General features: G+C 44.6%; 1 protein-coding gene, 1 long non-coding RNA gene and 1 pseudogene across 2 annotated transcripts; 2 read left to right on the top strand and 1 right to left on the bottom strand.

Annotated features, from left to right (window-relative positions):
* Nucleotides 1-7,166: 7,166 nt before the first annotated feature.
* LOC130118672 (uncharacterized) lies at nt 7,167-8,185 on the top strand. Its single transcript, XR_008810764.1, has 3 exons — nt 7,167-7,314; nt 7,464-7,568; nt 7,938-8,185. It is a non-coding gene; the product is annotated as an uncharacterized LOC130118672 (long non-coding RNA).
* Nucleotides 8,186-37,406: 29,221 nt separating this feature from the next.
* Nucleotides 37,407-86,276, top strand: tgfbr2b (transforming growth factor beta receptor 2b). Its single transcript, XM_056285783.1, has 10 exons — nt 37,407-37,630; nt 47,196-47,346; nt 47,839-48,029; nt 66,708-67,006; nt 67,236-67,484; nt 67,739-67,852; nt 68,476-68,613; nt 70,299-70,440; nt 79,733-79,860; nt 84,828-86,276. Exons 1-10 carry the CDS (start codon nt 37,558-37,560, stop codon nt 85,104-85,106), a joined length of 1,764 nt encoding a protein of 587 aa, XP_056141758.1. The 5' UTR covers nt 37,407-37,557; the 3' UTR covers nt 85,107-86,276.
* Nucleotides 86,277-95,518: 9,242 nt separating this feature from the next.
* Nucleotides 95,519-115,609, bottom strand: LOC130118508 (potassium voltage-gated channel subfamily G member 4-like; annotated as a pseudogene).
* Nucleotides 115,610-144,179: the final 28,570 nt, after the last annotated feature.

Consider the following 144,179-nt stretch of genomic DNA (forward strand, 5'->3'; position numbering starts at 1 on the left):
GAGCCTCAAGTACATGTGTGCATCTGAATTTTGGGTTTGTGTGTGACTATCCCCCCCCTCCTCCTTCTCTTGGCATGTATAATTTCCTGCTCTCTGAAGGTTCTGCCATTGCATGATATGCCCTAATCGGAGGACCATAACGCGTGCAGATCCACACACAGCTCTGCAGACACCCCACCACCTGTAGAAGTCACTACTTGCAATGGCAGGACATATTACCCCAACTTGCTCCCTATCCACGACCACAGTCCATTATGTTCCTTGACCGGCCAAGCTGGAGTTAGAGCTGCAAGCTGACCATGAAACTCAATGTTGGGATGCTGATGTATTTTATCCCACTGTAACGCCCCTTGCGCTCCTCTGATCCGTTTCTATGATCATGTGGGTTGTTGGACACTTTCAAATCTTAACACCCTGATGTTTTGGTGGACATTTACAATCACAATGCTCCATCACCAACAAAGTTCTCAAGCTTGTAGAGGGCTCTTGTACTTTTCTGCTTGTAATGCAAACACCTCCCACCAGATGTACACCACACAAAATCTCACATACCACCCAGTGCAACTAGTCAGAAATACTGTTATCCAGTCATCAATCTTTATACACCTACTGCAATTACAGCCAGCCTTTTCTGGGCCTCTCCCATGCTAGCAGTCAACTCTATTAATCATTTACTCTCTGACCTTTTACTCAAAAACAATATCTGGACATTTTCTGTTCTTTTCACGTAGAATAATTTCCCTTTGACTTGTTAAACTCCAGTGGGTCTGAGCAATCCCCCTGCAGATGTAGGCATTGTAAAAGTTTGCCTTTTTACATGCTTACTCTTAAACTAGAAACCCGAGAGTCTTTCATAAACGTGGTTAAGACATGCAGAAAACGGGGTTTCAGTCATGGTTGTAAACGCATGCAGTTTCGATATTAATGCATTTTTGGAGCGTGTCCACCTCGCCTACGTGCTAACTTAAGCTGCAGATAGGGTTCAAAAATGTGTTGTTGAACTTGTAGTGAGACCCACATAACAGGAATATCTTTGCCTTTCTGAAACCAGATTGCAGATAATGGACTGAACTTCTCCCCTTTCCCCAACTATGAAAATATGATTTAAGAAACGTGTAAAATGATTAATGTTTTTACAGCCCTTTACACACTAAATCAGAATACAGCTGAAGAACCATGGCTATGTGTACTATAGGGTGTACATTCATATGTACAGCATGAATAACGATTCTATGCTATTCTAGTTCTGTGGCACCTGAACATGCTATGCCATGGCCTATCCAAAGCAGAAAAAGAGGAAACCACACATTCTTGCCTGCGCCACTAAAAAAAAAATCAAACACACACGAGCTGTCATTCAAATGAACACTTAACACTGTCAAATAAATCCAACCATTTTGTATATACTGTACTGTACATGTACAACCATTTTGTATATACGGTACTGTATATGTATGTATACCGGTACGCTCTGTAATGTCCATCTACCTCAGGCATGTATGTAAGTAATATGCTAACATCTATTTCAGCATCTCTGATACGTATATTCCCTGCACCATATCACCTTATCACCTCTTATTTCACCTCTATAAGTTAATCCTTGTGTATATATTTGAAGTTTGTTGTGTTGTCGTGTTGTTATTCTATGATACGTACCACAAAACCGCAGTCAAATTCCACATTGAACATGGTTCTGATTCTGACACAAGTGCACAGACTATGGTCAGAAACAACAATTGCATAATCCATCCATCTATCCATTATCTAAACAGATTATTTTGCTCCCTGGGTCGCGGGAGCCTATCCCAGCAGTCATTGGGCAGCAGGCGGGGAGATACCCTGGACAGGCCGCCAGGCCATCACAGGGGCGATACACACATTCACACCTAGGGACAATTTAGTACAGCCGATTCACCTGATCTGCATGTCTTTGGACTGTGGGAGGAAACCGGAGCACCCGGAGGAAACCCACACAGACATGGGGAGAACATACAAACTCCCCACCGAGGACGAACCGGGATGACCCCCAAGGTTGGACTACCCTGGGGCTCGAACCCAGGACCTTCTTGCTGTGAGGCGACTGCGCTAACCACTGCGCCACCATGCCGCCCTAATATTATACAATTGCATAATGAAACATGGAAAAGTGTACAACGAAGGCTGAAGTAAATACACCATCATATGTTAGTCTTATACTGTGTCACTGTTTGAGACCGGGAAAGTAAGAGGATGACAGAACTGTAAACAAATGGTCGATTGACGAGATATTCATTCTTAGACAGGGTTTATTAGCCTTATGTTTGGATACGAGTAGCCGTGTTAACCAAACTTGACCATAAACAACAACAGATAAGTACGCTTCACCACAAATGACAAATACCACAGTACAAAAATAACAGTTCACCAGTCACAGATCACAGCTTAACCTCCAGTACATTCTTCCTCCTCAGTTCATGTCCACTATTTCATTATTGGGAAAGCCCTTTGGCAAGTGGCTTTACCACACTGACATGGTGTACAGTTTTGATGACACCATCTCGTTATGATGTCAGTCATCAGGCACTCTCAATCCAAGAACATGAGGATGGGAAAGTTCGACTAAAATGTTTTCCCAATGAAAACAGTATGACACAGTAAGTCAGTAAATGTGAAAAAAAAATAAAAATAAAACAAAATAACGGTTTTGTCCCTTCCACTCAAGTCAGTCTGACATCGGTTTAGGTTGGGCAAGTGCTTACAGGGGGAAACATTGACACAAATAGCTTATAGCTGCATTTCTGAAAGCTCTTTAACAGGTGTGATTCATCCACATGCAGGCCAAGTTTAACAGAATGGCCCCAGACTGCTGCCAGTTGAAAAGAGGAGTTGAGAAATACATGAATGGCGATCAAATGGAAAATCTGCCTTAAATCAGAAGTCACCAATACTCTCGGTTCCAGGTGAAGTATGTGTTAATCTTTACACCAGAAGAGATTTGAGAGGTTTTTGAACAACATTTCAGTGAGAAAATCTGTGTGAGGATGAGACACATTAAGCCATGTATTATACACTGATTTGTAACAAACAGTGCTAACGTTCGAACCCCAGGCCATCCGAGGTCCTTTCTGGGTGGAGTTTGCATGTTCTCCACGTGTCTGCGTGGGTTTCCTCCGGGTGCTCCGGTTTCCTCCCAACATCAAAAAGACATGCATGTGGGCATCTGGGTAGCATAGCAGTCTATTCTGTTGCCTACCAACACGGGGATCGCCAGTTCAAATCCCCATGTTACCTCCAGCTTGGTCGGGCATTCCTACAGACACAATTGCCTGTTCTGGGGGGAGTGGGAACTGGAGGCAGCGCCGTGTATCGAGTCTGGCTATCCTTTGATCTTTGCAACACGCACTGCGATTGGCTGAGAGCATGTCACGTGCTTCACGGGCGCCATTTTGCCTATCAACGTCTGGCTCTGTCGTCATGACGTTTCAATGATTTTTCCTGCATTTTCTGGCCCATTTCTCGCCGATTTGTATCAGTGGAAGGAGAAATGGTGTGTTGTGTGGCTTGGGGCTATTCCGTTCGGTCGGGACAAGGCCATATGATGTATCGATTTCCACAGGATACAGAAAGGAGGGCAGTTTGGACCGTGAAGATTCGCAGGCCGGGCTGGTCCCCCTCAGCTTATTCCTACTTGTGCTCGGTGAGTTCATTTCAGTATTTATGATTTCTCGATAAACTAACTTCCCTAGAGCAATCCGAGAGTCTGTAAGGTATTGATGTGTGGAAATCAGTTGTATACCACATCCAAGCCATGTATAACCGTTGACAGAAATCAGGCAAATGTAAACATTGTCAGATTGTCATATGGGATGGACTGAGTGACAGGCCTGAGCCTGAGCCTGAGCTGGGGAAGTGTGTGGATAGTGTTGAGATAAAGTAGACAAGAGCCCCGATACAGAGCTGACGCTGCACTGGCTAAACCTTGAAACAGGTAGGCCTAATATTTCTCAAGTGTCCCTGATATTATTGCTCATTATCATTCACCAGTAGCCTACCGAATGTTGAAAAAATATACTGGTACTGATAACCAATTTACCCACCACACCAGTAGGGTAGTGGATAAAAACTAAAGTCTCTGGAGTAAATTCTTTGGGTCGAAATCTACATATATGCAGCAGAGGCCCCTGCTCAGCGCCTGCAACTGTGTTATGACCGCTGGTGGGTTTCTTCCTGATCTCATCACCTTCATCATGGACTGAAAAAGTGAAACATGTTATTACCATAGCCTCTGCTCCTGATCTGGCATTAAACCACCTACTCTGACTACTGGTACGCAATGATATATATATAAAAATCTGGTTCTCTGAAACGGGGATTGAAATGATGGAAAATCCGTAATTACTGGAACCCTAAGTACTGGTACTGAATGATGTAAAATACATAAAGTGCCTCTTGAAATTAAGTACGCAGTGGTGTGGCCTTAAAAGGCCAAACCCCTTTCTCAATAGCTTCAATATGTTGCCTAACTTTTTAATCTAATACATTCCTGTTTCCTCTAAATTGGGGTTAAAGTCTAGTAATAGAAATTAACAGAGTGAGCCATTCATGGTACGTTACACCCACAAAACAGGGTAAGCTGTATGCCTCGTTTTGCCATGCGATCAATTAATAAGGTGACAGACACAATAGTCATGTTAAAGTCTTATTTAACAGTAGTCAAAAGTGAGGCGACTTTCGGTTAGTTATCTCATTGAGCTGGTCACATGACATAACAAGGCTCATAGCTTACCCTATTACAGGGGTCGGGAACCTTTTTGACTGGGAGAGCCATAAAAGCCAAATATTTCTAAATATATTTCATTGAGAGCCATATAGTATTTTTAACGTATAATAAATTAAATATGTCTTACTTTTAATGCGACTTCTGGTGCTGCATGGTTTTGCTGATGGCCTTGTAGTCTGGTTCATACGTGGTGAGGTTGAGCTTCATGCAGGCGTTGAGGCTTCCATCAGTTAAACGTGAGCGTAGGTTGGTCTTAATGTTCCTCATATGCGAGAAAGACTGTTCACATGCATATGTAGAGCCAAACATGGTCAATACGGCAATACTCACACGCTGCATTGTGTGGTATGTCACAGGAAGCTCGTTCCAAGTTTTAAGAATCAGCTGGTCTTCAGGTTGAAGATTTTTAATTTCTGTCCACTTGTGTTCCCTCGCCAGCTCTGCTCGCTGTCGCGCAAGACTTTCCAACTCTCCATTAAGTGACTTGAACTTACTCATCCACATGTCTGATGCCTTCAGGTCAGCAACTTCCAGCTCAAAGTCTCCGATAGAGACCCCGGGGATGCATGTCAGGTCGATTTTGTCCACTGCACACTCATGTGGATGAGTGATGAACTTGAAAAGACCAGTGCGCGCACGAAATTCTCCAAAACGTGCTTTGAATGACTGCAGGAGATTGGACGTAAAGCCAGCTAGCTGCTGGAGATCCAGATGTTGAGTGGAGTCACTTGCTAAGCATGCATCTCTAAATTGTTGCAGTCTTTCAAAGTGCAGAAGACGACCTGTTTCAATGTCCCTGAGAAAGACTTCCAGCTTGCTTTCAAATGCAAACACTGCTTGTTGAAGGGATGAGATTGTATTTCCAATACCTTGAATTTTCACATTGAGCTGGTTCAGATGGCCAGTTATGTCCACGAGATAGTGAAACTGCAGGAGCCAGTCAGTGTTGTCTAGCTCAGGATGCTTGACGCCTTTCATTTCAAGAAAAGTCCGGATTTCACTCAGGCAAGCTGCAAAACGGCTGAGCACCTTCCCCCTTGACAACCAACGCACGTTGCTGTGTAAAAGCATACCGGGATAATGATTCCCAACTTCTTCTAACAGAGCTTTAAACTGGCGATCATTTAAAGCTCGGGCAACAATAAAGTTGACCACTCGAATGACCAGAGACATCACCTCGCCAAGCTCCTGGCCACACGTCTGAGCGCAAAGCGCCTCCTGGTGCAGGATGCAATTAAAACTTAGGATGGCTCTCTTTTCATGTTCACGGAGAAGCGCTACAAATCCTTTGTTCTTCCCCAACATACAGGGTGCACCATCAGTACAGACAGAAATAAGTTTATCCATCAGTAGTTTTTTTTCTTTAGCAAACTCCATGAAAGACATGAATAAATCCTCTCCTCTTGTTGTCCCTTTCATTGGCAAAACAGCCAAGCTTTCCTCACGCAGTGTGTCACCTGCAGCATACCTGGCAATGATACTGCACTGAGATAGATGGCTAACGTCTGTTGACTCATCTAACGCGAGAGAAAAGTATGTCCCGGCGTTTATGTCCTTAATTTGTGTTTCCTCGACTTGATTTGCCATCATGATGCTACGATCGTGCACAGTTCTTGCTGACAGGGGCATGTCTTTTATTCGTTTGATTATCTTGTCTTTATTTGGGAAGTCATCAAACAGTTCATTGGCCACATCAAGCATGAATGTTTTGGCGTACTCGCCATCTGTGAATGACTTTCCATTCCTTACTATTGCCAAAGCCCCCGCAAAGCTAGCGGAATTCCCGTCACCTTGCTTGGTCCACACACGTAGTTGCTGCTGACTCGTCTGCACTCTCCGCTGTAGCTCCTCGCATGCCCTTTTCCTGCTGTCCCCCGCTGGATATTTCGATGCAAATGAAGCATGGTGCGTATCGAAGTGCCGCTTTATATTTGACCGTTTCATCGATGCAATTTTATCATTGCATATTAGACATACCGCAGATCCTGCTCTCTCCACAAATGCAAATTCCTCTGTCCACGCAGCCTGGAATGGACGGTAATCATCGTCTTTTTTTCTTTTCGCCATCTTTTCCGTTACGAGGGTTGAAGCGGATAAACTAGTTGGCTATCTGATAAAATTGATTTCTTCACCTTTACAATGACCCGGACATGCTCGCGAGCCATTGGTTCCCGACCCGACCCACGGGTGACCCGTGACCCGTGAAATTTATCTTCAAAACTAATTTCTGTTTACTTTAAAATGACACAGTATTATTAAGAAATATCACAAGTATTTTAAAATCAGTTCCAAACTGATTTTTTTGAAAAAAAAATAATTTTCAACTCAAAATTATCTGGGAGCCATATGCCGTCACCGGAAGAGCCATATATGGCTCGCGAGCCATAGGTTCCCGACCGCTGGCTTACACCGTATACGCGGCAGACTAGGTTGTATAGCTAACGTTATCCCACAAAAAGAAACACGATGAACATTAACTGTTGGCTAATTCTCAAAATCTCTAAAACCCATTTCAGGACGTGTGGACTGAGGAACTGGTGTGGTCGGAGGCTGAGGTAATGTTAACGCTAGCTAGCTAATTTTAGCTAGCTTTTTGTGTTCTAAGTTAGCTAACTCACATTGTAGAATCTGAGTCAACAAATTAGCTAACGTTACCTTAGCGAACGTTAACAATATCACAATTTCACTGTCCTATTTGTCACAGGACAGGCTTATATCAAAGAACTGGACTGTAACCGTCGATTTATGAGTGGCGCAAGCCTGGGGGCTCTCTAGTGCCTGGCTGTTCCAGGACCATGCTAAAGCGCAGGTGAGCGTAGCGAAATACATCGTGTAAGTTTACATTCACAGAATTATGTTGAGTAATGTTAGTCAGTGGAAAGGACGTAATGTTACTTATTAACCTACTATATTGTAACTGTAAATACTGGATACCTTTTAATCTGAAATCCAACTATGTATGTAGGCCTAACGTTGTGTGTAAAACAATTTTCAATTTTAGTCTGTGGGTTAGGGTAACGTTAGGCCTACAGTCTAAGTTACTTGTCTGAACTTGTGAAACACTCGTTTACACATCAGATATCTGTATAACATGTAACGTCGGATCCAAGTGTGAACAACCACCACTTATCAATTAAGCTAGAAGTCAACCCTACTAACGTTAACATTGTTTTTCCAGAATGAGTGTGTTAGGAGAGAAAGATGCTCTTCTTGTAAAACAAGTGGATGCAGGCATCAAATGCAGCTGGAATTGGTCGTGGCTTAAACTAGAAGGGAAAATAAGAGTGAAAGAACAAGAGCCCTCATTCCATCTGTCAGATGTCTTCCAGAAGATAAATAAACAAGGATTCGCATGGTGCATTCTCTGCCAAAAAGATATAAACTACACCCATACACATGTTGTTAGTATTCCTATCATGTTGTTAGTATTCCTATATTAAAGCTGCGCTCTTGCGCATTTCATGAGAGAAGTTGTCAGTCTCGTTTCTTATATAGCATAATGTGAACATATACATACTGTCTTGTAATTATGCTTGATTTTTCTCTCAAAGTGCACCAGATTGATGCATTTAAATATAAAATGTTAAAAATTGTCTTCCGGGGGAGCATGCCCCCGGACCCCCCTAGACGGTCATATCCTTCTCACCTTTTTCACCCCTGACCCGTTTTCATGCCTGATTACTGCACTTGATCCGTGACCCCCGACTTACAGGAACATGAATTTATTAGATTAAAGAATTTAGACAACATTTTGACAATATTCAGACGGGGTTTTGAGCTTTTCTGAGGCTGTCATTAGCATTTTTTAAGACTTGCATACCACTGCATAAACACTTTTGAGAGGCAATGTAATTTCTGGTGCGTACTGGTAGTGCGCACATGGGGCTGCCTACCAGTTGGTTGGCAATATGGTGCCCATGTAGCCAGTTGGCCAGACTATACACAGTGCTGACTGGGGGGAATAGTGTGTGTTAGGGCTAATACTGTGCCCTGACCATGGCAATGGAAAGAAGAACTGGAGTTGGTCCCCAGGTGCTGCAGCTATGTGCTCCTATACAATAGGATGTGTTAAATGCAGAGAACACATTAATTTTAACTGTACAATGACAAAATAAAGTGACTTTCTTCTTCCTCTTCTGTTCGATTAAAGGGAGGTTGGGGGGGGGGGAATCCATTTTGTGTGTGTGTGTGTGTGTGTTTGAGGTTTCTATATTATTCTGTCGCTTCCCAGTAGTGTTCCCTATGTCTTCAAATTCGAAAATTCAAATTTTGGTCAAGGCTTTCTAAAAATGTTTCCCCATGTGACCTGATGTAGGTTTCTGCACTTTCGTCACTCTCCATGCTTACACTGTCAGTGAACTGTGTGTGTGTGTGTGTTGGGCGGTGGGGGGGGGGAGCATCAGCGCTAACCTGTGTCATTGCTTTTTACTGATGCATGAGTGGGCATTTCCATTTGAACAACCCGGAAAAGAACGCAGATGGCGTCACCCTTGAATTGACTATTGCTGCCTTCACACAGCTGAACTGCTGCCTCAAGGAGATAAGGGCACAGATGAAGCACATCTTCCTTCAGCTAAACAGCCGCAAAACTTAAACCCATCTCGTTGGCACCCCTCACCAGGTTAAACTTTCCCCCACAACGCCCCTCACCATTGCTGTCCTTCTCAATCACCAACCTCGGTATCAAGTTGACCTTTGACGACCACATTAAACATCCATCCATTATCCAAACTGCTTATCCTGCTCTCAGGGACACGGGGATGCTGTTGCATCCTCACATTAAACAATAATAATAACTTTATTTATATAGCACTTTTCTAAAACAATATTAGTGCTTTACAAATAAATAAAACCAAACAAGGCAAAAATAAGAGTAAAAATAGTATAAATAAATAAAAACAAATATCAACCATTTGTAAAAGCTTTCATAAAAAGAAAAGTTTTAAGACAAGATTTAAAAGAAACTAGAGAATTGGTTTGTCTTAGTTCAACAGGAAGAGAGTTCCATAGTGTGGGGGCTCTAACAGCAAAATCCCAATCACCCTTTGTAACAAACCGAGACCTGGGAATAACCAGCAGGGCTCCATCTGCACATATTAATGGTCGAGGGGGCATATACCAGGTCAATAATCACAAATATATGTAGGGGCAAGACCAATTAAAGCCTTAAAAGTGAGCAATACATTTTTAAAATCCGAAATATAACAGGGAGCCACTGTAGGGAGGCAAGCACAGGAGTGATACGCTCATGCCTCTTTCTCCCGGTAATGAGTCAAGCAGCAGCATTTTGTACCAACTGCAGACGGTGGAGGGAGCCCTTGCTGATACCAGAATAAAGTTCATTACAATAGTCAAGCCAAGAATAGGTAAAAGCATGTACAATTTTTTTGCAGATCGGCAATTGATAAAAGTGACTTAATTTTTGAGATTAGCTTGAGCTGGAGAAAGCATGACTCAACAACATGTTTGATTTGATTATCAAAACTGATGTTAGCATCGAATATTACCCCAACATTACTAAGAGCCTGCTTAAGACTACCTGACAGACCACCAAGATTAGAAACAACTGGGCTGGTGGAATTTTTGGGACCGAACAGAATGACCTCAGACTTATTAAATTTGAGAACAATTTCAGACATCCAGATTTAATGTCAGAGGGGCCAAGTGTGAGATTTGCTAGGGCACTAGGATCTGTGGGTTTTAGTGGTATGTATAACTGAGTGTCGTCAGCATAAAAATGGTAGAGCACATTGTGATTTTGAATTGCCTGTATATAAAGAGAAGGGAGCCAAGAACTGAGCCTTGAGGGACACGATAACTGAACTGAGCCACCGGAGAGGTAGAGTTACCCAGAACAACAGAAAAAGTTCTGCTGGTGAGGTAAGAGCATAATAAGCTAAGCATCAAGCCCTTGATGCCAACTCAAGTCTGTAAGTGATGTAAGAGGTTTGTGATCAACTGTGTCAAAGGCAGCACTTAAGTCTAAAAGAACTAAAATTGAGCAGTCACCTCTATCTGCAGTCAGCAGTAGGCCATTAGGGACCTTAACTAGAGCTGTCTCAGTACGATGAAGTGCTCTAAAACCAGACTGGAAACGATTAAAAACGGTATTAGTATTCGTAAAAGAAATCAGTTCAGAAGAAAGTACTCTTTCCAGAACCTTAGATAGAAAGGACACTTTGGAGATTGGTCTGTAGTTACTTAGGGACAGGAGATCTAAATTAAGTTTCTTCAGCAATGGGTGAACAATGTCATGCTTAAAACTGTCTGGAAATTGTCAGAGGCAAGATAATTATTAAGAATTTGTAGAATAACGGGGCTAACAGTTGAAAATACCTCCTTGAGCAGCTTAGTGGGAATAATGTCTAAGATGAAAGAGGAGGAGTTTCATATTTGAGACTACTCTGTAACACTGAAATTGTAATTGGTGGAAACTAGGTGAAAGAAGCAGAATTAACATGGGGAATGGAAAGAATGCAAGAGCCTGGCTGGATTTGGGAACTAATATTCTCCACCTTATTTACAAAATGAGTGAGAAGTTTTTCAGACAACTCAACATCTGGTTCAAAAAGAGAAGTGGAGGGACCATTAATAACAGAATCAATTACTGTGAAGAGAACTTTAGGATTGTGGTTATTTCTTGATATTAGTTCAGAGAGGTATGCTGATCTCGCATCCTTAACTGCCTCCTGGTAAATTAACATTTGGTTTTTAAGGGTGTTATGTGCTAATTCGGATTTGTTTGGCCTTCCATTGTCATTCTGATTTTCTACAGCCTCTTCTAAGGGCACGGGTGTGGTCATTAGGGGAGGTTATTTGATTTTTGTTTCCTAGTTTTAAATGGTGCAGTTTGGTTGAGGATGGATAGGCACTGCTCATTGGATTGAGGAGGGATTAAAGGATGATGAATTAAAAGCATCACAGAAGAGCCAGCGTTGAGAATGCGAGAGCATGTTTTAGGGTATTGACTAGAAATAGTGAGCTGTAGTGGGACTTTAAAATTGACAGCTTTATGGTCAGATACAGGCATATTCACCAGATTAAGACATTTGAGCGAGAAACCAGATGAGAGTACAAAGTCGAAGATGTGGCCTTTGGAATGTATGGCCCCTTTAACCAATTGAATGAGGTTAAAAGAGTCTATAAGATCCAAAAATTGTGAGGTGAGGGAATTGCAAGGACAACACACATGAATATTAAAATTTCCAAGTATAAGCACCCTTTCATATTTTGGCATGACAATAGATAAAGGTCAGAAAACTCAGATAAAACTAACTGAATTAGGGGGCCTATAAATTAAGATGCAGAGTAAAGGGGTAGGGCCAGTGATTAAAAAAACATAAAACCTCAAATGAGATAAAATTACCAAAAGTAACAGGAAAACACTTAATACCTAACTTATAAAAAACAGCTAGGCCACCCCCTCCACCAGAGGGCCTGGGAATATGAAATTATGCAAAATCGGGGGGGGGGGCTAACCTCAGTCAGGGGAACAGTGTCCCCTGGGGACAACCATCTCTCAGTAATCATAAAAAAGTCCAGATAATTAGAAACAATAAAATCATTAATGATAACTTATTACCCAGAGAGCTCATATTCAAGAGGCCAAAAATGTTTGGTGTCAAAGCAGAATTAAAAACCCAACAGGAGTACAACAAATAGAATGCAAATCGCAGATATTTGCTCCAGATATTTGGTTATTGTTTTTTCTACTATTAGATACTTTGTGTGGATGAGAGGCACGGTGCCTAATAATAGTCTGTATGGGGAAAACTCCTGTAGGTATTCAGTTTTGGCCAGCTCAGGCCACCCTGCCACGATATGGTCAATGGTTTCCTGGAATTGACCACATATGCTGCACGCTGGGTCTGTGCCATCTTTGAGGATTTTGCTCCAGTAGGAATTGGTCTTGATGGCCTGGTCTTGGGTAGCGATGATAAAGCCCTCTGTTTTGGATTTCAGCCCAGCTGTTTTGAGCCATTGGTTGGTCATATCTTGATCTACATCTTTCTCACCTACTCTTTTTGGGTATTGCCCGTGCATTTGTTTCCCTTCCCATTTTTGTATCGTTTGTTCTTGGGCGTGACGCTTTGCTTTTTGTTTGACTTTTCGGGCATGGATGGTTGGAGCTTCATTTTCAGGTTGCGGTGTTTCAGGGAGGTTGAGCTCTCTTCGGAACATTGCGGCTTGGCTAGCTACGGAGTACTTTTTGTTTTGTTTTTCATGCTCTAGCAATCACGAGAAGGGGGTCATTTTTTTGTGTTAAGGTAAGTATCTAGGCCTATTGTTATTTTGTAGGCAGTTTCGAGTTGGATTAGACCCCTGCCACCCTAGTTTCTGGGGAGGTACAATCTATTCACATCTGATTTTGGTTGGTGCATCCTCTCTAAGGTGAGTATTTTTCTTGTTTTTCTATCTAGTTTCCTGATCTCTTCTAGTTTCCAGTTGACGGCGTTGACGCTGTAAGTTACTACTGGTGTAGCCAGGGTGTTGATGGCTTCCATTCGGTTGGATGCATTGAGTTCGGATTTTGTTACCATTCGTATTCTTCGGTAGTACTCCTTTCTAAACTTTTCTTTCATTTTGGCATGTTGTATCCTGTCCCCTTCACTCACTCCCAGATATTTGTATGTGCCTTCTTGTTCTAGGTCTTGGATGGTGGTGTCTAGGTCAATTTGGATGTCTTCGGTGGTGGTAAGTTTTCCTTTTTTGAATGTACAAACCCCAATTCCAATGAAGTTGGGATGTTGTGTAAAACGTGAATAAAAACAGAATACAATGATTTGCAAATCCTTTTCAACCTTAATTCAATTGAATACACTACAAAGACAAGATATTGAATGTACAAACTGTTTAACTTTATTGTTTTTTGCAAATATTCACTCATTTTGAATTTGATGCCTGCAACACGTTCCAAAGAAGCTGGGACAGGGGCAACAAAAGACTGGGAAAGTCGAGGAATGCTCAAAAAACACCTGTTTGGAACATTCCACAGGTGAACAGGTTAATTGGAAACAGGTGAGTGTCATGATTGGGTGTAAAAGGAGCATCCCCGAAAGGCTCAGTCATTCACAAGCAAGGATGGGGCGAGGTTCACCACTTTGTGAACAACTGCGTGAACAAATAGTCCAACAGTTTAAGAACAACGTTTCTCAATGTACAATTGCAAGGAATTTAGGGATTTCATCATCTACAGTCCATAATATCGTCAAAAGATTCAGAGAATGTGGAGAAATCTCTCCACGTAAGTGGCAAGGCCGAAAACCAACATTGAATGCCCTGACCTTCGATCCCTCAGGCGGCACTGCATTAAAAACCGACATCTTCCTGTAAAGGATATTACCACTTGGGCTCAGGAACACTTCGGAAAACCATCGTCAGTTAACACAGTTCGTTGCTACATCTACAAATGCAAGTTAAAACTCTACCATGCAAAGCGAAAGCCATATATCAACAACACCCAGAAACGCCACCGGCTTCTCTGGGCCCGAGCTCATCTGAGATGGACTGACGAAAAGTGGAAGAGTGTGCTGTGGTCTGACGAATCCACATTTCAAATTGTTTTTGGAAATCATGGACGTCGTGTCCTCTGGGCTAAAGAGGAAAAGGACCATCCATATTGTTATCAGCGCAAAGTTCAAAAGCCAGCATCTGTGATGGTATGGGGGTGTGTTAGTTCCCATGGCATGGGTAACTTGCACATCTGTGAAGGCACCATTAATACTGAAAGGTACATACAGGTTTTGGAGCAACATATGCCATCCAAGCGACGTCTTTTTCAGGGACGTCCCTGCTTATTTCAGCAAGACAATGCCAAGGCACATTCTGCATGTGTTACAACAGCGTGGCTTCATAGTAAAAGAGTGCAGGTACTTGACTGGCCTGCCTGCAGTCCAGACCTGTCTCCCATTGAAAATGTGTGGCACATTATGAAGCGCAAAATACGACAATGGAGACCCCGGACTGTTGAGCAACTGAAGTCGTACATCAAGCAAGAATGGGAAAGAATTCCACATACAAAGCTTCAACAATTAGTGTCCTCAGTTCCCAAACGCTTATTGAGTGTTGTTAAAAGGAAAGGTGATGTAACACAGTGGTACACATGCCCCTGTCCCAGCTTTTTTGGAATGTGTTGCAGGCATCAAATTCAAAATGAGTGAATATTTGCAAAAAAAAACAAAACAAAAAAAAAACAATAAAGTTTATCAGTTTGAACATTAAATGTCTTGTCTTTGTAGTGTATTCAATTGAATATAGGTCGAAAAGGATTTGCAAGTAATTGTATTCTGTTTTTATTTACGTTTTACACAACATCTCAACTTCATTGGAATTAGGGTTTGTAGCTTTGACTTATATATGTCTAGTCCGAACTCCGTTTTGATGTCGTCACTGAAGTTTTAGTGAATTTTAGGTTGCACAACCACCAGTATTTTTTCGAGATACCAGCTCTAAGAGATTTACCAACCAAGGTTAAAGAGCCTCTCCTGCCCATGAGGCAGGCCAACCCGGTACTTTAGAGCCTCGGGGCTTTTGTTTTTGTCAGAGCCCCTTTGGCCGCTTGTATTGCTGGCTTGCCATGCTTGTGTTGCCCGGTCCGTGCCACGTGAAGGAGGGGTTGAACTTCTACGGACCTTACTATTATAATTATTATTATTATTATTATTATTATTGACTTGATTTTATGTACAAGGCAAGTTACAGTTCAAGTTTATTGTCATATATTTAGAATACAATGACATTCTTGTACTCTGGTGCTCTCTGCCCTATCCCAAGGAAGAAGACAAGGACATGCCATCCCAAAAAACAAATCATAGACTGTAACTGATGCCATCATGTTGTTAACATAATTTGTATTATTTGTCTACCTTTTCCAAGACCAATGTTATAATTGAGAGTTTATTTAAACTGCATTTGTTATGTATGCATTATTAGATTTATTACAAGTAATAGTACTATTATTTTGAAGTCTCAGCTTAAGGTTTTGTACACATACACATACATATATGTACGTATACGTGAGGGAGACTCTAAGCAGTACTGGCAAGCAACCATTGTATTACATGTAATTGTGAGTTCTATTGAGACTTTTATTTTGACAGCCCATTTTGAAGTTGCGGGGCAAATCCTGTTGGGTTTCTTTTCACGTAAATTAGATGAAGGGAAGAGCTGCGCAAGCAAGCAGCTAACAAGACTTTGCCATGTGTAATGAAAGTTTATGTTGTATATATCGAACTTTGAGAAGTTAATATTTACAAGCAAGATTTGAAGACTTCCCTTTCGTAGCATGCAGCCAACGAGGTATTTGTTTTGTTTATCAGTATTTTACTTTGGTAAAATGTTATTCCACATGCTGTGCATGCTATTGTTTTGTGTTAAACTAAGCTATGTTTTTCATCAATACTGTGTGTTTAGTTTTCACAGTGGATTTGGAGGTGAAGACAACTTTCAAATAAACCAGTAGCAAGAAAGCCACTTGTGTCTGCCTGTGCTTCGAGGGAATTACAGTGAAAACTCGGACTGTTCGTCGACGCAATTGGGCGATGAAGCAAGTTCAGAGGACCAGCGAGCTTATCACAAGGTGTCTATGTGCATGGAGTGGTCATCAAAGGACTGTCAGATGAGTCAAAAACACACATATTGTTATACACACACGCACACACATAAGAAGATGCACAAAGTTTTAAAGTGCAATGATTTCTAAAGCCATAAGGAGCTTGGATACTAAGTCAAGAGTGGTCTGAGAGGGCTTTTGTAAAGGTTTGCTAAAGACTTTTGCTGAATGATAGCTAAGTTACTGTGTTGTGTAGTAAATGTTTGACCTTTTGCTCGTGTAATTTATTTGAATCTCGCCATTTGTAGGCATTTAAAGTGCATAGTTAAAGTGTGAATACATTTCTCATAGAATTTATTTCAATTTAAGTGTGTTTTGGAAATAATAACGGAAGGCTATTTGCCATATGGTATTGAAGTTTTCAAAGTCTTCTGATATATTCTATATCAAAATATTTTGAGTTAGCTAAGCCTTTGTTTGCACATTTTCGGTTTTCTAAGTGCATTTTGAACTTCATTGAAATACTGTTATAGAAAATAGTTACATTTGAACTGTTTAAGGTTTAAAGTATTTGCATTTAAGAGACACGTACATGTGGATAAGTGTTATACATTTATGTAGAGATTTATTTACATTTCATTTATAAGTTGGGTCAATTTAAAGCTGTTTGAAATGTCAGAGCAAGGTGAGTCTACAATTCAGGTAAGGGACAGTGTTAGGGATAGTGTTGATTCTGAAGAAAGTCAAGTGGGTGGTGCACAAGTCCTGCAAGAGGAAACACAGCAGCCAAGACGCGGTCAGAGAACCAGAACCCTTACTGAGAAGGGTAAAGAAATGCAAGCTGACAAAATCAATTCGCTTCAAAGAAGATTTAATTATATTTACAACAAATGGAGGTTACAAGTGAAATTTTCCAAGCTGCCATTATCACAATCAATAGAGCCGTTATCAGATGATCTGCTTAATGATATCATTGGTGATGTCCAAGGTCTGTCTGCAGATGTCCAGTGTGTTTATGATGAACTGCGCAAAGTCTCAACTCCAGACCAAGATATGCATTGAAGAGTGGATCGCTGTGTAGAGATTTCTAATTTCATTGTATCCAGAGCCTCAAGTGGACTGAATGGAAGGATTCTAGAAGAAGAGCAAGACTGGCCAGAAGCAGGCTCTCTCTTCAATTCAAGCACCTCTGAAACTGTCACTTCCATCTTGAAAGGTATCTCAGAGCATTCAAGTAGGTCTTCCGTAAAGAAGCAAGAAGCTGCTTCTGCCTCTGCTGCAAGCCAAGCTGTTCTGAAAGTATTAGAAGAACAAGAAAGAAGAACAATTGGAAATATAGCGCCTAGAAGCAGATGCCAAAAGGAAGATAGCTGCTCAAGAGGCAGCAGTTGTAAAGCGTCATTTAGAATGAGAGGCAGAAGAGGTGAAACTAAGAATAGAGAGAGAGGAAGAGGAAGCCAAAATTAAAGCTCAAATGGAAGAAGAGCATACAGCTCTACAAAGGACGCTTGAGGAAAAGAAGAGGAAGATACAGCATTTGGAGGCACTGAAAGATCTCAATGCAGCATAAGCGAGAATGCAGGTGTATGATCAAGGGATGGCCATAGAAGAAGAGCAGAAAGACATACTAAAGTATGAGATGGTTGCAGATAAACAAATGCCGGCTCCCACAAGTCATCCGCCCTTGTATTATATGTCTTCCATACCACAAGCTATGACCACCTCAAATGAAAGCACAGCAGAGCTCATTACGATGCTAGCAGGTGCTTTAAGTGCCAACAGAATCCTAGTTCCTGAACCTTAAGTGTTCAGTGGGGATCCACTAAAGTACAACGACTGGAAACTCTCATTTCAGACACTGATTGGTCAGAAGAATATTCAAGACAAGGAGAAGATATACTACCTCTCTAGATATGTAAGTGGACAAGCTAAGAATACACTCTGGCAATTTCCTTCTCAGAACTGAGTCTGCCTATGCTGCTGCATGGGAACTTTTGGAAGAGAGATACAGAAACCCATTTACAATTGCAAAAGCATACAGCGATAAGCTTCAAGCGTGGCCCAAAATGGGATCAAAGGACAGCTTTGAGCTTAGAGAGTTTGTCGATTTTCTCCGTAGTTGCGAGGCTGCCATGGTCCACATCAAGGCATTGGAGATCTTGAACGACTGTAATGAAAACAGGAAAATTCTTTCAAGGTTACTGGATTGGGTAACTGTGAGATGGAACCGGAAGGTTATCGAGATGGAAGAAGAGAGTAGCCAATTCCCCTCCTTCAGTCAATTTGTCAAATTTCTGATGAGAGAAGCAAAAATTGCCTGCAACCCTGTTACATCGTTGCAGTCACTGAAGCAAGGTGAGGCTGAAAAACCAAAATGCCAGAGACATGAAAGTGTTGGACTGACTACAAGTTCCAACAAAGAGACTATCATAACATGCATATTCTGTAAGAAGACTGGGCATGCTTTGCACAAATGCAGGAAGTTCATGAAGAAAGCAGTCTCAGACAGAATCAAATTTGTTCAAGCTGAAAATCTCAGCTTTGGTTGTCGCCAGGCTGGTCGCTACTCAAAGAGCTGCAATGGTAGGAGTGTTTGGGACATATGCCATAAGTGGTATCCTACCTGCCTGCATAAAAGAGCAATCCAAAAATGAGCAAACACCACTGCAAGACAAGCAAAATCTAAGACAAATACCAATCAAGAAAAGTACAAGGAAAGACCTCAAGCGACACGACACAAAGAAACAGCAGCTGCTACTTCAAATAAAGTAATACTTGATGAAGCTAACAAGCCAAACAGCTGCAATAATTCCTGTCTGGCTTTCATCCACAATTCTGCCAGCACAAGAAGTCCTTGTATATGCTCTGTTGGATTCTCAAAGCGATACAACCCTTATTCTAAGAGAAGTACATTACATTACATTACAGTCATTTAGCTGATGCATTTATCCAAAGCGACTTACAATAAGTGCATTTAACATAGGAAATCAGGAGAACTACTCGTCATCGGAGGTCATAAGTGCATCCTCTCTCTAAACAAACATCTAAGAGCAAAACTAGTGTTAGAGTGAAAGCGCAAGAAAGTTTTTTTTTTTAATGAGTGAATACAGTAAGTGCTAAGAGCAAGTAACAGGGTAGTAGTTCTTGAAAAGGTGAGTTTTTAACCTGCGCCGGAAGATGGGCAGAAGTAGCTGAGGCATTGGAAGCTAATAAAGAAAAGTTCTCTACTATGACATCAAGAGCCACAGTAGTAAGCTCTCAGAGAGTAAGTGGTCTACAGGTCAGAGGCTTTTACTCCAGTAAGAAGATCTCCTTACCACCAGTCTACACACATGAGTTTATTCCAGCCAACAAGACTCACATACTAACTGATGAAACTGCAAAGGCCTGGTCCCATCTAGAGCACCTCCAAGAAGAGGTAGCATCTCTGCAGGACTGTGAAGTAGGTCTGCTCATTGGATACAACTACTCACAAGCCTTTCTACCAAGGGAGGTTGTATCTGGCAAACAAAATCAGCCTTATGCGCAGCGTACAGACCTTGCCTGGAGTATTGTTGGCCACAGCAATCCAGGTGTAGACTATGGCAATGCGATCGGAATTAGCCATTGCATAGTAGTGAGACAAGTGACACCAGGTGTGGAGCCTTCTGTCAGTCTAAAACTGAAGTACACTATGTGAGCCGAATCAAATGAAGGACATTACACCCTCAGACATCATAAGAGTACTCAAATCAGACTTCTCAGAAAGAGCTGGAGAAGGTGATCCTGTGTCAAGAAGATCTCAAGTTCCTGTCGAATTTGAGAGAAAACATCACACGAAGGAACAATGGTCACTACCAAATGCCATTACCGTTCAAAGAGGAAAGACCAAAACTACCTAGCAGAGAACACAAGGTGGGAGAAATCAAGGAAGATGATCCTAAACTTCGCAAGGCTCTTGTGTGTAATACTAAGGCAAAGGAAGACAGATCATTACTAGATCACCTACAGACATTTTCTGATTGGTCAAGGGGAGTAAGAGCAGTTGCCAGATTGAAACAACAAGTCAAGGAATACAAAGGTGTGAAGCAAACAACCACCGAAAGTACAAGCCTAGAAGAAAGGAAAGAAACAGAACTTGCTATCATCAAGCTAATTCAAGAAGAAGCATTCTCAGATGAGATAAAGAGCTTGAAATTAAAGAAAATAGTTGCCAAGACCAAAGACGGTTAGTTAGAACGGGAATCATTGGTGCAGACACTGGCCTGGGGGGTTGTATACAAGAGGTGAATCCATGAGCTAAATTTGTTCCCGAAGCCGAACTTCTCAAGAACAGCGAACAGGTAATCCCACTCAACATCAAACGCCTTCTCCGCGTCGAGTGAAATGATTATTTCAGGGGAGTTAGAGACTTGTTTTGAATATACAATGTTAAATAGCATTCGAATGTTAAAAATTAGTGCCTGTCCTTTATAAAGCCAGTTTGCTGCTCTGAAATAATGCCTGATAAGTCCACCTCCAGATGGTTCACCAACACCTCTGCCAATATCTTAGATCCACATTAAGGAGGCTCAGGGGTCTAATAGAGCTACACAAAGTGGGGTCTTTCCCCTTCTTAAGTAGAAGCGCTATCAACGCCTGTGTAAAGGTGGGCGGCAGTGAGCCACGCTCGAGTGACTCATTATACATTGATAAGCATAGGGGGGCCAGCTTGGCATGACATTTCTTACACAGCTCCATTGGAAACCCAGTCTGTCGGCTTTTAGGCCCTCGCTTGTGAAGATGTGATCTACATAGCCTATTTGGTCCAGGTGAAACATGCACTTGACTGGATTTAGTCTGTGGTTGACCTCTCTCACTCGTTCGTAGAGAGGGAACCAGACAGAAAGGCTAAGAAACCCTTAGAACTAGTCCACACTGACTTAGCCGGTCCCATGCCAACACCGAGCATAGAAGGGTACAGATATGCACAGTCTTTTACAGACAACTACTCAGGTACCGTGTTGGTGTATTTTCTAAGGTCCAAGAGTGATACAGTGCAAGCCACAGAAAGGTTCTTAGCAGACATAGCCGGAGAAGTCAAGTGTATCCATTCAGATAACGGCACTGAGTTTACAAGCCAAGATTTCCAGGCACTGTTAACCAAGAATAGGATTAGACACGAGACGTCTGCACCCTATTCACCCCACCAAAATGGCACAGCAGAGAGAGGTTGGCGAACTCTCTATGATATGAGCAGATGTTTACTGATAGAAAGCAAGTTACCAGATAAGCTATGGAACTACGCTATGCAGACAGCAGTTTATGTGAGGCACAGGCGCTACAGCAGGCGTACAAAGAAAACACCATATGAGCTGTTCACAACCAAGACAGCCAAAGAAAAGGAAACACAAAACACCTGAGTCATACATAGAATATGGTGATAGGGTCAATGACAGTGAAGAAAATGTTGATGAAAATGTGGAAAAAGTGTGCATCTTCTGGAGTGATTCTGAATTGCTGGTTCATCTAGAATAGAGTAAGTATCATCTTTCTTGCTTAACAAGTTGCTATTAGTCTTATTCCAGCTGCTTGAGTATTAGTCCTTTTCTCTATATATCCGCTGCTGGTTCCTAGTGGGATCTTATTCTAGCTGTAGCTGTCTTATTCTGTTTACTTACTTGTCTCATTTACTTATTCTAGCTGTAGCTGTTTTTTACCTAGTGTGTCCTTAAATATTTCTTGTTGCCTAGCTGTTTTGACTTAGTTATCCTTTCAGCTTATAAAGATATTCCTTGGTAATTTGCTGTTTGCAGTTTTAATAGTATTGTGTGAGGTTTGATAGAGTTTTACATAGGTGACCAGTTTTTGGGCAATAGGCCTATTTTCAGTGTACCTCTTTGGCCAATTGGGTGTTAAATGGCCAGGGTGTGGCCAGAACATCACAGGGATTTATAAGTCTGGCCTGATTCAGTTTCAGTCCAGTGTGCATTTTAACTTCTGGAGTGATTCTGAATTGCTGGTTCATCTAGAATAGAGTAAGTATCATCTTTCTTGCTTAACAAGTTGCTATTAGTCTTATTCCAGCTGCTTGAGTATTAGTCATTTTCTCTATACATCTGCTAATGGTTCCTAGTGAGATCTTATTCTAGCTGTAGCTGTCTTATTCTATTTACTTACTTGTCTTATTTACTTATTTAGCTGTAGCTGTTTTTCACCTAGTGTGTCCGTAAATATTTCTTGTCATCTAGCTGTTTTGACTTAGTTATCCTTTTAGCTTATAAATATATTCCTTGGTAACTTGCTGTTTGCAGTTTTGATAGTATTGTGTGAGGTTTGATAGAGTTTTACATAAGTGACCAGTTTCTGGGCAATAAGCCTATTTTCAGTGTACCTCTTTGGCTAATTGGGTGTTAAGTGGCCAGGTTGTGGCCTGCACTCCTGGCAGACAATTAGCAATCAGTGTTCTTTAAATCACTGCTGCTACTTGGAAGTATCAGGCAAAAAAACCAAGGGCAAACAGGTCTAGGTTGAACGAAGGCTAGAGTGAACAAAGGCAAGCGCGACTTTTTCAAGCCAAGTCTTTGTCAAGCACGGACTGCTCTTTTTAGATCTGGTCAGTCATCTGTATTTTGTGTACCTAGTATAGACTGTGTTTCCTTTGCATTCCTGTCCTTTCCTCTTCCCGGGGCTGGCATAGACATTGGGTCACTCCTAGGCGCTGTGACCCTACCAATCTCATCTATCTCACTCTCTCCACTCACGTTGAGCAAGTGGTGACGGGAGAGCTCTGGAATTACCAGTCTGCGGTGCCGAAAGCTGAGTTTATCTCAGGCTACGCATCCTTGCTCTCCCTCAACTTTCTTGCTCTAACTGAGACCTGGATCATGCCAGAAAACGCTACCACACCCGCAGCTCTGTCTGATGTGTACTCTTTTTTCACACTTCCGGGGCTGGGAGGCGGGGTGGTGGTACTGGCCTGCTAACCTCCCTGAAATGGAAATACTCTCTTGTTTCCATTCCACAATTTTCTCCGCCCTCTTTTGAATTTCATGCTGTTACCGTCTCTTATCCAGTCAAACTCACCATTGTGGTTGTGTACCGCCCACCAGCCCCCCTTGATGAGTTTCTGGAGGAGCTTGACACACTTGTCTCTCACTTCCCTGTTGATGACTCTGCACTTATCCTTCTTGGTGACTTCAACATCCACATTAACAAGCTAGATCCTCTTCTCTCTTTCCTCTCCTTCTTTGACCTTCACCTCTCACCCTCTCCTCCTACCCACAAGGCCGGCAACCAGCTGGACCTTATCTTTACTAGACACTGTCCTATTTCCAATCTCTCTGTTACTCACCTCCAGCTCTCTGACCACTATTTCATGTCCTACTCTCTCTCCCTCTCTTCACCCCCCTCAGCCCCTTCCCCTACCCACATGGTTTCCACCCGTAGACATCTCCGCTCTCTCTCTGCCACTGATCTTTCTTCCTGTGTTACCTCTATCCTCCCTACACCTGAATCTTTCTCTCTCCTACCCCCTGACACTGCTACTGATCTTCTTCTCTCTACCCTCTCCTCTTCTCTGGACAATCTCTGTCCCCTCACCTCCAGGCCTGCACGCCCAACTCCACCTGTCCCTTGACTGACCGACTGTACGTACTGACAGACGGAGCCTGAGAGTGGCAGAGCGCAAATGGAGAAAAGGCAAACTCCCAGAGGACCTTCTCAACTTCCAATCTCTTCTTTCTACTTTCTCCTCCTCCCTTTCTGCTGCTAAGGCTGCCTTCTATCGCTCTAAAATCCTATCCTCTGCCTCTAATCCTAAGAATCTCTTTGAAACCTTCTCTACACTTCTTCAACCCCCACCTCCTCCTCCTACTTCCTCCCTTCTCCCTGATGACTTCGCTGACTTCTTTGACAAGAAGGTAAATGACATCAGATCCTCCTTTTCTCACCATCCGGTTAGTGCTGCTTGCAATATCCCACCCTCTGCATCCTCCCTCACCTCTCCATGTCCCACCCTATCCCACCTCGCTCCCTTCTCCCCCGACGAGGTTCTAAACCTCATCACATCCAGTCGCCCCACCACATGCTCCCTTGACCCGGTCCCCTCCCCTCTTCTTCAGCCTTTAGCACCTGAACTCCTTTCCTATCTAGCCCACCTCATCAAAACCTCTCTCCAGGCAGGATGCTTTCCATCTGCCTTCAAGACTGCTAGAGTCACCCCCCTTCTCAAGAAATCATCGTTTAACCCCTCTGACGTCAAAAACTACAGACTGGTTTCTCTTCTACCATTTCTATCCAAAACTTTCGAACGTGCTGTCTTTAACCAACTTTCTTTGTACCTCCACCAGAACAACCTCCTGGACCCCAACCAGTCTGGGTTCAGGGTGGGTCACTCGACAGAGACGGCCCTCCTTGCAGCGACATAATCACTGCACTCTGCAAGAGCAAACTCTCTCTCCTCTGTCCTGATACTCCTGGACCTGTCAGCTGCGTTTGACTCAGTGAACCACCAGATCCTCCTCTCTACCCTCGAGGAGCTGGATGTCACAGGCTCTGCACTCTCAATGTTTGCAACCTACCTGACGAGTCGCTCCTACCCAGTTACATGGAGGGGATCTGTGTCAGAGCCTCGCAGACTAACTACAGGCATTCCACAGGGTTCGGTTCTGGGTCCTCTCCTTTTCTCCCTGTACACGACATCCCTGGGTTCTGTTATTCGCCTGCATGACTTCTCTTACGATCGTTATGCCAATGACACCCAGCTGATCTTGTCCTTTCCTCTCTCTGACACACAAGTGGAGACTCGCATTGCTGCGTGCTTGATTGACATCTCAGAGTGGATGGCGACATATCACCTGAAGCTCAATCTGGACAAGACAGAGCTGATGTTCCTCCCGGGGAAAGGTTGCCCGCACCGAGACCTGGCCATCACTATTGAAATAACCGCGGTGACACCAACTCGGACTGCGAGGAATCTGGGTGTGATCCTGGACGACCAACTGTCGTTTGCTGCAAACGTTGCATTGGTTGCTTGCTCCTGCAGATTTCTCCTCTGTAACATCAGGAGGATTCGCCCATTCCTCATCGACGAGACAGCACAGGTGGTCATCCAGGCTCTGGTCATCTCCCGGCTGGACTACGGCAACTCCTTCCTTGCTGGTGCCCCGGCGTCAGCCATCAGACCTCTGGAGCTTTTTCAGAAAGCTGCAGCTCGTCTGGTGTTCAACTGCCCTAAGTTCTCCCACAAAACTCCCCTTGTCATGTCCCTACACTGGCTCCCAGTAGCTGCTCGCATCCAGTTTTAGATTCTGGTGCTAGCCTACAGGGCAGTGAAAGGAACAGCTCCTTCCTATCTCCTGGCCATGGTCAAGCCCTACACCCTCGCGCGACCTCTTCACTCTGCTGCCTTGGGACGCCTGGTTGCCCCGTCGCTCAGAGGCCCATGCTGCCGATCGACCCGGCCACGGCTCTTTTCTATCCTGGCCTCATGGTGGTGGAATGAACTCCCCTCTGATGTCAGGACAGTGGAGTCGCTGCCCATCTTTCGGCGCAGGTTGAAAACTCACCTCTTCAAGAACTACTACCCTGTTACTTGTTCTTAGCACTTATTTTAAAAAAAACTCTTTCTTGCACTTTTACTTTAGCAATGGATTTGTTCTTAGATGCTTGTTCAGATGCACTTATGACCTCTGATGACTAGTAGTTCTCCTCATTTCCTATGTTAAATGCACTTATTGTATGCCGCTTTGGATAAAGTGTCGACTAAATGACTGTAATGTAATGTAATGTACCAGGTCAGGGTGTTCAGAGTGGAGATTCTGGGACTTTACCTGAATAGACTGAATGCACACAGCCGGGCAAAGTTACCGACACTGTAATCAGAACGAACCCACCGCGAACCAAGAGGAGACCAGCTTACCTACAGGAATTTTAGACTGAGGATACAGAGGAAGAACTGCAAACATGCATGGACTCTTGTTATAGAGCAGTATGCGACATTCCTCAAACCTACCAGGATGCCATAGCATCAACCAAATCAAAGCAGTGGAAAAATGCCATGAACGAGGAGATGCGATCACTGGAGGAGAACGAGACCTTCAGCCTCTCCCAGTTGCCACCAGGTAAACAGGCAGTGGGGGGTAGATGGGTCTACACACTCAAGTGTGACAATGATGGATCTGATAAGTACAAGGTGAGATTCATAGCAAAAGGCTACAGTCAGAAACCAGGAACTGACTATGAGGAGACATTCTCACCCACAGCTGATATGACAAGTGTAAGAGTGGTCATGCAGAAGGCAGCACAGGAGAACCTAGTCTTACACCAGATGGACATTAAGACAGCCTATTTGCATGCACCAATTGACTGTGAAATATACACTCACCGGCCACTTTATTAGGCACACCTGTCCGACTGCTCGTTAACGCAAATTTCTAATCAGCCAATCAAATGGCAGCAACTCAATGCATTTAGGCATGTAGACATGGTCAAGACGATCTGCTGCAGTTCAAACCGAGCATCAGAATGGGGAAGAAAGGTGATTTAAGTGACTTTGAACGTGGCATGGTTGTTGGTGCCAGACGGGCTGGTCTGAGTATTTCAGAAACTGCTGATCTACTGGGATTTTCACGCACAACCATCTCTAGGGTTTACAGAGAATGGTCCGAAAAAGAGAAAATATCCAGTGAGCGGCAGTTCTGTGGGCGAAAATGCCTTGTTGATGCCAGAGGTCAGAGGAGAATGGCCAGACTGGTTCGAGCTGATAGAAAGGCAACAGTAACTCAAATAACCACTCATTACAACCGAGGTATGCAGAAGAGCATCTCTGAACGCACAACACGTCGAACCTTGAGGCAGATGGGCTACAGCAGCAGAAGACCACACCGAGTGCCACTCCTGTCAGCTAAGAACAGGAAACTGAGGCTACAATTCGCACAGGCTCACCAAAATTGGACAATAGAAGATTGGAAAAACGTTGCCTGGTCTGATGAGTCTCGATTTCTGCTGCGACATTCAGATGGTCAGAATTTGGCGTCAACAACATGAAAGCATGGATCCATCCTGCCTTGTATCAACGGTTCAGGCTGGTGGTGGTGGTGTAATGGTGTGGGGGATATTTTCTTGGCACACTTTGGGCCCCTTAATACCAATTGAGCATTGTGTCAACGCCACAGCCTACCTGAGTATTGTTGCTGACCATGTCCATCTCTTTATGACCACAGTGTTCCCATCTTCTGATGGCTACTTCCAGCAGGATAACGCGCCATGTCATAAAGCTCGAATCATCTCAGACTGGTTTCTTGAACATGACAATGAGTTCACTGTACTCAAATGGCCTCCACAGTCACCAGATCTCAATCCAATAGAGCACCTTTGGGATGTGGTGGACCGGGAGATTCGCATCATGGATGTGCAGCCGACAAATCTGCAGCAACTGCGTGATGCTATCATGTCAATATGGCCCAAACTCTCTGAGGAATGTTTCCAGTACCTTGTTGAATCTATGCCACGAAGGATTAAGGCAGTTCTGAAAGCAAAAGGGGGTCCAACCTGGTACTAGCAAGGTGTACCTAATAAAGTGGCCAGTGAGTGTATATACAGCAACCAGAAGGTTATGAGAAAAAGTCAGAAACGTGTGAAAAGCTAGTATGCAAGTTGCATAAGTCTCTCTATGATCTAAAGCAGTCAGGCAGAAACTGGAATGCTATGTTACATACATGTTTGAGTGAAAATGGTTTTGTACAGAATCCCGCTGATCACTGTGTGTATACAAGAGAAAAACATAATGAAAAGGTAACCTTGGTAATATGGGTTGACGATCTGATCATAGCAGCTAGAGACGAGGGTGTACTGAAAAGTGTAAAGGTGATGCTCGCCGAAAGGTTCAAAATGAAAGACCTGGGAAAATTGAAACATTTCTTGGGTATAGATTTTGAGCAAGCAGAAGGTCAAGTTAAAATGTCACAGAAGATATATGTGAGCAAAATACTGGAGAGATTTGAAAGGCAGGATTGCAGGTCCAGAGAGATTACATGTGAGCCAAAACTTGAGTACTCAGAAAATGCTGAAAAAATGTAAGAGCCAAGAAAATACAGAGAGGCAGTGGGAAGTTTAATTTGCTTGTCCACATGCACTCGACCAGATATAAGTTCCGTGGTCAATAAACTATCTCAGCACTTTGCTGAACCAACAGAAGAACACTGGAACACTGTAAAACACATATTCAGATACCTCAAAGGTACAGCAGAACAGGAGTTACGCTTCAAGAGAAATGACACAGAGATTCTAGGTCTAAGAGTGTACAGTGATGCTGACTGGGCATCAGATGTAACAGACAGACGTAGTACATCAAGCTATTGTGTCAGTCTAAGTGAAGGAAGCTCTTTGATCTCATGGAAGACAAGAAAACAACCGACAGTAGCACTATCTACTTGTGAAGCAGAGTACATGTCCTTAGCCTCAGCCATACAGGAATGTATCTACCTAGAACAGCTACTCGGAGGTATAGACAAATACCAATATGCACAAACAAAGGTGTACGAAGACAACCAAGGTACATACTATAGTCCTAGCCAGAAACCCAGTAAACAGACAGAGGTGCGAACACATTGATATTAAGTACCACTTCATAAGGGAAACTGTAAATAATGGAAGGGTAATCTTGGAATACTGTCCTACTGAGCAAATGATCGCTGATGTAATGACATAGCCAGCCACCAAGCTAAAGCTAAAGAGGTTTGCTCAAGATATGTTTGGCACTTAGAAGTGCAGAGTGTGTTCTCATTGTCAAGGTAAAGAAGAAGCCTTATTTTTTGTTGTTGTTTTGTTTTCCAGGTAATCTAATGAGCTAAGAGCGAGTGGGAGTGTTGAGTGTTGTTGTTTGATGGCGCCCTTACTCGTTGTATTATGGTACATTCAGATGTGATGTTGCCACGTTCTCAGTGTGCGACAGTGTGTGTTGTAAGTGTGCGACAGTGTGTGTTTGTAAGAGTCGATAGTAGAGAGCTAAGACCTGCTGTATTTGCCTAAATAAATATGCCTAACGTTAAAGGCTAAAGAGAAAACCGAGCTAAGCTTTGCTTATCCTCCATACGCAAGAAGATGATTGCGCACCCCAGCTCAACAGGATCACTAAAAAATGTCAGGTTACATTATGTCTGAAAATGTTTGGGCTTTTTGCAGGAGACAAACAAAGATTTGAGTTATGGAATAATTCAACAAATGAGAACTTCAGGCAGCATATATGCTGTGGATAAAAACAGACCACTGAAAAGCATATGATTCTCCTTTATGTGAGAAGTAAGAAGAAATAATAGTATAGCGAATTCGGGTGGCAGCCCGGGAACCGCCGCAGCCAGGACGCGAACCCGTATCTCCCGCACCACGGGCGACAATGTTAACCAGTCAACTAAAGGGTTCGACCCGTTAGCCAAGGGCTACCGAGTCTATTTATCTGTGCACGTTACACTACACCCTCCTTCTGGAAGCGCGTCCCTACGCTTCAGCATATCAGCTCCCTATGCCCTCACCCCTCTGGGTGCATATGCTTCTGATGGCCTCACGGTCTCACAATCCCACTTCTGACACCAATGTAGCGAATTCGGGTTGCAGCCCAGGAACCGCCGCAGCCAGGACGCGAACCTGGATCTCCCGCACCACAGGCGACAACATTAACCAGTCAACTAAAGGGTCCGACCCGTTAGCCAAAGGCTACCGAGTCTATTTATCAGTGCATGTTACACTAGCAATCAAGAGATATCAACAAAAGAAAGGACGTTTTAGCTTCTGTTGTCACACGCGCGCACACACACAGATTTACAATTAATAAAGGCAAAACTGTGTACACACAAAAGTACAATGAACACATCGGTCACCTTAGTCAAGTGATAACTTCTTGATATGTTTTAGCAATTCAACTTTCTATGTGAAAGCTAAACCCACTCATGATGCTCGTGACCCTTGTTCACCAGTTATGTCTACAATGACTCAGGGAGACAGAGTTTGCTTACAGGATTCAAGAAAATAATTACTGTGTATCCAATGAGCAAGACAACAGAGTCCTCTGATGATCTCTCAGCGTCTTTGATTGCTTTCTTGTAGGGATGACCCTAAGTCCTTCCAAAGTCAATGATTAATAAGTTCAACAGTGTTAATTAACCACCGTTAATGTTTCACTTCATAAACTCAAGGATATGGATAGTTCTCTTCCAGTGAATAAGGTTTTAATGATTGTTCTCCTTTGTAATATTTTGCTTTGTGTTACACTTAATGTGATCTTTGTGAGCAGACCTTGCATGTATTTGCAAGCCTATTAAAAATTAGTCTGATTTTCTGATTGTGATAGTGGCTGAATGTGGTATTACATATTGTTTCTGTTTCTGTTTGTTTCTGTGTCAACTTTATGCTTCTTCATTTGGAGTAGATTCAAGGTCAGTGGTAAACTTGATTTGCTGCAATTGGGCATTGTTATTGTTTTGCAGCATGGCACAATGACAATGACAATACAATCCACACAAGCCACAAATACAACATACAGTATTAAGAAAACAGTAAAATACTAAATGATTGCGCAGTAACCTCGTGAATACAATCTCTTTTACCATACCATACAATACCACCATACCACAAACAAATAAGTTCGGACAGACTCTGTTTGTATAGATAAAACTTTGATAGATTGTGTATGTGAAAGGTTATGGGTATGGGCCAGCCTTGGATAGAGATGGAAACAGGCTGTGACAGGTCTGTAAACTGATAAGGCCCACATTTAAGTTGTCGTGGTTCAGATGGATTCACTGCATAAAAGAGATACTACTAACTGCTGTCACAGCAGGGTGTAAAATATAGTTATGAAACTGGAGGATAGTGGGGAGGGGTCCTGACAGGGGCTGCGTGTCTGGCTCAGTTGCAGGGTTGGGCAGAGAGGATCAAGTCCAGGCCTGCCTGATACCATCAGACAGACAGACAGGCTCTCCTATAGACTCCTGTTGCCTCACTATCTTTCCCCCAATGCTCTGCTGATCTTATATCGCCCACTGTGCCAGTCATCTGTCAGTCAACCAGAGAGCCAGTCAGTCATTTCGATACGCAAACCCAAACATGCATATACCTCCAACCTGTTTTCAAATACTATGCTTGGTGCAATGACAAGACAGGACAATAACAAAACTTGTTTTGTGCATGTGACATGGAAAAACAAATCTCAAGGCTATGCAAATGCCTTCAGTTTTCTTCAACTTGAAGATTTTTTTTTTAACTTTATGCTCGGAATAAGGTCGTGTAATTTTACTGACTGTAATTTTAAATACAAAGTGATTAACAAAAAGGATTGGCTGTAACACAGTATATAATGAAAAGTACGGGAAGTGTAATAACAGAGAGAGAGCTGAGAGACAATGGACGTGGTGTTTGATATGATTACCAATGACAATATACGTGTGATTATAGAGGATCAAACATATAAACACACAGATGCACAAACGTGCACACGCATAATAATAATAATAATAATGATAATAAAAATAATTAATTATTATTATCATTATTATACCCAGTCCTACCCAGCCCCTTCATCACAACAAGCTCAAAACATTTGTTCCAAAATGTCACATCTATTCTAATATTAATGTTATTCTTATTATCATCATTATCATTATTGTTTCCATTATTGCCTCTGCTGTTGTCGTTTTGCCAGATTGTTGGTTTTCATCACAGTTGATTTACATTGAAAGTGCTATGACCAATGGCGTCTCTACATCATGGGCTGGAGGGGCCTGGCCCCACCAGATGTCGCCATTGCACGACATGATCACTAATTCAGTGTAACAAATAATAGGCTATTTTTTTTTCTTCGTACATATGACAACAGTAGTGTTGTCTGATACATTCCACATATCTTCCTGTCTTCTTCTTCGACAGTCCATTGAAACGATGATGACTGTGATGCAGTTTAAGCTCAGCAAGCATGCCTGTGGGCCATCAGGCCCACATTAGAGTGACAATATCGTCCACATTTGTCACAGACGAATGTTGTTTGAGTTGGTCTGTTATGTCTTGCATGGTGGGCCTTATCATAGGCTTCTTGTCTCTTTTGTTCAACAGCTGTTCTCGTTTGCCTTACTGTGGAGCGCCATCTCTGTCTGTCCAGGACCACTGTCTGCCAGCTGGAGTCATCTATGTCACAGATCTTCATGTGGCACTTGAGCACATCTTTGAAGCGCAGCTTCTGACCTCCCAGCTTCCTTTTTCCCTGGCACAGCTCCCCGTAGAAATCTTCCTGTACCTGTTGTGTAAAGATCAGTACTTCTAGCAGTCTTTGTTTGGTGAGCATGGGGCCGGTGTTCTGACGATGTATGCTGCCTTGTTGAAAAATGCTGCCGTAGCACGAATAGATAGCAGTCTAAACCTAACCCTAACCCACAGGCCTTGCGTCTACATGAGCACCAAGTCGGAGTGCTGCTAGGTAGCACATCTCGACAGGTAGCACATGTAATGTTTAGTACTGCTGGATGAAGGACAACTACTACATTACCCTTAATGCACTAACCGGATGTAGTGGAAGTGGTTAATCTAACGGAACCATGTGGTCTACTACAAGCGTGTGTAACTAGCAGGATGAAATTAAAACGATGAATCAGAAGAATCAAACTCCCAGACGACCGAGTGTACCTGGCATTATTCTTTATTAGACAGACTGTCACAGCTTGGTGTCAGAAGTGGGGTGGCATAATCCGCGAAGTGACTGAGCCTATTCTTCCTCCATATCCCAACCGATTCTGTGTCAAGGAGAAATTTAGCATTAAGCCTCCGCCTGAAGTTTCTCTAGCATGTGACACCCTTTGACGACTGCGCCAAAGGAAGCACCATCTTTGAAAGGTCAGAACAATGACAGAGTAGGACTGTCTATCAAAGACAAACTGTTTTTGGAAATCATGGATAGAGAGATGTTCATGGATGACAGCAACAGTTGGGTGGCGCCGCTACCATTCAGAACACCATGCCAGCGGCTCCCCAACAATAGAGACCAGGCATTAACACACTTTAGTTCTCTTCTATGCACACTGGAAAAGAAGCCTGAGGCAAAGACTCACTTCGTCACCTTCATGCAGAATATCTTTGATCGTGAACATACTGAGGTAGCCGCTCCCCTGCAAGAAGGCCAGGAGTGTTGGTACTTACCTATCTTCGGGGTGTACCACCCACAAAAGCAAAATCAAATCAGAGTTGTCTTCAACTCCAGCGCGCAAAAGCAAGGCATCTTGCTCGATCATGTTCTTCTTTCTGGTCCAGACGTAAACAACAGTCTACTTGGAGTTCTACTGCCTTTCAGACGGGAACTGTGACTGCAGACATCGAGCAGATGTTCCACAGTTTCATTGTAAAAGAGGACAGTAGAGATTTCCTTCGTTTTCTCTGGTTCAAGGACAATGACACCAGCAAAAAGATCATTGGATACCGCATGAGGGTGCACGTTTTTGTGGGAATAGTCCATCTCCTGCTGTTGCGATTTATGGTCTCCGGCACACAGCTACCCGTGGTGAAGAGGGGTACGGTTCAGATGCCAACCACTTTGTTGAGAGAGGGTTTTATGTTGATGATGGACTTATGTCAATGCCCACAGCTGCTGAAGCTATCAACCTGTTAGCACAGACACAGGGGATGCTCGCCACCTCAAATTTGAGACTTCACAAGTTTGCCTGTAACAACAAGGAAATAATGGAAGCATTCTCCACTGAAGTTCGTGCTAAACGACTCAAGAACCTTGACTTGGGTGTTGATCATTGACAGAGAATGAGCCAGTCACACTGGATTTGTCCAAGGTAAAGTGAAGCTAGCTCCACAAGCTGCTCATACCATTCCCAGACTGGAACTGGGAGCTGCTGTTCTAGCTGCAGAGATGGTCACAAGGGAACTGGACTTCACCCCAGATGCCGTGGAGTTCTACACGGATAGCAGAGTCGTCCTGGGATACATCTATAACCAGACAAGACATTTCTATGTATATGTCAGTAACAGAATGCAGCATATCAGGAAGGTCTCAAGCCCAGCACAATGGCATTGCTTCTATGAGGCATAACCCTGCAGATTATGCCACCCACTCCGTGCCAGCAGCTCTGTTGAGCACTACCAGCTGGTTCACAGGACCCGCTTCCCTGTCACAAACTGAAAAAGAACCATCTCTGAAAGAAGAAAGGTTCGACTTCATTGATCCAGACATTGATGTGGAAGTTCGTTTTCTCGCCATCACACAATCTACAGAGAGCTCCTATCTAGGATCCCAACGCTTCGAGCGATTTTCTTCATGGAGGTCATTAGTGAGAGTCACAGCTTCTCTCATACGCTTCATCCAGTCTTATAAGGCGACAGATGGTCAGGAGAGAACCTGCAGATCATGGCACCACTACACAAGACTTCGCACAGTGGAGGAACTGTTGCAAGCAGAAGCAGTTATAATCAAGAGTGTGCAGAGAAAAGCTTACATAGAGGAGCTTGCCTACATTGCCAGTGGAAAAGAAATTCCAAGGAACAGTGCTCTGAAAAAACGGAACCCTTACCTGGACGATGGAGGCCTTCTCAGGAGAGGAGGCTGGCTTAAGCATGCCGCTCTGGACTTCAAAGAGAAATTCCCGGTGATTGTTCCAGGCTGCAGCCATGCCGCAAAACTGCTTGTGGAACACTACCACAATCGAGTCAAGCATCAGGGTCGTGTGTTCACTGAAGCTGCTGTTTGCACTGCAGGGCATTGGATTGTTGGTGTTAGGAAAGTATACACAACATCCTTCACAAGTGTGTGATATGCAACAAGCTTTGTGGGAAATTAACTGAGCAGAAGATGGCGGACTTACCCATCGATCGCCTGAACCACCATTCACGTATATTGGGCTGATATGCTGCATAGGGAGCTGATATGCTGAAGCGTAGGGACGCGCTTCCTGAAGGAGGGGGGGTAGTGTAACGTGCACGGATAAGTAGACACGTTAGCCTTTGGCTAACGGGTCGGACCCCTTAATCGACTGGTTAACGTTGTCGCCCATGGGGCGGGAGATACGGGTTCGCGTCCCGGCCTTGGCGTTTCCCGGCTGCCCCCCTAATTCACTACAATGTTTTAGCAAACTGATGTAAACTTAACTAACTACAAACCAGCGACCATGGTCATTCATTATCAAGTTTTTTAGTTTTAAAGAGATACTGTTGTGCTATTTCTGAGCACATTTTTTTTAACACGGGTGGTTTGAATTACAACCGAATGGTAGGCGTGGTTTTATGATTTCATAGCTATTGGCTACTGAAATTCAGGGTGGTCGTGTGAGTGTGGCTGGGTGGACTAAACCGCTTGCCGTAGAAAAGTCGTCACTTCACAAAAAACGAAAAACAAAACAAAAAAAATGGCGAGCGACGAAGCCACAGACAGCAGCTTTGAGGTTGAGGATGTGGAAGTGGAAGACGATTCCTCTTTCTCAGTGGAAGTTGACTACTCGCCTCACGAATATGTTGCTCAGCCAATACAGCCGTATTCCTTCGAGCCACTCACTGGCAGCAGCCGCAGCTGTAGCCCTGGCTGTATTGGTTGAGCAAAGTGTTCGCGAGGGAAGGACCGGGGATGCAACCGAATGGTAAAGCCTAACGTTACCAAGCTAAGTTAGCTTGTTTGTCTGTCTAAAGTGACGTTACTACTGAATACATTCAAACACACAGCAAAACCCACTTCACCTCGAACTAGCAAGGAAGCGGGTGGAGTGGGGGGGCAGAAAAGGGTGCGTCCCGCTATGGACACGCCCTCTGTGCTAACGAATTCATGACGCGGCAAGTTACCACATTTTTGCCAACTGGAAATCACTTACTCGGCTGCCGATATCTCTCGTCTGGCCATAAATGTGACTTTAGGGCTTCCAATTATCTCATAGATAATAACCACACTCCTTACATCGAGTAAGTATCTCAAGTCTGTCTGCAAGTATCTCATTTCCTCAGACAGCCAAATAGCTTCTTTTAGCTAGCTGGGTATGGCGGTAATGTCAGCAGCCAGCGCCATTTTGTTAGGCTAACTTTGTCACTGTAAATCGATGTGAACCATCCCGTTAATCAAGTTAAGGCTGGAGGCCAGTATTTGTCATAGGTGTATGGCAAGGCAGGGAGAAAAATAGATCAGAAACTGACAGGTTTAATAACAGAATGTAAATTGCTCTGACATTCTGCTTAAACAGTGTTTCGATTTTACAAAATGATGCTAACGCAAGGTTTGCGGCAGGTTGCCTCCAATCTTGGTAGCCAACAATCATGGAAAGGTTTGGAAATATGAAAATAGGTTGGCAGCCTGTGTATATTTGTAAATGTAGATTAATTCCATATTAATGTAACTATTAAGGATACTTGTATTCATATTACTTTGTATCATTCTCAATCTTTAGTGGTAACACCATTACACAGGAGAGTAAACTTAGAGAAAGGTTTTATTGTCATCAGCTGTGGTTTTGTGCACTGCCAACAATATGTAGTATGACTTTGATTAGCGTTTTAGTGTTCAGAGCAGAGGGTTGTCTCACCTTGTTACATTTTATTTAGTTTGTCAAATTAGATCAATCAGATTTTGTAATCTATGCACACGCGTGCACCCACGGCAACCCTGAAACCACAGTCCCCCACGTAACAAACCCCAATTTAACCCCTGCTGCTTGATAACTTTGGGTGTGTAATGTGATACTGTATAACAAGGTAATATACCATCTGCGCGATATCAAATGCCGTTATTGATGATGTCACTCACCCTGTCTCCACTTCCGCTAACTGCTGCACCGCGTTATGTTAGTGTGCGCATTTGGGATTTCATTCATGATGAGGTGCGTTTGTGTTTGGATTCATTGAGCAAGCAGGTTTGTGTGTGGTGTCATCCTGCCCATACAGAGTTTATTGTGCCCCACCAGCAAGAGACGCAAATGGCTATGACATTACAAATGCATTGTTTTTGGTAATGCCAATAAAGCGAAATGAAGAGAGAGAGAGAGAGAGAGAGAGAGAGAGAGAGAGAGAGAGAGAGAGAGAGAGAGAGAGAGAGAGAGAGAGAGAGAGAGTGTGTCAGAGTCAAGAGTCCTGCCTCCGTCGGTATTTTTCCTGCTAGAGAGGAGAGTAGATGGGGTTTGAGTCAGCCGAGAGCAGACAGCCGAGTGCCGGGGAGGGACTGCGTTGTGGAGAGGATAAACTCTCTCAGTGAAAAGCGAACATTTTCGCCGTCTCCTTCATGTCCAACTGAATTAACGTCCGTGGAGTGAAGTTGCAAAAAAAAAAAAAAATGGAGCGGCAACGTTTCTACCTACTTTTTGCAGGAGCGCTCCCTTTTCTTGTAGTCGTGCTGGAGCCGTCGGGTAAGTCAGTTGTTTGTTTGTGTTTGTTAAATGTACGTACAACCATACCGTGGTTTATTGAGGATTGTGACCTGGCATGAACTGTTTGGTGAGTTTTCTTTTTATATAAATGGTCGGGTTTTGGTTTTCTTCTTTTAAATAGTAGTTTGTAGACTTGAGGCGCTACGGACGTTTTGCTCCAACATACTTGACGCATGACTCGAGAGAAGCAGTGTGCAACAGGTGACTCACAGCGAGGGACAGATAGACAGCCTCAACACTTTAGTGTTGGATATCTGTTTTCTCTCCTTCCTCCAACTGCACAACCGGTGACTAGAAGATATCCCTCCAGTGAGTCAATCACATCGTAACAGAGGCGCGTGTACGGATCACCGATGCCGCGTCACGTGACTACAATCGACCCCCGCTGGTATATCTACCCGAATTAAAATCCCGGTTTAAAAGTTTAAACACGTGTTCACGACATCTCGACTCTTGCGCCGTGTATCTTTGATTTGTGTAGTAAAGAGCTGTGGTTGCAGGACAACAGGTAGAGATTGTGCTTTTATTCGGGGGCCCTCGGGTTAAAAAAAGAAAAGCCTTGACGAAGTCATGTTACTCAGTTGTTAAGAAGTGGCACTTTAACAGGTTTGGCCGCTCCCACCTTTCACACACCGCAGACTCTGCACACTTCAGGCCGGGATCATTCACTTTACCACAGTGTCAACACTGGCTTTATCTTGTCACTGTCTGCATCAAGGGCCTTAGATATTATTTATTGACTTCTGCTTTCATGACCCAGTATGAAACTGGTTAATAGCAAATAGCTTGGACCACTGAAGTCATGTGTGCTGCCAACTTTTATGACCAAAACTTAACTTAGTTGTTCTTTTAAGTTCATCTGTCATGCTGTTGTCCTTGCTCGTGTCACAACGCCTTCATTAAAAAGGCTTCCTAACCTATGCTTTTCCCCCTCTTCTCGTCTCGTTTCCCATCTTCCTCTCTTATCTTTGTTCTCTTCCACACCCCCCTCTCTCTCTCTCTCTCTCTCTCTCTCTCTCTCTCTCTCTCTCTCCTCTCTCTCCTCTCTCCTCTCTCTCTCTCTCCTCTCTCTCTCTCTCTCTCTCTCTCTCTCTCTCTCTCGTTTGTTCCTTGCCCCTCCTCCCACAGTGTAGCCTATTTTGAACCTGGAAATCCCACATACCAAAGCACTGTGTGGTACTGCTGCATTGTGTGTTGTGTTGTGTCTCTCTCTCTCTCTCTCACACACACACCACACATAGGCAGATAGACAAACATGTAACCACAAACGCGTGCCCCCATTTTCCCAAACCATTATACAAATGCCCATATGTAGCACACACACACACACAAATGAGAGAGGAAGAGTTAGAGAGCAAGAGAGACAGCGGGATAGATATATAGAGAGAGAGAGAGGAGAGAGAGAGGAGAGAGAGAGAGAGAGATGAGAGAGAGAGGGAGAGAGAGGAGAGAGAGAGAGCGCGCGCGAGCGTGTGTGCGGCGCGCGGCGCGCGCGCGAGAGGAGAGAGAGAGAGAGAGAGAGAGAGAGAGAGAGAGAGAGAGAGAGAGAGACGTTCACTTTTGTGTTATTCCAGTCTTCGCCCTGACTCCTCCAGAGTTCCTCCGTCGGAAGAAGTCCGCTCACTATTCTCACACTAGCAGAGCAGCTTGACATTTGGTTATCTAAACATAACGAATGGAATCTGTTTTTTTATCAGATGGTGGTGGTGGGGGCTCTTTGTTTTCATTCAATTGATGCTGATAATCACCCCCTTAGCCGGCTGTCAGAGGATGTTTCCTGGTTCCTTCCTTTTCTGCAAACCTTTCTTATGTCAGGGAAAAGGTCAACCCTGGCCTGCATGGGCCACTGTTTTTATGTCTGAGCTAATGGATTTCCTAAGGTTTCTGACCCATGTTGAAGGTGCTAAAATGAATTAAATGAAAAAGAAGAGGATGTAGACAAATTGCAAATACTTCAGAAGTATGAATGTCATCTTATTGTGTGGTAGTGCCCGTTAGTGAGGGTAGCCACTGTACCACAAATAATCCTTGACTAAGGGGAGATTCTCTTTGGCTGACCTGTAGATAAAATAAGGAAACCATTTAAATCCATGTCTTACTGTTCACAGTTTGAACGTCTAATGTCTTAGCTATGTAAATTGGTAAAGGGCTGATTTATCACTCTAAAGCCCTCAAGCCTGTGGTGTGGTGTGTGTATGTGTGTGTGTACCAGGTTTATCTATCCTTATGGGTCCCCAAATGTCCCCATAAGATAGATGAACCTGAAAACACCTACCTTATGGGGACATTTTATGGGTCCTCATGAGGAAAATGGTCCATTTTGGGATTAGGACTTGATTTTAGGGTTAAGGTTTAGAATTAGGATTAGGTTAAGGGTAAGGGTTTAAGGTTAGGCTTGTATTTATTGATGGTCAAGGGCTAGGGAATGAATGTAGTCAATGAGGGGTCCTCACCAGTATAGGGGTGACGTGTGTGTGTGTGCAGCAGCGCGCGCACATGCGTGCGTGCGTGTTTGTGTGTGAATGATTGTGTGCGAGTGTGTTGTACCCTGGTCAGCCTCTCCAGAGACCTGAATCCTGTTGTGTTTACACTGACCTCTGTTGGGCTAAGCGTATTGGATCAGGAGGAGAAGAGAGGAGAAGAGAAGAGAAGAGAGGTCATTCGATGTAACCCCCACCTGAAGTGTCTCGGTTTTATTTTACCTTATTAGTCGACTTGTTGCTCGTGGCCAGGCCAAAGCTATCTTCTCTTGGCATGCTTGACCGAGTCCCTCTTGAGTAAGAAAAGGCGTGATGAAGGGATAGAGGGACGGAGAGACAGAGGCAAAGTTTGAGGAGGGGAGAGAGGGGGGGGTGAGAGAGGGAGGGAGAGAAAAAGAAAGGAGGCGGGAAAATTGAGCGGATTACTGGCAAGTGGGAAAGAGTAGGATTAAGAGGCAGTTAGAGGAGGGAGGATAATTTTCAGGAGTGGAGGGAGGGAGCTGAGCTTCCTGCTGGGATAGTTATGTAGCTCTGGACAGCCTTTTGTCGGTTGTCCCTCCTCATTTTTGCTGACAGAAGTAGACTGGACAGTATAATGGCCTATTCTACTTAATGAAGATTATTTGCAGAGTACTTTTGTGGTGAAGGTTGCAATGTTATCTTCCTCTTGAATAAATGAATGAATGAATTTCTATAGTGGTTTGCTTGTGCTAGGGACACAAAAGTGCTTTGCAGGGAAATGACTACATCAGCATACCAGTATAGGAATGAAACCTCAAACCTTGGCAGTGTTAGTGCCATGCTCAAAGGCACTAACACTGCTCATGCACACGGTGTTCCATCAGAGGTGATTGATAGTAATGAGCTGTCAGGCTTTTTTCGGCATTAGATATTGAGTAATAACAGCTTTACCCCGGGGAGCTTGTCTCACTAAAACATACATGCACTAGCAATCTTATGGGAGCCCATAAGAAACAGGTCCACAACCCATTTAGAAACCTGGCCTGTGATCTTGTATTCAGCCTCAATTATATGCTTGTGTGTAAGATCTGTTAAAAGAAAAATTTCCCATGAAAAGCACAGATTTGGACATTTTCTGAGCAGCGTTTCCTGTATATAAGTGATAGATGGCTTTAACGCTTCCTGTGTGTCCCTCTCCTCTGCTGTGAGATCACATCCTCAGTTTGGAAAAAGTTAATAGAAAAGAAAGTGAGTTGGGTTGACCCAATTTGACTTGAGCCAAGAAGAGAGCAAATAAAATGGGGATAAATTTGCTGATCGAGGGGAACGAGGTGTTCAGTGATCACGTGGCGCTCGTTGGAGTAGAACATGGCAGAGAGTTACGGTCCACCTCTGTTAGAACCACTATGCATCAAAAACAGCTGTACTGAGAGTATCATTTATCTGAATGCCGATGAGGTTCATGTCTTATTTCAATTGAAGTTCACAGTGCTGCTAACAGGCGCTTGACAAAATTGAAAACAATCCAACATTGCAATTTTTTTAGTTTTTTTGTAATATGCATTGCATTATTAAAGAATAAAAGGGTGTTACATAATTTCACCAGATATCTGCAGAGTTGAACTTCCAAAGCTCCATTTGCAAAGACGTTATCACCCTATGTATTTGGTTGATTGATTATTAAATCAGACTAAGTTATCTTATTTGTCATTGGTATATTGCATCTTTTGTAATGTGACTATTGCACATGTTTATATTGTGATGTCAATTCTGAGACTAAATATTATTTAGCCCTTCTCCTGATGCTTGTTTAATTTTTCAAGGTTATTCAGAAGTCTGACTGTGCCAGACAGAAGCAAGTAACAGCAGCATGAGCTGTCGACTGAAGAGGCACAGGTCAGGAGCTCTGAGAAATTGGAGCTTTGAGCTACAGTCCCATCAGGAACCACTGAGGGCACATAAACAGCTATATTACTGTAGCACATTAACATAAGCTAATGCAAACACACAGGCGCACACCTACATATGTATACACACACACATGCACACACGCGTGCCCATACTTTAAAATGCTTCCTCCTCCTCCACTTTTCCGTGTTTTCGCCCTGCTAGTCGGACACTCTGAGCTCTTGTATTTGCATGCTGAAATTCAATCAAACTCCTGCAGTGAGTAGATCTGCAGAAGAAGTCTAGATGAACACAAGTCGTAGTAAAAGAAGAGAACGTCCAAACGTTTGAGCAGCTGGAATAATGACCCACATTCCACCGCAGGCCGTTATGCACAATTACCCCTGTACTACCGACACCAGCCAGATCTGTCGCAACTGAAAACATTTTAAAGCTGTAATGTGCAACTGCATTTGGCATAGAATAATGATAAACAAACATTATACTACATAACATTATCACCCCACCTAAACGTGACCCTTTGTGTATTGTGCATGCAATTCCTCTTGTGTCGAAATTTTGCCTTCTGGTGATTTTGCAGACATTTCAGGCAGGTCATCTTTGGCCATGGACGTATGTGGCATGGATGCACCCAGCGTTGAGCTAGTTTTTTGTTATCAAGGTGAGCCTAGTAGAAGCATGAATTTGTTAAAACTGAAGGGTAGGAAGGCCAGATTTGCTATGCTTTCTCACCTCAAAAGGTTAGTAGCATGTTTAAAATTTTAAGGTCAGCGCACCCTTGTCTTATTTCATAAAGTGGACATTTAGCTTAAAATGTTTATTGATGTGCATCCAGGTAGCATAGCGGTCTAGTCCATTGCCTACCAACATGGGGATCGCCGGTTCAAATCCCCGTGTTACCTCTAGCTTGGTTGGGCGTCCCGACAGATGCAGTTGGCCGTGTCTGTGGGTGGGAAGCCAAATGTAGGTATGTGTCCTGGTCGCTGCACTAGCACCTCCTCTGGTCGGTTGGGGCTCCTGTTCAGAGTGGAGGTGGAACTGGGGAGAATAGCGTGATCCTCCCACGCGCTACATCCCCCTGGTGATACTCCTTACTGTCAGGTGAAAAGAAGTGGCTGGTGACTCCACATGTATTGGAGGAGGCATGTGGTCGTCTGCAGCCCTCTCCGGATCGGCAGAGGGGGTGGAGCAGCGACTGGGATGGCTCGGAAGAGTGGGGTAATTGGCCGGTTGCAATTGGGGAGAAAAAAAGGGGGAAAATTCCAAAAAAAACAATCTAAAACAAAATAAAGTTTATTGATACTCATTATTTTAATATTTAATACTAAGACCAGAATGAGAGAAACCCCTCCATAATCAAAACCCGTCAGTTAATCACATCTATGACCAATATATTTTTTTTAATGTGAATTCAGTATTACCCTATCACACATGACATAGTTGATTAGTTAGCACCAAGGAAAACAAACTTTGTCCCACTCTTTAAATAACCCCCCCCCCCAAAAAAAAACACTGCCTAGACTGAACTGCAATTCTACCCGTATTACTCATTCTTTTCATTTACTCTCAATGGCACGCCGAGATACTAAAGCAGCAGGTTTTATTCGTCTCGGAGGCTTGGTGTGGGTGTTAGCAACTCTGCCATTCCATGGTGTCTGCAGTACCCCAGAGGAGAGTCTATGTGAAGGAATGTCTCTTGAAAGTCAATTAACTGTGCTTCCTGTCAAATGAATAACCCAGCTTATGGGGACTGTGATCAGGTATCACGCGCACACACATGCACACACACACACACACACACACACACACACACACACACACACACACACACACACACACACACATAGGCTTTCACACAGGCCATAACACTATGTCAGGGCAGCTGAGGTCTTAAAAAGAGAAACCTGTGGAGTCTGACACCGTGAAGGAGGGTGAGGAGAGTTCATGCATGCCAGAGCTAAAACCCAACCCGGCATGGACTCCACTGTAGAGCTGAGCTCCTCCAAGATCGTGCTTTGAAAACTGGGCCATGTCAATTGATTTCATGATAGCAGCGACTGCTCTCTGTAACGGTTGTTTTGTCTGCCAACTGTTTTTCGAGCCTTTGAGGGGTGTTGTTGCAAGGGGAAAAGGAGTTTCTTTAAACCGTGGCGAAATGGCGCCCTATCATGTCCGATAACCTCTTTACTCCATCTCAACCTCAAGTCTCTAAGCTGAAACATCTGTGTGCTGTGTTTGCGGTGTGTGTGCATGTGTATGTGTGTGTGCGTGCGTGTACCTGCTCTCTCTTGGAGCAGACACACTGGAACCTGTCTGTGTCAAGTTTGTTTTTTGAAGATAGCAAGGTAGCTGTTGTCGGTGGAGTAGGTCACTTATGGTAAAAGTGCCAATAAAAGTGCCAGTTTTAGGCTGGATAAGTATGTAAGTAATTGTGGGTCAAGTCAGGGCTGGTGTGCACAGCTCACCTCTGCAGAGCCAACTAGATTTGATTTTGGTCATCAGCACAACAAAATTCTTTGGGGGTGCAGATATAGTGTGTGTGTGTGTGTGTGTGTGTGTGTGAATATATATATATATATATATGTGTGTGTGTGTGTGTGTGTGTGTATATATATATATATACACACACACGTATGTACATATGTATGTATGCATTATATATATGTGTGTGTATATATATGTGTGTGTATGTGTATATATTATATATATATATATATATATATATATATATATATATATATAGGTAGATATATATATAGGTAGATATGTGTGTGTGTATGTATATATATATATATATATAGGTAGATATAGTGGTGATGTGATACTACATTGATTCCCATAGAAAAACACGTTCTCTCCACTTGTCCCCTTCTACCAGGAGGTCAGAATGCAGACAGGGTGCTTTCCTATGCGGGGACTGGACCTCGAGCCTTCTCGTCAAAGGACAACCAATCATTACTTTATTTGGCTAGGGGTTTATAACTTTTTAGTCTGCGACCTGCATTTCATCTTGCAGACCCAGCCCATTAAAGAAAGAAAAAATAAAAATAAAAAACAGCACCTTCTGACACATGAGGATCCATCAGGAAAAAACCTGCCGTATTTCAGGTCCCAACCCACAGTGTAGCTTAAGAAAGGCTGGTATTTGTTAATGTGTGCATATACCATAGACTAAAAGCAGATGGTATTTATAACCAAGTTCATTTCAATGTGTGTGGCACAGCCTCTTCCAGTCTACCAAAAGTGATGGACGATGTGTCAGGGAGACAGGTCCAAACAAGTCAGGGAGCACAGCAGACTAGAGCCAGCCTGAGGAGAATGACATGGATAAGATTTTACTGATTACGTTGGTATCCATGCAGGAATCACGCAACCTTCAGCATACCCTCAAGCCAACTGGCCTGCAGAACCAGCCACCACAGGAGTCCCACTGTGTACCGGTGTGCTGCGATATCCATCGCTCTGTCCATCCATGAATGAACTTTATATTTATTAAGAGATGCCATGTCACAAATAACAGCTGCTGATATTTATATAGTATAATTTGAATGGTTTTAGGTTTAAAGCTGTAACCTATATTGATCCATAAACATTCTACATGGTTTGTCGAGTTTAAAATGTTAACACAGGGTGTGTAATGAAAATGGTAAGAGATAATTTACAAAGCTCAATTTCACTTAGCCGAGTCAGGCGTGTCTCTTAACTCTGTGAGTCTCAGTTGTTGTTAGATTTTCAGATATATATTGATTTGAAAGCACACTTCTGAGAGTTGTCAATTCATCCTTCCTATGTCAGAGAAACATTAACACTTAGTTATTCATGTTTCGGCTGTGTTTTCATATTCTGTATTTGACTAGCATCAGACTATTTATAACAGGTGGCGGGGCAAAAGGAGATCTTATTTTCTGTTTGACCCAGGCAACAAAATATCTCATTTCAGAGGATGAATGAAAGAACAAATGGAAGACTTATTGCTCCTTTCAGGAAATCCCTCTTACAGTCATTAAGCAGGCATTAAGACACCTCTGCGAACTTTTTCTTGTTATGGTTTTGAGGTAGTTGAATATTTAAACCTGGCACAGGCCCCCTATGGATTCAGCTGGAGCAGTGTGTGAAGCTGATCCTGTGTGGTTTTGACCCGGCTCTGCATGGTTACATGGACTACTCTCATCTGATACATTACAGTTGGTTAATCCAGGCATGTTGTGCAGGCATAGGTTTTCACCTGGCTGTGGGTGCTATCCTTAAATATCACTTGCTCTTCACAGGAAAGCTACATTGTATACTGGAGATGTTAAGGGATCAGTGTTTTGACTATCATGAGAAGAAACGATAGTCAAATGAGAAGGGATTTTTTTTTTGCACATAAAATCATCCAGTTGCAGCTGTTCATGACACTGACCAAATGAATCAAGGTGGCTAATGTTTCAACGTAATTTGCCTTGTTTGTGTGAAACTAGTTATGTAGCTTAGACTATTTAACATGGCAAAATTAGGGGCATCCGGGTAGCGTGGTGGTCTATTCCATTGCCTACCAACATGGGGATCACCGGTTTGAATCCCTGTGTTACCTCCGTCCTGGTTGGGCATCCCTACAGACACAATTGGCCGTGTCTGCGGGTGGGAAGCCAGAGGTGGGTATGTGTCCTGGTTGCTGCATTAGCACCTCCTCTGGTCGGTCGGGGCGCCTGTTCATGGGGGAGGGGGAGCTGGGGGGAATCGCGTGATCCTCCCAGTCATTACGTCCCCCTGGTGAAACTCCTCACTGTCAGGTGAAAAGAAGGTGCTGGTGACTCCACATGTATTGGAGGAGGCATGTGGTCGTCTGCAGCCCTCCCCAGATTGACAGAGGGGGTGGAGCAGCGACTGGTACTTCTCGGAAGAGTGGAGTAATTGGCCAGGTTCAACTGGGGAGAAAAAGGGGGCAAAAAACCCCCCAAAACATGCCAAATGTATGCTTCTGTTTCTTGGTCTCTATCTATAAACATATAAACCATAGAGCTGTCAAATGTAATAAATGTTTTCCTGTCCGCAAGGTTTACTAGATCAACATGCTTGACAGTAATTAACGTTACTGTTTCACTCAAATATTTTAATTTTGTGTGGGATGCACAAATTGGAACTAGGTTAAAACACGTTTTAAAACTTTTTTAAACGTGCAGTATTAAACCTGTTTCTCTGTTTTCTCCTCTCAGCTGGTATGTTCCATTCACCCATCCGCATGCATCAGCTGTGTAAGTTCTGTGACCTGGAGCGATCCGACTGCAATGGTACCGGCACCTGTACCTCCAACTGCACTATCACGTCTACCTGTTTGAAGGACCAGGAGGTCTGTGTGGCTATCTGGTATGTACTTAATAGACCGAATGCTCGGTTTCTCTCTTTCTGTGCTGTGTGTGTGTGTGGGTGTGTGGGTGTGTGTGTGTGGGTGTGGTTTTAAACTTGCATGTGCTGTCAACAACATGGCTGGGGCTACATATGTAGAAGTCACTGTATCTCTCTGCTTAACTGTCTCCATCCATCTGTCTGTGTTGATGTCTCTGTCTGTCCTTGTTTGCAACACTCTCACTTTCTATCTTTGCCTTTTCAGTCTATCTCTGTCTGTGGCTTCCTCTCTGTTTCTCCCTCTCTATGTTTACTTTTACACTTCCATTGATGGGCTTCACTTGTCAAGTCAATTTTATTTGTATAGCCCAATATTACAAATTACAAATTTGCCTCAGGGGCTTTACAACAACACAACATCCTGTTTCTGGAGTGTGTTTGTTAAACTCTTTTCTGCATAGTTCTTTGTCTGTTCATCTCCCTCTCCTTCTCCTTCTCCTTCTCCTTCTCCAGGAGGAGGAATGAGACCCACTTCTCAGTGGAGACCCTGTGCTATGACCCCTCCAAGCCACTCTATGGCATTCTTTTGGATGACTACAACAGCTCCACCTGTGTAATGAGGGAGAAAAACATAACAGGGGGACCAGCTTACCTCTGTTCCTGTATGGATGAGGAGTGTAACGACAACCTGTACTTCTCCCCCTGTGAGTGCATTAAGTCATAACAATGACCTTATATAAATGTGCTTGATGGTAAGGACTGGTTTGGAAGGAAAAGGGACATATATACATGAGATATATATGACTTGTAATTTGTACAAAGCAAGGTAAATCGTGGCCCAGTGGTTAGCGCTGTCGCCTCACAGCAAGAAGGTCCTCTGTTTGAATGCTGGGGTTTTCCAACCTTGGGGGTCGTCCCGGGTTGTTTTCTGTGTGGCGTTTGCATGTTCTCCCCGTGTTTGTGGTGGGTTTCCCCCTGGTGCTCCGGTTTCCTCCCACCATCAAAAGAAACATGCATGTTAGGGTTAATACTCCTGTCTGTGCTCCTGACCAAGGCAATGGAAAGAAGAACTGGAGCTGGTCCCCGGGCACAGCATGATGACGGCGGCCCACTGCTCCTAGCTGCACAGATCACAGCTAGAATGGGTTAATTTACAGTAAATGAATTTCCCCAAGGGGATTAATAAAGGAAATGTAAATTAAGCTCAGTCATATTAAAGTGTACACATAACTGAACCAAGAATAGTTGACAATAGTAATTGCCATTGTCATTGTCAGGTGTCATTCAGTGAGAGCTCTATTTTAGGGTCATGGCACCATATTCATACTGAACCCATTAGTTCTTATTCTGTGTGGTGAGAACACTTTTGCACTTGTCCAGGCTGAAGTTAACCCATATTCGCTACAACGGTGGCCAAGTGGTTAGCACTGTTAACTCTAAGCAAGAAGGTCCTGTGTTCAAACCCCAGGCCGTCCCAGGTCCTTGCCATGTGGAGTTTGCATGTTCTCCCCATGTCTGCGTGGGGTTCCTCCAGGTGCTCCGGTTTCCTCCAACCATAAAAAAAAAAGGCATGCATGTTAGGGTTAATACTCCTATCTGTGCCCCTGAGCAACGCAATGGAAAGAAGAACTGGAGTTAGTCCCCAGGCACTGCAGCTGCCCACTTCTCCTATGCAATAGGATGAGTTAAATGCAGAGAACACATTCATTGTAAGAATACAATTCATTGTCAGAGTAAAATGTCAAATAAAGTGGCTTTCTTTCAACTAGAGACATTTTCAGTTTCAGCACCAGATCATCTAATCATAAAGCAGATTTTCCATTAGTTTAGTTATGCAGGGTAACATAAACAGCCCTTCATTTGCATAACAGGGACATCCAGCTAGCGCACTTCCTCTAACTCTGTATACAGAGGAGGCCCTTTTCAGTAATCATCTCTAATCAGTCCTCTATCTCTGCTACTGTCTCTCATCAAATCTTTCTTCAACTTGGCCTTCCTTTTACACCTCACCCACTTTTGTCCACCCCCTCACCCAGCCACATAAAGGGGAAGTTCATGCGTATCTTGGAATAGGAAAGCTGCTCACTTGGGTTTTCATGCCCGCTGTCATGTGAGTTGATTGGTGTGTGCAGCATTATCGTAAACAAAGTTGTGAGAGTGATGTGCATAGTAGACATTAGTATCACTATGGAAATCTGCAATGCTGTAGTACACATTCAGATGGAATATTGTAGGTCCATGCCAATTAGGTTCTGACCCAAAATTTACTTCAATTTATTTCACAGTCCTAAGAAGAAATGTTAGGTTTTTTTCTCGCTCTCGTGATTGTGTGTGTGTGTGTGTGTGGGGGGGGGGATTACACACAAATTCATCTTTGTGTGTATGCCCACACAAATGCTCGTGTATTACAGTTGCGTACGTGCACATTAAGTGTGTGTATGTCTGTGTTTGTATAGGACAGCGTGCGGCTGCGCTGGAAAGCTCAGACATGTGGTTTCCTGTCTGTGTTTGACTCAAATCAGAAACATCTCCAGCACATGGTGAACAGGCCAAAAGGACACACAGCACCTCTAGATGACAATGTAGTATACTTGTGTGTTGATGTAGAGATTGGTAAAATTCTTCTTCTTCTTCCTGTAATCTACAACTCAAGAAAGAGGAGTTTTGAAACATGGATTCCATTAACCTTCATTAGTCCTTTTTTAATCATAGTCGTTTTTCAATATGCATTATCACAGACCAGGGTCTCAACACACCTCTCATTCAACTAAAAGGACAAAAAAGGTTGACATGGTTGGTCTTTAAGTCTACATGCCTCTATCCTGCATACACTGCTCTAGTATACTGTGTGCTCCTTCACCCTGCTCTATGCTACAGGGCTTCAGTACTGTTCACTATAATGATGTGACTACTGCACACTGCTCTAGTCTGCATGCACAGAATAGCACCCTGATGAATAACTGTACGAAGACAAAAAAAAAATCTCTGAAGACAGAACACTTTTAAAATATGCTTGGGAAAAAAGCAGATCATAATACCTGTTAGAGTTCACAAGCTCAGAAACAGATGTGTAGCTAACCCTCTGTCAGGCATCTATCTATCTGTCTATCATCTATCTGTCTGTCTGTCTGTCTGTCTGTCTGTCTCTCGCTCTCTCTCTCTCCCTCTCTCTATCTATCTATCTATCTCACACATACAAACAAGGGTTTTGGTCCCTTCCTCCCATTGAGGATAGATGTAGCAGGAAGTCCATGTTTGCTCTTTGGACGATGGCCATTCCTTACTTCTCCACAAATGCCTTTCATTGTTGTCCCCTTAGAATTGCATTCCTATGACGTACTTACAGTACCATCCAGACATGGATTTGTTGCATCAGTCACACTTATGCCTAGTTAACACTACACGATTGTAGCCCCAATTTTCCACTCCCCGACAGTTTTTTGAGCTCCCAGACAAAAGCACCAGATCAGAGGCAAATCAGCGTTGGCTTGTCGCTTGCAAATCGGCGCTCGAGTGCTATGTGTGAACTAGTCAAAGACGCGAGCCAAGAGGCTCGCCGAATGTAGATCTGTTGGGGAGCCCAAATCCTGTAGTGTGAAATGTGTTGTGACCCGGTAATGATTGGCAATGAGGGCGGTGATGAGCTGCAGCCAATGATCAGAATGAAAGCCAGCAAAAAGCTGTGCTTAATTAGTTTTGTTTAATTTTTTTATATAGGTGGATTGTTGTAGATTGTTTTTTTTCCATTGTAGTGAATGTTTATTTTAGTAATGTTTACTATTACCTTTTCAGTAAATGTTTGCAACAAATTTTACAAAAAGTAGTCTATCCCTAGCATGCAATTTAAACAATTACAATACAAAGTATATCCAACTTTTTTAAACTGTATCCTGAAATTATACAAGACATCCTGTTCATTGAATATATTGTATTGAATCAATAACAGAACCGCACTAATAGTAATAATCTATATTTGTACAGCACTTTTCAAAACACAAAGTTGAGATGAAATTAAAAATGCATTTTTAACCCTTTTATATCACATCCTCAGTCATATTGTGCACCTGAAATCAGTATCTTTGTATTTTTATGTCAAAATCCAATCATGTTTTCTTCCTGTAAAACAAAACATGACGCATGCATACGTACGCTCGAACCAACCAGTTTCAACCAATAATATCATGACATCCACCCATCAATCAATTGTCATCTTTTAGATTCATTAGTTAGCTAGCTAGCAACACACCTACTTTTCAATGTTCAAATCAAATTCCTCTCAACGTTATGTCCTGCCTGTCTATCACGTTTCAGTCGGAAATATGTCGTGGTACGCAAATCAGATACTCTCGAAATGCCGTTTCAGCTGGACTTTAAAAGGCAATGCAGTACAAAACGTAAAAAAAACAAAAAAAATGCATAGAATGCATCTCTGCAGAACAGACAATCCTGGCTGTCCATACATCCCAATCCATTCTTTCACCCATTTTCTTTTATTTTGCTTGTTTTATTGCTGCAAATCCGCGCACAAATGACTTGGAGTGCCTGTTTTCGGTTTCCAGGCAGAACTCATCGGGGATTCCTGCTGGTGAAAGATCTTGTAGTGCGAGACCCCCTGTTGGCACTCAGTCATGTAGTGTAAAAACCACGACTTCAAGATTCCGTATTACCAGACAGCAAGTTGTGTAATGTGAACAGTACAGCAATCTGACGACTTTAAAAGTCGTGTAGTGTGAACTTGGCATTAAGGTTTTTGTTTTGGTTTGTTTCGTGTCTTCTTGGTTATGGGTGAGCATGTGTACAGGGGTTGGTGTGCCATACTTTAATCAAGGTCAGTCGGTCAGTACATGCGAATGGGCCTTTTGATAGCAGGTCTTCAACCAGGTGGAACAGAGCTTACCATTCCAGTGAAAAGCGGTTCAGCTATCTGTAACAGATGTCAGTAAATCAGATAAGGAACCACTTGCAGGGCTTTTTCAACATTTCACTGTTGCGGGATAACATAAACTAGACCGGAGTGGCTGTTTATCATAGCCTCACACAGTGAGATGCCAATCTTTAACCAGTGTATAGATGTAGCCATCAGAAAGACCCAAGTATTTACACACTTCGCTGTTGCTGAACTGTGAAAATCTTAGGTCCTTACGCCATATGCTTTTAAAGTTAATTTCTGTGCCTTATCCTAGAATCACATCAATGGAAATGAATGGAAGAATTACCTGGAACAGAGGCCAGGAGTGGGTCTCAAACTCACAGCAGTAAATGCAAGTGAAAATGCACAAGGTGACTTAACACATTGAAGTCCAAAGTGTGCACCCTGGCTCACTCCTCTTGTTGTTAATTAAAGCAGCCGCTGGGCTCTGATTTTTTGTGAACAAACTCCGAGTATGCCTTTATTTAGAATGTGGCTCCCTTCCGGTCATTATGATGTTGGCAACGTGAAAACCTACCGTAGATTATCACATACTCTGAGACAGCGAGCCAGACTTCTGCAACTCACCAGTTGTTTTTAATAAAGAACCATGAAAATAATGTAGACACATCCTGGCAGATGGTGTCAATTATGGCACACACATGCACACACACGCGCGCACACACACACACACACACACACACACACTAGTGCTGGGATGACAGGAAAATTTCATGTCATGATTAGCCCGGCTAAAATAATTGTGATTAACGATATTATCCCGATAATCATAAAAATATGCTTAAAACTCTTAAAATGGCACTAAAACATATTGGAATAACCTTCCTTGACATTTTGTTAAAAAGCAAATATTTTTATTGCAGCACAGCTAGGACACTTTTTTTTTTTAATATCCTTTTTAGTGAAAAACAAACAAGGACAGCTTTAGGCCTTGACCACATGTATATAGATATTTTTCTAAATCAATATCCCCCCCCCAATTTAAAAAAAAATCTCTGTTTTAGTAACCTAAACCGGCATTCACATGTGAATGAAAGGCCAAAACATGGAGGAAAATGTACGTTTTATCCATACTAGTGTGGACAAGGCATCAGACTCTCGCCAAAACCCAGCAGGTGATCACCGTGACAACTTGCTCACACTTGTCACACTCGTCGCTCTGGGCTCCGGCACGACAATCCAGATCCCATGACGGATGGACGGAGACAGTGTCCCGGTGGACGCCATTACTCTGCAAAACAATCAGCAAGAAATGCAGGACAGTCACCAATCGGCCAACAAACAGAAGAAACACCTGATCATGCAGAAAAGACAGATGGAAAAACGGAAGGGAAAAATCTCCAAAGTTAGAAACAGAGTACAGTACCTTACCGTTTGCACATCATTTATGCTCGCGTATGCACTACTCACATTTTCCACTGAGATCGGGTAGTGATAACTCCCAGCATGCAGTTCAGACAAAAGAGAGGGCGAGAGAGAGAGAGATTTTTTTCAAGTAACTCGTGGATATTCAAAATTATCCCCATTTACGATTATCCCGATAATGGAAATTCCCCGCGATCAACTTTTCATGTTTTTTATCGTGATTCAAGATAAAATCCTATATCGTCCCATCCCTAACACACACACACACACACACACACACACACAAACACACGCACACACACACGTGGCTCAGAGCTCATTAACTTGACATTCAGTGTGGAGCAGAACAAACAGGAGTAAATACCAGATGCCCATCATAATTGGCACACTTCATCCACGCTCACCCAAGGACAGTCACATGAGGAATAACAGAAGCGTGGTGTTATTTTATTATTGACCAGGACAGTGTGACCTCCCATTCAGTCAATGTTTTCGTGTAGATGCTAGCTCGGGGATATTTCAGCAGCAGACTATTAATAAAACCTTTCCTCATTGTCGTAAGTTGTGGACCAAGGACAGACACAAGAGGAAAAGTAACAGGAGGGATAAAAATATGGAGGGGAAAAATGGCTTTACGGGATTCTTGGTATAGCCTGTAAAGAGGAAGCAGATAGATGGAGACAAAAAGGAAAATGTTGCTCTGTCTGCATATTTTGAGTGTGTGTGTGTGTGTGTGTGTGTGTGTGTGTGTGTGTGTGTGTGTGTGTGTGTGTATATATATATATATATATATATATATATATGGCATGGTGGTGCCAGCGGTTAGCGCTGTTGCCTTACAGCAAGAAGGTCCTGGGTTCGAACCAGTGGTGGCTGGTGCTAACAAATTTGTTGAGGGGTGGGGGCACAATTTACCTTGGCGCAGCACACCTGACAGCTGCTTTAATGTCCACACAGTCACAGAGTTGTTAAGAAAGACAATGTAGCCGAAAGATTTTACCCTGATAAAATCTATAGGCTACATTGTCTTTCTTAACGACTCTGTGACTGTGTGGACATTAAAGCAGCTGTCAGGTGTGCTGTGACAAGGTAAATTGCCCTCCCAAAAATTGTTAGCACTAGCCGCCACTGGTTCAAACCCCAGGGTTGTCCAACCTTGGGGGTCATCCCAGGTCATCCTTTGCGTGGAGGTGGCATGTTCTCCCCATGTCTGCGGTGGGTTTTCTTTGGGTGCTCTGGTTTCCCCACCGTCAAAAAAAAAAAAAGACATGCATGTAAGGGTTAATACTCCTGTCTGTACCCTTGACCGAGGGAATGGAAAGAAGAACTGGAGTTGGTCCCCGGGTGCTGCACAGTGGCTGCCCACTGCTCCTAGCTACACAGCTAGGATGGGTTAAATGCAGAGTGTAATTTCCCTACAGGGATCAATAAAGTATCTATAAAAAAACCCATATATATATATATATATATATATATATATATATATATATATATATATATATATATATATATATATATATATAACTTTGTTAAAAGAAACGTTCAATGGTAGGGAAAGTGCTCAACAAATAAGGAGCAAAATAATCCAATGAGTCAAGTAAATTCTTCATGAGACTGTACAAGCCTGTTCCATACCATAAGCAATCATCAGCCATGATTGCTTATGGCATGAAATATATATATATATATATATATATATATATATATATATACACACACACACACACACACACACACACACACACACACACACACACACACACACGCACATAAATAAAATGTCTTCCTCTCGTTGTGGAATCTTGGCTATTCACTCATTCATTCAGTCAGTCAGTCAGTCACACAGCAGACTAGTTTAACAGGCATATGACTCATATGCAGGCCAACTGTCAGATACAGAGGGCAAAGAGGAGCAGAAAGTGTACACAGTGATATGTGGTCAAGATAGAATAATAAAAGAATGAGAGAGGAGCATGAAAAGAGAGTAAACAGAGTGAGAAATCAAATCTTGTGACGGGGGGGGGGGCGAAAGAGAGCAATAGAGACACAGAGCTCGGAAGTTGTGACACATGTTTATGAACTGGTCCGCCTTGTAAAAACACTGTCATTACCATAACAAGTAAATAGTGAGCCTGATATTCACTTGTAGTGAACTGCATGCAGCCCGAGGCCGGATTCCTCCATGCTCCACCATAACATGATTCCAGCCCGGATAAAGAAAAGTTATTTATGTACAGATTGAAGAGTAAGAAATTCCATGGTGAAAACTGGCAAACCGCTTTACTGGAACTGGCTTAATTACAAGTTTTAATACTATAGTAAAGCTCACACATAAGACAAACCCAAATTAAATGAAAATGGAACTTTAAATGTTCTGCCCGAGAGAGAGAGAGAGAGAGAGAGTATAACTCCATCAGAGAGAGCCCTAATTATAAAATGAATTAAATCAATGGGTGCAGATGACCGTAACAACAGAAGGCAATTGTTTTCATATCAAGATAAATATTAAAAGGGTAATCTTTGGAGTTTGTATCTACATAGGATCATATAAAATAGGGCTACAATCCTAGTTTGTAACATAATACAAAGTAATTATGTATTACACATCTATTTTGTAATACAGTTTGATTTAGTGAAGAGAGACGTTTGCCAGTTTTAGAAATTTAGACAAAGTTAGGTCCTTGAGTTAGAAGAGTAAAATAGTTTGTATACTGAGCAGTGGCTTGAGGTTAGTGTGTCTGTACTGAGTCTTCAGTATGATTGATTGTCTTCAGTTTTATGAATTATATGACACTTGTCGGGAAATCAAAACACTATGAGTGCAATATCTTATCTGCAAATGCTCTCTCTCTCAGATTTAATTCTGTAACTGCCATCTTGCCAGACATAACAGCTTAGCCATTATCATTTCCTTATCTGTGCTACAGTCAAGGGTGAAATCCTCACTCAGACTTTTTTTTGGGGGGAGGGAGGGTGTGTGTGTGTGTGTGTGCGTGCGTGTGCGTGTGTGCATGTGGAGGGCTGGGGGTGAGGATATGCATCTGGTTGTGTATGGAAGCAAATCTGATTATGTGGCTTGTAACGTAGTGGTTAAAAACCCACCTCTTCCGCTCATAGCTGGAAACCCCAGTGTTAACAGACAGGTGATAACCAGCTTCATGATACCTGTTATCCGGGATCATCAATGATAGTTTTAGAGAAGCTTGTAACCCAACGAGATAGAAACCTCAGGACATCAGCTAGCAATATGGAGGTTGGCTCCTAGCCAAGTTCTACAAACTTTAAGCTTCAAGACAACACCCAACATGCTGCCAACAATATTGTTATGCAGGTGTTGTTTGAGTAAAACAATATCTTGGTGCTCACCTCGAACCTATATCTCTTCAGTCTGCTTTCTGTCTGCCTCTTTTACCTCTGTTGTCTCTTTGTACCTGAAGTTGTCCGTGCACACATACACATACATACATATACCATCGGAAGTCACTCGGGGTCGAGTATGGCTATCATTCTTCTAGGTCCTTGTGGGTCTTCAGGAGAGCGTAGAGGCTGATCTTGGAGCCACGTATTTTGGGGCAATGTGGGCAAGGGTGTGAAGAAGTGGTTGAGGATGTAGTTTGGGCCTTTCTGGCAACTCACTGCTTTCTGAGTCTGTGCTTGTTTTCAGCAGCACAGTGGAGGTCATGTTTGTAGCACCCAGCATCCTCATGGACAGCCAGTCTCCAGGCCTCCCTGTTTTTTTGCTGTTTGTTCCCAGGTGTTAAGGTTGATGCCACACCTTTTGATGTGGGCCTTAATGTTATCTTTATATCGCTTCTTTTGTCCTCCTGGGGCACGGTGTCCTGTCACGAGCTGAGAGTAAAGGACTTGTTTCAGGAGGCAAGAGTCAGACATGCGGAGGACATGGCCAGTCCATCTCAGCTGATGTTGTGCGATGGTGGCAGTTATAGTAGGCATATTGGCCTCCTCGAGGATGCTGAAGTTGGTGCATTTATCCTCCCAACTGATCTTAAGGATCTTCCTGGGGCATTGCTGTTGGTATGCCTCGAATGCCTTCAGGTACCTGCTATATGTGGTCCAGGTTTCTGACCCATACAGTAGGGTGGGCAGCACTACTGCTTTTTACACCAGAATTTTTGTTCTGGCTTGAAGATCGCTGTTTTCAAAAACCTTTTACTCAATATTGACAAGGCCCAGCTGACACAACTGAGACGATGGTGTATTTTGATGTCAGTGTTGGCTTTGGAGGAGAGAAGGCTGCCAAGATATGGGAACTGTTCCATGTTTTCGAGTCTGGTGATGTCTACAGAGATGGATGGGAGCAGAGCACACATATTTCTGTTGGGTGGGGATTGGTAGAGGACATGGATCGTTTTTTTTTTATGTGAATGGCCAGGTCAAGCTGCTTGTATGCCTTTGCTAAGGTGTCCAGTATGCTCTATAATGGCTCTTCTACAAGGGACACCAAGGCATGTCATTGGTTTACTGCAGCTCTATGATGGATGTGGGGGTGGTTTTACCTTTAGCCCTGAATCTGTTAATATTCAGAAGATTTCCATCAGTCCTGTACATGATATTGACTCCCTAAAGCAGATTGGGACTCGTGAGACAGATGATGGTGGCAGTGAAGACACAGAACAGGTTTGGGGCAATGACACAGCCTTGTTTAACTCCTGTGTGGACCTTGAATGACTCTGTCTCGTCTCCATAACTGCTGAGTACTCTAGCTGCCATATTATGATGTAGTAGTTGTAGTACTCTGATATATTTGCCAGGACAGCCTATTTTTGACAGAACTAGCCAGAAGGCCTGGTGGTTTACAGAATCAAAAGCTTTGGTTAAGTCTATGAAGGCCATGTACAATGGTTGATTCTGTTCCTGGGCTTTATCTTGGAGTTGGCAAGTAGTAAAAATAATATCCATGGTGCCTGTTAGGACGAAAACCACTCTGGGATTCTGGCAGCATTTCCTCTGATATTGGAGGGAGTCTGTTGGCCACGACCCTAGCCAGGGCTTTCCCTGTGGTGAAAAGCAAGGAAATGTAGTAGTTTCTGCACTCAGCTTTGTCCCCTTTCTTAAAGATAGACAATGAGTGCATCCCTAAGTTGCACAGGGAGTTCCTCTTTTTCCCATATTTTAAGTAGCAAGGCATGGATATGTTTGAGGAGTGTAGGTCTACCTGCCCTCAGTACTTCTGCCAGTATTCCATCAGGACCAGAAGCCTTGTTGGTTTTCATCTTCCTGATGGTATCCTGGACTTCTCTTCGACTAGGTGGTGCTGCCATGTTCTCCTCTTTGGGTTGTTGAGGGGGTTGTTGGAGGGCACCCATCTCAGGGCTAGGGTCCAGGTTTAAAAAGTCCCAGTGGTGCTCTTTCCACCTCTCTTTGATTGAGTTGTTGTCTGTTAGCAGTGTGTGCCCATCTTTGGAGCGAAGAGGGGTTAGACAGCAGTGGCTGGGACTATATCGCTTTAGTAGCATTGAAGAAGGGCCTTCTTCACCCATCACTGGTTCTTCAATTCCCTGACCCAGCTTTGGATGGCTGACTTTGCTCTTGCATGAGCAGCTTGTTTATTTTAGCAGTTGATGTCATTCTGCCAGATGGTAAAGGCCTGCCTATTATGTTGATTAACCACTGGATTTTCAGGTCATTCTCATCAAACCTATCTAGGTGGTTCTTAATCATGTGTCCAAGGGTGGCTTTGCAGGTGCCAGTAATTGCAGTCCTGAGCATATCCCCCATCACCTCTTCCTGATCACCACAGGGCTTTGACCCAGGATGTTTATGGGTTGATCCTTTTGGGGGGACGCCTGCACATGACAGCTTTTTATGTGGTGAGGGTAATGCACCTGCAGCACATGCACTACTCTTGGCAGGGGGTGGCCAGAGTCCATTGGCATGGAGAACCAAGATGATTGGGGACCACCCTCTGTTGCAGACTTAATCTGCCTTCACTGGCATTGTGACCTTAAGACATCTTCTGCCAGTTCCGCCGTTGAGTTCTTTGTTGGATCACACTTTTTCTGGAACCTCCCCCTTGACCTATCTGCCTTGGGTGACCTTACCAGGAGCCAAGATCCGGATGACATAGCTCTTGGGATCATTAGTACACACAAGCTTCTCCACCATGAGAAGGTGGCGATCCAGGAGAAGGCACACTCACACACACACACATACACATGTGCGCGGAGTGTTCTTCTTCCGTGTGTTTGTTGGCGGATCGCAAACCAACTTTAAAGGTGCATACCGCCATCTCCTGTTTCAAAGTGTGTAGATTCATGGCATTGGATGATCTGAATGCTGTTTGGTCTATAAAAAAAATCCCACCCGATTTCCTAATCCTAATTGTTAATTCCTAATTATATACTATCAACCGCCTTCTAATTTCCCTGAAGTCCTGCCCTGTGCTCAACAGTGATTTTAAACTCCATTCCTGCCCTGTCTCATGTCTTATATCTCTTGATGTCTCGCTCTTTGAATTATATTTACTCTCAAGTCCCAGAATACATTGTGCTAAATCCCTTTCACATCATACTTTCAGTAATATAGTAAAACAGTTAAGTGGACAAAATTAACATTCGATGGCACATAATGTTGATAGTATAGCACATTCTGCATTTCATGCCACAAAAGCATAAATGCTGGCCAAGGATATGTTACATGGACAGAATTACTTTTTTTTCTACAAAAGGAGTTTATTTTGTTCACATAGTGCCGAAGTGCATTCAGCCTTTTTCTACAAAATAAAAAGTACAACGGTTAATTCAGTTCATGACAGGAATTATCCGTTTGGTTTTCCGTGCACGAAAGTATGTGCTCTCTTCAATCAAAGAAAGTTGAATCATTTCTTCTGGCTACGTTTATTGACAGAAACGTTTCATCACTCATCAAAGTGAGCTCTTCAGTCTAAACTGACTGCAGGTATCCCCACCCTTATAAACAATAAAGTTGCATAACGACCGAAACCAATGATCAGTTTCATATGCAAATAGGCATGACCATTAACTAGGGTGCGAATGGCCATGTGTACTATTCACAGAGGACTGGGGAATGTTTGCGATCACAGTATTGTAAGATGGCGACAGATGTACTCTTATAACCCCCTGCACCCTCGGTCCAGGGATGGTTGTTCCCTCTTTACATAGATGGCCTCTTTGACTCCCCATTCAAACCAGCATTCCTCCCTATCAGTGATGTACACATCCTCATCCTTGAAAGAGTAGCCACTGTCCTGTAGATGGGTGTAGACTGCAGAGTCCTGGCCTGACGTGTTAGCTCTCCTGTGTTGTGCCATCCTCTTGACCAGCATATGTTTAGTTTCCCCAATGTAGAAATCATGGCAATCCTCCTGGCACTTAACAGCGTACACTATATTGCTCTGTTTGTGCCGGGGGACCTGATCCTTCGGTTGGACCGATTTCTGGTGCAGTGTGGTTTGGGGTTTGAAAGCAAGTGAGACGCAGTGTTTGGAAAATTCGCATCTCAACTTTTCCGACACTCCTGCCACATACGGAATCACCACTGGTTTACGCTTTGACAGCTGTTGTCCTCCTCTCTTTGGTTGGCTGGTGCACTGGTTGGGCATCTTCCTGGCTTTGACAAACACCCAGTTAGGATAACCACACATAACTAGGGCGTGTTTAATGTGGGATTTGTCCCCTTCCCCTGCCGCTGTGTCGGTGGGGACGTTGTCATCTCGGTGGTACAGCGTCCTGACAACTCCTACTTTCTGCTCCAGTGGATGATGAGACTCAAACCTTAAGTAATGATATGTATGCGTTGGTTTACGGTAAACATCAACAATCAAATATCCCAAGAGGGTTATCGGGGGATGGCGTAAGACAGAAGCGCTAACGTGTCAAGCCAGGACTCTGCAGTCTACACCCATCTACAGGCCAGAAGCCAAGTGGCCAGTGGCCAAGGATGAGGACGTGCACATCCTTGATAGGGAGGAACACTGGTTTGAATGGGGATTCAATGAGACCATCTATGTGAAGGGGGAATGACCATCCCTGAACTTGGGGGGGGGGGGTGATAAGAGAACACCTTTCGCCAGCTGTCACTCGATAAACTAATACAATGAGTTACAGCTGATGATTGCCTATAGCATGAAACAGGCTTGTACTGTCTATTATAGAATTACTTGAATCACTGGATTATTTTGCTCCTTGTTTGTTGAGTACTTCCCTAGTGTTGAGCGTTTTGTTTAATTAAGTTATATATATATACGTGTGTGTATATATGTGTGTACACACACACCCATATCTATATCTATAAACATACATATGTCGTGTGTGTGTGTGTATATATATACACTCACCGGCCACTTTATTAGGTACACCTTGCTAGTACCGGGTTGGACCCCCTTTTGCCTTCAGAACTGCCTTAATCCTTCGTGGCATAGATTCAACAAGGTACTGGAAACATTCCTCAGAGAGTTTGATCCATATTGACATGATAGCATCACGCAGTTGCTGCAGATTTGTCGGCTGCACATCCATGATGCGAATCTCCCGGTCCACCACATCCCAAAGGTGCTCTATTGGATTGAGATCTGGTGACTGTGGAGGCCATTTGAGTACAGTGAACTCATTGTCATGTTCAAGAAACCAGTCTGAGATGATTCGAACTTTATGACATGGCGCGTTATCCTGCTGGAAGTAGCCATCAGAAGATGGGAATACTGTGGTCATAAAGGGATGGACATGGTCAGCAACAATACTCAGGTAGGCTGTGGCGTTGACACGATGCTCAATTGGTATTAAGGGGCCCAAAGTGTGCCAAGAAAATATCCCCCACACCATTACACCACCACCACCAGCCTGAACCGTTGATACAAGGCAGGATGGATCCATGCTTTCATGTTGTTGACGCCAAATTCTGACCCTACCATCAGAATGTCGCAGCAGAAATCGAGACTCATCAGACCAGGCAACGTTTTTCCAATCTTCTATTGTCCAATTTTGGTGAGCCTGTGCGAATTGTAGCCTCAGTTTCCTGTTCTTAGCTGACAGGAGTGGCACCCGGTGTGGTCTTCTGCTGCTGTAGCCCATCTGCCTCAAGGTTCGACGTGTTGTGCATTCAGAGATGCTCTTCTGCATACCTCGGTTGTAATGAGTGGTTATTTGAGTTACTGTTGCCTTTCTATCAGCTCGAACCAGTCTGGCCATTCTCCTCTGACCTCTGGCATCAACAAGGCATTTTCGCCCACAGAACTGCCGCTCACTGGATATTTTCTCTTTTTCGGACCATTCTCTGTAAACCCTAGAGATGGTTGTGCGTGAAAATCCCAGTAGATCAGCAGTTTCTGAAATACTCAGACCAGCCCGTCTGGCACCAACAACCATGCCACGTTCAAAGTCACTTAAATCACCTTTCTTCCCCATTCTGATGCTCGGTTTGAACTGCAGCAGATCGTCTTGACCATGTCTACATGCCTAAATGCATTGAGTTGCTGCCATTTGATTGGCTGATTAGAAATTTGCGTTAACGAGCAGTTGGACAGGTGTGCCTAATAAAGTGGCCGGTGAGTGTATATATATACACACATACATATACACACACGCACACACACACACACACATATATACACACATAAATACATACATTTTATCCACAAAAAATACCCTGGCTTTTCCAAATAGAGCAAATCTGAAAATATCTCATCACAAAATAGATGCTATTTGTCAAACGGACATCTTGGATCAATGTAGGAGAAAAAAAAAAGCAGTCATCGTCTCCGGAAAGCGTAATGTAATGGCTGGTTCAGACCGATTGGCAGAGATTAGGTCCAGTGGAAGTGTGTTTGTACCTCCTCAGTGTTTAGAAGCACCACCCATCCCATGTTTTTCACATGAAATCATGTCTGGCTTCTTGATTTCCAAGGAAAGTGGCTCCTCTTTAATAACCACTTCTCGGTTGTGTTATTCACAAAACACTGCAAGAGTCCAACTAATTAGCAACTGGTTAGAGCGTTAAGAGCATGAGTCAGAGATTATCTGAGGGCACAAGTCGAAATCATGGCACACAAAACACACACACGCGCACTTTTTTTTCACTCTCACACACACACACACACACAAACAAACAAGCAAACACAGACACATGTACATATCACCAGATGAGGCATTTAATAACAAACCAGGAGGCCAGAATCTCTCTAATGGTTTGAAGGATGTGTCAAACCTCACTGAACACCTTGCAAGAAACTCTGGCAACCTGACTGGAAAAAGCAGCATGAGTAATTGCAAACATTTCTCCTGGCACTGTCTGATGGGCACTGCTACTGCACTCTTAACAGGTTTCTGCCTTATACGCACAATTATAAACACGTATACAAACACACATGCATGCATGCACGCACGCGCAAACACACACACGCGCACACACTCACACACACTCACATACATTTTCAATATGCCCAACAGAAACACAAAAACAACAGAAACACAAAAAAAATTAAAAACCTTGTTGATTCTTAAAACATTTGACATGCACAGACAGACATCCTATTCACACATAATCTTTAGATGTGAAAACAGACACATTATGTAACAAAGGTATATCCATATGCACTGTTGCACATGCATTTGTACAAAAGTATGACATTTTTCGAAGAGGCCTCTTTTTGTAACCCTCCTCATCACCATTTTTTTTGGGGGGGGGGGTTCCCCGTTTTTCCTCCCAATTGTACCCGGCCAGTTACCCCACTCTTCCGAGCCGTCCCGGTCACTGCTCCCTCTGCCGATCCGGGGAGGGCTGCAAACTACCACATGCCTCCTCCAATACATGTGGAGTCACCAGCCACTTCTTTTCACCTGACAGTGAGGGGTTTCGCCAGGGGGACGTAGCGCATGGTAGGATCACACTATTCCCCCCAGTTCCCCCTCCCCGACCGACCAGAGGAGGTGCTCGTGCAGCGACCAGGACGCACGCCCACATCTGGCTTCCCACCCGCAGACAGCCAATTGTGTCTGTAGGGAAGCCCGATCAAGCTGGAGGTAACAGGGATTTGATCTGGCGATCCCCGTGTTGGTAGACAACGGAATAGACCGTTATGCTGCCCGAACACCCCACACCTTGCTTTTTATGATTCACATGAAAATCTGTGCATCTGTGTTTGCATTCAGTTATGTTTACTGCACTATATCTATGGCTTAGCCCAACCCTAATGCAATAAAAGCTCTACAGCAGACAATCATACACACATACACGCAGCTGCAAATTGAAGATTTCAATCATCACATAATGGGATATTTACTTCACATGAGGATATGTACCTTGCCAAGGCACAAATGCCCCTTGAAGAACAACACATATTTTCAATCATGAGAACTAGTCTTAGTTATGTGTAAATGGTGCAAATCGTATGACAGCTCATACTTCAACCAATGTGATTTGGAATCATCAATCATCCAAAAGCCATTTATCGTATAATGAAGGTTAGGGCATGTATTGGCGTGCACTTTCAAAACTTGTTTTCCTTGCTTCCCTTGCTTTTATATGGTACCAGCAACCAATCAAACCTGCACCCATATTGTTTTATCATCACCAACAAATTGTGTCAAACATTTGGCTTGTGCTTTTAGAAACCACACAGAGCTGCAGGTGCATCTGTTGCGGTGGTCTGACGTTGCCATCCATGCTGCACTTTTATTGCATCGTGTTTCCACCCACCAAGGAGCCCTCGTTCAAGAACCTCATAGTTAGAAATGCAGAACAAGATGCACTGTGTTGAGGCTTCTCATTGTCTGTTATCACTGAGCTTTTTCTAATCGCATTTGCCTTGGCAGTAAATGTGTGGTAATGTGACAGCTTCACCCAGGGGAGTAATGTTTCCCATCAGGGCTGACTTTGTTGTGTGTTGTGAGACAGTCTTCCAGTAACTGCCCATTCAGCCCAGACCAGGTCTGTCCTGTCCAAGACAGACAGGCTGTCTACTGTTCTCTTCCCCTCTCAGGAACTCAGAGGCTGGCTGTTATATTCACCAGGCAGGCAGCGGAGGTAGAGGTGGCAGTTCAGACTGCTGCTCATGTGGTTAAGGAGGCTGCTTTCAACAGAGTTGCACTGTTGCCATGGTCCACTATGCAGAGCTGTTAGCTCAGTACAGACTCAGCTCCCCACTGGAACCAGACGCTTGGAGATGCTGAGCCGGATATTTCATGTTTTCTCACTGTGCATGATGAAAAGGACATGATTTTGAAGAGGTTAAGAAACAGTGGACTATGTGATATCTTTTTTTAGCACATCCCAAAAGGGCAATTCTCTGTGGAGATATTGCAACATGCATCTTCCGACAAAGATGGTCTTGTTTGTGTAGACACACTTATCAGGCTGTGTGTCCTGCGAGGCCCTCTCTTAAACAGAGTTGGTTTCTCCTGGTATTTTCCATGCAAAGGGCAGACCATTGCATTCTCTTAACAGTGCTAAGGGTTAACCAGGGAGGCACTCGAAGTTAAAAATATTTCAAAGCCATAGCTAGCTTCCCACAAGCATGTTTAGTGCTCCAAGCCAAAGAAACAGAGGTGCCTACTGCCCAGTGGAGAGTTGGTAAGAAGGCTCTTCAGAAAAAGCCTCAAGAATCATAATCTTTTACTAATTATGCACTGAATACAATGCAATGCATCTGGTAAACTAAAAGACTAAAAGCCTATTCACAGCTCCTGTTGATATGCACTGTTATTACCCAGGCCTTCATGATTCAAATGAGACAGTCGTAATGTCATAAAGATCCCAAAAGCAGCCAAGTTTTAGTACCAAAATAAACATGTTTTGATTTTCTTTCCTCAGGATTAAATACTTGTAAGAGGTCAGAGTGGGGTAGAGATAGCTTTTATGCCCACATGGCACTATTTTTTAATGTGAAGAAGCACTTTTTTTTCATGAAGCTGTCGCTGCTTTACATCAGCTTCATCTTGAAGAAGTCATTCTGAACAAATATAATCTCGTATCATTCATGTATAGTGAACTTATTTTCAAATGCATGTGTGAATATCTACCCTTTAATCCAGCATCGCGGTACGGTCTTAACCTGCATCTCTAACTTGCAGGTCTCTTCCTCTGTCTTCCTTTTCTCTCCCATGTTTTGTAGCCGTGGATCCAACCCAGGAGGTTCCTGTCTTCTCAGTGATCCTGGTGATCCTGCTACCTGTCCTGGGGCTGCTGCTGCTGGTTGTCGCCATGTTCTGCTGGCACCGCTTCCACCGGCGTCGTGAGCTCAACCAAGACTGGGAGAGCAACAGTAGGAAGCGCAAGGGCAAGACAGGAGGGCTGGATTGTAGCGACGCTTGTGCCATCATGATGGATGACGACGGGTCTGACAGTAGCTCAACACACGCCAACAACCTGAATCATAACACTGAGCCACTCCCCATAGAGCTGGATCTACAGGTAGTGAGTCGATACCCTATCTTCAAAATATAAAATCCTCCAAACAAACAAGGTTTAGATAGCCGTATTGGATGTATTAGAACAAATTGACTCCTTGATATCTATCTGTCTATCTATCCTAATCTAATCTAATCTAATCTAATCTAATCTAATCTAATGTATGTGTGTGTGTCTTAATGCCTGCCTGTACAATGGACCAAAATAAATGCTTACCTCTGTTCTTGAACAGGTGGGTAAGGGTCGCTTCGCCCAGGTGTACAAGGCTAAGCTAAAGCAGAGCACGTCAGATCAGTTTGAAACGGTGGCTGTGAAGATCTTCCCCTATGAGGAATATGCATCCTGGAAGAATGAGAAGGACATCTTCTCCGACACAGACCTCAGACATGAGAATATCCTTCACTTCCTGACAGCGGAGGACCGGAAACTGGAGAAGCAATATTGGCTCATTACTGCCTTCCACCCAAGAGGGAATCTACAGGTGAGAGGCTAATATACATAGTATAGAGCAGAACAATAAATGAGGAACAAAAATGTTACATGTAATGACAGCTAGCGAATATTTACTTTTATTGGTCATACAGTTCTGATAATGAAATGTGATTGCATTACAGCATATTTTCTGTCAGAAAATAGCTTAAATGTCCATCATATGTCATCAACATTAACCTTTTAAAATCCCCCAGCCATACTCATTTAACAATAATAAGAATCCTGTATTCCTCTCACTTCCAGGAATATCTGACACGTCACGTAATCAGCTGGGAGGATCTATGTGTGCTGGGCGGCTCTCTGGCCATGGGAGTGGCCCATCTCCACAGTGACCACCTCCCCTGTGGACGCCCCAAGGTAAGCTGAGACTGTTTTTTATTATTATTATTATTGTTATTTTCAAAAATCAACCATTCATACTTAACTATGTAACCATATACAGCATCTGTATGTATGTATGTAGTATATATGGATGGATGGATGGATGGATGATGGATTGCATTTATATAGCGCTTGTAGGCTATATGTGTCTGTCTTTATGTATTTCTGCATGTGCATATGTTTGATACGAAGTGTGTATCTGTTTATCTAGTTTGCAAGCAAGTTTACTAGCTAAGAGCGTAGCGAATTCTCACTCTATAAATCTCTTTCAGTCTGTCTATTGATTCACACATAACTAGAGAAGACACTATTTATAGTTAGTTGTATATCCTTAATTACGGTTTTGATAATGTCACAAAAACGACAAATGAATTTTTCCACTTTAATTCCTGAATTGTTTTAGTATTGTTTCAAATAGATTTAATATGGTGCAAATATTACATACTTGGTCGTGGATTGCAGATTTATTTCTTTTATTCTGAAATCCAAACTAAAAGGCTCCTATGATAATTGTGTGTAGATTTATTTGGGCATCGCCTGTACAAAAATCATCTGTTTTGACATTCATGGACAATACTTTTGTTATCATTCCCCCTGAGGTACCCATAGTCCACCGTGACCTGAAGAGCTCCAACATCCTGGTGAAGAACGACCTGACCTGCTGCCTGTGTGACTTTGGCCTGGCCCTCCGACTGGACAACTCCCTGTCTGTTGATGATTTAGCCAACAGCGGACAGGTAAGATGAAGAGTTCACTGCTATTCAAATACATCTGAAAAGCATAAACACACTTGAAGACATGCGATACGTCCAAAATAAGAAGACCTCAGTCCTTCAAAAATACTTTGTGTACTTATGTTAGTGTTTATCTCTAACACCTTGTGGTCTGCACTGTGGATAAGACAGCCAACAATGCGTTTCTAATACATTTCTAATAAATATGCTTTTAAATTCTTCAGTGTAAAAATAAGGCCTAATGTGCCAATGCACAATATGGTGTACATTGTGTTTATGCAATATATTTAATGATCTACTACTACTTTCGGCTGCTCCCGTTAGGGGTCGCCACAGCGGATCATCCTTATGCAATATATTTAATGATAATTAATGATATTTAATTGTTAATCGAATAGTAATTGATCATGATTATTATTAAATTATTATTTATTATATTAAACTATTTAAAATATTTGATATTTATATGGTTTTATTTTTATTAAAATATTTAAATTATTAATTATTATATTATTTAATAATAATTAATTTAATTAAAGTATATTATATATTTAAGGAATATCACAGAGTACCAAGTTGGATAGCCAGCAGAAGTCCCAGACAAGATTACTGAGCAGTTCTGCTACAAGCAGTAGATTTTGGAGCTTAAAAAAGCCTTTAATTTGTCATTTGATGTTAGAATTGTCTGTTTGTCACCATAGCTCTGTGTCATGCCAACATAAGGCTTTATTTCGGTTTTTGGAGCGATAGAAACTGTCCATGTTTATGTTACTTAACGTTATTCTGAGTGTATCTGTATTCCAATGACATACACCCAGTTTGCTGATACAAGACAAATATATGATGGTGTGAAACAGCATTAGAGAGATGAAAGAGGAGATGAAGCTCTGTCGGGACATGTAAACCCCTTTAGGCAACCCCCAATCTTTCTCTCTCTCTATTTCACACTCTTGCTCCATCTCTTACTCTGTCTGTCAGTGGGATCTTTGTTCTTTGTTCTTTATGATGTATGATTCATTGGCTGAAAATGCACTAGTGACAGGTGATAGGGTGTTGACTAATTTGCTAACACAGCTCCTCAGACCCCCTCCATCCACACACATCCACCCACACACACACACACACACACACACACACACACACAAACATCCACCAACACCCACACTGCTGTGCACAGTGACTGATTTGCTAACACAGACCATTTCCTCACCTCTACACACACTCATACACACTCACTTGTGTGAAAAAAACACACAAAACCCACCTACACTAATGCACAACAAACATAAGAGCACTGCTGTACACACAGTGACTCACTAGCAAGGGAAATGCATCCCGACACACATCGCAGCCTGCTCTGATTCAGAGCGTCATCAGCCAGCTAGCTAAAAGCCTCTCATGTACAGTGCTGCTACATAGCATCAGATTGATAGTGGGAGCTGTAACGAGGCTGGGTCTGTGTTGATTTCATCACATTAGAAGTCTAAATAATTTACTTAATTCAGCATCATTTAACTAGATCAAACCTTCAACAAGTTGAAGAGGCCTCGCTCAGTATTGCCTCTTTTTCCGTCACTTCCCCCAAGTTAGTGATGCGAATGACAGGATTATTGTCCATGGTCTGAAAGATGCATATGGCACATGGTTGTACATGCATGTGTGCTAATCCTTCCAGTGTGTTTCCATAGGTTGGCACGGCACGCTACATGGCTCCAGAGGTGCTGGAGTCCAGACTGAACCTGGAGAACATTGAGTCCTTCAAACAGACCGATGTTTACTCCATGGCTCTGGTACTGTGGGAACTGACATCTAGGTGTGAAGCCATCGGAGGTCAGTATATACAAGTGTACATCCTGCTGCACATAAACACATGCAGAAAAGTGCGCACACCTGCGAGTATAGACACATGCACATGCACGCGTGCACACACACACACACACACACACACACACACACACACACCCTTTCATAATAACTTGCCTCATGCTTGTACCTCTTGGTGTGGAGTTATGAGGTTACCACACCCACACACAATGCCTACACATGCACACATGCACAAACAGGAACAGAGAGACACACACATATGAAATTTTTTTGGTGTGGGAAGACACCTGCAACAGGCATGAGGCCAATAGTTGCTGGTGATAGTTTCTCACCGCTTCTCTCTTTCTTTCTCTCTGGCAGACACACACCACATGCAGGCAGGCATGCAAGCACACACACACACACACACACACGCACGCACGCACGCACGCACACACACACATACACATGCAGGCAGACAGGCAGGGATGCATGCACACACACACACACACACACACACACACACACACACACACACACACACACACACACATTAAGAGACAAAGCACTAACTAGAGATGACTTAGTCCTTTCAAGCCATATTGTTACCAAAAATGGCCCTTCAAAAGTAAGAAATAAAATAATTAATACAAGGTGTTTTTTGTGAGTAATAAGTGAAAAATCTGCCAGTGGAACTCGTGGAAATACACTTGTCAGCAAGATGCACCATCTAAAAACAAGTCCTTATAGCTCAAGGAAATTTTCGTTGTTGGGGGACTGTCTTATATTAAGTGTAATGAGATATTTTATCTTAATATAAGACACAGTCCCCCAACACTGAAACCTTCCTTGAGCTATAAGGACTTGTTTTTAGATGGTGCATCTTGTTGACAAGTGTATTTCCACGAGTTCCACTGGCAGATTTTTCACTTATGACTAGCAAAAAACACCTTGTATTAATTATTTTATTTCTTGTTTTTGAAGGGCTCGTGCAACAACCTCAGCATGCCCACTAATTGGCTAGCCCTGATTTCACTTTAGTTGTACCACAAGGTGGGGTCATTTATTTGTGACATGGGGAGAACTTTGTCCTCATGTTTTATTTTTCTTCACTGAAATCAGGAAATACGGACGGGTGACAAATGAAAGGAAAAACCAACATAAAGTGTCTTAGTAAGGTGTTGGTCCACCATGAGCCTCCAGAACAGCTTCAGTGCTCCTTGTCATTCATTCTACAAGTCTCTGAACTCTACTGGAGGGATGGACACCACTGTTTTGATTATGGTGGTGGAGAGCGCTTTCTAACACGTCGGTCCAAACCTCCCATAGGTGTTCAGTTGGGTTGAGATCTAGTGACTGTGAAGGCCATAATATAGGATTTACATCATTTTCATCCTCATCAAACCATTCAGTCACCCCTCATGCCCTGTGGATGAGGGCGTTATCATCCTGGAAGAGACCACTCCCATCAGGATAGAAATGTCTCATCATAAGATGAAGGGGATCACTCAGAATAACTTTGTATTGATTTGCAGTGATCCTTCCCTCTAAGGGGACAAGTGGACCCAAACCATGCCAGGAAAATCCCCCCCACAGCATAACAGAGCCTTGGGACCCCCTCAATGTAGGGGTCACACATTCAGGTCTTTTCTTTAATTTTTCACCCGTCTGTAGGTTAGCCTACATAATGTTGAGGATGACCACTTTTAGTTAATTTACTCTTTGATAGGTTAAACGATTGCTTCACAATCTCTTCATTTTCATGCTACAATATGTATTAGCATTTTTGTGTATGTGTGTGTGCATTTGTACTGACATGTATGCACACACTGCCATAAATGATGCATGGTGGGAGGTATTTGGTTGTGTCAGTGTTTGTGCTCCATGTAGTGCAGGGGTTTTTTAGGCCATTGTTTCCTGTTTTGCAGGGGTTGGTACTCTTGTTTTTACTGCTTGTGTGATGGTCTTGTGTGTCCTACTGCACCTCAACCTCAGCTCCTAGGTCTCCAGAAGGAATCTGTGGAATGTCTAATATGTGAGAGAGACAATCTGAACTCCGCTGTTGCCCTTCTTTGGGCAGGAAAGCAGAGAGTGTGAGAGAGAGAGATACTATACCTTCTGTGTTTCTGTGCAAGTTTCTGTGCAAGTACATGTATATGTTTGGGAATATAGTGTACACACACACACACACACACAGACCCTTCCGCTCCAACATAACAACATAAACTGAGACAGGAAGTAGCGTAAACACAAAGAACGCAGGCCTATTAAATTGCAATATTTTGCTTGCTTACAGTATCGCGATATATCGCAATATATTGAATCATAACCTCTGTACCATGATACGTATCATATCACCGGGTTCTTGCCAATGCACAGCCCTAGTATGTTTATGTGCTAGGGTATAAAGTGTGACTTTTTGTGTGTGTCCATGTGCCTGTGTGCTTTAGGTGAACACAATACATGTGTGTCTACATAGACTTACAGCATGTGAGCAGGTCCAGTGGTGTCTTAGTCTCATATTTCCTAGAGTCAGACCCACTCCCAGGCCTGCCTGTCTGTCTCTGTCCAGGAAGGTTCCCCCATATGCCAGACACACACACACACACACACACACACACACACACACACACACACACACACACACACACACACACACACACACACACACACACACACACACACACACCAGATAAGGTAGAAACAGCAGACTGCTACTTATCAGCAGAGTAGAGAAGACTGACTTTGAACATATGGGCATGTGTGTGGTTCTTGTGGGCTCCACCTATGTCTGTTTTGTGTGTGTGTTTGTGTGTGTGTGTGTGTGTGTGTGTGTGTGTGTGTGTGTGTGTGTGTGTGTGTGTGTGTGTGTGTTGGTTGGTTGCCTGCAGGACAGGAGAGTGAGGGCTGTCAAGCCTAGCTTGCTCCCTCCTCACTGCAACTAGGCTCATATAGACAGCCTGAGACATTTAGACCCAGACAGTCACATTCCAACACATGGCTGTGTGAATTTGTTACTGTTTGTGTGTGTGCGTGTGTGTGTGTGTGTGTGTGTGTGTGGTTGCTCCTCTCCACCCTGACAACAGGGGACGAAACAGGGGTTAGAAATTCTACCCTGCATTGGATTTGTTGTTGTTGTGGTCACTTATAGTACATCTATCTATGTTGGTCTTTCCCTCCCTCTCTGCCACATACAAACACGCACACACACACACATACACACACTTTCTCTTCCTCTCTCCTTCTCTTTTTAGCCCACGTTCTCTCTCCTTCCCTCTCTTTCACTGTTTTTTTTTCTGCATTAGCTCAGGCGACATGTTTTTTTTTCTCTTCAGCACAGTGGGTTGAGGAGCGGGTTGAGGAAAAGACTCCTAGATCTTGATAGGAGACCACCATGGGCAACCAAGAGTCAGGTGGTCAGTAGGTGATAAGACAGTTGGTGAGGGAAGAAAGCGAATAGAGGACAGTCGTAACCTATTGTATAACTAATCCATCAGTGGTTAATGTGAACAGCATAGTAGTTCATACAAATATTTAATACTCAATCACCAAGGCAGCATGGTGGCCCAGTGGTTAGCACTGCTGCCTCACAGCAAGAAGGTCCTGGGTTCGAACCCCAGGCCGTCCCTGGTCCTTTCTCTGTGGAGTTTGCATGTTTCCCCCGTTTCTGCGTGGGTTTCCTCCGGGTGCTCCGGTTTCCCCCCACCATCAAAAAGACATGCATGTTAGGGTTAATACTCCTGTCTGTGCCCCTGAGCAAGGCAATGGAAAGACGAACTGGAGTTGGTCCCCGGGTGCTGCAGCGTCCCACTGCTCCTATACAATAGGATGGATTAAATGCAGAGAACAAATGTAACCGAATGACAAAAATAAAGTGTATTTCTTCTATTTGTTTCTGATCAACAATAGCACTGGCTCACCATTAGACACAGGCAGACCTGTTTGCAGTGTACTGTTAGTGCGAGCCACCTGCTTCTAGTAAACACTCCTTTTTCTCTCTCTGTCTGTCTCTCTCCGTCTGTCTCTCTCTCTCTCCCTCATAACCATGTCACAACATCACTTCTGGGACTAAAGTTAAACTTTAATAACACCACAAAGTTCTTGGCCTCAAAACCAGGCCAAGAAGTTTCTCTGGAGTGGGCTGGACGCCTCGACTCAGTGATGGAAGAACAGATATGTTTTGAAGTGACTTTTTTTAATTCAGTTTGTTTTTTTGTGTGGTTTCTCGCATTACTTTTCAACTTTTTAATTAGATTCCAGTTCTCATGATACGTTTATTTCCTCGGGGTTGGTGGTGGTGGTGGTTTGCGCTCATAACTCAAACTTGAGCTTATCCCGTGGACTACCCTGGGTCTCTTAAATGCTCATTTGCAAATCAAAGAAGTACTATTTCGCTCCCTTAAAACAGCAGATATGATATTTTATTCAGCCGCGGTGCTAACCTCAAGGCCACAGAGGTTTCAGACAGATAATCTGAAAAGGAAACTGTCGTAAACCGCTTCCCTCCCTAGAATGGATATGCTCGGGTTTTAACTGGGGGCTCCAGACAGTGAGAATTTTTTTCTTTTTTGAAAATGGAAAGGGGGAGAGCGAGAGAGAGGGAAAGAGGCAGCATATGAGACAGAGGGAAAGTGAGACAGAGAGAAATATATAGAGAGAGACAGAGAGAAAGAGAGACAGAGAGAAACTCCTGGAGTAGCCTCTTGTGACATCTGTTCTGAAACTGCGGATGAAATTCTTCTCATAGCTCCCATCTGGTCCTGGCCCAATGCTGTTGAAGGCAAAAGCAGACCACACCTCTTATATATGCTGCAGTGAGAGGCCTTCCATGTCCTGGTTTCTCTCTGCAAGTTACCTACTCTCTCTCTCTCTCTCTCTCTCTCTTGCTAAGTTACCTACACTCTCTCTCTTGCTAAGTTACCTACTCTCACTTTCACCTTTTCCAGCAGCTCCTGATGGAAACCTGGTGATGCTCTGATGAAACTTGCAAGGCTGACCCATGACGTATTACTGTATCTTTGATATGAGAGTGTTGCGTCTTTTCCTCTCAGTATTGAATTTATATCTAAGAAGTAGTACTACAACTTCTGAGAAGTAGGACTACATTGCTTCTTGATCTGTTACAGCTCAGATTGTATTTCTCCAGCTTGTCATTTTTAGGTCAGTTTTTCCTGTGCCGGTTTGTGTTTTAACTGTACTGAATCCAGGAAAATGTGTGGTATTTATACCAACTCTACAGCCCTCAGCAGGAGATCTAAACAGCAGAGTGCTGAGGACAATACCACCCCTGCCCGGCTGGCATAAATAACCCAACTCCTCCAGGGGAATGGGATGGGCCGGGTGGGTTTTGTTTAAAATACTGAAACGGGGGAAGTTCCACATGTCAAAAACAGGAAGTGTAGGCCTGTGGAGTCAGCTTCTCAGCAGGGTCTCAATCCCAGCCCTCTACTTCCCGTCCGGGCCTTCCACACTGGCCACCCCACTTCCTGTGGTTGAGGACACACAGAGGCAGACCGCAGCGGCCTGATTTGTAATAAAGTTCTGTGGTTTTTTTCCGAGATTTCATCACAACCTCACCTCAATAGTAAGGGAAAGTGAAAACCTACGCCCTCTAGTGGCTGTGCTCCTACCTGAGAGGAATCTCCATTAATTTCTCGCTCGACTTATTTTCCAAAAATGAGTACAAATCTATACTAGCATATATATATACACTACCGTTCAAAAGTTTGGGATCACCCAAACAATTTTGTGTTTTCCATGAAAAGTCACACTTATTCACCACCATATGTTGTGAAATGAATAGAAAATAGAGTCAAGACATTGACAAGGTTAGAAATAATGATTTGTATTTGAAATAAGATTTTTTTTACATCAAACTTTGCTTTCGTCAAAGAATCCTCCATTTGCAGCAATTACAGCATTGCAGACCTTTGGCATTCTAGCTGTTAATTTGTTGAGGTAATCTGGAGAAATTGCACCCCACGCTTCCAGAAGCAGCTCCCACAAGTTGGATTGGTTGGATGGGCACTTCTTTGAGCAGATTGAGTTTCTGGAGCATCACATTTGTGGGGTCAATTAAACGCTCAAAATGGCCAGAAAAAGAGAACTTTCATCTGAAACTCGACAGTCTATTCTTGTTCTTAGAAATGAAGGCTATTCCATGCGAGAAATTGCTAAGAAATTGAAGATTTCCTACACCGGTGTGTACTACTCCCTTCAGAGGACAGCACAAACAGGCTCTAACCAGAGTAGAAAAAGAAGTGGGAGGCCGCGTTGCACAACTGAGCAAGAAGTTAAGTACATTAGAGTCTCTAGTTTGAGAAACAGACGCCTCACAGGTCCCCAACTGGCATCTTAATTAAATAGTACCTGTTAGAGCCTGTTTGTGCTGTCCTCTGAAGGGAGTAGTACACACCGGTGTAGGAAATCTTCAATTTCTTAGCAATTTCTCGCATGGAATAGCCTTCATTTCTAAGAACAAGAATAGACTGTCGAGTTTCAGATGAAAGTTCTCTTTTTCTGGCCATTTTGAGCGTTTAATTGACCCCACAAATGTGATGCTCCAGAAACTCAATCTGCTCAAAGAAGTGCCCATCCAACCAATCCAACTTGTGGGAGCTGCTTCTGGAAGCGTGGGGTGCAATTTCTCCAGATTACCTCAACAAATTAACAGCTAGAATGCCAAAGGTCTGCAATGCTGTAATTGCTGCAAATGGAGGATTCTTTGACGAAAGCAAAGTTTGATGTAAAAAAAATCTTATTTCAAATACAAATCATTATTTCTAACCTTGTCAATGTCTTGACTCTATTTTCTATTCATTTCACAACATATGGTGGTGAATAAGTGTGACTTTTCATGGAAAACACAAAATTGTTTGGGTGATCCCAAACTTTTGAACGGTAGTGTATATATATATATAAAAGTCTTAATGTTCCACTCCTCATTGGTTGAGCACTCTTAATGTGTGTATGTGTGTGTGTATATATATATATATATGTGTGTGTGTGTGTGTGTGTGTATAGATCAATAGATAGATAGATAGATAGATAGATAGATAGATAGATAGATAGATAGATAGATAGATAGATAGATAGATAGATAGATAGATAGATAGGGCGGCACAGTGGTTAGTGCGGTTGCCTCACAGCAAGAAGGTCCTGGGTTCGAGCCCCAGGGTAGTCCAACCTTGGTGGGTCATCCTGGGTCGTCCTCTGTGTGGAGTTTGCATGTTCTCCCCGACTCTGCGTGGGTTTCCTCTGGGGACTCCAGTTATCTCCCACAGTCCAAAGACATGTAAGTCAGGTGAATCAGCCATACTAAAAATTGTCCGTAGGTATGAGTATTTGTGTGTGGGTGGGGGGGGGGGGACTGTTGTGTTGGCCTGGCAGTCTGTCCAGGGTGTCTCCCTGTATATGTGTGTGTGTGTGTGTGTGTGTGTGTGTACACAAAAAAACTTTGTAACTACAGAAAGACAATCAGAAATCTGAATCAACAAAGGATGACTCAAATCGTGTTGAAATGGCATCACTACCTTAAAGGTACAATCCTTAATTGAAATGTAAACAAAAGGGTTGCTCTGCTACCAAATTATAAAACACAGGGTTGGAACTTGCTATCATTCCCAAATGGATTGAAAGGTCATTAAATATGAAGAACTAACACTAACCAACAACTGAACTGGACTTTCTAGTGTTTTCTGATGCTGTAAAAGGTTTGTTTTACATTGGTAATGTTTGTAAATACTGGTGTAAAACAAGCCCATATCTTCAGTTACGATTGGTTGAGAAAGACACAAAAAGCTCATGCAAATATATCTCAATTTTACATGGTCAAATGAATTGCAGATTGGGCCTTTAATATTGCAAAGTAAAGCATCTCCAGATAGAAGCGATACCAGCAATGCTTTTAAAAATACAGCTGCAGTGCACGGGGGAATATTATGAGGCATGACGGTACAACGCTTCTCCAAGATGTTTCTTTGGTGTTTCTCAAAGCAAGCTGAAGTTTCATGGAACGACACACCAAATAGCTCAAGGAATTTCCATGATGTGGTGAAGCAGTTCAGAGATTTGTATACAAGTATGAAGATATAATTTTTGAAATACTAAACATTGTGTCACATTTTATCAGTGTCCATTGACTAACATTGCCAGGGAGGCCATCCAGTGCTGCAGATGTGAATCACGTCGACGCACCAAAAACACAAAATTGTTTTGTTTTGTTTTGTTTTTTTGGTTTTTTGGTTTTTTTGCAATAAATGTTGAAAAAAAGAACCCAATTGTCACCACCACAGGTTAAGTGTATTCCAGCAGTAAGGCATTTTAGCATCGTCTTATCTAATATCCATTCATTTCCTGCAAACAAAAATCAAATGTTTGACCATTGGTGAAGTAGCTGTTGAGGAAAAAGGGAAGAACTCTTAATTAATACAAGTTGAATATTACATAATTCGTTGAATGCCTCTGTATTATCTTCTGGCTCAGTTAGGAGAATCAGATTGCCCCAAAGACTTTTTAATGACTATCATCTTATTTCACATTCACTGTGGAAGTGATCTGAAGAACCTTTTCTTTGGGGTAGAAGACAGACTTTGCAGCTGTTATGAGTTCAGTTTCACGAGTTCTGGACAAAATCCCAGAACTTTTTTTTTCTTCGTGTTTCTTGGTTCCATTGTTGTGATCTTTCTCCCTTCTACAGCTGGTTTTCAAAATGAAATAGAAAAAAAGAAGAAGAAATATAACAGTGTTTTGAGTGGTCTGAGGTTGGAACTAAATGCTTGTTGGTACAGGCTGATTCGTTGTTTTTAGAAACAATCATCAGTCAAGTGCCAGAGCAAGCACGGGCCTTACCATGGAGGCAACACAGAAAGACATTTTATTTTTCAACATCAGCATTATCGGTGCCAGTGTGTAAAGCTTGCAGCTCCAGTAAAAATAACTGGTCAGGGGCTTGGCTCAGATATATGACCTCATACGGGCATGCCATCCAACATTTTCACCAGACTAGCACACCTGTTAAGCTTTATCTCTGTCTGTTTGTCCAGCTGTCTGTCTGGTTTTCTCAATTCTTTCTGTACATTTATTGTAATAAGAATGGGGGGGGGGCTTGCTGATGTTTAAACAGAATGTGTGTGTGTGTGTGTGTGCCTGACTCACAATAACCAGAGATATATTGATTCAGATAAACATTTTTCTATTAGGAGAAAAGTGGTTTCTGGGGCAGCCTCTTTTATTTTTGTTTGACACAGTTGATGTCTCAGCTTGTAGTTCATACCAGAGCAATGATCCATATTGATTGTGTTTGTGTTTGTGTTTGCAGAGGTTAAGGAATACGAGCCTCCATTTGGCTCCAAGGTGCGAGAGCACCCCTGTGTGGAGAGCATGAAGGACAATGTTCTGAGAGACCGAGGGAGACCCGAGATCCCCAACACCTGGCTGGGCCATCAGGTAGCACATACTGTACATTTCAGCAGGACATGGACACATGTACAAACACACATGCATGGCTGCACACATGACGGTGATATCCTGTACTCTCTTTTTTTTCTAGGGTAGATTAAGGCAGTTGGTCTTTGAGCTTAGCATGAAAAATACACATCTTGTTGCTTTCTAAAACGCTTACTCAACACTTAATTACTTTTTTAATATCTCATAACACTGATGATGAGCACATGATTATTTCTGAGAATTTCCAAACCAGCAGAGCAATACTGAAACAGACTCTTTGCAAAAGGTGATAGCCTTGGCAGTGTGCATGTTCTTTATTGGAGTCTGACTTCCCCAAAGACCCATATGAGAGGGACACACCTATTGAGGTTGTGGACTATCCATCTGGTAAAGCAGAAATAGAAATTTCAAATATGTGCTTATACGAACTGACATGACTTATTTTGAGGATAAAAATTGGCTTTAGATGCACTGTGTTGGCAGAAATTTAAAAACGGCTGGTACAATGCAGCATCCCTTTATTAATTTAATTGGATTGAATGATTTAAGATAAATAGATCATTTTAAAACAGCCATCTGGATGTTAATAGTAAATTAACCAAACACAAATATTCCACCATGTCAATGGGTGGGCCCCAGCACATCCTCAAGTACAACAAAAAACACAAATTCTGTACCTGGGTGGCACAGTGGATTAATTCACTGGCATCCCAACTCTGGGGTTCACATTTCAAACCCTGGTGTTGTCTTTGGCTCTGCTGGGCATCACAGGTTGCACAATTGGACCTCCTTTGTGGGGAGCTGACAGGGGTAATGTGTCCTACCTTTTTAAATAGTGACTCCTACAGGTGGTGGGGAGCCTGTTCAGCCCGAGGGGGTTGTGTGGGCCTCCATACACATTATGCTCCCCCAGAGAAACCTACCCTGGCAGATGAAAAGAAGAGGTTGACCTCCTCCACATGTATCGGAGGACACGCATGCTCTGTCTATGTCTTCCCCAACCACCAACAGGGTAATGTGGTGGTGGGATAGGAGAACTGGAACATGTCAAATTGTTGATAGAGATGAAAAGGGGAGAAAAATCTACAAAAAAAGATAGAAAGAAAGAACATGCTCCCTGCCAAGTGGCAATATTATTTCAGGTTTGACTATACTAAAAGAGTAATGTGCTCATCGGGATTGCAAATTTTAGAAAATGATATTTTTCCTAGTGTTGTGTAAGTTGATTAGGAAGCTGTGAGTTGTGTATGTTTATGCTAGCATCAAAGATTTGCTGCCATGGTTTATGTAATCGTAGATAAAAACAGTTTGGATAAGCTGTAATTTGTGTGGCCCATAAGGGGTTTCAACAGACTATAGAGCAAAACATTAAAGAATAGTAGTACCCCCTCATTTCAAAACTTATAGACATTTTGAGAATGTATTGTTATGTGTGCCGGTGGCAGAACAAGACTATTATGAGGTGTCTGTGCTTGGACAGCAAGAGAACAGCAGAGGGCACTCTGAGTTTAGCTGGCAACATGCGTCGCTTTCGCGGCATACAGTAAAGTTAAGAGGTCAGAGATAGAGCTAGTGCCGCACGCAGCTATATGATTTTCCAATTCCCCGCAGAATGTGACTGCCCTTGTCATGAGTCTAGGTTAGGCTAGCCCCCCCCCCCCCCCCCCCCGCCAACCTAACCCCCTTACCCCAACTGCAACCCGTTCTCGCCAAGGGGAGTCAGATTCTGCGGGGGAGTTGGAAAATTCTATAACACCATAAAATCCGGTATCGTCCCATAATTGCAAAGTAAAAGCTGTGTTCCGTATTGAAATGATACGGAAGGTGCGTTGTTCCATATTTTTGAGAATCCATTCAGTGCAAATCTATGGGATGGAAATATTACAGGTTAGAATGTTAAGACGGGACGATTTGTATGGAAACCCACCTGCTCTGTTATCCCTCAGTTTATCTGTCATGTTTTTTTCCACTACCAGAGAAATGCGCTTCAGCCCTACGATGCACCTAACAGCGGTGCAAGATTTAACAAAATGGCAAAAAAAACAAAAAAAAAATCTGAAGGTGATGGGAAAATAAATTACCAATGGCTAGGTCTGCCACCGGTTTTCTCTATTAGTCACAGAGGCGCCATTTCAGTTTCCATGACTTCTCCGTGACTATATAGGACTTCTCACAACCAAGTATGTGGGCATTTTAATGTTATATCTTTAGATAAGTCTACTACTGAAGGGTAATGCAAGTGTACATAAGAGCAAGACCCGTCGTTTTGGAGTAATTGAGCATTATGCAATAAGGTCGTTGTGTGTGTGTGTGTGTGTGTGTGTGTGTGTGTGTGTGTGTCCAGTATTAGCATCTGCTATTCCAGCACATACTATGTACTGGAAGCATAAGTTCGCAATTTGCGCCAGCGATTGTGCTGCAGTCAAATATGGCGCTGGGCGTGGGCGTGTTGACACCCATCCCACCTACTTGTGTCAACACACCCACACTCCAGCGCCATGTTTGACCGCAGCTACCTACAATTGATTCGTGGGCTAATATAAGCATCAGCGATTAGCATAGGCAATTCACAGTGTAATGAGTCCGAACGGTTAACGCTAGTGGTCATTCTGATTCAGTAAAGCCCGGAGTAATGGGTAGCTGCAGACAAACATGGCGCTGGAGCATGGGCGTGTCAACACAAATGGGTGTGTCACCATTTGTGTTGACATGCCCACACAAACACACCAACACACATTTGTGTTGACTCACCCCCAGTCCTTATTTTCAGTTTTATTCTATTTTGCTCAGACTTTTAAAGTAAGAATATTGGTAGAATATAGGCAGTTAGCCAGCCAAGTCAGACCTGTAAGCCTATAGATACATGGGCTGGAAAGCAAGGTTTACTGTGTTTCCCAGGCAGCAGATATAAGGGGTAATGGGGCTATTTACACTGGCAAGGTCCTTCTGTAAATAGTTTTATGTGTAATGTGATAATAATAATAATAATGATAATAATAATACATTTAATTTGTGGGCGCCTTTCAGAACACTCAAGGACACCTTACAGAACACAGTTAAAAAAACAAAACAAGCAGCACTGTATCAGACAGTATAAAATCAAAACAAAGCAGGGTAGACAATAAAAAATTAATACAACAGATAAGTATAAAATCATCATCAGCACAAAACTCAATGAAGCATGGATCAGACAGAATATGCCAGTTTGAAAAGGTATGTTTTGAGATGGGATTTGAAGGTTGAAAGAGAGTCAATGTTGCGAGTGGCTTGTGGGAGAGAGTTCCATAGGCGGGGGGCAGAACGACTGAAGGCTCTAGACCCCATGGTAGTCAAGCGGGCCGATGGTGTAGTGAGTTGGAGAGCAGAAGAGGATCTGAGAGTGCGAGATGGAATGTGGATATGAAGGTGTTCAGAAAGATATGAAGGTGCTAGGTTAAAGGTGAGGAACAGGATCTTGAAGTCAGTACGGTATTTAACAGGAAGCCACTGGAGCTGCTGAAGAACAGGAGTGATGTGATCTATGGAAGGAGTTCTGGTAATGATACGGGCAGCTGAATTCTGGACCAATTGATGTTTATGAAGACACTTGAGGTGAAGACCAAAGAGGATAGAATTACAGTCGTCAATATGGGATTTTTGAATTAGTTAACTGAGCAAGATATATTTATGGAACTTAAATATGTTTATTGCTATATATGTTTAGTGTGGTTTCTGTGTTGTGTAGAAAGTGTTATGGTGCAGCTTAAACATGTAAACATTGGTAGCATTGTGTACTAGATGGTTAAATGAAAGTCCATTGAGTGTATATGTAAAGCAGGACTCTTAAGCTCAAGTGGAAAGTGAAGTTCAGAGGTCAGAGATAGAGGTAGTGCCACGAAGACATGATGAGCATTGCTGACCACTGTGTTAAATGCTTTGCACAGGAAACCCAACCTACAAATAGACGTGTTTCACCAGTTTAGGCCCAGGGTTTCATTCAGGACCTGTAACATTTGCTTTAACAGTCTATTTACTGCAGCTTGTGCTGAATAAAGAAGCTCTCCCAAAGTCTCCCATTCATTAGTTTCAATTACCATGTGACCTTTATGGCTGTGGTAATTGAACCAAATGAATAGTGACATCTGTACTCTGAAAATAGATCACGAGACATTCATGTCCGGCAAATACTTTTTTGTGTCATGTACAGTATACTATGTACCACTGGTTACAGTTTTGTGTAAATCGTAAGTGTGTTAACATTCATTTTTCCAGAGGATCTTTGACATGGATGATAGCCTAGTTGAGTTTTAAATTTAAACAAAACTAAAAGTACTTGAACTCATCACACTAACATTTCAGTGTTCATTTTATAAATGCTCCAGAGGATGGCAGCGAGTGGTGGTTGCCTTTTGCCTTCCTGTGTTAAGCTATGCCAAGGAAATTCTTCATATTATTTTAATTTTACAGAATTGATACTTTTACAAGCCTTGTCCTTTTATTTGCAAAATGAAGGAAAAGTTGTTATTATTATTCAACAGTAGAAAATGCTAAAATGGACTTTACTTAAGGCACCTCAAAACACACTAATAGTGATTTATACAGCTCTGAAAATACAGTTCATAAAAGCTTTATGCAGTCATATAAACACCACAATCATATGGTCATAATGGCCCATAAATATCTGATGTATAAGAAAACAGTTTTTGCAACAGGAGACTTGTAGCACTTTTTAACCTTAGTCAATAAGTTCTTATGATCAGATATTTATAAAGCCTTATAGAGTGGCTTGTAAACATTCAGTCACAACAGGGCCTCGTAGATACTGTCAGAACACACTATAAGCATGCTTATAGTACATCATAGGTACTCATAGTGGTTTATAGACATTCACTACATATATAAAGTTTCCAAATTTGCTTCAGGTTTGTGCAGGTTTAGAGTGCCAAAGCTCTGTGAAATAACCATGTCTTTAACTCCACTCTGTCCAGGGTGTGGCAGCAATTTGTGCTACCATTGAGGACTGCTGGGACCACGACCCTGAGGCCCGTCTCACTGCCCACTGCGTCGCCGAACGCTTTGCCGAAGTGGAAGATGAGATAGAGAAACTGTCCAGCCGCAGCTCTTCGGCCGAGAAGATACCAGATGAGCTGAAAATACCATCCGAAGAGGAAATCATAGCTGAGGAGGTGAAAATAACAGAGATTCAAGAGATCCAAAAGATACAAGAGATTATACCCGTTGACTGCTCTGTGAGTGATGAAAAGTAAAAAGTGGATAAACCTGGCTTTATCTTCATGGACAAAGAGAATGTCAGCAAGGGCACTTATTCTACTGTCTGTGTTATGAGGTTAAAGAGGAACCCAGAGGAGCTGAGCTCCTTCCTCCCAGGACTTTGAGCCAAGTACAGTTGAGACACAGTTTCAAATCATACTGCAGTCCCGCTAAGGAATTTATAAAGTAAAATAGCTGGGCTATGTGTTTAGAAAACATTGCTTCAAGTATACCAATATTACATCCAATTCTAATCAGCTAATCAGTCAAAGAACCAAAGAGCCAGAGATGTGCTGAACATGTGTAGAAGTGTTCATAGTGCTCAAACAATAAAACTGGTTTCTTCCACATGAGAAGGCCATCTCTGTGCCTTGGAGACTGCACACAGGTCAATAACCATTTTAAACCAAAGACATTTGATATGCACTTTACTGTGGGATACTTGTATTGCATACTTTTTCTTCTTTCTTTATTTTCTTGTACTCTTACTTGGGTGGGTTTAGGTTATTGAGAGGTTTTGCCAGAGTGCCTTTGTTTATAATGACTGTGAGCCAAAGTGTAAGCAGAGATGTTGCCATAACACTAATGATGCTGTGGACTCCCTCCTCACTACAGGAATTAAAAAGAATGTGTAAGTGTATATGAGTGTGTGTGTGTGTGTGTGTGTGTGTGTGTGTGTGTGTGTGTGTGTGTGTGTGTGTGTGTGTGTGTGTGTGTGTGTGTGTGTGTGTGTGTGTGTGCGTGCACACTCCTTCATGTGGAGTGTGTACATGTGAGTTCATGTGTGTTTGTAGATGCATGTGTACATGTTTGGGTGAGTATCTTTGGGTCTACATGTGTTGTTTTTACCCAGCTATCGTTACAAAAATGTTTGCTAAATAAACATCGTTACAAAAATGTTTGCTAAATAAACAAGCACAATGTAAATAGAGACAATAAGTGTACATAAAATAGACAAATCAGTCAAAAGGGAAAGTTATCATCATACTTATATTTGATTTTACAGAGAATATTTTTCTTTTTTTACAATATTTCCTGTTTTCTGACTATATGATCAACAGAAAACTGAAAGCAGTGCCAAAGATATTTTACCTTACCCTGTATGTGTGTAACATGTAAAATATTGTAAAATTTTTATGAATAAAAAATTATTTCTGTATTGCCTACTCAAGGTTGAGATTGTATTCTTGGCCATGTCATCTCATTCATCACTATCACCCAAGTGCTTTAACTTGGACCTTTGAGTGTTTGATTTGTATTTCACCTAGTTTGGGAACATGTGAGATAACAAGATAAAGTCCATTATTCTTACTGTAACTATGATACAGTAAGACTTTTTTCATCTTCTCACTTTGTCTGATTTTTTTAGTTTAATTATAAGTTTCTCCTATTACCCCCAACACACACACACACACACACACCCTTTCTGTGCATGATTGATTGTTCACCATCTTCCTCATCTTCCCACTCTCCTCCCTCAGTCTTCTCTATGTTCTGCATCCCATTGTCTGTGAATGTTCTCATTCATCCAGGTCATGGTTATCCAAAGGAATTGAATCAAGTGCAACGGGACTTGGTTATATATCCGTGAAGACGTTTCGCCTCTCATCCAAGAGGCTTCCTCAGTTCATGCCTTTCTGAGTAGCTTGGTCTAGTCAGAAAGGCATGAACTGATGAAGCCTCTTGGATGAGAGGCGAAACGTCTTCACGGATACGTATATACCAAGTCCAGTTGCACTTGATTCAATTCCTTTGGATAAGATGCATCCCATTGCTTTCCTCATTTTCTTCTTTCTCTTCTGCATTCCTGTTTCCACCCTTTTTTTAGCCCCCTCGTCCATCTCTCCCTCTCCTCCGCATCCCACTGCATTCCTTTCAGCTAAAATACAGACATAATAACTTGGTCAGAGAACTTATCGTAGGGCAAGTGAAAACGTCCAACTACTTGTGAGCGGACCATCATTGTTATTTCAGTTCCATCCCTGCATGCAATAGGGTAAAAAGCCCAAACCGTGACAGAAAAAGCCATTTTGCAAGGAACAAAACTTAATACATTGTGACTGGTTATCACAAAACTGTCCTGTAACCTTTTTTTTTTAATAGCCAATGGTGGAACATGCTCTGAAATCATTTTGAATTTCTCTTTCACACCAAATAAGAACTGTAAATAAAATGTTAACTTCTTCATTTCTGAATGGCAAACCAGTGTTTGAACAGTTAAACTGGACTAAAAGTGGCATTTAATATGATATATATATATATATATATATATATATATATATATATATATATATATATATATATATATATATATATATATATATATACACTACCGTTCAAAAGTTTGGGATCACCCAAACAATTTCGTGTTTTCCATGAAAAGTCACACTTATTCACCACCATATGTTGTGAAATGAATAGAAAATAGAGTCAAGACATTGACAAGGTTAGAAATAATGATTTGTATTAGAAATAAGATTTTTTTTACATCAAACTTTGCTTTCGTCAAAGAAGCCTCCATTTGCAGCAATTACAGCATTGCAGACCTTTGGCATTCTAGCTGTTAATTTGTTGAGGTAATCTGGAGAAATTGCACCCCACGCTTCCAGAAGCAGCTCCCACAAGTTGGATTGGTTGGATGGGCACTTCTTTGAGCAGATTGAGTTTCTGGAGCATCACATTTGTGGGGTCAATTAAACGCTCAAAATGGCCAGAAAAAGAGAACTTTCATCTGAAACTCGACAGTCTATTCTTGTTCTTAGAAATGAAGGCTATTCCATGCGAGAAATTGCTAAGAAATTGAAGATTTCCTACACCGGTGTGTACTACTCCCTTCAGAGGACAGCACAAACAGGCTCTAACAGGTACTATTTAATGAAGATGCCAGTTGGGGACCTGTGATGCGTCTGTTTCTCAAACTAGAGACTCTAATGTACTTATCTTCTTGCTCAGTTGTGCAACGCGGCCTCCCACTTCTTTTTCTACTCTGGTTAGAGCCTGTTTGTGCTGTCCTCTGAAGGGAGTAGTACACACCGGTGTAGGAAATCTTCAATTTCTTAGCAATTTCTCGCATGGAATAGCCTTCATTTCTAAGAACAAGAATAGACTGTCAAGTTTCAGATGAAAGTTCTCTTTTTCTGGCCATTTGAGTGTTTAATTGACCCCACAAATGTGATGCTCCAGAAACTCAATCTGCTCAAAGAAGTGCCCATCCAACCAATCCAACTTGTGGGAGCTGCTTCTGGAAGCGTGGGGTGCAATTTCTCCAGATTACCTCAACAAATTAACAGCTAGAATGCCAAAGGTCTGCAATGCTGTAATTGCTGCAAATGGAGGATTCTTTGACGAAAGCAAAGTTTGATGTAAAAAAAATCTTATTTCAAATACAAATCATTATTTCTAACCTTGTCAATGTCTTGACTCTATTTTCTATTCATTTCACAACATATGGTGGTGAATAAGTGTGACTTTTCATGGAAAACACAAAATTGTTTGGGTGATCCCAAACTTTTGAACGGTAGTGTATATATATAGAATAAAATGATCCCACCAATACATGTAAATAGACTACATGTTTCTGCTTAAAATATGAAGATAATGATTCAGTCCAATTGAATACACGTGTTATTTTGATTTATTACTTGATGTGTAAAACACTTTCATGGACATTTCAGTGTTATCATGTCATTGCTGTTTGTCATTTTGCAGGTTTCATTAAATTTCGCTTTATGCTAGCATTTTTATGCTATGAGATGCTATCATGTTATAGGCCTGCTATACTCTTCTTTATGCACTTCCTCCTCCATTTTGGTCTTCTCAGACATGCTGTAGGAGCTGAAATATCATAACACTGACCATAAAATTTCAGAATGCTGTTTATTGATTACAGCTCTGCTTTTAATACAATTCTACCATCCAAACTGGTATTTGCAACAGAAGGGTACCAGCAAGCGTTAAAGGGAAGGCTTACATGATGGTTGTGAGACCAGCTATGTTATATGGTTTGGAGACAGTGGCACTGGCGAAAAGACAGGAGGCAGAGCTGGAGGTGGCAGAGTTGAAGATGTTAAGATTTTCATTGGGAGTGATGAAGAAGGACACTATGAGGAACGAGTAGAGGAACAGCTCAGGTTGGACAGTTTGGAGACAAAGCAAGAGAGCCTAGATTGAAATAGCTTGGACATGTGCGGAAGAGAAATGCTGGATATATTGGGAGAAGGATGCTGAATATGAAGCTGCCAGGGAAGAGGAAAAGAGGAAGGCCAATGAGGAGGTTTTTGTATGTGGTGAGGGATGACATGCAATTGGCTGGTAGGACAGAAGAAGATGCAGAGGACAGGAAGAGATGGAAACGGATGATCCGCTGTGGCAACTCCTAACGGGAGCAACCAAAAATAGTATTAGTAGTAATAGTACTATTCAAACTGGGGTTGAAATTCAGAGGTCTTGGTTTGGGCAACTATCTGTAATTGGCTATTTGATTTCCTGGCAGGCCTCAGACTGTGAGAATAGGTAAAACATACTAAGCCACATTAGTTCTTAGGACCGGCGCACCTCTGGGCTGCTGTCTCAGTCCTCTGTAAAGTCTGTTTACACACTACTGTGTGGCCAAATATGACAATAGCATCATCAAATTCGCAGATGACACCACAGTAATTGGACTAATAAGTGACAGTGACGAGAGGGCTTATAGGAGGTAAGTGGGAGATTTAACCATATGGTGTCATGATAACAACATCTCTCTAAATGTCTGTCAGTAAGACAAAATCAATCATTATTCATTTTAGAAAGATCAGAAAAAATCTCATTCCTATTTCCATCAATGGGTCAATCTGTTGACACCACAGACACCCTCACATGGTCTCTCAACACCAGTTGCGTCCTGATGAAAGCACAGCAGAGACTGTATTTTCTGAGGCATCTCAAGAGTTTTGGTATGAATACCAAAACTTATGCACTTTTATGGCAGTACCATTGAAAGTGTCTTGACAGGCTTTATGCCAGTGTGGTTTGGCAACCTGACTGCTCAGGACTGCAGACTGCTTCAAAGAACTGTAAAGACAGCAGCAAAAACCATTGGCATGGAACTACCACAACTTCATAATATTTACACCACTCTCTGCAAAAGGAAAGCCCAAATCATCATTCAGGACACCAACCTCCCCTCTCATGTTCTGTCCTCACTCCTTCCATCTGAAAAACTTTACTGGAGCATCAAATCACACACCACCCATCTCAGTAATAGTTTCCTTCCACGGGCAGTCTGGTTGCTGAACAGCTGACGCACCCATATCCACCTTGCATTATTGTGTTATCCTGTACTGTATATTGTGTACATAATGTATAAATTCATTGTTCATTGTGCACATTGTTTATGTAGGTCTGTAGTGTTGTTAGTAGGTGTTTTTTTTTGGGGGGGGTGGTGTCCTAGTGTCCCTTGTGTTAAGACAGAGAGCACAAGAATTTCATTATATTCCACTACACAAGGTAATAAAGTTGAACTTGAAAATACAACATGAGGGAGAAGCCAACCTCTAATGTAAAACAGAGTGTAGGGTTAGGATCAGATGAGAACATGAAAAAATAGCCATGGCTGTTAAGTAACATATTCCATGTAATGGTATAATAATAGAGCTTTACACTTGCTTACAAAACTACAAAAAATAACAGTAATATACAGTTCCAGTGAATGGTAATACTACTAACAATAGGATTGAGAAAATAGGATTACTTGTATTACACAAAGACGGACATGGAAGTGAAATAACGGCATGAGACATCGTAAAACACTAGTTTATTGCTGCTTCGGTCATGGTAGCAAGTAAGGCAGTCATATACTCCCAACAGTTCAGCATCTGGTATGACATTAACAAGCTTACAGCCTGCTGACACAGTTATGAACTAAACTCAGGTGTCTGTAGTCAGTTAATTAATGTTAGTACAATCTGAGGCTGGAGATTACTGAGCTTAATGTCATGCGCTAGACATAAGCCCCGGGGTAGAAGTGGGGTAGGGAATGGGGTAGTTTTGCTGTAAGAGCAAATGCAGAGAGGAGGTCCCAGGGAGCTGCGGCATGTGGCTAAGCCTTCTAGCTGTGTTGTGAGCCTACTCTACATCTGTGATGGGAGGTTTCTCCTCGATAACCCCAAAGACACGCTTTCATCACACCCCTTCTTTCCTCTAACTGCCAAGCTAGGATTTCTATATGAGATGTCACGTGTGATAATTACAACAGATTGTTCTTTCACTAGACTGAGAGGGCTGTTAGAAAAAAGGAAACAAAAATTGAAATGGAGTGAATTTATACCTACATCCATCCATCCATTATCCAAGCCGCTTATCCCAATTGAGGAAACAGGATTCTGGAGCCTATCCCAGCAGTCATTGGACAGCAGGCGGGGAGACACCCTGGACAGGCCGCCAGCCCATCACAGCACTGACACACACTCACACACATTCACACCAAGGGACAATTTAGTATGGCCAATTCACCTGACCTACATGTCTTTGGACTGTGGGAGGAAACCGGAGCACCTGGAGGAAACCCACGCAGACACGGGCAGAACATGCAAAGTCCACACAGAGGATGACCCGGGACGACCCCCAAGTTTGGACAACCCGTGATGACTCCCAAGGTCGGACAACCCTGGGGCTCGAATCCAGAACCTTGTTGCTGTGAGGCGACCGCGCTAACCACTGTACCACCGTGCCACTTTATACGTACTTCTTCTTCTTCTTCTTTCGGCTTGTCCCGTTTCCCAGGGGTCGCCACAGCGGATAGTTTCCATCGGTACCCTGTGAGGGCACAGCACCGATGGCAGTTGTTGTTAACCCGGGCCTTGACCAATCCGGTATGGTCTTGTCAATCCGCATAATGATTTGGCAAAATTTTGCATTGGATGCCCTTCCTGACAGGATCACTAACCCTATGAACGGGGGTTTTATACCTACATATCAAAAGAAATAAAAAAGACACAATAAAGTAATTGAAAATCAGTTGCTGCAATGCTGAGTACAACTCTTAACAGGTGCAGTAAAGAGTAGTACAAACAAAGGGAATCCTACAGAATGATTGACTCAGAGGCCACGGTGGTGGTTTAGCGGGCGACACACACACACACACAGTGTTCGGCTGTTCAACATGTGGCCGTAGATCCAGCTTGCACCACCTACATATCTGCTCTTCCTTGGACATTTCTTGTGTCTCCTCTAAAACAAAAAGCGCAAGAGTTAAAAGTGTCCAAAAGAAACGAATGGTCAGTTGAAACAACGTAGTTCTGTCCAGAGCCTTGGGAAGAGGCAGCCTCGAGTGAAAACAAACATTATCCGGCAGCCGACAGCCCACAGGGAGGTGGTCATCGTAATGAGGATTGATTGAGCGAAATAACTCCCTCATTGAGAATCTGACATGTAGCAAGGAATTGTTTACAATGGAATGAGCTCCAAGTCAGACGGCGATCTGCTGAGCACCCTGTGTGTATGTGTGTGTGTGTGTGTGTGTGTGTGTGTGTGTGTGTGTGTGCGCACACGTGCACGTTTGTGTGTAGGCATGTGTGTGTGTGTGTGTGTGTGTGTGTGTGTGTGTGTGTGTGGTGTAGACATTCCAGGGCAGACTAGAGTTTGTACCAGACCATTGCACTGTAATGATAGGCCTGCTGAGTCCGCTAACAGGCTCTAGTGGGGCACCAAAGAACAGCAGATACCATAACACCAGCGTACATGCACGTCCGCACACATACACACATACACACACGTGTGCACGGGCATGCACACATGCACGCACACAGTTATTTTTTCACTCTTTCATATGTCTTTGTCCTTTCTTTCTCTCTGTCTTTTTCCACTGCCCAGTCTTGCCTTCTTTTAATTGTGTTTGTTGGTGTATTCTTGGAATCCCTGAGTCTCCTCAGGGGCAAACTTCCTGTGTCCAGAATTAACTCCTGGCCTGCTTTCAAATCTTATAAAAGCCTTGCTAGTTTTCCAGTGCATTGTATGTGTGCCAGAAGCTTTACTTCTGCTTTCTGCTCTGGCATGACTGCATCCGTGTTCATCGATGTACAGCGTTTTTTGAAGATAATATGGCATTGTTTAATTTTACCCTTTTCACTGTTTACCAAACTGGACCAAAATGGTCAAGATTTATTTCGGGTATACACTTTTGTTTATATGCTTTGTTTATGTATGTGTAAATTGCTTAGCTAAATACTTATGCAGTAGATTGCCTACCAAAATGACTGTAAACTATAAACCACAAGCAAAGAAATACACTGCATCACTGTTTGTAAAACGTTCCCCTGGATTTTCATGACAGCTGTATAGCATGTCTGCCCTCTGATGGACAAAATATTCACAGATAAATACATCTACACTAATGCAAAGATTATATCAGTCAGCTAACTTTAGCTCATAGTTTGACACTATGTCCATGTGACATATTTTGCAGAAGCGGCCTAATTTCAGGCCAGTGTCATTCGAGCTACGTCTATTAGAGCTCTCTTCTCATTTTCTTTTTTTTTCCCTAGCTGCCTTTTCTTGAATGACACTTGGAGGATTGACTCTATAATGAAAAAATTATTACTTTTCAGCAACAATAGGAATTCATAAACTACATATTATCCACAAATCTATCTGTAACAATTTAAAAGATTTGCGACAATAATGGCGGACTCATTATGAAAGCTAAAAACACACACACACAAAAAAATTCTCCTGAAGCTCAGTGTGGCATAACTTATTGTGTGCATGCTGTACTGGAGGTGAGATTTTTCTAAATTAAAGGATGTTTACAAAATGATAATGAATGGAGTTATCAAGATTAAGCAAATGAAAATGTTTACATTTACATAAAATTTGTAACTTAGCAAATTTTAACTTAGCAATTTTCTTAACAGTCCAAGTGGTCTCGTCAACAAATGTCATGTCATGTTATGATAATGCCAGTGCAATATATTTTCTTTCAAGGTGCCCAAATAACCTCAACACTCAAGTGTGTGATTCTTTTTGGTCAGTGAGAAAAATTATTGATGGGAAGAAGTGGTTGATGGTCATCACTTTGGATCAGCTCTTCACCATTTTCCCCCATAGATATAAAGTACAGAGCCCATAAACACTACAAATCATTGCTTTTGGCCATATGTCACTTTCCAAATGGCGTTCTTCACCTCTGGTGGCAAGTTTGGCTCCCCTCTCCTCTTTCCACAGCCTCTAGGGCTCCTCTTAAGCTTTGTATAGGTTTAGGAGCATATGCAGAAGATAGGGTTGGTGGGGAACTTCAAAGTCCGCCACAGAGGTATAAAGTTGATCAGCCATAGCATGAAGATATGGGAAAGAGTAATAGAAGCTAAGTTAAGAGGAGAGGTGAGGAGGAGAGAAGAGAAGAGGTGATGAACAACAGTATGGTTTCATGCAGCGAAAAAGCACCACAGATGAGATGTTTGCTTTGAGAATGTTGATAGAGAAGTATAGAGAAGGCCAGAAGGAGTTACATAGTGTTTTTGTGGATTTAGAGAAAGCATACAACAGGGTGCCGAGAGAGGCAGTGTGGTATTGTATGAGGAAGTCGGGAGTGGCAGAGAAGTATATGTAGGGGTGGTGCAGGATATGTATGAGGGAAGTGTGACAGTGGTGAGGTGTGCGGTAGAAATGATGGATGTGTTCAAGGTGGAGGTGGGATTACATCAAGGATCAGCTCTGAGCCCTTTCTTGTTTGCAATAATGATGGACAGGTTGATGGACAAGGCCAGGCAGGAGTCTCCGTGGACTATGAGAGTATGAGAGTAGGGAGCAGGTTGAGGAGAGTCTGGAGAGGTGGAGGTATGCACTGGAGAGAAGATGAATTAAAGTCAGTAGGAGCAAGATGGAATACATATGCATGAATGAGAGGGAGGACATTGGTGAGGATGCAAGTAGTGGAGATGACGAAGGCGTGTGAGTTTGAATATTTGGGGTCAACTGTTCAAAGTAATGGGGAGTACAGAAGAGTGGTGAAGAAGAGAGTGCAGGCAGGGTGGAGTGGGTGGAGAAGAGTGTCAGGAGTGATTTGCGACAGAAGAGTACCAGCAAGAGTTAAAGGAAAGGTTAACAAGATGGTTGTGAGACCAGCTATGTTATACGGTTTGGAGACAGTGGCACTAATGAAAAGTCAGGAGGCGGAGCTGGAGGTGGCAGAGTTGAAGATGCTAAGATTTTCATTGGGAGTGATGAAGAAGGACAGGATTAGGAACAAGTATATTAGAAGGACAGCTCAGGTTGGACAGTTTGGAGACAAAGCAAGAGAGGCAAGATTGAGATGGCTTGGACATGTGCAAAGGAGAGATGCTGAGTATATTGGGAGAAGGATGCTGAATATGGAGCTGCCAGGGAAGAGGAAAAGAGGAAGGCCAAAGAGGAGGTTTATGGATGTGGTGAGTTAGTACATGCAGGGCGGGGGCTGGTGTGACAGAGGAAGATATAGAGGACAGGAAGAGATGGACCCACTAGGGGTCGCTGTGCGACCCTAAGGGGAGCAGTCAAAAGTAGTAGTAGAGGGTTGGTGGGAAAAGCTACAATAAGAATCCCGACCAAGTTGCTGATAAAAGCTTTTATCTGACCAGGGATGCTGCGAGACACCATGTCTCCATACCCAACTGTTGTCATAGAGGCGAAAGACCATCAATGGGACACTGGGATGCTGTTGAAGCTGAACTGCAGGGATCTTGCCGCTTTTGGAGCCACCTTGCTCTCATTGAGGTGAACCAGCGGTGAGAAGAGAACTATGGCCACGCGGACAAAGAGCAGCAGAAGGCCAAAAACTGCCATACTCTTTTGAATGGTCAGCCCCAGAATCTGCAGCCCCAAAGAATGGCAAGCCAGCCACATCACATAGAGGACACGCAGGGTTCTCATCACATGTAAAATTAGTCCCAGTTTATCCAGGGATCTTCTTCCTGTCCTGACTACATTATCCTGCCAAGACTCGTCTTTGACCTCCACTAGCAGGGAGACATAGGAAGGCAGGATGACAGAGGCATCAATGATAATGGGAGGGCTACAGACAAAGTCTAACTTGCTCTGGGCATGGAGGAACCATACCACAAACACCAAGGTGAACCCGGCCACACAAGTAGACTCCACCATAAAAATGATGCCATACTTTTGGGAATATTCCCTCTGTGGAGACAGGCAAAAATAGACTGAAAGACAGAAAGAGAGTAACTTTTTTTTCTTCTATTTTTAAATTTGAGACCAGTCTTCAAACAAAGTGAAATTCCTGTACAGAGATCACAAACTATGACTACAAATATTTAAAAATTTGTTCACGTAAGTTACAATTTGAACTAATATAAAAAAAGCTAACAATGAAAATCTATGACCCAATTTAAAAAACAAAATGATTTTATAACTTCTTGTTGTATATCATCTGTTGATCTGTGATAGAGGTTAGGTTGCATATCAACATTCTCTTGCATGTAAAAATATTCATCCACCTCACATGTGAATGACAGCATATGAATGCAAGTCTGCATGACCCCATCCATGTGATTGGACTATAACCCTATCCATGTGATCGGACTAGAATTTGCATCGCCTTATTTTCAATTTTTAATCTTTTTTTAGTATATCCAACAAAAGAGAGTATTCTACTTGTGAAATCATGGGAGGGGCCTTTTAAAATTAATTTTCTAAGGCCTTGTTCATCAAGGTCCTCTAGGCTTCGGCATACAGTGGATATAAACAGTCTACACACCCCTGTTAAATGGCAGGTTTTTATAATGTAAACCAATGAAGCCAAGATAAATCATGTCAGAACTTTCTCCACTTTTTTTAAAAATTACATCCCACAAAAATAAACTGAAAAACCTTCAGAAATATTTTGGGGAAACTTACAATAACCTGGATGCATACGGTTGCACACCCTTTTATAATTGAGATAATTGAGGATGTGGCTGTGATCAGAACTGACCAATCACATCCAAACTCATGTTAAATAGTAGTTGGTATACATACGCCTGCTATCAGCTGAAGCCTGGTTGCTGTCTGATTAACCCCAAATAAAGTTCAGGTGTTCCTGTAGGATTTTCCTGACATCTTCGTTGCATCCACCTGGTCTACAAAGAGCTTGCAAAGCATGAACAGAATCTCATTGTTGAAAGGTATCGATCAGGAGAGGGATACAAAAGGATTCCCAAGGTATTAGATAGACAGTGAAAACAATCATCAACAAGTGGAGAAAATATATCACAGCAGTGACATTGCCAAGAACAGGGCATCCCTGCAAAATTGATGAGAAGACGAGGAGAAAACTGGTCAGGGAGGCTGCCAAGAGGCCTACGGCAACACTCATGGAGAATTTCTGCCAAGTACTGGTTGCTCCCTACATGTGACAACAATCTCCCCTATTCTTCATATGTCTTGGCTATGGGGTAGGGTGGCAAAACAGAAGCCTTTTCACACAAACACAAAAAAACAAAAAACAAAAACAAAACATCCAAGCCTGGCTAAATTTAGCAAAAAGATACATCCAGTCTCTCAAAACCCTGTGCAAAAATGTGTTATGGTCTGATGAGATCAAGGTTGAACGTTTGGCAGAAAAACAACATGGCATATCGCCAAAAGAACAGCAGACCAATGGTGAAGCATGGTAGTGGCAGCATCATGCTTTAGGGCTGCTTTTCTTCAGCCGGAAATGGGAATTTAGTCAAGGTGGAGGTAATCACAAATAGCTCCAAATACCAGTCAATTGTGGCGCAAACCCTTCGGGCGTCTGCTAGAAAGCTGTAGATGAAGAGGAATTTCAAGCATACATCCAAATCAACAAAGGAATGGCTTCACCAAAAGAAGATCAGCGTTTTGGAAAGGCCCAGCCAGTGCTCAGACCTGAATCCAACAGAAAATCTGGAGGGTGACCTGAAAGGGACGTGCACAGGAGATTCCCTCACAATCTGATGGCTCTAGAACGTTTTTGCAAGGAAGAGTGAGAAAGTATTGACAAGTCAAGATGTGCCAAACTGATAGACTCTTACCCAAAAAGACTGAATGTTGTAATAAAATCAAAAGGTGCTTCACCAAAGTATTAGTTTAGGGGTGTGCACACTTATGCAACCAGGTTATTGCAAGTTTTGTATTTTGTTTTCCTGACATGTTTATTTGTTTTTCAATTGAATTTTATAGGTTGACATTTTTTTTAAAAAGTGATAAAAGTTCTGACATGATTTATCTTGGCTTCATTTTTTTACATCACAAAACCCTGCCATTTTAACAGGTGTGTAAACTTTTTATACCCACTGGATATAGGCCTTGACATGAATAGCCCTGTCCTCTGCTTCATATGCTCCCTGTCTTCCTCCTCTTGGTCATCTGGCATGGTGCTGATACACAGGCTGTCAACAGTGATTATCAACGTAATGATTGAGAGGTAGGCTATCACTTTGCTTGCTACCCCAGAATGGGGGTCGTCTTCTATTTCACCAATTGCATTCAACAGCTTTCTGCAGCCTGTTGCATCAACCATGGGGGTTTTCACTGCCATCGTCTTCTGCCTCCATTTGTCCTCCTTACATCGACGCTCAGCCATCTCCTCCATGTGGCACATCATTAGGTGATGGCAGCAGCACTCTGTGTCCCGGGTCAATGTCCCAATACTCCAGTTCACTGTACAGTGACATGTCACACAACCCATGCACAACAGGTGCAGTTTCCTCTTCGCGAGGAAGTTGAAAATGACCCAGAAGGCTGTGGAGTTACAGTCTGTAACCCAGTTAAAATATGTGGTTATAAGGGATGGTGCTATAGTATAGATAGTGTTAAAACCATTTAAATAAGGTTTAGTTTAAAAGGGTTTAAGAAGGTGGTTAAAATCATTTTAAAAAGTGTGATGTGTTTTAGTTTATTAAAGAGTATAATGTTTTCCTGGAAACTGTCTAAACCAGCTGTTATGTATGCACACATCGACAGTGCTGCATTTGATTTGGTGCTGTTCTATTGTGCTGGGATCGATTGGTGATGCCTGCGGGCTCTGGGTTGTTTGATCGGGTCTGCCTTTGATGCTGTGTCAGTCTAAATAAAGAATGCCACGGAGAGGTTGTGTCGAGCGACAGCGCTGTGTCCTGACGTGATTTCTAAATACCATATTGGCGACGAGGATGGCTGATATCTCTCTCCCACCACCTGCCCCCTTCCTGGCATTACCTGGCGAGCCTCCGGTACCATGGACTCGCTGGCTACATAGTTTTGAAAATTACATCATCGCCTCAGGGCTCGACGACGTGAGCCAGGCTAGGAAGACGGCTCTGTTGCTTCACTGCTTGGGAGCAGAGGGTCATCGTGTGCTCGGGATTCTGGGGAACGTCACAAGCTTTGCCGAAGCTGTGGGACTTATGAGCACCCATTTCGCTGCTCCACAGAGTGCCCTCCTTCGGCGATTTATATTCCGTCAGCGACACCAACTGCCTGGTGAGTCTGTGCGGCAGTACGTAGCTAATTTGCGAGGGCTAGCTAGCTCATGCAAGTTTGGCGCGCTTCAGGACGAGATGGTTCACGACCAGCTAATCGAACACACCAACAACGCAAAGGTGCGTGAGACTCTCCTGCTGGAAAAAGATGATCTGCTGCTGTCCAGAGCAATTACCATCGCACTACAGGTTGAGGGAGCAGCTGAGTATGCTGCTATGCTAAATACACAGCAAGTGGCCACCTCCAGTCAAGCTGCCAACGACTCCTCCCTCTACTCACGGCTGCCCCTCGGGACGCAACCCAGCCAGAGCGAGGCGGGCGCCGACTCCACTGGGGACGTCTTGCAACTGCAACGACGGCGTTCTCGGCCCCGCCCTCAACAGTCCTGTGGTAACTGTGGGTCTCGGTCTCATGTTTCAAGGGCTCAGAACTGCCCTGCCCGTGGCCAGACATGCCGTAGCTGCGGTAAGCACAATCACTTTGCCAACGTCTGTCGATCTTCCCCGGCTGGGTCAGAGGGCCACACCCCCCAGTCTTCAACCGCCGTCATTCACAAGGTGAGCTCTGGGCCAGTGTCATTCAAATCATGCACAGTCAACATTAATGATGTGTGCATCCCCCTGCTGTTGGACACCGGTGCAAGTGTGTCTCTCCTGAATGTTGATACCTACAGTCAATTTTTCGGTTCACTGCCACTGTCCGCACCCTCAGCTGTCCTCTGTGGGTATGGTGACTCCAAAATCGATCTGGTTGGCTCTCTCCAAGTGACTGTCCGCTATGGAACCAAGCTGGTGCCCAATGCAGTTTTTCATGTGGCACGCCGTGGGGCCAACCTGATGGGCCTGGACCTGTTCTCCGCTCTGGGGTTTTCCCTCTTAGACACAAGGGGGGCAGCAATCCTGACTGTCGCCACACCTTGGCAGCAGAAGTGGCCATCGCTGTTTATGGGGCTGGGCTGCCTCTCCGCCTTCACCCATCAACCTCTCCTCAACCCTGCTGTGAAATCTGTCATCCAACCACTGCGCCGCATCCCGTTGGCTCTCCGTGATGGGGTCTCCGCCGAGCTGCAACAACTGCTGGAAGCTGGCATCATTGAACCGGTGGACGCGTCACCTTGGGTCTCAAACCTCGAGGTGGCTAAGAAGAAGTCGGGGGGCCTGCGTGTCTGCGTCGATCTACGTGCAGTAAATAAGGCAGTGGTCCCTGATAAGTATCCACTGCCCACCTCAGAAGAACTCACTGCTCAGTTCTATGGCTCTGAGGTGTTCTCCAAGCTCGACCTCAGACAGGGGTACTTACAGGTGCCCCTCCACCCCAGCAGCCGAAACCTCACAGCCTTTGTGACACATGCAGGAGTGTTTCGCTACACCAGGATGCCTTTCGGTCTCAGCTCCGCCCCTAGCTGCTTCCAGAAAATCATGGTCTCCGTGCTGGCTGGCATACTGGGCGTGGCCATTTATCTGGACGATATAGTGGTACACGGGCCCACCAGTGAAATCCACGACAAGCGCCTTAACATGGTCTTCGCAGCCCTGTCCAAGCACAAGCTAACTCTCAATGCTGAGAAATGTGTCCTCTCTGTACCAGCCATCGACTTCGTTGGGTTCCGGCTGTCAGCGAGCGGTGTAACTCCACTACAATCCAACGTGGACGCCATTCAGGCCATCCCTGAGCCCAGCTCGGCCGCCCAGGTCGCCTCCTTCCTGGGTATGAAAAGTTACTACCTGAGGTTTCTTCCCCAGTACTCTGTGACCACAGCCCCCCTGCGCCAGCTGCTGCGTAAGGACGAGCCATGGGTGTGGTCAAAGGCATGCAGTGACGCTGTGCGTGATCTCAAGACTCAACTGACTTCACCACCAGTGTTGGCTCACTTCGACATCTCCAGCTCCACCTTTGTGACCTGTGACGCATCAGCCACAGCGATAGGGGCCGTGCTGTCTCAAACCCAGAACGGTGTGGAGAAGCCCATTGCCTTCGCCTCCCGTGCCCTCAACCTGACCGAGCAGCGGTACTCCGTGGGTGAGCGTGAGGCGTTAGCCTGTATCTGGGCTTGTGAAAGGTGGCACCTCTACCTCTATGGCCGCTCCTTCACCCTCAGGACAGATCACCAGGCCCTGACAGCGCTGCTGTCCACATCTGGGACAGGCCACAAACCCCTGAGGCTGCACCGCTGGTCTGACCGCCTCCGCCAGTACAACTTCAGCCTGCAGTTCACCCCAGGCAGAGACAATGTTGTCGCCGACCTGCTCTCTCGCTCTGTCTCCACCCCAGCTCCACAGACGAACACTGACTGTGTGGAAAAGGACATTGTCCAAATGCTACACACACCCCTCCAGGCCACTGTCTCTCTGCAGGAGCTGAGGGCAGCCTCCGAACAGGACCCTGTCCTCTCCCAGCTCCGCACCTACATCCAGAACGGCTGGCCTCACAAGGTCCCAGAGGAGCTGGCTGCGTTCGCCCGAGTCAGACAGGAGCTCTCCTGCTGGAACGACACCTGCGTGGCACGTGGGTTTTGCACAGTGGTCCCAGCTGCTCTCCGTGCACGTGTTTTGAATACGGCGCATGAAGGCCACCTGGGCATTGTGAAACTGAAACAGCGCTGCCGAGACCTGGTGTGGTGGCCGGGGATAGACAGAGATATTGAGGCTCTGGTGAAGGACTGTTCTGCCTGCCTTGTGAGTGGCAAGACTGGCCACCAGGCTCCCCCACCCCTGCAACCTCTCGCCTGGCCCTCTCAGCCCTGGGAACACCTGCAGTTGGACATTTGTGGTGAGATCCATGGAGTTCCCCACCACCAACGCTTCATGGTGGTCGCCTACGATCTACACTCAAAATGGCCTGAACTCACCACTTCCGGCACTGTGACCTCACAGATCATCATCGACTTCCTGGACTCTCTTTTCTCTCGCTGGGGCCTCCCAAAGGCCATCACCACTGACAACGGCCCTCAGCTGGTCTCTGCTGAGTTCACTGCTTATCTCGACAGCAAGGGCATCCGTCATATACGCACTGCGTACTACCACCCCCAGGCCAATGGCGGCGTTGAACGTTTTCACCAGTCACTGAAGAACGGCCTCAGAGCACACATGGCCCAAGGGTGCTCTTTCACGCAGGCCATCCGTCACACTCTGCTGCACTATCGGGCCACACAGCACTCGACCACAGGCGTCTCCCCAGCCTCTCTCATGCTAGGCCGGGAACTGTGCATGCCCCTTGACAGGCTCCGCCCCTCCACACCTCAGGCACCTCCCTCTGGGGTCAGAGCCTCAGTCACTCGTCAGCAGACGCGGATGAAGCAACGGTTTGACCAGTCAAAACGAACCAGGGTGCCAGACATCAATGTGTCAGACTGGGTCAGGGTCCGCAGGCCCCACAGGGACAATAAAATGGCTTCATACTGGTCCTCTCCTCTCCAAGTCACCCGTCAGCTGGGCCCAGCCACTTACCTCCTCAGCGATGGCACTCGGCGGCACTCCAGTCGTCTACGGAAGGTGTCAGCTCCGCCACACACAGCTGGTGACACAACCATAGCCATTCCCTCAGCATGGCGAGACGCCCCGGGGCTTCATGCAGCTCCTACACGGGCCCCAGACATTTCTGGGCCTCAGCTTCCCCTGCCATCTCCCTCCCCACCTCGGCCTGACCAGCCTCAGGCCGCCCCGCGACCTGTTCGCACACGTTTACGCCCTGGCCACCTAGAGGACTTTGTGTCAACCTTTCATGTTTGAAATCCTGCCGGGGGGGGGGGGGTGTTATGTCTGCACACATCGACAGTGCTGCATTTGATTTGATGCTGTTCTATTGTGCTGGGATCGATTGGTGATGCCTGCGGGCTCTGGGTTGTTTGATCGGGTCTGCCTTTGATGCTGTGTCAGTCTAAATAAAGAATGCCACGGAGAGGTTGTGTCGAGCGACAGCGCTGTGTCCTGACGTGATTTCTAAATACCATACCAGCGTTTACGGGGGTTAATGACATGCTGCAGTAGTACAGGTCGGGGAGGTGTTTCGGCACGGACGACAGAGGGGAGGGACGGTGGACGACGGAGCCGGAAGGGAGCGGCGAGTGAGCGCGATACAGATAACTTCTGTGTTGTATGTTAAGTTTAGAGTGCACAAACCATTGTGTAATTTATATCTTAGGATTGTTTACACAACAGTCGGGGTGAGAGTATAAATTATATATTGTCGGAACTTGAGGAATTTCTACCCGAAATTCAAAGACCGTTTAGGTGTGTGCTACTGCTAATGCTAAGCGCTCGACGTGTAGCATAGAGTCAGTTCATTACCCGTGAACGGACATTTGCTAGCTTAAGTTTAACTAGCGCCGTTGAACTGTTGGAGGGGTGAGCTGCTGCTTCCAGCCAGAGGGCAGAGCAGAGACCTGGGACGAAGTTTGGAGCAACCAGGGCTTCACTCAGCGTGTTTCTGGCGATGCGGGAGAGCGGATAGACATCAGACGGTGACTGTGCGAGATGCCAACCTGCTATTAAACCTGCAACCGGGACGGTTGAAGAAAGACAAACCAGGAACATTGTCTCAGGTATCCAAAGGAATTGAATCAAGTGCAACTGGACTTGGTTATATATCCGTGAAGACGTTTCGCCTCTCATCCAAGAGGCTTCATCAGTGCAAGCGTTTACCAAACACATCAACTCAGTGGACAAGAACATTTGGTTCACAAGGGAAGATGTAAAGAACAACAGTTTGCCCTTCTTGGACTGTGACGTCCACACTGGGGAAGACGGGAGCCTCCACATTTGGGGTTTACAGGAAACCTACACACACAGACCAATATCTACTTTTCGACTCACACCACCCTCTGGAACGCAAACTGGGCGTCATCAGAACTTTGCAGCACAGAGCTGATAATGTGCCCAGCAGCACTCAGGCCCAACGGAAAGAACACAAACACCTGAGGGAAGCTCTAAAAACCCGCGGCTACCCCAGTTGGACCTTTGTGAAAACTGCAACACGTTTCAGAAAGACCAACCGGGTGAGCGATGAGGAGAAGAGGAACAGAAGTGTAACGTCCCCAGAAGGCAGATGGTCGTACTCTTTTTTACTGATGTTTCATGTGTTTATTTAACAATCAACAACGTAAGAGCTGAGATGAGAAAACAGAAAATACTCTTAGATCTCTTATAAATAATAATATACAATCCAAACATCAACATAGAATTTTCTTTACATTAATGGCTTTTCGTGAACAGTGCAGTAAAAATAAGGTCAGTTACATAGAAAAATAGCCTACAGTAGAACAAATACACAATCCTATCTCACTGAAAACAAGACAATATGACATACCTTATTCTTTCTCTCCAACTGGGGGCTAACCAAAATAAGATGCAACTTCTCTTTCCACAATCTACAGAAAAATAAACTTTCAATGAACATGCATGCTGCGCAGAGCAGTACCCAATGTACAGAATGACGTTACCTAGCCAGGCATTAGAAATCAGGTTTACTAGCAAAGAAATCACCACTTTCTAAAGAGTAACGTTTGAGTTATATCCAGCAAAATATAGAACAGGTACAAAACGAAATCAATACCATCAGATTACAGAAAAAGGCACATTAGATACCTTGTAATCAATCCAGTAATAACGAGGGAAATTCTTCTTAAAAGATTCAGAGAAATGTTCACATTTTCATTGAATGACAAAGGATTACTGACAGAATCCTGCCTGATGTCTCTACTTCCGTTTGCGGTTTTCAAAATAAAAGTCCCTCAAATCACAATCAACCAATGACACTAGAGGGTCATTTACACTCCCTCCATTCAGGAGTGGTTTTATTACTCTGTAAAACCCGACTGATTCAATATCACCTACGTGTATGATTCAAAAATGCAGCCATACTGAAGTGACCTATGACTAAAAGGTTAAACAGTCGGTAGAAGCAATATCAGCCTCTGTACTGGTCGTTCAACAATGGACGGTTTTCCAGTTCGAGGTCCCACGTGTTGTGGTTACACCGCCCCGAGCTGCCTCCCCGGCACGTTCAAGCCACTCCCCCAGCTCGGACGTGCCGGAAACATCCGAGCGCTCGGCTCGCGCTCTGAGACGAGCGCTGCACTGCACCAGGTGTTTGCCATCATCCATCAGGCACACCTGTGGCAATCAGGCAGCCTTCTACAAGAAGCCTCCCAGAACGTCTCTCAGTGCTTCGACGTACTGAACCCTGCGGTAAAGTTCTGACAAGCCCTCCAGCGTTCCTTGCTTTTCTGTTTATTCCCCAGTGTCTTATCTTCGTGTCTCTGTTTCCTCCCAAGACTCTCCCTCCGCGATTTCCGCGTCTCCCTCGTCCCCAGCGACCTTCACGTTTCTCCCCGGACCTCTCCTGCGATCTCCCCCCTTGTCCCTCTACCTGGACCCCTCCTTTCGGACTCGACTTCCCGGATCTCGGACCTGGACTTTCTCGGACAACCCCTCTTGGATCACGGACTGGACTTTCTCGCCAGGTGCACGCACATTTCTTCAACACCTCCTGGTCATTTACATAGCGCACCACACATTGGCTAAAAACATTCACACATAGTTATACACGCAAACCACGGGACACCACACATAGTTTATTCACACATCCCACTAACAGAACGCCTTTTTTCACCATACATTTCCCTCCCACAATAAAACCCCCCTTTGTAGACTTAGAAGTCATCTCGTGTCTGTCTGTCTTGGGTTTCGCCACACGGGTCAGGTTCTGGTGCGCGAGCATAACAGAACGTCGAAGCCATTATGGACCCAGGCAAACCCAAGGAGCGGACGGTCCCTGTGACGCCCCTGAGCCCCGTCCCCCTAGAGGCAGTAGTAAGAAGTCACAGTTGCCAACTTGCCTCTCTCTGCTCAGAGCTTACTACTGCCTTCACCCGTGTCACCGGAGAGATCAGCGATCTTCAGTCCGGCTCCCAGGCCGCGACGAGCACGTTAGATGCCCTCACCGCGCAGATCGCTGCACTCTCCACAGCGGTCTCCAGGATGAGCGACCACCCTGCCCTGGCCTCGGTCTCTGCCCCCAGCTCGGCCTCCGTTTTCCCCGTTCCTGGTCCCGACGTTCCCCCTCCGAGTCAACCCCCACTGGACCCCCGGTGCGAGCCTAACCTTCCCTGCCCCAAGGCCTTCGGTGGGGAGTTCGAGCTGTGCAGGGGTTTCCTTGGTCAGTGTGAGCTCCTGTTCAAACACCAGCCAGCTAGGTATAGGACAGGAGAGACCAAGGTAGCCCTTGTCATGTCCCTCCTCACCGGCAAAGCCCTCAGCTGGGCCATAGCGGCGGTAGGCCATACCGAGCAGCTCGCCTCGGACTATGGTGCCTTCCGCCGCGAGTTCAATCTGGTGTTCGACCACCCAGCTGACGGGCAGGACGCTGCCGGCCGCCTCCATTCCATCCAACAGGGAGCCAGGTCGGTGGCAGAGTATTCCCTGGAGGTAAGGATACTCGCGGCAGACAGTGGGTGGGATGACACTGCGCTCAAGAGCGCGTACAGGAGGGGGCTGAGCGAGCCCATCAAAGATCTTATCGTTCGGGACCGCCCTGCCTCCTTCAACGAGCTCGTCACCCTCGCCCTCCAGATGGACGAACGGCTGCGGGAGCGGCGCCAGGAACGCGCCCCGCGCGCTGGCCCCTCCCATAGACCAACCCCCGTCCGTCCTACCGGTGCCTTCCCTGGGTCAGCGTCCCGTGGGCTCACTCCACCTCGCAACCCTGGGTGGCTTCTGGATCCAGGCCGGAGGAGGAGCCCATACAGTTGGGTCGGTCACGGCTCCCGCTGGAAGTTAGGGAGCAGAGGATGCATGGCCACCCCTGCCTCTACTGCGGGAGGTCGGGCCACTATATCAAGGCCTGCCCGACTCGCCCAAAAAGACCCGGCTCACTAGTGAGGGGTGTCCTAGTGAGTCTGACGACCCTTCCTCAGCCCCAGCCCAAGAAGGAGCGCAACCACCTCTTTCCGGTCACTCTCACCTGGGGTAACCGCTCACTGTCTGTTGGTGCACTCCTGGATTCGGGGGCGGACGAGTGTTTGATGGACACCTCGCTGGCCCGGCAGGCCGGCATTCCACTCGTCCCCCTAGACACACCCCTCACAGCCCAAGCCCTAGATGGACGTTCACTGGGTAAAATCACACACAGCACTGCTTCCCTCACCCTCACTCTTTCGGGTAATCACGTGGAAGCTATCCGTTTCTTGGTTTTGCGCGCCCCTGGTGTTAGGAATACCGTGGTTGGAACGGCACGATCCCTACATCTCTTGGTCTACTGGGCGGATTTTGGGTTGGAGCGTTGCGTGTCATGCCAACTGCCTTCGCTCCGCCCACTCCCCGTCCAGCGGCCTCAGACCCGTGCCTCCTCCCACGGATCTCACTGGTGTTCCTTCCATTTATCACGATTTAGCCCCTGTATTTAGTAAAGAAAGTGCACTTTCCCTCCCCCCTCACCGTCCCTATGATTGTGCCATAGATCTCTTTCCCGGGGCCGCCCTTCCCACCGGTCGGTTGTATAACCTCTCCGTCCCAGAGAAGGACGCTATGCGCAATTATATCACAGAGTCCCTGGCCTCAGGAATCATAAGGCCCTCGTCTTCCCCGGTGGCGGCGGGCTTCTTTTTTGTGGCAAAGAAGGAGGGCAGCCTGAGGCCTTGCATAGATTATCGAACGTTAAATAATATCACGGTGAAAAATAAATACCCACTCCCCCTTATGAGTTCCACGTTCGAGCCACTCACTCACGCCACGGTGTTCACGAAGCTGGACCTGCGCAGCGCGTACCACCTGGTGCGCATCCGGGAAGGGGATGAATGGAAGACGGCCTTCAACACCCACCTAGGGCATTTCGAGTACCTCGTTATGCCCTTCGGCCTCACCAACGCCCCGGCCGTCTTCCAGGCATTGGTCAACGACGTGCTCCGGGACATGCTGAACACGTTCGCGGTGGTGTACCTGGATGACATACTCGTGTTCTCCAGGACTGAGGAGGAACACCACCAGCATGTCCGCCTGGTCCTCCAACGGCTGCTGGAGAACAGGCTCTTCGTGAAAGCCGAGAAGTGCGTGTTCCACTCCGCCTCCGTGGAGTTCCTTGGCCACATCGTGGAGAAGGGGCTCGTCCGCACTGACCCCAGGAAGACCCGAGCGGTGGAGGAGTGGGCACGGCCCACCAACAGGACGCAACTCCAGCGCTTCCTGGGGTTTGCAAACTTCTACCGGCGCTTCATCAGGGGGTTCAGCCGTGTGGCCGCCCCCCTCACTGCACTCGCCTCCAACCTCCGCCCCTTCTCCTGGAACTCGGAGGCGGAAGCCGCCTTCTTGGCCCTGAAGAGGCTGTTCACAACGGCTCCGGTGCTCGCCCACCCGGACCCGTGCAGACAGTTCATCGTGGAGGTGGACGCATCGGACACGGGCATCGGAGCCGTCCTCTCCCAGCGGTCGGAGGAGGACCAGAAGATCCACCCGTGCGCCTTCTTCTCCCGGCGTTTCAGTCCTGCGGAGAAGAATTATGACATCGGCAACAGGGAGTTGCTGGCCGTCCACGCCGCCCTAGAGGAGTGGAGACACTGGCTGGAGGGAGCAGGGCAGCCGTTCATCGTATGGTCCGATCACAAAAACCTGACCTACGTACGGACGGCTAAGAGGCTCAACCCCAGGCAGGCGCGCTGGGCTCTCTTCTTCAGCCGGTTCGACTTCACCCTCACCTACCGCCCGGGCACCAAGAACGTCAGGGCAGACGCCCTCTCCCGTCTGTTTCCCGAGGGGTCCCCTGACGCCCCAGACACCATCCTTCCCCCGGCCCGGGTGGTGGGCGCCGTCACCTGGGCCATCGAATCGGTGGTGAGAAGGGCCCAGCGCGCCCATCCTGACCCAGGCAATGGACCCCGGAACCGGCTATTTGTGCCTCCCTCTGTCCGGCCCCAGGTGCTGGGGTGGGGCCACTCCAGCCATCTTGCCTGCCACCCCGGTGTCTACCGAACGGCGGCCTTCATCCGCAGGGGTTTCTGGTGGCCCACCATGGAGGCAGACACCAGAGAGTTCGTGGCAGCCTGCACCACCTGCGCCCGCAGCAAGGCTCTCCATCGCCCTCCAGCAGGTCTCCTGCGCCCCCTTCCTGTCCCCGGCCGACCTTGGTCCCACATTGCCTTGGACTTTGTAACTGGCCTCCCCGTGTCCCAAGGCAATGACACCATCCTGACCATTGTCGACCGGTTTTCCAAGGCCGTCCATTTTGTTGCCCTCACCAAACTCCCCTCTGCAGCCGAGACGGCGGACCTTCTCGTCTCCCACGTCGTCCGACCTCATGGGATTCCCCTGGACATTGTCTCTGACCGTGGTCCCCAGTTCACTTCGAAGGTATGGCAGGCCTTCTGTAAGGGGATTGGGGCCACGGTCAGCCTCTCCTCCGGGTATCACCCCCAGACCAATGGGCAGGCAGAGCGGGCCAATCAAGCCCTGGAGGCAGCTTTGCGTTGCGTTACCACCAGCAACCCCGCCTCCTGGAGCAAGTACCTGCCCTGGGTGGAGTACTCGCTCAACTCCATGGAGAGTTCGGCTACCGGTTTGTCCCCCTTCGAGTGTTCCCTGGGCTATCAACTCCCTCTGTTCCCCCATCAGGAGTTGGAGGTAGCGGTCCCGTCCACGAGGGCCCATCTCCGCCGATGCCGGCGCGTTTGGAAGACCGCCCGGGCCGCTATGTTGCAAGCTACAGAGCGGGCCCGGCGCAGCGCCAACCGGCGGAGAGTGCCGGCCCCAGCTTATCGACCTGGCCAGAGGGTATGGCTCCTGGCCCGGGACCTGCCCCTCCCTACCCTCAACCGGAAGCTGGCTCCCCGCTACGTCGGTCCCTACACCATCGACCGCATCGTCAACCCTTCGGCGGTGGGTCTCCATCTCCCTACCTCACTCAAGATCCATCCCGTCTTCCATGTCTCGCGCCTCAAACCGGTAGCCACCAGCCCCCTGTCTCCCCCTGTCCAAGCTCCTCCACCCCCCAGGTCCCTCGACGGTGGTGACATGGTCTGGGATGTCGACCAGCTGCTCGCCGTACGCCGCCGGGGGCGTGGGTACCAATACCTGGTGGACTGGGTTGGCTATGGGCCCGAGGACCGCAGCTGGGTTCCCCGGTCCTACCTGGCCGACCCCGCACTCCTGGAGGAGTTCTATCGGGCCCACCCCAACGCCATCGGACGGTCGCCCGGTGTCTCCCGTAGGAGGGGGGGGTCCTGTTGTGGTTACACCGCCCCGAGCTGCCTCCCCGGCACGTTCAAGCCACTCCCCCAGCTCGGACGTGCCGGAAACATCCGAGCGCTCGGCTCGCGCTCTGAGACGAGCACTGCACCAGGTGTTTGCCATCAGGCACACCTGTGGCAATCAGGCAGCCTTCTACAAGAAGCCTCCCAGAACGTCTCTGTGCTTCGACGTACTGAACCCTGCGGTAAAGTTCTGACAAGCCCTCCAGCGTTCCTTGCTTTTCTGTTTATTCCCCAGTGTCTTATCTTCGTGTCTCTGTTTCCTCCCAAGACTCTCCCTCCGCGATTTCCGCGTCTCCCTCGTCCCCAGCGACCTTCACGTTTCTCCCCGGACCTCTCCTGCGATCTCCCCCCCTTGTCCCTCTACCTGGACCCCTCCTTTCGGACTCGACTTCCCGGATCTCGGACCTGGACTTTCTCGGACAACCCCTCTTGGATCACGGACTGGACTTTCTCGCCAGGTGCACGCACATTTCTTCAACACCTCCTGGTCATTTACATAGCGCACCACACATTGGCTAAAAACATTCACACATAGTTATACACGCAAACCACGGGACACCACACATAGTTTATTCACACATCCCACTAACAGAACGCCTTTTTTCACCATACATTTCCCTCCCACAATAAAACCCCCCTTTGTAGACTTAGAAGTCATCTCGTGTCTGTCTTGGGTTTCGCCACACGGGTCAGGTTCTGGTGCGCGAGCATAACACCCACGTTTCCCATCTTCTGGTCTCCAATACGAATCTTTACTCTTCTAACAAGTCCATCCTTATCCGTCACAGTATCTACAACCTTAGCCAACTTCCACTCTTTCCGAGGTAGATCGCAGGATTTCTCCATGACGATGTCACCAATTTTGAGGTTCCTTCTTGGTGCATGCCAGCGTTGTCTGATAGCAATATTAGAGATGTATTCTTTTCTCCAACGACTCCAAAATTGCTCGGCAAGATATTGAACATGACGCCACCTCTTACGAGCATACATGTCTTCTCTAATGAATTTGCCAGGTGGCGGTAAAGCTAGGTTTGGTTTTGTAGTCAATAAGTGATTAGGCATAAGTGGTTCTGGACTTTCAAGGTCGTTCAGGTTGTCAACTGTCAGGGGGCGGCTGTTCACGATGGCCATGGCCTCCTAGAAGAAAGTTCGTAAGGACGCATCATCCAGCCTACCAGGTGAGAGTGAGAGAGAGGAGCAAAGAACATTCCTCACTGTCCTTATCTGTCTTTCCCAGACCCCTCCAGCATGGCTTGCGTGAGGGGCGTTCATAATGAAGTCACATTGCTTTTCAGATAAGAAGGTGTTCTGATGATCTGCATCTAATTGCTTTAGAGCCTTCGCTTCTGAAGCGCGCTCAGAGGGCGGTACACTCTCCATCACTGAGGTGTTGTTGCACACATTTGTGTAGTCTCAAACCACCCATTGCACACAGCTCTCTGGCCTCCCTTGCAAGCTGAACGGCTTCGTCTGCACTTGCCAAGCTAGTAACTCCGTCATCTACATAAAAACCTTTCATGATGAATCGTGAGGCAAGGGGAAACCTGTTTTCATTCTCTATTGCAAGTTGTTTCAGTCCGTAGTTTGAGCATCCCGGCGATGACGCTGCACCAAAAAGATGGACCTTCATGCGGTATTCCTGTGGCTTACTATGAAGGTCCCCATTCTTCCACCAGAGGAAGCGGAAAAAATCTCTGTCAGCTTCAGACACATGGAACTGGTGAAACATCTTTTCAACGTCGCACATGAGTGCAACTGGATGCTGTCTGAATCTCATGAGTACGCCATTTAGATTATTCAGCAGATCTGGGCCAGAGAGAAGGTGATCATTTAAGCTAGTCCCTTTGTACTTGGCCGAACAATCAAAGACAACACGGAGTTTCTCAGGTTTTTTATGGTGGTAAACCCTGTGGTGGGGAATGTACCATTTTGCTCCATCCTTTCCCTCATTGTGTACTTCTTCTGCCTCTCCCCTTTTGATGACTTCTTCCATAAACTGCACATATTGTTCCTTATACTTATCATTCTTAATCCGCTTCCGTTTAAGGTGAGTAAGCCTGACCATAGCTAGGTGCTTATTATCTGGTAGGGACGGTCTCTTTAAATGGGAGCGGCATCTCGTAGTGGCCACGGGTGTTCTTATGAATTCCATCCTTCAGTTTGTTTAAGAAGAGTATGTCATCCTGGGACACTGTCTTATCTGTACTAGTATCTTTGAAGTCAGACTCGAGGACTCTTATTGCATCAGCTGGGTTTACTGGGGGAAGCTCTCTGACAGCAACTCTGTGACATGTGTTGGAGATGTTTGATGAATCGTGCGATAGAGAGGGGCAACCCACAATACTCCATCCAAGATCAGTGAGAACAGCGTAAGGTTCGTTGTCTTCTCCAACTATCACTTTCCGTGGTGCTAATACCCTTGAGCAATTGTAGCCTATTAAAAGACCGACTTCGCATTCCAGATGAGGTGGGATTTCATTGGCTATTGTGGCGAGATGATTCCAGCGTTTTGCAGTTTCACAGGTAGGAATGTGCATTCGATTCCCTGGAATGCAATCTTTGGTGTACGCAGGAGGGAGATCAATTTGGTTCGCGGAATTGTATCCCCTGACTCTCAGACCTGAGACTCTCTGGCTATCTATCAGGACATCCCTACCAACCATTGTGGTTAGTTCCAATTTCACTGGATGTGACTCAGTTTGTAAGCTATTGTTAACTTCCTGGTCAATAAAAACAGTATCGCTTTGGGTATCTAGTAACGCGTAAACAAGCTTTTCTACTCCAGGATTATTGTTAGATGATATCCACACCGGTACAATCATTGAGGTGCTGGTGGATTGTTCTTTAGCCTCTGTATTGATGGATAGATTGGTTGCTTCACTTGTACTGTTTTGAGATGAGACTGACGATGTTTCGGCTTTTGTGTAGTTGTCGTCATGAAGAATCGTGGGGTGTCTTCCCTTACAGTGGTCACATTTGTGTCTGTGACAACAGTCTTTTGCGTAGTGGCCAGGGTTAAGACAACCATAGCAGAGCTTGTTTTCCTTTGCATGTTTTCGACGTTCTTCCAGAGATTTTGCTTGAAAGCTTGGACAGGAATGCAGACGATGACTGTTGTCTTTACATAGCAAACACGGGGGTCGTGAGTCATTTTTTGTCTGCCCTTGAGTTACTGTCTCTGGAGCTGTTTGAGTATGCAGGACACTGGATTTGGGTTTTCTTTCTTTCAGATTTAGTTTTTCTGCGTGAGACTCTGGGTGGAGAGCGTGATATGAGGTTATAGGGTTGCAAGCGATTTCTGCTTCTTTTAGCATGAAAGAGACAAAGTTCTGGAAGTCAGGAAATTCTTGACTATCATACATGGCTTGAGTGACTTTTCGGTTCCACTTTGCCGCTGCCCAGTCTGGTAGTTTTTGGACTAATTTTTGATTTTCTTCGCAGTCGTTCAAGATGTCAAGGCCTTTAACATGAGGCATGGCTTCCTGACATGAGTGTTAAGAAATCTGCGAATGTTCTGAGCCCTTCACCATCTTTAGCCTGTATCTTAGGTCAGTTGGTCAGTTTTCCTCGGAATGCTCTCTGTATCAAGAAAGGCTGACCATACCGTTTGTCAAGCCGGGTCCATGCATCTTTGTAGGCGTCGTCATCACTTCTGTAAAAGATGCCATCAAGTGTCTGGCGGGCTGGACCTCCAACGTACTTTCTCAGATAGTGCAACTTATCCGCTGAGGAAATGTTCCTTTTGTCAATAAGAGATATGAATGAGGCACGCCACTCGATGAATTGAATAGGATCACCAGTAAATACAGATGGTTCTGGTGCCGGGAGTCTGTTTAGGTTTATGCTATCTTGAACTGCATGTGCCAGATAAGTTACATCTGAGGCCACTGTTATGTTAGAGGGTTGTTGAATGACAGTGGAGGGAACTGATTGATGTGTTTGGATAAGCGTGGCAGACGCTGGATGTTGTGACAGGACATGATGTAGTTGGACAGGAGTGGAGGACACAGGTAGCTGTGATGGCGCATGATATATTTGGACGGGAGTGGAGGACACAGGTGGCTGTGATGGCGCATGATGTATTTGGACAGGAGACGAGGGTGTAAGTAGCTGTGATGGCATCTGCTGTTGTTGAGGAGTAGAGACCACAGGCTGCTGTGTGGTTTGCGGTAGGTCCGTGTTGTGAATGACAGAACAGGCACTAACTTCTCGATTGATTTGGTCATAGGTGTTAAATCTGGCTCTAAGAGCTCTTATATCCTTTTCTGCCTTCAGTCTTTCTAACTCACGTTTCTCTGCTTCAAGTGCTCTTGATTGCTGTTCTATCCTTTCCCGTTGTTTTTCCTCTTCCCATAAAATTTCATACTCTGCTTCCTTTGCTGCTAACTCTGCTGCAGCATCTGCCCTCATAGCTACGACAAAGTGATTGATAGTGATAGTTGAGATCTTAGTTGACCGTGAGACTGTAGAGCCGTAGATAGAGCGCGCATAATCATTTTTGTACAGCTCACGAATACGTTGTTTTACTGTTTCGTTATCAAAATCTCCATCGACTTCTGCTATTCGTTCATAACACAGCTTAGTAATGTCATTTGTTACAGCATCACAGGTGTCAATATGGCGCATTGTGTCAGGAGATGGAGTAAGGTGGTTTCTTATTTCAATAAAGAGGCTAGTAAGATCATCTCTCTTTTGCTTTAGTACATCAACGATATCTCCTATCTCACTCTCTGCAGGGTCCGACTTAAGCTTCTCCTTAACTTCACGTACCTGGGTCTTCCACTGTTCGTACATGTGTGAGAATTTTTTCTCCTTTTTAGAAGCTTCATCCATTTTCAATTCCCTAATGTTTAAGAAGCAGGTATGCTTTTGTATTTCACTGTTTCTATAACACTTCTCTGATTTAACCTCATTACAGACTCAAAATCTTGAAAGCAATAGTTACTTTGAATACCTTAACACATATAATAATGTGTGACAGTGACTTGATAATGCCTTTTAGTCAATTGCATTCAATTAATCCAGTCCATAACATTAGGCAATACAGCTATGTTATAATAGAGTTGTAAGAGTTGTAACACGTTTACCCAAAAGTGAAAATGTCCATTTGATTCTTTGACCATCACACAGAGAGACCATGTACAGCCTATAGACCTTAACTGAGATGTAGGACACAGACTGGCTCGACAGCTTGACAGGCGTAGTCTTACACGGTGGACTTTGGATGATAGGATGCAGCGATGGCCGGGTCGGTGAGGTCAAGCTCTTACTGTAGCGTCCCCAGAAGGCAGATGGTCGTACTCTTTTTTTTACTGATGTTTCATGTGTTTATTTAACATTCAACAACGTAAGAGCTGAGATGAGAAAACAGAAAATACTCTTAGATCTCTTATAAATAATAATATACAATCCAAACATCAACATAGAATTTTCTTTACATTAATGGCTTTTCGTGAACAGTGCAGTAAATTAGGTCAGTTACATAGAAAAATAGCCTACAGTAGAACAAATACACAATCCTATCCCACTGAAAACAAGACAATATGACATACCTTGTTCTCTCTCTCCAACTGGGGGCTAACCAAAATAAGATGCAACTTCTCTTTCCACAATCTACAGAAAAATAAACTTTCAATGAACATGCATGCTGCGCAGAGCAGTACCCAATGTACAGAATGACGTTACCTAGCCAGGCATTAGAAAACAGGTTTACTAGTAAAGAAATCACCACTTTCTAAAGAGTAACGTTTGAGTTATATCCAGCAAAATATAGAACAGGTACAAAACGAAATCAATACCATCAGATTACAGAAAAAAGGCACATTAAATACCTTGTAATCAATCCAGTAATAACGAGGGAAATTCTTCTTACAAGATTCAGAGAAACGTTCACATTTTCATTGAATGACAAAGGATTACTGACAGAATCCCGCCTGATGTCTCTACTTCCGTTTGCGGTTTTCAAAATAAAAGTCCCTCAAATCACAAACAACCAATGACACTAGAGGGTCATTTACAAGAAGGAATAACATAGTCATCCCGTATGTTTCTTGGGTCTCCAAGAAACTCAGGAGAATTTTTAACAAACACCGCATCCCGGTATACTTCAAACCCAGCGACACACTCCGACAAAAACTGGTTCATCCTAAAGACCGTGTACCACACACCCAGAAAAGCAATCTGATGTATGCTGTACAATGCAATGAGGATTGCACTGACCTATACATAGGAGAAACCAAACAACCACTACACAAACGGATGGCCCAACACAGAAGGCCAAACTCCTCAGGACAAGACTCAGCAGTCTATCTACACCTAAAGGAGAAGACACACTCCTTCGAGGACAGCAACGTACACATTTTGGACAGGGAAGATAGATGGTTTGAAAGAGGGGTGAAGGAAGCCATCTATGTGAAACTGGAAAAACCATTCCTCAACAGAGGAGGAGGTCTGCGACACCACCTATCTCCCACTTACAATGCCGTCCTTTCATCTCTACCCAGGAGACTCAAAAGCTTAGCCTCCAAGAACAACAGTCGGTCACTAACGGCTCCAACGACTCATGACCACTGAATGGAGCACTAACGAAGTCGAAACTAACACCTCCAACAACTGTCGTTGCTAAACATCGGAACACAAAAGAGCCATTGACATCAATAGCTCTGATAACGACTGTCGTTGCTAAACATCGTTGCGAAACAGACTAGCTTGGTCTTGTCAGAAAGGCACGAACTGAGGAAGCCTCTTGGATGAGAGGCGAAACGTCTTCACGGATATATACCAAGTCCAGTTGCACTTGATTCAACTCCTTAGGATAACCATGACCTGGATGAATGAGAACATTCACAGACATGAATGAGAACATTCACAGACTTGCTAAACATCGGAACACAAAAGAGCCATTGACATCAATAGCTCTGATAAAAACTCCAAAGAGGCTAAATATCTGAGTTTCATCACCAGCCCGTCAGACTAGCTTGGTCTAGTCAGAAAGGCACGAACTGATGAAGCCTCTTGGATGAGAGGCGAAACGTCTTCACGGATATATAACCAAGTCCAGTTGCACTTGATTCAATTCCTTTGGATAACTATGACCTGGATGAATGAGAACATTCACAGACATTGTCTCAGGTACCACACTTGTTCTTTTGCTCATGGAGGGGCGAAGGGGCCATTAAGTTTTGGGCCACAACGATCACAATCACCGAACCAGGCCTGCAACTTTATAATTTGTTTTAACATAGTTTTGGTTTTGCCGGCTTTAGGGGACAGTATCCAGGTGTGTGTGTGTGTGGGCCCACGAATTATATTGGTTGAATTTAAGTGACATTGAGATTGGTTAATTGTGATTTTCTAGGAGAATCCATTTTGGTGTTAAAGTGTAGTGTTGGAAAACCTTAAGAGGGTTTTCCTGAAGAAAGGGAAATTTCAGTTTGAAGAACATTCCTATTATTATTTTATTTTTTCATTTTAAGTCAAAACTCATTCTTTAGTTAAGTAAATAATTGAGGCTTATTTTTCTATAAAACCTGAGTTGTGTGATTTTATTATACTTACCTGCTTAGAGGGAATGATTTCATATTGAAGGAGACATACAGACACATTTGGTTAGAAATCTTTATTAAAACTATAACTTTAAAGGTAGATTTAAAGGTAAGTTCATAATAGGTAGGTTTAAAAAACTGCAGGTGTGTATGGTAAAAAGGGATCCAGGACAATAATTAAAACTGAGTTAATCAGGGTTAAAATTTATTAAAAGAACCCAAAAGCCCTGCCCTTATTAATATAACTGTTGATGGGAGCGCTACATAAAATGGAGGCACTGCTGGGATAGAGAGAACTACAGACCTGTTGAGGAGCAGATACTTCTGGCCTAAACTGGCATGGGATGTGGAACAGTACATAAAGAACTGCGGAGAGTGTGTCACCCGAAAGACCCCTTGTCATAGAGCAGCGCCATTACATCATATTGTGAGCAGTGGACCTATGGATCTTGTTTGTGTCGATTTCCTGTCCATGGAGCCGGATTCTGCAGGCATTAGCAACGTGTTGGTGGTCACAGATCATTTCACACGCTATGCTCAGGCCTCCCCAAGCAGAAATCAGAAAGTGCAGACGGTCGTGAAGATCCTGATGGACAAGTATTTCATACATTATGGACTGCCAGCAATAATTCATTCAGATCAGGGGAGAGACTTCGAGAGTCAGTTAATCAAAGAGCTCTTGAAGGTAATGGGAATCCGAAAATCACGGACCACTCTATCATCCACAGGGAGACCCGCAGCCCGAAAGATTCAACAGAACTCTACTTTCCATGCTGGGAACCCTGGGCTGTGAGAAGAAACGGCAGTGGGGCAAACACATTTGATACTTGGTTCATGCCTACAACAGTACCAAATGTGATGCTACAGGGTACTCACCCTATTTCTTAATGTTTGGCAGAGAGGCAAGGCTTCCCATAGACTTGTGTTTTGGAACCTCACCTGATGGCAAAGCTGAGGGTTGCCATTCACGCTACGTAGCCAAGTTGAAAGATGACTTGCATAGAGCCTACAAGCTTGCCTCTGAAGCTGCCTATCAGACTCACCAAAGGAACAAGAGGCCCTATGATAAAAGAGTGGGATTCCAGACATTGGACATTGGCGACAGGGTGTTGCTAAGGAACTTAGGATTGAAAGGGAGACACAAACTGGAGAGTCGGTGGAGTCCTATCCCTTACGTGGTGCTGGGAAAGATGCCCAACCTTCCAGTGTACAAAGTAAAACCAGAAGATGGAGGAAGAGGAGTCAAGACCCTTCATCGTGATCATCTCCTGCCGATTGGACAGCTGGTGAGAATGCCGACATTGAAGACTGAGGACAACTCACAGGTCAAAACAGGAGTTGAGACACGAAAGAGATCAAAGAAAGCCTTACCTAAAGCTCAGGAAGCTCTTCAAAAGGTGCAGGAATTTGCAGATTCCTCTTCAGACTTGGAATATTACGGACCCGAGAAACCCTACAGTACCTACCTGAAGGAGATCCTGCGAAAGGAAAGAAATACTGCTGGACAGTCAACCTTCATTCAAAATGACAGTGATTCTTCTCAACAGCCAGATGGAGATCCTGCTGAGGATAGCTTGTCAGAGGATGACAGTTTAGCGGAGGAACACCGCAGTATGAGAGAAGAGGATGCAGATCAAGACTCAGTCCATGAGGAAGAAAGTGATCCCGAGTCCGATAACCCTCACCAGGATGAGCTCCAGGAGTCAGTCACTAAGCCTAAAGTGATTAGCAGACCTGAAACCCATTCAAAAAGAATAGTGAAACCAGTCATTAAGTTAACTTATGATGAGCCTGGTAGAGCAAAAGATCAGCCTCTCACCGTTGTGCATAGAGGTGTTATCATTAAGATTGGCAAGAGTTAATTTAAACTACTTCATGCACCCTTTCCACTAGTTCACTTTAAAAAAAGTTAAGGACATTTGTTTGATGAGGACATTAAAAACATTTAGAAGGTGGAGGGTGTAACCCAGTTAAAACATGTGGTTATAAGGGGTGATGCTATAGTATAAATAGTGTTAAAAACATTTAAATAAGGTTTAGTTTAAAAGGGTTTAAGAAGGTTAAAATCATTTTAAAAAGTGTGATGTGTTTTTGTTTATTAAAGAGTATAATGTTTTCCTGGAAACTGTCTAAACCAGCGTTTACGGGGGTTAATGACATGCTGCAGGAGTACAGGTCGGGGAGGTGTTTCGGCACGGACGACAGAGGGGAGGGACGGTGGACGACGGAGCCGGAAGGGAGCGGCGAGTGAGCGCGATACAGATAACTTCTGTGTTGTATGTTAAGTTTAGAGTGCACAAACCATTGTGTAATTTATATCTTAGGATTGTTTACACAACAGTCGGGGTGAGAGTATAAATTATATATTGTCGGAACGTGAGGAATTTCAACCCGAAATTCAAAGACCGTTTAGGTGTGTGCTACTGCTAATGCTAAGCGCTCGACGTGTAGCATAGTCAGTTCATTACCCGTGAACGGACATTTGCTAGCTTAAGTTTAACTAGCGCCGTTGAACCGTTGGAGGGGTGAGCTGCTGCTTCCAGCCAGAGGGCAGAGCAGAGACCTGGGACGAAGTTTGGAGCAACCAGGGCTTCACTCAGCGTGTTTCTGGCGACGTGGGAGAGCGGATAGACATTAGACGGTGACTGTGCGAGATGCCAACCTGCTATTAAACCTGCAACCGGGACGGTTGAAGAAAGACAAACCGGGAACATTGTCTCAGGTACCACACTTGTTCTTTTATCACGGAGGAGCGAAGGGGCCATTAAGTTTTGGGCCACAACGATCACAAGCACCGATCAGGCCTGCAACTTTATATTGTGGCGAACGTAGAAACGACGACAGAGGTAACTTTGCAGCCCCTTTATTGAACTCGCACAGAAACAAGAACTTACAAAAATGTGACGCAATACATGGGGGTGATCTACTCGAACAACAAAGTTGTTCAGCGTTTCAGTTCCAAGGTTACACAACACAACAGAATGACAACTACAATTACACCACAAGAAATAGTAATCAGATAAACACATAAAACTACACAAAACACTTACAAAACATTAAATAACAACTGACAATCTGCACGCAGTGCCTGATGGTTAAAACAGGACAATTGGCACAATTCTGACGGGGTAGCAACTTCACTACAATATTTTGTTTTAACAGTTTTGGTTTTGCCGGCTTTAGGGGACAGTATCCAGGTGTGTGTGTGTGTGTGTGTGTGTGTGTGTGTGTGTGTGTGTGTGTGTGTGTGTGTCCCCACGAATTGTATTGGTTGAATTTAAGTGACACTGAGATTGGTTAATTGTGATTTTTCTATGAGAATCCTTTTGGTGTTAAAGTGTAGTGTTTTGTTATGCACGTACAGTGTTGAAAAACCTTAAGAGGGTTTTCCTGAAGAAAGGGAAATTTCAGTTTGAAGAACATTCCTATTATTATTTTATTTTTTCATTTTAAATCAAAACTCTGTGGCGGACACTAGGGGCTATGCCTCTCACCCAGCAGGACTGTGAGCTGGGGGCGTGGTTTACGTTCCCGGGCTCGCCGGGGCAGGGTTGTTCCTGCTGCAGTTGGTTTTTGGAGTTGAGGAATAAACATCAAACTCGCCTTGGTCTCATATGTTTTTCCTCATTCCTGCCACATTGGTGACCCCGAATTGAACATGTTTGGAGCAGAAGATGTGTGTGAATCCACTTCGGCCACGCCGCCCCGACTCTCACAGCCGGCCGTTCTCGCCGCGGCTGTGAAGCTCCCAGAGTTCTGGCAGAGCGACCCGGCCTCGTGGTTCCAGCATGTCGAGGCGCTGTTCCACCTGCGTGGAATCTCCGCGGACGACTCCAGATACTATCTGGTCGTCGCTGCGCTGGATCAGCAGTCCACACGCCGGGCCATGCAGCTGTTGCGCGCCCCTCCGCAACACGATAAATACGTCGCCCTCAAACATCTTCTGCTCCGGAGGTACAGCCTATCTGCCGCAGAGAGGGCAGATAGAATCCGTTCCCTATCCGGTTTGGGCGACGGGACGGCTGTGGAGCTCATGGACAATATGCTGTCGCTGCTAGGCTCAGACGAAGGTGGGTTCCTTTTCCCGCACGTTTTCCTGCGCCAGCTCCCGTCTCCTGTGCGCGCGGCTTTGGCTAACTCCCCGTGTCTGGCCGCTGGTGACTGCCGAGGTTTGGCTGAGGAGGCCGATCGGGTCCTGCTGGCTACCAGACGGTTCTCTGTGCAGAGTGTGGCATCGGAACCTCTGCAGCCGACGTCGGAGGACGCGGACCCGGCAGTGGTGGCTGAAGTGACTGCCCGGAGACGGCGCGGGAGAGGCCTCTGTTCCTTCCACCAGCGGTTCGGCGGCAAGGCGAGGCGCTGCGTCCCTCCGTGCACGTTTGAGACGGCGGGAAACTCCAGGGCCAGCGCTCAGTAGCAGCTGTGGGCGCTGGCGGACGTAGTGAGCTGCTCTTCATTTAGGACACGATGTCAGGAAGACGGTTTCTGGTGGACTCAGGCTCGCAAAAGAGCCTACTCCCTCCTGCTAAGACAGACAGGTCGGCCGAAGGCGGCGGCCCACAGTTAAGTGCAGCTAACGGTTCGTCCATTGCGACGTTTGGCACAAGGTTGGTGACTGTTTGCTTCCACGAGCGCCATTTTGAGTGGGACTTTGTAGTGGCTGTTTCAGTAGGCTATCTTATAAAGAATGACACACACACGAGTTGCTCAGTGCAGCCAAGTATAATCAAAGTTCTGTAACATGTTCCTGAGTGCGGGTCATGTGTATCTAAGGTAAACTAGTGGATAGCCGATGGCATCGATCTATCTAGACCCGTAACATCCTCCTTTTCCAAGTATAAACACATACACATGAAGTTAGTGCAAAATAAAATTACTTTCATATACGAACAACCAATAACAGTGCAACAGCAGTAAATCTCTTCATATCCCATACCAGTGTAATAACCACAGTAGCGTATGATAACATTTCTCCTCTTTTCCCCCTCTCTCCCACATAGCAACCATCAACATTATTCAGATTACATAGTGAGTTTCAGTGGAGGTTTAGACAGCCGTCCAACCCTTGTGTAAGTGTGTCCATCCGAACGCGGAGCACCAACAGGAGTAGATGGCGCCTTGGGCATGGACCTGATGGGGCTCGGCTCGAACACAGCCTGAGGGGTCTCAATGACAGTTTCTGTAGCTGGATCCCCGTCCGGTGTGTGTGCCGCAGCGGGTTCAACAGGATCGTGCGCGGCTCGTGCAGCTGGCTCAGCCACTCTGAGATCGATCCTGTTACGACGGTACAGGGAGCCATCAATGTCCACAAGATAAGACCTCGGCGCAACCCTGCGGAGACAAGTTCCGACTCTCCAGCGGCCAGTGTTATCACCTGGCAGGGGCTTCATCCGTACGACTTCCCCAATTTCAAGTACCGGCAATTCACGGGCAGATCTGTCATAGAAGGATTTGGCGAGTTGCTTCCTGTGGCGCAGCTTTTCAGTGACGCCCACGACAACAGCTGGTTCCAGGAGCTTGCTTGCCGCCGGGATGGACGTCTTCAACCGGCGGGACATGAGGCGTTGTGCTGGGCTGCTGCCCATGTTTTCCGTAGGTGTATTCCTCCAGTGAAGCACGGCTTTCCAGGGGTCTTCACCATCATGCGCGGCCTTACGCAGAAGATTTTTTACAATCTTCACGGCCGACTCGGCCTTGCCATTCGCTTTCGGGTGTCTGGGAGAGGAGGTCACGTGCTCAAATTCCCACTCAGAAGTGAACTGAGGGCCGTTGTCTGTAATAACCTTCTCTGGCTGACCATGTCGGGCGAACTGTGCCTTACATCGCTTGATGACTGTCTCTGCAGACATGTCGGGTAGAAGCTCAATCTCCCAAAAATCGGAATAGTGGTCGACTATTAGGAGATAGTCTTTCTGTCTGAAGCTGAATAGGTCCATGCTCAAGACCTGCCTTGGCCTGGTTGGTACTTCGTGAGAGAGCATGGTCTCCTTTTGCTGATTGTGGGCGTACACATTGCAGGTCGAGCAGCTGCTTACAAAGTCCTTTATCTCTGACTGCATGTTGGGCCAGTCCAATGTCTCTTGAGCGTGTCGGTAGCATGCATCACCCCCTATGTGACTTGAATGTATGCGCGTCAACATTTCTGGGCGGAGTGACTTTGGGATGATGACTTTTTGCCCCCGGAACAGAACTCCGTTCTGCACACTGATTTCATCCCTGAAGGGCCAGTACTCCCTAGCGATGAGGGGCGCTTCCTCCTTTACATCTGGCCAGCCCACGAGAACAGTGTTCTTCAGTGCCTGTAAGCATTCATCTCTGTCGGTGTGTCGTCTGATCTGTTCCAGCCGCTGGTTAGTCACATTCAGGTACTCTGCCTGGTTCACGTGCTGTATGTCTTCCTGCTCTTGTTGCAGAGAGCAGATAGCGTGTCGCTGATATGCAGTCCCTCTGCCGGAGCATCCAGCCGTAGCTCTGCTGAGCGTGTCGCTTATGAACATCTCTGGGCCTGGTTTGTAGATTACCCTCAGGTCGTAGTTCTGCAGAGTCATGAGCATGCTCTGGAGTCTCTTGGGCGCATTGAGAAGTGGCTTGCTGAAAATAGAGATCAGAGGCTTATGGTCCGTCTCTGCTGTGATTGGGTCGCGGCCATATAGGTAATGGTGAAACCTCTGGCAGGCGAAGATGATACTGAGACACTCCTTCTCAATTTGTGCATAGTTTTTTTCGGTGGGGGTTAGAGCCCTCGAGGCAAATGCGATGGGCTGACCTTCCTGCATGAGACAACATCCGAGACCGCTCTGGCTGGCGTCGCTCTGGATTGCGATTGGCTTAGTTACATCATAGTAGCGCAGGACGGGCATGGCTGTCGCCAGCGCCTTAAGCTCATGAACCGCCGCCTCGTGCTTAGGCAGCCAGTGCCAGGGTGTGTCCTTGTCCAACAGGCGTCGCAACGGCTCACAGACGGTAGATAGATGAGGCATGAACTTGGCTAAATAGTTAGCGAAGCCCATGAGACGCTGCACGCCCTTGGCATCTGTTGGGTTCGGCATGTCAATAATGGCTCTCACCTTCTCTGGATCGGGCTTCAGTCCAGCAGATGAGAGAATGTGGCCATGAAACTGCACCTCAGCCACCTTGAACTGCAACTTCTTCAGGCCGAGGCGAAGCTTGACCTCGCGGCAGCGTTCCATCAACGCCGCAAGCTTGACGTCGTGGTCGTCCCCAGCCTCCTTGTCTGTGTCCCCGCAGCCGACGACCAGGATATCGTCTGCAATGGGCTCAACGCCCTTCAGACCGGTGAGGAGCTCGTGCTGCTTGCGCTGATATACCTCGGGCGCCACCGATACTCCAAATGGTAACTTGAGCCACCGCTTCCTCCCCCAGGGGGTCCAGAACGTGGTCATGAGGCTACTCTCATAGTCCAGTTTGCATTGCAGGAATGCATCCCGAGCGTCCACTAACGTGAAGACTCTGGCCTTGGGCAATTTATACAAAATGTCCTCCAAGGTAGGCATGATGTAGTGAGAGCGCTTTAGGGCTTTGTTCAATGGTTTAGGGTCAATGCATATTCTCAGCTTCTCTGGTTTTTTAACAATCACCATGTTGCTGATCCAATCTGTAGGATCTGTGACAGGCGCAAGGTGGCCGTCAGCCTCGTACTTGTCCAGCTGGGCTTTGACTGCTGCTTTCATTGCGATTGGGACATTGCGAGGGGCACTCTGTACTGCAGCAACACTAGGATCAAGGTCAAAATGGACCTCCCCAGGCACGGATTCCACAGGGGAGTTGAACACGTCACTGTATCTGTTGATAAGCTGTTCTTTAGTTAGGGCTCCTGGTTGTGTGTGTTCCATTTTGAGCACCTTTAGTTAGGGCTCCTGGTTGTGTGTGTTCCATTTTGAGCACATCCTCTGGAATTGTGAAATGCAAGAGCCCTAAGCGTTCACAGGTGGAGCCTGACAGAAGAGGATGTTGGCTGGTCCTCACTATATCGAATGAGAGCTTGTGTGTTTGGCCTCTCACAGTACAGTCAGTCTCAAAGGTGCCCATAGAGCTCAGTGTTTCCCCCGAATACAGCTTCAGTCTGGTGTCACTCGGGCGGAGAGGTGTGTTTGGGGCCAGCCTTTTCTTGTCTTGAAAGCCTATTACATTGCAGGTGGCTCCAGAGTCCAGCTGACATTGTTGTGGCTTGTCGTGGAGTTTCAGAGTCACAAACCACTTCTTTCCTTTGGTGTGCACTGCGCCGATTGACTCAAACATGTACAGATCATCTGCATCATTACTATGCTCTGGGGGTTCTTCTGTGTATTCCACACAGTTTACCTTGCCCTCAGCATGCCCCTTTTTGCTCTTTAAGCACACTTTAGAAAAGTGATTAAGTGTCCCACATGACCTACATTGTTTCCTGAAGGCCGGGCAATGCTCTCTGCCCCTTGAATGCGAGCTGCCACAATATTTGCAATTGCCTGCATCTCCTGCTGTTCTGGGTGGATTGCTCTGTTTCCATTGGTATTGTCTGGGTTGCCTAGCAACGGCATGCACTGCCTCCGGCTGCGGTGTTGTTGTAAATTCCATTGCTCTCATACAGATGTCAGTTTGCTCTGCTGCGCGACACATGTCAATAGCTGTGACCATGTTCAAATCCTTCTCTCTCAACAGCCTGCGCCTAACGGCCTCGCTTGCAACTCCCAGGACTATCTTATCACGGATCATTTCATCTTTCAACTGTCCATACTCACAGGTTGCTGCCCTCTCTCTCAGTCTCGTCACAAAGGTATCAAACGATTCTCCTTCCTGCTGCTTGCAACTCCCGAAAATGTACCTCTCGTATATTGTGTTTTTTGCTGGCTTGAAGTATTTCCCCAACTCTCTCAGTATGGCGTCAGGATCCCCTTGATCATCTTCTGAGAGGTTCAGATTGTGGCGGTAAATATGCCTGCATTCACTTCCCATCACACTCCTTAGAGTAGCCGCTTGTATTTTCTTGTCCTTGCCAAGTATGCCCGTGACGAGGACGTAGTCTTCATATTCGGCCCGAAAAATGTCCCAATTGACACTCCAATCGCCTGTGAAGCTCATCGGGGACGGTGGTGGAATATTCACGTTACCTGCCATTGTATGTGATGCTATCGGCGCCGGTAATGCTAGCGTTAGCTCCTCTGTGACAACGTCTTCAGCAGAAGTACTTTGCTCTGAATCGGAATCCTCCGACATGTGACCTACTCAGGCCTACAAACTTAAACATGCGAGCTAGTAAAATAAGAAATAAGTTCTCCGACTTCTGGCACCATGTTTCAGTAGGCTATCTTATAAAGAATGACACACACACGAGTTGCTCAGTGCAGCCAAGTATAATCCAAGTGTTGTAACATGTTCCTGAGTGCGGGTTATGTGTATCTAAGGTAAACTAGTGGATAGCCGATGGCATCGATCTATCTAGACCCGTAACAGTGGCCGCCATTACTGTTCCTATTATCGGCGCAGATTTTCTGTGTGCTAATGGTCTGCTGGTTGATGTTTTAAACCGCCGTTTAATTGATGCTGTGTCTTTCGCCACTGTTCCGTGCGAGACAAGGGGAGGCGGGCCGTTAACACACGCTAACTTTTTAGCATTAGGGGATGTTTTTCAGCGCTTGCTGGCGGATTTTCCATCGGTGACTACGCCTGCCTTTTCCACCGCGGTTACTAAACACGGGGTAGAACATTTCATTCCCACTCTGGGACCGCCAGTTTTTGCGCGCGCGCGGCGCCTCGACGCGGTAAAATTGGCTACAGCTAAGGAGGAGTTCGCCATCATGGAGCGTCTGGGTATAGTGAGGCGTTCCAACAGCCCGTGGGCCTCGCCGCTTCACATGGTGCCCAAGGCGGATGGGTCGTGGCGGCCTTGCGGCGATTTTCGCCGCCTGAACAACGTCACCGCCAATGACCGCTATCCCATCCCACACATACAGGACTTTTCCATACGCCTGGCAGGTACCACTATTTTCTCTAAGGTGGACATGGTGCGCGGCTATCATCAGGTTCCCGTGCGCGCAGAGGACGTGCCCAAGACCGCAGTGATCACCCCGTGTGGGCTTTTCGAATTCATGCGCATGCCTTTTGGCTTGAAGGGGGCAGCGCAAACCTTTCAGAGGCTGATGGACTCGGTGTTGCGTGACCTTGATTTCGTGTTCGTTTATCTCGACGACATATTAGTGGCCAGTCCGTCAGCTGACGAGCACCTGGCGCACCTGAAACAGGTTTTCCGTCGTCTGGACGAACACGGCCTGATAGTCAACCCGGCCAAGTGTCAGTTTGGACTGCCGGTGATTGACTTCTTGGGTCACCGCATTTCGCAGCAAGGCGCGGTCCCGTTGCCTTCTAAGGTGCAAGCGGTGGCGGAATTTCCCCTCCCGGTCTCTGTTAAGGCATTGCAGGAATTCTTGGGAATGGTGAATTTCTATAACCGTTTCCTCCCTCGCGCTGCCCACCTCCTTCAGCCACTTTACGAAGCCCTGCGGCTTAAGAAGGCTTAACGACCCTGTCGACTGGACTCCCGAACAGGTCCAGGCCTTTGACGGAGCTAAGTGCGCCCTGGCTAACGCTGCCCTCCTCGCCCATCCCACACCCACGGCGTCCATAGCTTTAACAACCGATGCGTCTGACATAGCCGTGGGGGCTGTGGTTGAACAGCGTGTGGCGAATGCGTGGCAGCCCCTCGCATTTTTTAGCCGCAAACTGCGAGATAGCGAGCGCAAGTACAGCGTTTTTGACCGGGAGTTGCTGGCACTGCACCTTGCAACCCGGCATTTCCGCTTCCTGCTGGAGGGTCGCCCATTCACGGCTTATGTGGATCATAAGCCGCTGACTTTTGCCATGTCCAAGGTGACTGAGCCGTGGTCTGCTCGTCAACAGCGCCACCTAGCGGCGATATCCGAGTTCACAACGGACATTCAGCATGTGGCCGGGAAGTCCAACCCTGTTGCTGATTGTCTGTCGCGTGTGCTTGTGTGTCCTGTGCACCTCGGTGTGGATTTCTCCGCTATGGCTGCCAACCAGCCCAGTGACCCGGACGTCCTTGCCCTTAGGTCAACGCGTACCGGTCTCAAGCTAGAGGACGCTGTGATGCAGGAAGGCAGTCCTGCCCTCCTCTGCGATGTCTCAACCGGCCGTCCCCGCCCCGTTGTTCCAGTGGCCTGGCGCCGTCGAGTTTTCGATTCGATTCACTCCCTCTCGCACCCTGGAGTTCGGGCATCGGTGAAGTTGGTCGGTTCCAAGTTCGTCTGGCCTGGCCTCCGCAAGGACGTCAAGGGGTGGGCAGCTGCATGTGTAGCGTGCCAGCGCGCTAAGGTCCACCAGCACACTAAATCGCCCCTCGAGCCGTTTCCGATCCCGGCCAGACGTTTCGACCACGTGCATGTGGACCTGGTGGGCCCTCTACCTTCTTCACAGGGTTTTACGCACCTGCTCACAATGGTAGATCGGACCACCAGGTGGCCAGAGGCTGTCCCTCTATCCTCCACAACATCCTCGGATGTTGCACGCGCTTTTCTTTCCTCCTGGGTCGCCTGTTTCGGCACTCCGTCAGATATCACCTCAGACAGGGGCCCCCAGTTCATGTCAGAGCTCTGGTCGGCACTTGCGCGATCCTTGGGTGTGCAGGTACACCGCACTACCGCGTATCACCCTCAGGCTAACGGGTTGTGTGAACGTTTTCACCGGTCGCTCAAGGCAGCGCTGCGCGCTGCGCTCTCGGATGGTAACTGGGTGGATCGTTTACCTTGGGTTATGCTCGGGTTGCGTTCGGCTCCTAAGGAGCTGGTGCTCGGTCAGCCACTCCGCGTCCCTGGGGAATTTTTGCCTGGGAGTTCCGCTCCTCGACCCCGTCCGGCCGTTTGTCCTTTTTTTGTCCAACAGCACTCGGGTTCCAGGCCCCGTTCACCACTGTTTTCCGCGGTCGTTCGTGCCTGCGGAGCTCATGTCGGCTCGTTTTGTTTTTGTACGGCATGATGCTCACCGCTCACCCCTCCAACCCCCATACGATGGTCCATTTCGGGTTCTTGAGACGGGTCCTAAGGGTTTTGTGCTAGATATGGGTGGGCGTAGGGAACGTGTCACGCTTGATAGGCTTAAACCGGCGCACAGGGTGGCAGGCGAAGTTGTGTTTCCGGCCCAGGTTCCCCGTCGGGGTCGTCCTCCTTCCAGGACCCCGGCAGTGTCTTCACGGGTTCAGCGTTCTGCTTCTCAGCCGGCTTTGGACTGTGTTTCACCTACTGTTTCGGCTGAGGGACGGCGCAGCCGTTATGGCAGGCTGCTTAAGCCTCCAGTGAGACACTAAGTTTCTTTCCAGGAGTCCCTTCTGGGTGTTCGGGGGGGGGGGGCTGTGTGGCGGACACTAGGGGCTATGCCTCTCACCCAGCAGGACTGTGAGCTGGGGGCGTGGTTTACGTTCCCGGGCTCGCCGGGGCAGGGTTGTTCCTGCTGCAGTTGGTTTTTGGAGTTGAGGAATAAACATCAAACTCGCCTTGGTCTCATGTGTTTTTCCTCATTCCTGCCACAACTCATTCTTTAGTTAAGTAAATAATTGAGACTTATTTTTCTATAAAACCTGAGTTGTGTGATTTTATTATACTTACCTGCTTAGAAGGAATGATTTCATATTGAAGGAGACATACAGATACATTTGGTTAGAAATCTTTATTAAAACTATAACTTTAAAGGTAAGTTCATAATAGGTAGGTTTAAAAAACTGCAGGTGTGTACGGTAAAAAGGGATCCAGGACAATAATTAAAACAGTTAATTAGGGTTAAAATTTATTAAAAGAACCCAAAAGCCCTGCCCTTATTAATATAACTGTTGAGGGGAGCGCTACAAGTCAAAGAAGTATTCCTGCTTCATCTCATAGTAGTCATCCCACAGTCCTGCTCTCTCCTCAGAGGTGGTGCATCGATGTGGACAACAGCAGCTCTGCAGCAAATCCTCCATGGTTCTTCACGAGAAGCGGTAACGGCTGCCTCTGAAATTGATGAGGGCATGCAGGGAATGAGCAAGCAGGAAGTGAGAGGCCTCAGAGCCACGGAGCAGCTGAGCACATTGAAAGTTAACGCCTTTGATCGTCTCTGGGGCCTTAGCAAAGAAATGGTCAAAACTATCACTTCCGAGGGAGAGCAGTCATCAAAACCAGCACCAATAATGGCCATGGTGCCTTCCACATGAGGCAAACAATGTGTATTGTGTGCTCTGTATCCTGGTGGAAATTAGGAGGGAAATAAAAATGACCCATGTGTTGTGATAATATAGTCAAAGCTTAATATTTCACCCTGGTTATTATCCCATAACATTATGTATTTCATCATAAGAAAAATGCTAAATTTCAGATACTAAAATTCATTAGCTTAAGGATTTTCATACTTGATTTGAATTTCATATTAGTTCCTTTCCTTTTCAAATAAAAACAATGATAGACAGAGCCGGCACTAACTAACATGGCGCCCTAGGCCTAGGCAAGATTGTAGCGCCCCCCTGTGACCAGAAAGTTGTGCTACTAATTTACCACTAGTAGTTTCCTTGGTCAGAGACTAGAAAAAAATGAAAAACTTTGGGAAGAAGCACAATTAATATCGAAGACAATTTTCTTGTTATTCAACCTTTATTTAGCCAGAAAAAAACTTTAAAAATGTATAAATGCAACCAGGGTTCGAATTATAAACTCAGCTTCGCGGGGGTCTCCAAAAACAGGGCAAAAAAACGTATGCATGCGCTCAAGTCATGCCCACACAGCGATGGGGCTTTTTTTTTATTACAGTGTATGACTGGATAAGCACTGACACGAGCACCGTGTCAATGAAATCGAATGTTTAGCCTAATGCCCTAGAACCAGCTACTAGGCCTACTACTAAACTGTAGTGGAGGACTTTGAGTATTTTTTACCAAACTTTGGTATATTTTACCAAACACAAAACAATATTATATAGGCCTATTATATATAAAATATATAACAATATTTTTATTTTACCCAAAACAAAACAAAAAACAGTTGCCATGTTAAAATGAAGGACAATTAGTTGCTTACTTCAAGAGTCGAGATCACTAACACTCACTCACACACGTAAATGGCAAATGCATGGCACAGTGGCCAGTGACAAGGAAGTCCAACGTATCCATGTGGTCCCACTCCCGACGTTAGTAGTTGTACCAACATTAGAGCCCAGGCGAACCTATAGGAAGGCATAACGTTAGTTTACATAAACGCACATTAACGTATACTAAACACTGCAAACTAAACGGGAAATTCAAAATTAATCTGAAAGAGTGTTTGCTAGCCATGCTTTTCTGTAGAAAATGCAAAATGACTTGATCAAGCCTTACCTCATTAACATTAGTGGTGGTCGGAGTCCTCTTCAGAAATGTTGCTAGCAGCAGCCGAGCTAACGTTAACGTCGCTGACTTTTTTGAATCAGCAACTTTTTTAGCTTTTGAGCTGTTAAAACCAAAGTCCAGCAGGCTTGCAGTGAGCTGTCTTTTTGGTGGCCGAGGAGGAGGCATGGTGAAAAATATTGCACATTACCTGATGTAACTAGCTAAGACAATATTAAGACAACATTAATAACGTTCCATCTCCGCACCTTGGCGCCCTTGTCAACGTTTCAAGCATACCGAGTTTCCCAAAACCAAGGTTGCTTTAGGCTATCCTACAGCGCCCCACAGTGTCTCGGTGGTGGAGTGCAGCCAAATGTCCTATTCACGGACGAATAATGGTGCGTAGTTCTTTTCGAAAACATATTTATTTAAAACAATTTATTTCACTAGCATAACGAATCCTAATAACATTGAAAGATACATTATTTGTGATCAAATAATGTTTTTTAAAATATTTTGTTAGAGACCCCCACAGATCTAGAGTTTTACAGCTTTCAAGGGAGCTAATGCCTCCTTCATGGGAGCTCAGCTCCCATTGGCTCCCACGTAATTCGAACACAGAATGCAACATAAAAAAGGCTATATAAATAAGTAACTTAAAACATAAAAATACTGCACATCATTTAGAAAAAAAAATCCAGTCGGATGCTGTTGCCCCATGGTCGACCTCAGATATGTTTTTATCAGATTGAGCTTAGAGAAGCTCCTCTCTGCAGCAGCCACTGTTATGGGAAGAGGGGCAGAAACTCTCAAAGCTATCCACATGTCAGGACAGAGTTCTGCCAGCTTCATTTCACATAGGAAAGTCAGAAGTTGTGTTGTAGTCATGTTACTTGATGGCAAGTTGAGAAACTTCTCCAATTCTGAAGTCAGTTCACTACCTTTATCGTTTTCACATTTTTTTTCCTCCTCTTTCTTTCTTTTTCTCCCTGGGTGCCAGATAATTTTGGCTTTTTAGACAAGTCACCATTGTCGACATCAACAGCAGAACTCACTCAATCAGGACAGATAGTTTAGGGTGGCCATCTCCCCCTTAATCGTCCCACATTAATAGTGAGAATGGGGGGACAGCGCCAAGTCCAAGATCCAATCAAGAAAATTATTTCCAGAGTGTATATAATGCAGCAGCTTTACGAGTCAGTGCCAGGCCCCAATGCAACATGGTCAAAGTGGGCCCCACCCTGCCCATCGCAATCGGACGTAACATAACGCCATGTCAGTAGTGAATGAAAGAATTGAAGGCACGCAGCTTTTAAATGACCATTAACAGCAAAATGCCCTGTACAGTTGATGCCTAAATGAAATGAATACTATGAAAACAGACCGCTGTGCTAGAGAAGAGGATGCATAATAGCAAGGCCAAGATAGTGACAGACTAACCTACTTAACAAAATCTGGTGTCAGAGCACCATAACAGATGAAAACAATCAGTGACAGCGCACCTTAACAGATGAATACATAATTGGTGACGGCACACCCACACAAAGACAACATTATTCATGTCTGCGCATAAGCTTTATAAACACAAAATATGTGTGTAGGTTAATTATAAGTCAAATAAATAATAATTATACAACAGGTCGTTCCAACCAAGCAATCTGATTGGTCAACTAGACATTTAGAATGTGATCACATTAGCATAACAGCACACCTCACTATATATATATATTACTTCACCATTGATTTAGAACTATACATATTACATACATACTAGCTTTCAAATGCATGTGAAGTTCTCGGACATAGTAGCTAAATCTACTTCCACTACTAATTTCGGGTGCTCCTGTTAGGGGTAGTCGCAGCGGATCATCCGTTTCCATCTCTTCCTGTCCTCTGCATCTTCCTCTGACATGCCAGCCACCTGCATGTCATCTCTGACCGCATCCATAAACCTCCTCTTTGGCCTTCCTCTTTTCCTCTTATGAAGGCAGGCTGAGTCAGTAGCCTCTTTTAGTTCTTTCATACACCATATTGTGCAACCTGGACACATCAGTAATGAACCCAGGATCATCAGGTGTTCAGCGTCTTAACGTCAGACACCCTTGCCCAGGCAACTCAGCCAGAGGGGTGATCAAGCCCCGACTTGTGTCCAGGTAGTGCATTATGCCACGCGTCACCCCTCTTCACCCAGAGCCAATGGGAAGCCTTCTCAGTGGCTTCCAAGATGTTCCTAATGGTTCTTTGCAGCCCACAAATCCCTAAGAGTCCCAAGACCCGGTATAGAGACTGGCCTGCAAAGCCCCTGCAGCCCACTTCAACTGGCTCACAGTGGGCCTTGAGAAATAAGCTTAAAACTTACGTTTATTGTACTGCCTTCCCTGATTTCATTTGATTCTAGCTTTTATTGTTTGACAATTTGTAATGTGGTTCATTTAGTACTTCTGTTATTGCTGTGTGCTCTGTTATTGCTGTTTTTATGTGTTTCTGTTATGTTTTGTGTTTTTTGCTTGCTATGTGAATCACTTTGAAGCAGCCATTTCGAGTTGGTTTTGTTGATTTTTAGGGTTAGGATTACAACCACAAGCGACCAGTGGGACAGGATGGACAAAAATTGATTGCGTACATGCACATCTGCATTTGTAGAACAGCCATTAGGAGTGCCCTCTCTCTGAAATGAACTGTGATTGGCTAAAATCTTCCATTCCGGGCTAGGTATTTTTAAAGGCTGAATACAGAGCCAAGAGGAGGTGCAGAAGTCCAGTCCTCTCTCAGACCACTTGACAATTACAATTACAATATGATGAAAGGCTATTATAGAATTTTTTCCCAATGACGTCATTAAAAAAAAAAGAAAAAAAGCCTACCCCAGTATTAACCCAGATTCAGTCACTGGCATCTCACTGTCACAACTGAATTTTGTGGTTAAAATATTTTGTAATTAAAACATGTTGCTTGCTCGCTTTCTCCGCTGTGCTGTAATTTCTTCAATCCCAGCTGGTGCCTCCAAAACCTTCGATTAGGTAGATACTATGTCAGCATTGGGAAGGGGAGGTGGGTAGTGTGATTGATGATATGAATCATGCCCTCCACAATGTTCGCACATGCGGCTAGTTGCTTGGTATCAGAGTAAACAATGGAGACTTAAACTGCATGGGCGATATCAGAGTCGTATGCTACGTAATGCCACCAGCCACGGACAAACCTGATGACGAATGTTTGAAGCCAATTCTCAGACACAGCAACCTTGGAGTTTAAAGTTTTTTTTATTTCAATATGTGACAGGAGACTGTCAGCGATCTGAGATAATCACTCAACTAAGTGAAAGAAAAGAAGAGTACTTATATGCAAAACTATATAACATTTGCAAGATTAGGTATAGCTTAGATAGAATTTGCCACTGATAGCTCTGTGACATGACGTAATTTACAGGTGACCCGTGTTAACACAAAATCTCAGGAAACAGGTGTCTGGTCCCTTGGTGATCGATCAGTCAGTCAGTCAGACAGACCAGACAGACCGACAGCAAGAGACAGACAGATAGATAGACAAACAAACAGCGATACAGACAGACAGAGACAGATAGATAGACAGCCAGACAGACAGATAGACAGAAAGACAGACAGACTGGTTAATACTCTGTGTATCATAGCTTTGCTATTGAGGTGTGATAGGTTGGGGGTTGGAAGGCCAATGATTTTGGATGTGCTGTGCAAGATGCAGATGAGTCGGTTCCTATTGGTGATTGTTAAGACTCTGAATTAAGACTAAGACTGTAAGTGATTGGTGAGAAAACAGGGACCAGTGAAGTAGGATGGGCTGAATTGTACTTTTGTACAGTAGCAAGAGAAGGTGAGGTTCGACAGAGAGTGCCTTGAGTTTACAAATGACAGTGTTGTTACAATTGCTTTACGAGACTATCACAGAGGATTCAGACTCAAATTCTTTGCAGTATTATCACACTTGATTAATGCTTACGCATGGCAAACATCAAGCATAGTTACCAAAGTGTGCCCCAGCTCTTGTTTTTTTTCCTGCTTTGTACTCTTTCTGAACTACACAACAGTCAAATTATCAAGAGGAACAGCCTTGAGTGTAGCTACAAAGAGGTGGTATGTGGTTTTATCTACTTCACTCCAATCCTGTTCCTGTTTTGGTAATTTCATAGGTAAGATTTTGCAACTGTCTTTACTGAGATACTCTCTCCTGAGTTTGCTCACTTGCTCAATACTTTTTCACATGTATTGGTCACGCTTGTTTTCCCTTTAACAGATAGTCTTTGCTGGTAGCAATTATGGATATCAGCGGTGTGTTGGTCGAAACGGTCTATTGATTGTAAAGCACTTTTGAGTGGCTGTTGCAGCTAGAAAAGTGCTATATAAATGCAATCCATCCATCCATCCATCTATTGTACAGAGTAAGTCCAAGGTACCTGAAGCAGTCCACAAGTTCAACAGACTCAGTGTGGATGAGTGTAGGGTTGTGAACTGAAAGGCGAGAATTAGGATTGGTAATGAGCAGCTCTCTTGTCTTAGTGACCTTCAGTTGTAGATAGTTATCTGTGCACCATTGTGTGAAGTGGAAAATGGAGTGTTGAGAGGCTGCCACATTATCACATTATGTTATCATTGAGGAGTGCGAGTCAGTGTCATCTGAGTATTTTAAAGTATGCGGTGACAGGATGTTACAGCGCTCACACTGACTGTTTGTGGTTTATTGCCGAGGAAGCTGTGTATCCAATGGATGGGGGGGACAGACGTTGAGCTCCTGGAGATTCCTGTTCATCTGATGATGCTGGATGGTATTTAAGGCAGAGCTGAAGTCAGTCAAGAGGATTCTGGTGAAGTTTTCCTGTATCCAAATTATGACTGATATCCACGTCATATCCAAGAAACAGTCATTGGAAATTCCATGGTGTCATTAGATGCTGTGTAGCAATTGCTTGGAAAATTTTCCGATTGTTCATTTATAACTGAATTAGCTGACAGAACTCCTCAATCAGATAAAAGAAAGGAGTCTGGTTCAAATGCATTTTTAAAAACAGCAATGTCTGTTAAGATATATAAAGATAGATGTAGGAAAAAAAACTTTAATTCATAGCAGTATACGCCTGTTTTGTGCGTCACACAATCAGCTGCCAAGTTGGCTACTTTTTGCTGTTAACTGAATATGCATTACTCTTCGTGAGCAATGCATATTCAATTAACAAGCCAAAGATGTAACCTATGCTTGTGTAAGGTAGTAACGTAAATCCGCCACAGGGTAGCACTGTTACGCTGTATGTTCCCCTGGGAATGCCGCAAATGGCGATGTTTGTCCCTCTTGCAACACTGTACCCCTAGTTCTCGTCCCGGGCAAAATGCTACGTTGATCAATGTTTTCGTTTCTTCTGCCGGAAGGTAAGCAGTGTTGCTGGCGGTCTGCATTATCATAAAAATATTGATTTATATCGCACATATTGTCTAACTGTTTATTCTGTGGTGTTAATAGACAAGTTTGCTTATAACCTAGTTAAAGTTTGATGTCGAACATTGTATTTGGTAAGAGAAATGTGACAAAAAGTGTTGGCTAGCCTGTTGAGCATTAGCATGGCATATAACGCAGGATGCAGTATTATTTGAGCAGATTATACATGGTTTTTTTGTTTAATTTTATGGGTGATAAGTGCCTTATTTAATTTATAATGGATGAGATTTGCTTTGGTTTTGCCGTAAGGTGGCATTTTGATATGAGATGTGTTTATTTGCACATTTGCACTTTTTATTTTAATTTTATTGAGAACGAAAAATGTTTTTGTTTCTTCTGCCGGAAGCTGTGAGTATGATGAGGCCAGCTGATAGATGAGAGGTGAAGTGCAAGCGAGTGCCAATAAAGTGTCCAGGTCTCAGCCACGATCCCAAGCCTCCGCCTCCTTCCTTTTCCACGCAAACATCATACCACAACAAACACAACGCAGAGTCCCAGGGCGTGTAGGGAGACGACGGCCGAACGCAAAGTGCGGGTTACACTTGGCAGAGAAATATTTCATTATTTGCAAGCCTGATATGTCCACCTTGAACAGCAGAAATGAATTAGCCACCAGCTGTAGACAGAAAAAAATATCTGCTTTGTAACTACAAGTAAAATATCTTTATTACCTCCCCCATTAGATGATACACGTGACATTTATTAGATTTTTGTATTTTAACTCCCTGCCCTTCCAACTAAGCCTCAACACCACCCCTCTATATATGTAAATTACCCCATTTGACATTACCTTCTAATATTTTAAACATATTTCAACAGTGCCCTGGCCCTTTAAACGAGAGATTCACAATAATACCACAGTAGATACTGAAAACGTTCCAACACCATCAAACAGGCACAGTAAGTAGTTCTGTAATTCTGTGCATTCTGATTGACATCAAATCAGCAACAAGTCATTCAGTTCATCTGCTCGTTGTTAACTCCACTTTTGCCATGTCCTGTTTTTTGAGTTGAGACAATGAACATCTGACTTCCCTCCTTCTGGGCTGTAGGCCAATGTCCAAAACACAGCTAGGTTCTCCTGGTTGGTCATATCCATGCCTCTCTTCATCATGGCTGAAGAGCAATGTTCCTGCTGCTCCACCTGCTACCACTGGGCGGCAGGCTCCACTTATCCGGTGCACATTTAGAAAGGGAAATTGCGGTGGATGCCCGCTGATTTAATTTACATTTATAGGCACTTGGTTTACTAGTCAGTAGAGTGAATCTACTAAACATGTATTAAGCACTGTCCTGGAGTACAATTTTTGTCATTCTAGTCATGATCACATCAAGGGGATGTTGGAAATTGAAAAAGAAAAACAATCAACAGATACTGCACTAATTATTTTTTTTTATTTTATTGTAATTTTTTGACCCAATTAAGTTAAATCACCTTGAAGAGGCAATGGGAAACCAAATATTAGATAGAACTGAACCTCTCCATTTAAAAATCTATTGCTACTCTCTCCAACACACACACACATCCCTCGGTCTGGTGAGGGACAACAACTAGTGCACTGGGTAACTGAGGGTGCAACACAGTGAGACAGGTAAACGTATAATAAAATAGTGTGGGAGTGCAGGAATGAGGAGACGGAGAGATCGAGTCACGGCAATTCCGTTTACTCGCCACACAAAACGACACCGATACTACACAATCTCTCCTGGCAACCAGCTAACCGCTAGGCTGCTGCAAACATGGCTCCACCCCGAAAACCCTAAGCAGTGCCTACGTCAGCACTCTGAATGTCTGCCTTAAAGGAGCAGCCGCCCCTGGTGAGTCTGCCCTCAATTGTGTATCGCCACAATATAAATATTTATTAACTTAAACACCATGACAGGACAACGGAGCCGAACGGCTGCCAAAACAAACTACTAATAAAAGTAACCCCCCATTGACAGCGATCAAAAGCACCAAACCTAAATACAGAGGATGGCAACCGCTCCTAACCTAATGTGTATGGGGTATATGCCCATCTGCATCTTATCTTGATTCCCTTGCCCAACATAACTAAATAAACTAAAGGCTAAACATAACTCAAAATACTCCAGACTGAAACAATGCAAAACTTCACTGAAAACTGGCCAGACTTTACAAACACAAAGTAGCTATAGAACACTAACTAAAATCACACACAAACTAAACTAGCTGGCCCTGGGGAAGTGAAGACATGTGGGGGTTTAAATAGAAGACTGCACAGCTGATGGACACTGGTTGACTGGTTGATTAGGTGATGAGGAGCACCTGGAGAATACCTGGATGTGGAATGAGAGTGAGGGTAAAACACAGAAGGGAACACAAAACACAACTATACGGACACACCCATGGCCGTAACACATACACACACACACACACACACACACACACAGTCATTGCATTGACTTCCATTCATTGTGGACAGCCTAACCCTAAATTTAATCTGAAAGAATTCATGCCTAACCCTAACCTTAGCCTAACCTTAATTCACACTTTGCCCTAACAAGGACGTCAGAAATTACATTTTGCCTCACTACGAGCAGGCTTCGCTCCCCATGAGGACTACTGGTCCTGACAAGGTTAGTGCTTATATCAGAAAAGGTCTCCAAAAAGTATCAAGAACGCATGTGTATACACACACACACACACACACACACACACACACACACACACACACACACAGTCATCATTAGCGGTCACTCGGGGTTGAGTTTGACTGTCCTCCTTCTAGGTCCTTGTGAGTCTTCAAGTGGGTGTAGAGGCCGATCCTGGAACTGCATATTTTGGGGCAATGAGGGCAGAGGTGTAAAGAACTGATTGAGGGTGTGGTTTGGGCCTTTCTGGTAACTTGCTCCTTTCTGAGTGTGTGCTTGTTTTCAGCAGCATGGTAGAAGTCATGGTTGTAGCGCCCAGAACCCTCACGGACAGCTAGTCTCCAGGACTCACCGTTTTTTGCTACCTGTTCCCAGGTGTTAAGGTCAATGCCAAATCTTTTGATGTGGGCTTGATATTCATAGCACTTCTTTTGTCCTCCTGGGGCATGGCATCCTGTCATGAGCTGAGAGTAACAGACTTGTTTCAGGGGGCAAGAGCCATGACATGCGGAGGACATGGCCAGTCCATCTCAGCTGATGTTTTGCGATGGTGGCAGTTATAGTAGGCATATTGGTCTCCTCGAGGATGCTGAAGTTGATGAGCTTATCCTCCCATCTGAGCTTAAGGAGCTTCCTGAGGCACTGCTGTTGGTATGCCTCGAATGCCTTCAGGCGCTTTCTGTATGTGGTCCAGGTTTCTGACCCATACACTATGGTGGGCAGCACCACCACTTTGAACACCAGAATTTTTGTTCTGGCCTAAGGATTGTGGTTTTCAAAAGCAGTTTTACTCAATCTTGAGAAGGCCCGGCTGGCATAATTGAGACAATGGTGTATTTCAATATTGGTTTTGGAGGAGAGAAGGCTGCCAAGATATGGGAACTGTTCCACGTTTTCAAGTCTGGTGTTGTCTACAGAGATGGATGGGGCAGAGCAGGCATATTTCTTTTGGGTGGGGTTGGTAGAAGATATGGGTCTTTTTTATGTTAATGGCTAAGCCAAACTGCTTGCATGCCTTTGTAGAGGCATCCAGTATGTTCTGCAGTTCCTCTTCTACGAGGGACACTAAGGCGTTGTCATCAGCGTACTGCAGCTCTATGATAGATGTGGCGGTGGTTTTATCTTTAGCCCTAAAACTGTTAATATTCAGAAGATTCCCATCAGTCCTGTAGATGATTTTGATTCTTTGAGGCAGATTGGGACCTGTGAGGCAGAGTGGCAATGAAGACAGAGAAATTAGTTAGGCAATGACAGCCTTGTTTAACTCCTGTGTGGACCTTGAAGGACTCTGTCTCGTCTCCATAACTGCTAAGTACTCTAGATGACATATTGTCATGCAGTAGTCAACTACTCCGATATATTTGTCAGGGCGGCCTATTTTTGACAGAACTAGCCAGAGGGCCTGGCGGTTTGCGGAACTGAATGCTTTGGTTAAGTCTATGAAGGCCATGTACAATGGTCGATTCTGTTCCTGGACTTTTTCTTGGAGTTGGCGAGCAGTAAAAATCCTGTCCATGGGGCCTCTGTTAAGTCTGTTGGCCAAGAACCTAGCCAGGGCTTTCCCTGTGGTGGAAAGCAAAGAAATTCCATGGTAGTTTCCGCACTCAATATTGTCTCCTTTCTAAAAGATAAGAGACAATGACTGTGTCCCTAAGTTGCACAGGGATTTCCTCTTTTTCCCATATTTTAAGCAGCAGGGCATGGATATGTCTGAGGAGTGTAGGTCCATCTGCCCTCAGTACGTCTGCCGGTATTCCATCAGGACCAACAGCCTTGTTGATTTTCATCTTCCTGATGGCATCCTGGATTTCTCTTAGACTAGGTGGTGCTGCCATGTCCTCCTCTTTGGGTTGTTGAGGGGGTTGTTGGAGGGCATCCATCTCAGGGTTAGAGTCCCAGTTTAAAAGGTCCTGGTAGTGCTCTTTCCACCTCTCCTTGATTGACTCATTGTCCGTTAGCAGTGTGTGCCCATCTTTGGAGCAAAGGGGGGTTAGATGGAAGTGGCTAGGACCGTATATTGTTTTAGCAGCATCAAAGAAGCCTCTGGTATCCCCAGCACCTTCTCGATGCTGGGGATAACAGAGTTATTAAGAAGGACAATGTAGCCTATAGATTTTTTAGGCTACATTGTCCTTCTTAATAACTCTGTGACTGTGTGGATGTTAAAGCAGCTGTCAGGTGTGCTGCGCCAAGGTAAATTGCCCCCCGCCCCCCCAGAAAAAAAAATTGTTAGCACCAGCCGTCACTGGTGGAAGCTAACTGGAGCTTACCTAGCTTGCATACGACTTTATCTCGAAGCACCACTATTTTTACGTTTTCTGACCTAAATCCAAAATATTTCCAAACAGGGCTTTTTAGATTGTGACGTTCTGTGACTCCTGTCCTTTATGCAGCATATTCAGTGCAGAGGCCAAGGCTCTCACGAGAATTCGTGAGGCAGACAGCTGCGGTAATGCTGCTTTTTTCTACAAACAAATATTAATTTTCACATACGAATGTCTGTTTTTTGTTGTTTTTAAAAAAATCATATACACTACCGTTCAAAAGTTTGGGATCACCCAAACAATTTTGTGTTTTCCATGAAAAGTCACACTTATTCACCACCATATGTTGTGAAATGAATAGAAAATAGAGTCAAGACATTGACAAGGTTAGAAATAATGATTTGTATTTGAAATAAGATTTTTTTTACATCAAACTTTGCTTTCGTCAAAGAATCCTCCATTTGCAGCAATTACAGCATTGCAGACCTTTGGCATTCTAGCTGTTAATTTGTTGAGGTAATCTGGAGAAATTGCACCCCACGCTTCCAGAAGCAGCTCCCACAAGTTGGATTGGTTGGATGGGCACTTCTTTGAGCAGATTGAGTTTCTGGAGCATCACATTTGTGGGGTCAATTAAACGCTCAAAATGGCCAGAAAAAGAGAACTTTCATCTGAAACTCGACAGTCTATTCTTGTTCTTAGAAATGAAGGCTATTCCATGCGAGAAATTGCTAAGAAATTGAAGATTTCCTACACCGGTGTGTACTACTCCCTTCAGAGGACAGCACAAACAGGCTCTAACCAGAGTAGAAAAAGAAGTGGGAGGCCGCGTTGCACAACTGAGAAAGAAGATAAGTACATTAGAGTCTCTAGTTTGAGAAACAGACGCCTCACAGGTCCCCAACTGGCATCTTCATTAAATAGTACCTGTTAGAGCCTGTTTGTGCTGTCCTCTGAAGGGAGTAGTACACACCGGTGTAGGAAATCTTCAATTTCTTAGCAATTTCTCGCATGGAATAGCCTTCATTTCTAAGAACAAGAATAGACTGTCGAGTTTCAGATGAAAGTTCTCTTTTTCTGGCCATTTTGAGCGTTTAATTGACCCCACAAATGTGATGCTCCAGAAACTCAATCTGCTCAAAGAAGTGCCCATCCAACCAATCCAACTTGTGGGAGCTGCT

This window comes from Lampris incognitus, chromosome 9 (assembly GCF_029633865.1).
Source record: "Lampris incognitus isolate fLamInc1 chromosome 9, fLamInc1.hap2, whole genome shotgun sequence".
In the NCBI taxonomy this organism is placed as follows: domain Eukaryota; kingdom Metazoa; phylum Chordata; class Actinopteri; order Lampriformes; family Lampridae; genus Lampris; species Lampris incognitus.

Coding starts and splice junctions, on each gene's coding strand:
- tgfbr2b (XM_056285783.1), top strand. CDS start 37,558: ATGGAGCGGCAACGTTTCTACCTACTTTTTGCAGGAGCGCTCCCTTTT. Junction 37,631..47,195: donor AGTCGTGCTGGAGCCGTCGG/GTAAGTCAGTTG, acceptor TTCTCCTCTCAG/CTGGTATGTTCCATTCACCC. Junction 67,485..67,738: donor ACCCAAGAGGGAATCTACAG/GTGAGAGGCTAA, acceptor TCTCACTTCCAG/GAATATCTGACACGTCACGT.